This window comes from Bos indicus x Bos taurus, chromosome 25 (assembly GCF_003369695.1).
Source record: "Bos indicus x Bos taurus breed Angus x Brahman F1 hybrid chromosome 25, Bos_hybrid_MaternalHap_v2.0, whole genome shotgun sequence".
Classification (NCBI taxonomy): Eukaryota; Metazoa; Chordata; class Mammalia; order Artiodactyla; family Bovidae; genus Bos; species Bos indicus x Bos taurus.
The window spans coordinates 14,887,634-15,029,660 of record NC_040100.1 but is presented as its reverse complement, the minus strand read 5'-3'; the positions used below and the strand labels follow the sequence as shown (position 1 = coordinate 15,029,660).

The window sequence follows — 142,027 nt, the reverse complement described above, 5'->3', positions numbered from 1 at the left end:
TCCCCAATACAGTTCTTGCACCCCAATTCTCATTTTAGAGTCTGTTTTTGAAGGGACCATAATGAAGGCATTCCTTAAACAACTCATCACCTTCCCCTAAAATATTATTCCCTGTTCTCATTTCCACCATGAACCCTACTACCATAATCAGACACCCAAGTCTGGTCAGTTCTTCTAGAAAGATAGAGCAGCGGATATCTATTTATCAAGCCATTCCCTTCTCGCGTCCAGCCCTGTGCTGAGCAATGGGACTCCAGGGATGAATCTGATCATCTCCTGCTCTTGAGGGAGTCGCTGGTCTATTGGGGAGACAGATCTGGATCCAGGCAAGGTCCACACAACGTGCTCAGAACTGTGTCAGGAAAGTCAGAGAAGTCTTTCCCGAAGAGATGCCATGGGCTGAGCACTGAAGGCTGAGTAGGGGCTGGCCATTTGGGAGGCAGGGAGACGTTCCAGGCAGAAGGCATAGCTTATAGAAAAGTTCAGAGGGTATGAGAATCCAGGGGCTGGGGAGGGCAAGGGCATGGGAAGGAAATGTGATTTCATTCTGGGTTTGGTGTGGAGGAACGAGGAGAAGTGTGGGCAGGGGTCGGGGCATGGCAGGTCTTAAACCTCTGGATGAGAGGCTCCTGCCTCCTCCCAGGTTTGATGGAGAGCTCTGGAGGTTTCCTGAGCAGGGGAGTGTCACTGTCAGATTTGAGTCTGAAAATAATTCCTTGGGACTTCCCTCGCAGTCCAGTGGGGCAGGACTCAGGGCTCAGGTTTGATCCCTGGTCAAGGAACTAGATCCCGAATGCTGTAACTGAAGATCCTCCATGCCGCAAGGAAGATCGAAGATCCCATGACACAACCAAATAAATAAATATTTCAAAAAGAAAGAAAAAGGCTCAGTGGTAAAGAATCTGCCTGCCAATGCAGGAGACACAGGTTCGATTCCTGGTCCAGGAAGATCCCACATGCCATGGAGCAACTAAGCCTGTGCGCCAACATTACTGAGCCTGTGCTCTAGACCCTGGGAGCTGCAATTAGTGAGCCCACACACACTGCAATTACCAAAGCTCAAGTACCCTGGAGTCCATGCTCGGCAACAAGAGAAGCCGTTGCAAGAAGCCTGAGCACCACAACAAAGAATAGCCCTTGCTCGCTGCAACTAGGGAAAAGCCTGCACAGCAACAAAGACCCAGCACAGCTAAAAATAAATAAATAAAATTATTTGTAATCAATTTTTTAAAAAAGAAAATGATTCCTCTGAATTAGTTTGAACTGGGGGGCTAGCTCAGCCAGGTTTCCTAGGTCAAAGCTGAAGGATAGGCATTTTTAGCCAGTGAAAGAAGTCATTTTGAGCCCAAGTCTCTGGAGAATAGGCAGGGGCTAAGGCCCAGGAAGGGGAATACCCTTGAATTTGAACGTGTCCAGCTCCCCAGGACCACAGCCTTCAGCCTCTGTAAGGCCTGATTCAGCTAAACAAAGCCGGGGAGCAGGGGAGCTTGTCGGCTCACTGCCCCCAAGGTAACCATTAATCCTTCCCAGGGGGGAATCCAGGGGCTAGTGCCCTGAGGGGCAGATCGTGGGCAGAATGGAGGAGCACACAGAGGCAGGCTCAGCACCAGTGCTGGGGGAACAGAAGGCTCTAATTGACAATCCTGCTGACATCCTAGTCATCGCTGCTTATTTCCTGCTGGTCATTGGTGTCGGCTTGTGGGTGAGAAGCTGGGAGATGCTGCTAGGGCCCCGCTTCTGGAGCCTGGGGGGAAGTCTCAGGGAGCCCTGTGTGTGGCAGGGGAAGGATGCCTGGATCTTTGAGAGAGAAACCCGGTGTGGGACAAGTAATTCTTCTTTTGATATTTTCAGGGTGGCCCAGTCCACACTCATTCATGCCTTGTCTGCCCACATTGGGGCTGGACTAGTTTTAAGGGGTCAGTGGCTTTTCATCGGGACAGCATTCTAAATGAGGTCTCTGTTCCCCTGTCTACATAACAAGTGGTTGAGCAGAAACCTGTATCCAGGGCCCACAGGAAAGTCAGGCCCCATCTAGCCACACTCGGGCTTGGGGAGCTGGATGCTGGGTTAGGGCCCGTGTGGATTTGTGTCTTGGGAGGAAGCTGGGGGTGGGGTCGGGTGGGAATCATCAGGTGAGCTGCATGCTGGTTAATATTCAGCCTGGAACAAGGCTGAGGAATGTGTTGAGGAGGCTAATGAGGTCCAAAGATGTCCCCCGAACCCAGGCCTCTCCCCACTCCCAACCCCCAGTCCATGTGCAGAACCAACAGAGGCACCGTCGGCGGCTACTTCCTGGCGGGACGGAACATGGTGTGGTGGCCGGTGAGAGAGGCGGGGCTGTGGAGCGGGAGGAGGCCTGTAGAAACAGCCTGGCTCACCCCCACCTCTGGCCACCCAGGTCGGGGCCTCTCTCTTTGCCAGCAACATCGGCAGTGGCCACTTCGTGGGCCTGGCAGGGACCGGTGCGGCGAGCGGCCTGGCGGTGGCTGGATTTGAGTGGAATGTGAGTCCCTCCTTTTGGCCAATGAACCCCCCACCCCGGGAACACCTGGAAGGGTCACAGCTGGAGAGGCTCCAGGTGGAGGTGTGAGACAAGAGTTGGGACTTCCCAACTGTGCCATGAGGCTAGGCTTCAAGTGATGCTCAGGCAGCCAGCTTGGAGGCAGAAGCAGGTGGGAGATCCAGAATCAGGGCAAGGGTAGGTCTAGAGGAGGTATATTAGCTGATCATATCAGCACTGGGGGTAAGATGCTTGAATTCATAGGAATGAGTCTGTTAGTAAGCAGTGTTTTAATAACAAAGTTGATCATAGTATGGCTGTAAATAAAACCGATCACACGATTAATAGTGTTCAATACTGGGATACGGCAGGTGGTTTGATTCACTATTGCTATGTGAGCCTAAACCAGCCACACCCTCATTGGCCTCGATTTACTCCTCTCTGAAATGGGGTGAACAGTCTCAAAGTTGGTACAGTGCTTCTTCTGATGCTCTCCAAAGCGGTGGCCTGTGAGCATCTTTAAGCCAAATGAAAGCCCCTCACAGAAAAGGGCAGGAGAGGAAGCTCTGGGACTGAGGCTTGCCTCGGAGACTTGGAAAGATCAGGCCTTTGAGCTCAGGGCTTCCTGGAGGAGGAGGCCTCTGAGCTGAGCCTTGAAGGACAGAAAGTTTGGGTGGGTGGAAAGGAGAGGGGAGGCAGAGGCTGGGGTTAAGCTGAAGGGTCTGTACTTGGATTCAGGTGCTGGGGGTGGGAGGAGGAGGAGTCTAGGGGTCATCTTGGGAGAGATGGCCAGGGGTCATGGCCTGGGAAGGCAAGAAGGGCTGTAGTTAAGGGCCCAACGAAGTATCAAGAGCTTGTCCAGAAGGCCCAGAGCCCAAGGTCATCGTCTGCATTTGTGTCCTCTGGGGCCCTGGTGTGACCTTGCCTTGGAGTAGCATATTCCCCAAGAGAGGAAGGTTCTTCAGAACCCTTGGGGGCGGGGACGGGCTCAGAGCAAGATCTCGGGCGGGGAGTCACCCTTCGATGTCGCGCTGTGCCCACAGGCACTGTTCGTGGTCCTGCTACTTGGGTGGCTCTTCGTGCCAGTGTACCTGACCGCCGGCGTCATCACCATGCCGCAGTACCTGCGAAAGCGCTTCGGCGGCCATCGTATCCGCCTCTACTTGTCCGTGCTCTCGCTTTTTCTGTACATCTTCACCAAGATTTCGGTAAACATGCTTGGTGGGTGGAATGGGCCCCTGGAAGGGTGGGACCACCCAGTGGAGGTCTCTAGAAAGCCCCCGAGGGGGCACAGCTGAGGAACAATTGCTGTAACAACCGTAATGGAGGCAGGGCCTGGAAGGAATCGGTTTCTGGGGCTACAGCCATAGTTCACTTCAGTCGCTCAGTCGGGTCTGACTCTTTGCGACCCCATGAATTGCAGCATGCCAGGCCTCCCTGTCCATCACCAACTCCCAGAGTTCACTCAGACTCACGTCCATCGAGTCAGTGATGCCATCCAGCCATCTCATCCTCTGTCGTCCCCTTCTCCTCCTGCCCCCAATCCCTCCCAGCATCACAATCTTTTCCAATGAGTCAACTCTTCGCATGAGGTGGCCAAAGTACTGGAGTTTCAGCTTTAGCATCATTCCTTCCAAAGAAATCCCAGGGCTGATCTCCTTCAGCCTGGAGACTGGTTGGATCTCCTTGCAGTCCAAGGGACTCTCAAGAGTCTTCTCCAACACCACAGTTCAAAAGCATCAATTCTTCGGCACTCAGCCTTCTTCACAGTCCAACTCTAACATCCATACATGACCACAGGAAAAACCATAGCCTTGACTAGACGGACCTTTGTTGGCAAATAATGGCCCTGCTTTTCAATATGCTATCTAGGTTGGTCATAACTTTCCTTCCAAGGAGTAAGCATCTTTTAATTTCATGGCTGCAGTCACCATCTGCAGTGATTTTGGAGTCCAAAAAAATAAAGTCTGACACTGTGCCCACTGTTTCCCCATCTATTTCCCATGAAGTGATGGGACCAGATGCCATGATCTTCGTTTTCTGAATGTTGAGCTTTAAGCCAACTTTTTCACTCTCCACTTTCACTTTCAACAAGAGGCTTTTGGGGTGGTGTCATCTGCATATCTGAGGTTATTGATATTTCTCCCAGCAATCTTGATTCCAGCTTGTGCTTCTTCTAGCCCAGCATTTCTCATGATGTACTCTGCATAGAAGTTAAATATGGTGACAATATACAGCCTTGACGTACTCCTTCCTATTTGGAACCAGTCTGTTGTTTCACATCCAGTTCTAACTGTTGCTTCCTGACCTGCATATAGGTTTCTCAAGAGGCAGGTCAGGTGGTCTGGTATTCCCATCTCTTTCAGAATTTTCCACAGTTGATTGTGATCCACACAAAGGCTTTGACATAATCAATAAAGCAGAAATAGATGTTTTTCTGGAACTCTCTTGCTTTTTCCATGATCCAGCAGATGTTGGCAATTTGATCTCTGGTTCCTCTGCCTTTTCTAAAACCAGCTTGAACATCTGGAAGTTCACGGTTCACATATTGCTGAAGCCTGGCTTGGAGAATTTTGAACATTACTTTACTAGCGTGTGAGATGAGTGCAATTGTGTGGTAGTTTGAGCATTCTTTGGCATTGCCTTTCTTTGGGATTGGAATGAAAACTGACCTTTTCCAGTCCTGTGGCCACTGCTGAGTTTTCCAAATTTGCTGGCATATTGAGTGCAGCACTTTCACAGCATCATCTTTCAGGATTTGAAATAGCTCAACTGGAATTCCATCACCTCCACTAGCTTTGTTCGTAGTGATGCTTTCTAAGGCCCACTTGACTTCACATTCCAGAATGTCTGGCTCTAGGTGAGTGATCACACCATCGTGATTATCTTGGTCGTGAAGATCTTTTTTGTACAGTTCTTCTGTGTATTCCTGCCACCTCTTCTTAATATCTTCTGCTTCTATTAGGTCCATACCATTTCTGTCCTATATTGAGCCCATCTTTGCATGAAATGTTCCCTTGGTATCTCTAATTTTCTTGAAGAGATCTCTAGTCTTTCCCATTCTGTTGTTTTCCTCTATTTCTTTGCATTGGTCCGATGCTGTAAAGAGCAATATTACATAGGAATCTGGAATGTCAGGTCCATGAATCAAGGCAAATTGGAAGTGGTCAAACAGAAGATGGCAAGAGTGAGCGTCGATGTTCTAGGAATCAGCGAACTAAAATGGACTGGAATGGGTGAATTTAACTCAGATGACCATTATATCTACTACTGTGGGCAGGAATTCCTTTAGAAGAATGGAGTAGCCATCATCGTCAACAAAAGAGTCCGAAATGCAGTACTTGGATGCAATCTCAAAAATGACAGAATGATCTCTGTTCGTTTCCAAGGCAAACCATTCAATATCACAGTAATCCAAGTCTATGCCCCAACCAGTAACTCTGAAGAAGCTGAAGTTGAACGGTTCTATGAAGACCTGCAAGACCTTTTAGAACTAACACCCAAAAAAGATGTCCTTTTCATTATAGGGGACTGGAATGCAAAAGTAGGAAGTCAAGAAACACCTGGAGTAACAGGCAAATTTGGCCTTGGAATACGGAATGAAGCAGGGCAAAGACTAGTAGAGTTTTGCCAAGAGAACGCCCTGGTCTTAGCAAACACCCTCTTCCAACAACACAAGAGAAGACTCTACACATGGACATCACCAGATGGTCAACACCAAAATCAGATTGATTATATTCTTTGCAGCCAAAGATGGAGAAGCTCTATACAGTCAGCAAAAACAAGACCAGGAGCTGACTGTGGCTCAGATCATGAACTCCTTATTGCCAAATCCAGACTTAAATTGAAGAAAGTAGGGAAAACCACTAGACCATTCCGGTATGACCTAAATCAAATCCCTTATGATTATACAGTGGAAGTGAGAAATAGATTTAAGGGCCTAGATCTGATAGATAGAGTGCCTGATGAACTATGGACGGAGGCTTGTGACATTGTACAGGAGACAGGGATCAAGACCATCCCCATGGAAAAGAAATGCAAAAAAGCAAAATGGCTGTCTGGGGAGGCCTTACAAATAGCTGTGAAAAGAAGAGAAGTGAAAAGCAAAGGATAAAAGGAAAGATATAAGCATCTGAATGTAGAGTTCCAAAGAAGAGCAAGAAGAGATAGGAAAGCCTTCCTCAGCGACCAATGCAAAGAAATAGAGGAAAACAGCCATAGTGGGAGGTATCAAAAAATAAGGGCACTTTTGAGGTGTGGCCAAAAGTTTGGCCCAAAAGTGACCCAAAAGTTTTGGGTCGTGATTCTGGGCAGGAGGTGGACCTGGGTCCCCACACTGGCCCCTGGATCCTGACCTGCACGCTCGCTCCTTCCCCCAAGGTGGACATGTTCTCCGGGGCAGTATTCATTCAACAGGCTCTGGGCTGGAACATCTATGCCTCCGTCATCGCGCTCCTGGGCATCACCATGATCTACACTGTGACAGGTGGCGGGGGCGGGGTCTTAGGGAAGGGAGCCGTGCTAGGAGCGTGGACTGTAGGCGGGGCTTAGGGAAGAGAACCGTGCTAGGGATGTGGGTGTGGGCGGGGCTTAGAGGAGACACCGAAGATAGAGGGCTGGAGAAGTTAAGCGTGATGTGAGCAGAAGGATCTAAGTCTTTGGAAAGCAAACTACACCTCCCCCACCCCACCCTCTACCCCCTCCCCCTCCCTCCCCCTCCTTCCGCCCCCACGTTCCTTGGATTGGTCCGGAAGTTCATAGCTCTGAGCCCCTCTTGGGCTTGGACAACAAGGAAGACTTAAGTTTTTATTAACTTCTGGCGGGGGGAGAGTGGACTTGGCCAGACTCCAGGATAGCTCACCAATCCCAGTGTAGGCCCAGGGATCCCGGGGTGGGGCCTGAGGCCTGACGCTGGCCCAGAGTGGGCGGGGCCTGGTGCCAAGGCCGGCTGTACGGCCCGGCCCCTCGGAGTGGGATGGAACTGAGAATTGGACCTTACAGGATCACCTCCTTCTGTTACACACACGAGAAAACCTGGACTTAGAGGAGGGCCTGTAGTGGAGGTCCTACACGGGGGGCACCTGGCATCCGTGAAGCCCCAAACTCAGCCCCACTGTGCTCACCCAGACCTGCCTCCTGACGCCGGAGTGCAGGAGCTCGGAGAATGGGCCATCATTTTGAAATCTGCCCTCCAGGAAAATTAATTGGAAAGGGGGAATCCTTTTCCAGTTCCCCGCAAAGACAGTCTATGTACTAGAGGCAGCCTGTCTGGGCTGTGCCCCCTGACCCAGGCCGGTTGCAGGAGGGCTGGCGGCACTGATGTACACGGACACGGTGCAGACCTTCGTCATTCTCGCCGGGGCCTTCGTCCTCATGGGTTACGGTACGGGCTCAGCCCATGGGGGAGGGGCGCGGAGGGCGCAGCTCGCAGAGCTCTCCACTCGGGAGCAGGGACATCGCGCGTCTTAGGCGGGGTGGTCCGAGGGAGGGCCTTGTCGCGGGTGCCGGGTCCCCTGACGGCCGTGCCCTCACAGCCTTCCACGAGGTGGGCGGGTATTCGGGGCTTTTCGACAAATACTTGCGGGCAGTGACGTCCCTGACGGTATCCGAGGATCCGGCCGTGGGCAACATCTCCAGCTCCTGCTATCGACCCCGGCCGGACTCCTACCACCTGCTCCGGGACCCTGTGACGGGGGACCTGCCATGGCCCGCGCTGCTTCTGGGGCTTACTATCGTGTCCAGCTGGTACTGGTGCAGCGACCAGGTGAGGGGTCGGGGCTGCGGCGGGATGGGAGGCCGGGATAGAACCTGCGGGGGTGCCGAGCTGAGATGGGAGGAGCCTGAACCCACCTGGGAAGCCAGGTGGAAGGCGTGGTCCGAGGTGGGGGGTGGGGGGGGGAGGCCTGCCAAATAGACCTACCCAGATGCAGGCGGATCCAAGGGGCAAGGTCCGTTCTTGGAACTGAATTGTCCGCCTCGAGGGGCCAGCGGCGGGGCCCGGATTAGAGAGGCGTCTTGGGGCAAGGCCAGAGAGATGGCGATTTACCCGGGACTGGACGCAGGTAGTTTGAAAGCTCCTCGTCGCAGGTTATAGTGCAGCGCTGCCTGGCTGGGAAAAACCTCACCCACATCAAGGCGGGCTGCATCCTGTGCGGCTACTTGAAGCTGATGCCCATGTTCCTCATGGTCATGCCTGGAATGATCAGCCGCGTTCTTTACCCGGGTAACGTCTGCAACCCCGCCCCGCCCCCGAATCCTGAGCCCCATCCAGCCCCTTTCTCAGGGGAGTCTCCCATTTCCGTTCCCGTCCGAAGATTTGGGCCACCCAGTCCCGCCTCCCACCTGGGGATCCCATCTCTCCACTGGGATTCCCGGTCCCCACTTGGGCGATCCGAAGTTTCAGACCCGGCCCCGCCCTAGCCGCGTGGCGCCCTCCTTCCCGCAGACGAAGTGGCGTGCGTGGTGCCCGAGGTGTGTAAGCGCGTGTGCGGCACCGAGGTGGGCTGCTCCAATATCGCCTACCCGCGGCTCGTCGTGAAGCTCATGCCCAATGGTAAGGGCGGTCCCCGGGTTGCCCTCCATGTCCACAGGCGCCAGTGCGAGGCGTCACCCCTCGCCCGGCTCGCAACTTCCGGGCGCCCCCTCGCGACCGCAGGCTCACGGCTCCAGTCCGCCCGCAGGTCTGCGCGGACTCATGCTGGCGGTCATGCTGGCGGCGCTCATGTCCTCGCTGGCCTCCATCTTCAACAGCAGCAGCACACTCTTCACCATGGACATCTACACGCGCCTGCGGCCCCGCGCGGGCGACCGCGAGCTGCTGCTAGTAGGACGGTGGGCCTGGGTTTTCCATCTCCGGCCCCACGACTCGGCCCCGGGGGAGGGGCAGTAGGGACAGGGGGAGACCGGGTCCTGGGTGAAACCTCCCGATGGCCGCCCACCGCAGGCTCTGGGTGGTGTTCATCGTGGCCGTGTCGGTGGCCTGGCTGCCCGTGGTGCAGGCGGCGCAGGGCGGGCAGCTCTTCGATTACATCCAGTCGGTCTCCAGCTACCTGGCGCCGCCGGTGTCGGCCGTCTTCGTGTTGGCGCTCTTCGTGCCCCGCGTCAACGAGAAGGTGAGCGTGTGTGCACAGCGGGCGCTGGGGCCGGACATGGACGCCCGTGGAGGCTGACCCGCTCTCCGGCCCCGCAGGGCGCCTTCTGGGGACTGATCGGGGGCCTGCTGATGGGCCTGGCACGCCTGGTTCCCGAGTTCTCCTTCGGCTCCGGCAGCTGCGTGCGCCCCTCCGGGTGCCCGGCTCTCCTCTGCCGCGTCCACTACCTCTACTTCGCCATCCTGCTCTTCGTCTGCTCCGGCCTCCTCACCCTCGTGGTCTCACTGTGCACACCGCCCATTCCGCGCAAGCACGTAAGTGCAGGCCTCCCGTGGGGGCACTAAACGCGGGTGGGTGTGGCCCCTCTCCAGCCCGAGGCTGCAGTCTGCTTCCCACGACTCCCAGTGGGGAGGACCTGATGTCTGTAAGGAGGTTTGGTGAGGACAGACCAAGGAGTTCAGTTTGAAGCTTTAGTTGCAAAGCAAGCACAATGTTTTGATTCAAATCAAGTTTATTTGAGGTGGTTTGGAGGTGGCCTGAAGATCATGGGGGAGGTGAAAGCCCCCCAGAGTTTTGGCCTGAGTGGTGGCCGGGAGGGACCGAGTACTACCCCAAAAGCCCCCAAAGGGCTTGGTCTTGTGCTGCAGGAAGGTGGGTGCCCCAGGGCAGAGCTGACTGGGGAACGGGACAAAAGAGCCGGGGCCCAGAAGGAGGGGCAGGACTCCACAGGTGCAGAAGGGGCAAAGGCAGCAAGAGGAAGCCCTGGTAGCAAACACCCGCAGGGAGGAACACGGCATTGGCAGGACTGGAAGACTAAAGTACTAGAATTGAATTGTGAGTGTAGATGGGGGACATGCGGGTAATGAAGCCGAGGGCAGAGCAGGGCCAAGAGTTTTTAAACACTTAGTTGAGCAGCTTGGGTTTAGCCTGAGGGCAGCCATGGAAGGTGGTCCCGAGCTGCTGTGCAGGCTGGACAGAGCGACGTGAGAGAGTGCTGGTGTGGACGGGAGACCTGCTCTGCTCCCACTCGGCCCCTGCTCCCTCCTTCCCCAGCTCTACCGCCTGGTTTTCAGTCTCCGGCACAGCAAGGAAGAGAGGGAGGACCTGGATGCTGAGGAGCTAGAAGGTCCAACCGCAGCCCCCGTGCAGAACGGGCGCCCTGAGCACGCAGTGGAGATGGAGGGTAAGGCACTGCCCCTGGGAGTTGGGGCGGGGGAGCTGCAGGAGCAGAGTGTCCTCAGACTTACTGTCAGGCCTCAACTTCTCCCAGCGCCCCCGCCCCCAAGGCCAGGCCTGTTGCGGCAGTGCCTGCTCTGGTTCTGTGGCGTGAGCAGGGGTGGGGTGGGCAGCCCCCAACGCCCTACCCAGGAGGAGACGACTGCTGCAGCCAGGCGGCTGGAGGACATCAGTGAGGACCCACGCTGGGCCCGCGTGGTCAACCTCAACGCCCTGCTCATGATGGCCGTGGCCACATTCCTCTGGGGCTTTTATGCCTGAGGCCCACTGCATTGGACACCCTGAGCCACAGCCTTAGATGAGTGGGGGTGGGGAGCCAGCGGCGGTGAGAAGGGCCTGGGGCCAGAGAGTAGAGGGGAGGCCCCGGGACCCCTACTCTCTGCCTTGTTTCTGCCTGGGACCCAGTCCATAGCCACACCCTGTGAGGCCTTGGCCAGCTGGCCACTGTAGTTCCCCTAAGAACAAATAAAGCTGCCTTGCCTAGTCCTGCTGCAGCCAGAGTGTCCTTGTTCCAAGCCCCTGTCCTGAGACCTGGGCCTTTGGCAGGGATGCTCACAAGACCTTCTTCTCTGGGCACAGGAGCCACGTGGCCCTCCATTCATCCACCTCTAGCTGGTGCTTCTCAGTGCTCCAGCCCGCATCCTGTAGACCTGGGGAGAGGGCAGAGGGGTGGTGCTGTGGGGGAGACTCTGGGCTAACCCAGGGGAGAGGGTAAGGCACAGCACGGGCTGGGTGTACTGCTCAGGTTCCCCTTGCCTCTGCGGGGTGATCTCTGGTGTAAAATGAGGCTAAAACCTCATCTGGTTGCCGTATGAATTCATTAAGCAGCATAGGGGAAAGGGCTAGAATGGAGTAGGGGCTAAATGAAAGATCATCATCAGTAATTTGTGAGCCTTCCCCCTCCCCCGAACCCACCACCCCATTCCTCTCTCCAGTGCCAACTGGGCTTCCACAGTCTATCAACACTGAGTGCCTCACCTCAGTGTTGGTTAGACCGTCCTAACCTCCCCGTCCTGCAGACAGGGAAACTGAGACCCGGACTTGAGATCACACACAGAAGTCCAGGTCTTCCACCTCCCAGACAGAGGGGTCAGGATGGGGCTAGGCAGGGCCTCTGGGGAGAAGGTCCAGGAGCCGTGGAGCAGAAGGATGTTACCTTTCAAGAACTTTGGGAAGAGCTTGTCCAGCACTTGGTGTGTCTCCCTGACAACGACCCAGCTCTCTTTCTCAGGACCTGGACAGGGGCGAAGAACCAGAAGCTCCCAGGTGTCCCAAGCCAAACAGGGTCCTTCCCCTCTCCACCCGGCTTTGGTCAGAAGAAGCCTGGACTGCGAGGCATTTACCTGCCTGTGCTTGGTTCCTCAGTTCCTCCAGCTCTTCTGGGAGGGGTCCATCTCCCCGCAGGGCTCCAAGCACCAGCCCGTGAGTGGCAGCCCTTAGAATGGCTTTAGGTCCTGCCATCTGACTCAGGACAACCTGTACCTGGTCTGGAGAGACCCAGGGACAGAGTGGTTCCAGGGAGGGGCTAAATCTGAAACTCTCAGGCCTACCAGCCTGCTTCATCCCTGTCTGGCCCAAAGACCTTGGCCTGGCATGAAAGGCCAGCTCCCACCCTTTCCTTTCCAACTTCATCTCCTGTCACTCCCCAATGCTCTGGCCAAGCTAAAATGCCCAATTTCCAAGATACAACTTCAAAGCAGCTCCCTGAGGTGGGCTTATCTTGCATGTCTTGAATAGTTAGTGAGAATAAGCATCTTTTGACACACAACCAGCAGACCATTAAACTTTAGTGCCTGCTTCCTCAAGAGGTGACCTGAATAGGAGACGAAAGAGGTTCCTCAGAGAGAACCAAAGGTCACAATCTCATTTGTGTGTGCTGCAATGTAAAAGTGCTTTTATATAATTGCTTTTTCTGATCCTCATAAAAACCCTGCAGATAATAAGAGAGGTATTATTAGCTCCACTTTACAGAGTCGTCAAGGGAACTTTACAGGGGCATGCAGCTATACAATTCGAATGGATTCAGTCTCAGCTTCAAGCTCCCTTGAGGACAGCAGGCAGACTCCAAACTGTCCAGCATGTGTCCAGAGCTTGGGGAGCAGGGGCTGAAGGAATGAGAGGCTGAGCCCAGGAGGGTGAGTCTGAAGCTGGGAGAACACGGCACACTTACTTCGTGACTGGTCCCAGCGAAGGAGGTAGGGTTCTTGGTGCCCCTCAACCAGCTGCTGCAGCTCAGAGACACTGAAGGAAACAAGAGTGTGCAGTCGGTGGTGGGGGAGAAGACAAAGCAGGCATGACCATCCAGTCACTGCACAGCCACCTAACTGTTAACCAGAACTGTCCTGCACCTCTTTCCCATCCGCCCCTCAGCTGTTACCTTCCCCAGCATCAACCCTTCCTTTCTTCCTGCATCCAACAAACACATCAACAAACATGTCTTCTTTGTCTTACAAGAGTCACTTGAGTAGCCCTACACTCAGGCAAGTAAATATCCACAGAGTAGAACTACTTTATTTGGTGGTTCAGAAAGGCCAATCTGGGATTTCTCTAGTGCTCCTACTACAAGGAGCATGGGTTCAATCCCTGGTCAGGGAACTAAGATCCCACATATTCATGTTATACACCGCCTGCCCTCAAGCACCGACAATGACACCACCCCCTCCTACCCCCGCCTACCACCAATGGAAATGAAGAACCCTAGAGGTAGGGCTTGGTCAGGGGAGGCAAGTGATAATCAGAACAAGGAGCACAGGCTTCCCTGGTGGCTCAGTGGTAAAGAATCCGCCTGCCACTGCAGGAGACATGGCTTCGATCCCTGATCCAGAAGAGCCCACATGCCACGGGGCAGCTAAGCCTGTGCGCCACAACTACTGAGCCTGTGCTCTACAACCTGGGAGCTGCAACTGCTGAGCCCAAGTACCGCAACTATGATGCCCTCAAACCCTAAAGTCTGTCTCTGCAACGAGAAGCCACCACAATGAGAAACCCCCACACTGCAACTAAAGAGTAGCCCCTGCTCTCTGCAACTAGGGAAAAGCCCATGCAGCAACGACCAAAAGACCCAACCAAAAATAAATAAATGCACTTATTAAAAAAAAAAAGAACAAGGAGCACATGGGGGGAAGGGTGACAGCGGTGATGGTTGGGAGATGTTGGGACACTCACCTGGACGTCACGTGGTGTAGGGGGGCCCCCAAGGATAGAGACACAGATGACCAGAAACCTGTGGGAAGCTGGAGTCAGGATGCCCAGGCAGAGCAAGGAGCTAGGAGACATAAGACTTGAGCCCAAGGGGTTGGGTCACCTGTCCACAGTGGCTCCATCTGATTGGCTGATGTGGGGCCAAGTACCTCTCCCCGCTGAAGGAAGTGCCTCAGGACCAGCCAGAGCCGCTGTTCATTCAAGGTCTCTATGACAAGGGCCCGGACCGCTCGGTAGTTGGCGTAGATGTGCAGGGCAGTGAGGAAGAAGAAACAGCCGAGGCTTAAGCTGGGGCAAGAGAATGAGCTGGTCCGTGGGAGCAGAGGCCCAGCTGGGCGCCTCCTTCCTGCCTTAGATCCCGGCTTACCTGGGGCTATCGGACACCAGGGGCAGCATCAAAAGGCTAACCAGGAGCCCCGCCAGGTTTACCAGCGTCTCCTGGAAAATGGCAGAGGGGTTGGGAGCTGGAGGGCTCCCCTCCAGGCCAGACTGAACATCTCTGAGTGCCTTTCACCATAGTCCTCCCTGCCCCAGATGCTCCCTACACCGATATGGGTGCCTAGGAAATTTTTAACATTTTTGATGAGTGAGCCATCCTTTGAGATACCATCTGCTTCTCTGTCCAGCTAGATGCAATGCCCGTGGAACATTTCTTTGTTTTGCAAACATCACTTGTGTAGCCCTACACTCAGGCAAGTAAGCGTCCACAGAGTAGAATGACTTTATTTGGTGGTTTAAAAAGGCCGATCTGGGACTTCCCTTGTGGTCCAGTGGTTAGGACTCCATGCTTACACTGCAGGAGCCATGGGTTCAATGCCTGGTCAGGGAACTAAGAATCTACATGCTGCATGGTGTGGCCAACAAAAAAAGAGGCCGATCCCCCCCAACCCTTGGTATGCAATAACAGGCAGACACTTCTGCAAAGAGGTCAATGAACCTAGGAAGAAATGCACAAAATCCCAACTTCCCTGGAGAATCAATGTTATCAGACCCCACTGATGGCCCAAGATGGCCTGACTGAGCCTACCTTAGGGGAAAAGACCCATGGCCACAACCCCCGACGCATCAGGAGGGAGGAGAAGTCTGAACTGGGGTCCCTGACTATTGGGGTCCCTGGGATAGGTGGTCCTGGTGCAGAGGGGTGGGCTGTGGGTGTAAACTGGGGATCAGGGGCCTTGGGAGCTCAGGAACAGAGGGCCCTCCCCAGGGTGGGAACAGTCATCTCCAGCAGCCACACAGAGTGGGCAGCAAAGCAACAGCTTCAGAAAGCAGGGGCCTGGTCCCGGGCTGAGCACCAGTCTTGGGTACCCCAATGACCTTACCGCCTCTGTGAACTGAGGAAGCCCCGGGGCCCTGGAAAATAGGCCTGGGGGTGGAAGGGGCTAGAGGTTAGAAAGAGAGCAGGCGAGACAGCAAGCACGGGGCTGGGAGATCCTAAAGACTTGGGCCTGGTGTACTCACTCCCTAACAACTTTGGAAAAGACAATAGGGAAGAACTCGTTCAACCATTTCTTGAGAGAAGGGACAAGCCCAGGGGAACCCAGGGAGAATCAACCTTTCTGGGTCTTTTTTGCCTCAGCTGTGGAGTGGTGACAATGACACCCTGCGTGAATCCATTGTAAGGATTTCATGAGTTCAGACAAACGAAATACTTGGCACATGGTTTATGCTTAAAAAATATTAAATTGTGTTGGGACTTCCCTGGTGGTCCAGTGGTTAAGACTCTGCTCCCAGTGTAGGGGGCACAGGTTCAATTCCTGGTCAGGGAACTAAGATCCCAAATGCTGCACAGCATGGCAAAAAAAAAAAAAAAAAAGAACCTGTGCTAATATTATTGAAAACAGTTAGTTTTATTTTTTTTTTTAAATGAAGTTCTATTTCACAGAATCATATAAGAGAAGGCCAGAAAGTAGGATTGGAGAGAACAGAGGTGTTTTTTTTTTTTTGGCCATGCCCCCTACCCTCACCCCAGCATGTGGGAGCTGAGTTCCCTGATCAGGGATAGAACCCACGCCCTCTGTACTGGTACGGAGTCTTAACCACTGGACCACCAGGGAAGTCTCGAGAATAAATGTTTCTAAATTGCTTCAATGTCAAAGAAAACCGTGTCACACTTGTTACCTCCCTGGGCCTCACTTTCCACATCTGTAAAATGGAGATAATAATAGTATCTATCTTAGAGGCTTGGTGTGAGTTAAACAATTCACATAAACACTTAGCACAGGGGCGGGGGGTACAGAGGGATCCCATTCCTTAAGGGTTTGGCCCTAGGAATGTCCCCATCCCCACTCCAGGCTCCTTTGGTCAGGTGAGGGGCTGGGCAGGAAGGGCCTGCTACGTTGCCAGGGGGAAGCCTCAGGCCAGTGACTCTAGGCACCTCACTTTCTAACTTGCCAGGAGCTTTAACATGTAGGGCCTCACGTGGTCAGAACACGTACCTCACAGGGTGAGGCTCTGCTTTAAGAGGACGAGGTCCAGGGCAGGGGTCACTCCTGGCCACAGGGGCAGCGGGCAGGGCCTGGACTTGTTGCCACAGAGTCCGAGCCCTCACAGCTGATGACTTCTCCAAAGACTCACCGACGCCTCCTCCTGCCTGTCTCCCAGCGCTCCCCCGGAGCCCTCAGCTTAGTCACTTCCTATTCCCACACTGTGCCCCGCCCCTTCCCTCCGTGCGCCCCGCCCCTTCCCTCCTACTCGGCTGCTCACCTGGCTGCCATCCTTGGCTGACACGTCGGCCATGTTGTTTCTCCGGGCCTGATGCATGGTCAATGCGGCCCGAGTGGCCCCACCAGCCACACCCACGAGGCACTGGGGGGAAAGAGAGAGTAAAAGTCAGAGGGGCTGTGAGCTGCGGCAACACAAGCGTTTCTGGGGGTGAGCAAACAAATGGCTCAAACCAGTTTGAAAAAAGTAGGCCTCAGGCCACCCCACAGTGAAACCCTGAATGCTGTCCATTCTCACCCCGCATTTCCACTAGGCCCACTTCCCTTGTCTTGTTCCAGGAGAAAACTAAAGGTGTGCCTGCCACGCCACCCTGTGGAGAAGAAACTCACTTTCTTCCCCCAAGGTGGAGACCCGAAGGCCATTCTTAATCCAGAACTTCCCCAGCCTCCAATGTCTGCTTTAGCTGCCTCCTCCCCTGGGGGAGCTCCCAGGCCCAGTCTGGCTTGCAACTTGGCGCTTATGTTCTCCCTGCCTGGAACTAACTCCACTTTCTTCCTGTCCCAGTCGAGGCCTAGCCAAGCCTTCCAGGCCAGTTCAAAACCCACACCAGTGGCCCTGAGCGCCTAGGGCTCTCCCTCTGAGATGGGAGAGCTCATCGACTAGGACTACTTAAGGCTTTCACTCATTTGTCACATCTCTTAGATGTCAGATACACATTTCGGTGCTGTGGTAGACTTCAGATACAACTGCAGCCCTCCTGAAACTTAGAAATCATCAGATAGTAAACAAATAAACCAGTGATGACATGGTCAGCATTTGTTCAAAGGTAAGAGGAATGAGGTATGAAAGGAGGCTGCGGTGATGGGTGGGGATCTGATCACACAGACCACAAAAGCCTCATTAAGGTCTTTATACCAAGAGCAACAGGCAGGGTGTTGACCTGATTTGATTTCCACTCTAATAAGGACTATGGGGTTGCTCTGAGGACTGAAAAGGGGTGATAACAGATTCAGGGAGATGACCTCGGAAAATTACTGTGCTTTTTTTTAAGCAACAAGGACCCACCATGTGACATGGGGATGCAGTCATAAAAGGACTAGAGAGATTTAAGAGGGGGAAAATACAGTCTTGAATGGAGGCTTAGGTGAGGGTGACAGGTGACAGGGGGAGGAGGCGAAGGCATGGATGATAGCCAGGCTTCTGGTTGTTGCATCTGGGGGATGGAGGTGCTGGTCACTGGAGACTAGAATTCTGGAGAGGGGTGGGAAGGGCAGAGGGGGAAGCTCACAGCCGTGTTGGAGTCCCTTCTTTAACAGATGAAGAGACTGAGGCCCTCAGAGCAGAGCTCAATGCAGTATTTCGGCAGAGGTCACAATCTTTTTTTCCTCTGAAGTTTCCTGTCCTCGAGGGGATGGGGTGCTCACAGCATTCAGTCCTGGGCCAGGGAGCTCAGCAGCCTCCACCTTGAAGAGCTGTCAACTCCTAAATGTCAGTCATGCCACGTGGAATAACACACATTTTGAAGGGATGGTTGGGCCTTTGTGATAGGTCTTAGGTCTTTTTTTTTTTTTTTTGCCACACCACAAGGCATGTAGAACTTCCCTAACCAGGGATCGAACACCAACCCTCCTGTGGTGGAAGTGTGGTATCTTAACCACTGGATTGCCAGGGAGATCAATTACATGTCTTCCTGACTCTTTACTCTGCGCCTGGTACTTAACTCTGTGGGGAAGACAGGCTGGGCCTCAGGTTCCGTCTTCAGATGAGGCCAACCTGAAGGAACCACCAGGGTGAGCAGCCTGGCAGAGAGGAGGAGCCCAGATTCACCCCACTTGCCCCTCCAGCCCCGCTGTCTGGTCTGCACTCTGTCTTGCCACTGACTTTGACCTGCAATGCTCTTTCTGCCCACAACGCCCACCCTGCAGCTCACACTCATTCTTCAGGGCCCACTCTCAGGGAAGACCTTCCTACATCCCCCGAGCAGGCCAGAGTCCCTGCTGAACCCTCCTGCAGCCCCTATACTTCTCATCTGGAATACCTATAGCTATCATTCAATAAATATTTAATTACGTGTAGCTTTCTTTCAAAGATGGGAGGGCCTGTGTTCTGTGCCAAACATGCAGCAGACACTCTAAATATTTTATGGAAAGAATGAAAGGTGGCCAGAGGGCTGGTCCCACGGTGTTGACAATGGATCACCTGTTCTATCTCTTGCTCAGAGGTCCTTCACCCACCCCCGGCTCCAGACACCACCTTAGACCATCTCAGACTCTAGAGGGCGTCTGGCTGGAGAGGAGGATCAGAATACACCACAGGGTCTGAGAAGAAACATCTGAACTTTTTCACTCTTTTAGAAGTGCCTTGAACACAGGGCCCAGGCTGGGCTGCCCCTGGGGCTCCAAGTGAGCCCCCACAAAGCACCAGCAGGGCAGGAATCTTGGGTATAGGGGTGCCCCAAGATGGGTACCTTGGCCAGGTTGCTGATGCAGACAGTTATGGTGAAACAGAAGGGCAAGATGGGAGCCATTATCTCGAGGAACATGGCGATGTCGTTGAGGATGTCAGCAAAAAGCCTGGGGAAGGGATATGGGGTCAGAGGTCTGAGACCTTCATGCTAGAAGACTCCCCTCTCCTCAGTTCCAGCCCCTTCTCACCTCCACTGCTTGGCATTACAGTCCATTTTGCTCCTGTGGGGGAGAAGACATTGGTCAACAATTTGAATTTAAGGGGAAAACACATCCTGTGGGCAGTGCGGGCCATCCTCAGGACTTGGGAAGGTCCAAAGGGCTGAGAAGAAGAAACCACAGCCCAGCCAGACTTCTGTCCCCACACTGTCACTGCTGCCTGAAATGCCACCATCAGCAGAAAGGACCTTCAGGGGTCACTCACATTTCCCCCTTACTAACCCATGAGGCACCGAAGGAAAAAACTGATTGTCCCATCATCCCCTGACCCTCCTGGGAGAGAGGCCATCCCTGGGTTCCTCTGCCATCTGCCCTCCTCTCTTCCTCCTGCTTCAGAGGGTACCCAGCAAGAAACCCGCATATTCTGTAAGCACTACATTTAGCGTAAATGCTACCCTGCGTGTTACAGACAACCAGCCTGGAGAGAGGTAGGACTTCCCTCAGATCACGTGGAGAATGGGGGTAGAATGGCCAAGAGAAAGCCAGGCTCTGACACCCAGCCTAGAACATCTCTATTTCGTGACACCATGGACAGTTCCCTCCTCTGCAGGTCGAGTGACTCCTGGACCCTTGTACAAACCCCCAAGGACCCCTTCTCCAAGATCCCAGTGGCAGGAGACATTATAGCCCTTGGGCGAGCTCAGACTTTACAGCATTAACACTGACCCTGAATTTGAAATCTAGACAGAAAGAGAGCATTCCTGGGTAAGGCATGGGGTGCACATGGAGAACTCCTGAGGGAACTAATACATGACAAAGGCAGGACTAGAACACGGGGGCTCCAATGCCTCAGAAAGAGTATAGGCTTTAGGTTCCAATCCCATCTCACCAGTTACAAGCTCTGTGACCTGGTCTATTTTACATCTGGACAAGGTACACATTCGATCCTACTCTACACAGGTATTAGAAGGATTAGAGAGGATACACAGAGAGCTGATGAGGCCCAGTTTGGGTTGGTAATCGTGGCTGGCGTTTGCTGAGCACTGATTACGTGCTAAGCATTTTAGATACACTAGCTCACTGCACCTCACAACCATGATTGATCGCAGATATTAAATCATTCCTGAGGTCCTTCCAGTACTGACCAGAAGAGGAAGCAGGCAGCACAAGGCCCTCAGTCCCTTCTGGATAGATGGTGATATGTATCCCATGTAGGACAGGGATTCCGATGACCTCCCCAAGCCCACTCTCTACAATTCAACCACGTATCTAAGCCACCACACTGCAGGAGGGTCATTCCTTTTGAGCTGAGCACTGTCCCACCCAGGCATCTCTTTTAACAAACCAGCAAAGGATGCTCAGAGCATCCTGGCTCCCTCTGTTTTTCCCATGATGGGCAGCAGAGGGGCCAATCAGTGCTCTTAAAGGCAGATCTCATCCCGGCAGAGGCTCTGTGGCTTCACTGCTTGGTGACCCCAGGAAGGCACCTGTACTGAGTACTCATTGAAGACTCCTTAGCTCTGATGTGCCTGATAAATTTCCCCTCCCTTGGAGATGGGTAGGAAAGAGGCGGAACTGAAAACACAGCCAGGGCTGAGACAGACATGACTCTGTGCATCAGGAAGAAAAACTCACCCCATCCACCAGGCAAAGACGATGCGGCCCAGCATGCCAGTTGAATCTGGGGGAAAGAAGCATTGGTAAGGAACAAGCAAGAGCCTTGGGTGCTGTGGGGCCTGGCACCAAGATGGCTTTCCATCTTGGGTCACTGCCTTTGGGAGCTTAGTCCGGTTTAATAAGTTCTAGCTGCATGATGGGGTCAGAAGTGCCTAGACTTAGTAGTCCCTCAGCACGTACCCCAGAGAACTAGGTACCCACACACATCAAGAGACATGGACCAGAAGGATTCTTTGCAGCACTGTTTATAATAGCAAAAAACTATTAGGTTGGACACCAAATGCTCACCAACAGGAGAACGCATAAATAAATTCTGGCTCATTTACTCAGGGGCATATTAGACAGCTATGAAAATCCAACTACTCACATCAGCATGGATGGATCCTAGTATCATCATCCTACATGAAAAAGTAAGTCACGAAGATAACATACAGCACAATATGCTGTTTGTAAAAGAAAAAAATCCCTGATACTTTCATAAAAGAAAAGACCCTGATGCTGGGAAAGATTGAAGACAGGAGTAGAAGGGGGCAACAGAGGAAGAGATGGTTGGATGGCATGACTGACTCAATGGGCACGAGTCTGAGCAAACTCTGGGAGATGGTGAAGGACAGGGAGGCCTAGCGTGCTACAGTCTATGGGATGGCAAAGATTCAAACACAACTTAGTGACTGAATAAATGCTCTTCATAAAGCTTGAAGACAGCTGAAACTATAGTGTTGAGGTATATATCAATATGGTAAAACTATTTTTTTTTATAAAAGCAGGCAATGCTCTGGAAAGTTCAGAGGTTATTGTTGATATTCTAGCTATTAGATTGGGCAGTGGGTTCACAGACGGTCATTAGAGTATAAATAAATGAAAAGGATTTGAACTGCAGGTTAGTGACAAGAGAGCTGGGAGTATATGCTTCCTCAGGCTGGGGTAAGTCAGAGAAATTTCTGGAATCCACTAGACTTTCATTTGCACAAGGGCTTATTGGCTCCCCACTGTGTGCCAGGCACTACGTGAGGGTCTGGCCGGGAGGTGTATGTGTGGCGGGGTATAGCGGACTACAGTGAACCAGAGAGTCATGGTTCCAGGCTCAAAAGCAGACAGCAGCCATGATGGACACACACACCTGAGAAGGGGACTACTCTCTTGGAGGCCATCTGCAAAGCCCTCGTCAGCTGTGGAGGCTGGCACTAGGGTGTAATACTGACACACAGCCTCGCTGTCTTTCAAAGTCTACACTGTACACCACTCTAGGAAACTTGATTCCCACCTGGTCCTCTTTGCCTCACTTACAATTGGCTGAGCTGCAAGATCTAAAAACTTCTGAATCCTAGTAAGGGATCAGCTGTCCACAAATTGTACTTGGCTCCCTCTGAAAACTCTAACTGGCAAAAGGGTGTGGCAGTTAACAGTGGGACACAGGGGCTTCCCTGGTGGCTCAGTGGCAAAGAAACCACCTCCCAGTGCAGGAGACATAGGTTTGATCCCTGGTCTGGAAAGATCCCATTACTGAGCCTGTGTGCCTAGGGTCCATGCTCTGCAACAAGAGAAGTCCGTGCACCAGAACTAGAGAGTAGCCCCCGCTTGCCGCAACTAGAGAAAAGTCTGCCAACAGCGAAGACCTAGCACAGCCAAAAATAAATGATTTTTTAAAAAATAGCTGCTAAAAAAAAAAGTAGGAGGGGACATATGTAAACCTATGGCTGACTCATGTTGATATTCAACAGAAGACAACAAAATTCCATAAAACAATTATCCTTCAATTTTTTAAAAATGTAGGACACAGAAGTCAGTCAGTGTGGGTCCAAATCTTGGCCCTGTGACCGTAGGCAAATTGCTAAACCTCTCTGTGCCCCAGCTTCCCCCTGTGGAAAAGGAATTCATAACAGCATCTACCCAGTATGGCTGTTGCAGAGATTAAGCTATGTATTACATGTCAGTGTGCAAAATGCCTGGCACACAGCAGGCTGTCAAAATACTGGCTGCTCGTAGAATTAATATCACTAGTTATAACAGTTAACATCATGTTCCATAAAGAGACCTGTAACTAAAAATGACCGTATCAAAAAATTCCAAGGGAGTTTTTTATGTAAAGCTCTGCATGCAAATTTCTCATGTTTGATGGAAACAAGTATGTAACATCCTTTCTAATGAATGGGGCTTTTTTTAATGTCAACAGGCTTTATACTAAGTGGCTATTTTTTCATCTTAAAATGGTCTTGTTTTTTTCTTAATAACCTGCCTGAGCTGAAGACATATATAAATATGTTGGTGATTAGACTAGAGTGCTTAGAAATGACACGAAACTACTGACCCCAGCACCCACTGCATTCCAAACACTTAAGCCACAGGAGTGCAATAGAAAAGATCCAAATTAAACAGTGTGGAGGTATGAAAATGTACCCTACAACTAAAACTGCTGGGTTCAAATCCAAGCCCCACCTCTTACTGGCTGTGACCCTGGGCAAGTTACTGTTCTGTGTCTCAGTTTCCCCATCTACAAATTGGACACAAGGACAACACCCATCTCAGAGCTATTGTGAATGCTGAATCAATACATTTAAAGACTGGTATACTGAGACTTCCCTGGTGGTCCAGCAGTTAAGATTCTGCCTTCAAATGCAGGGGACACAAATTTGATTCCTGGTCAGGGAACTGCTATCCCACATACCGAAGCCTGTGAGCGGCAACTACTGAGCCCTCAAGCTCTGGAGCCTGTGCTCGGCAACTAGAGAAAGCCTTCATGCTCAATGAAGAGCCAGCACAGCCAAAATTAAAAAAAAAAACAACACAAAGACTGGTACATAATGAGTACTATGCAGGAACTATTATTAACATTATTAACAGAAGAGACAACTCAAACAAGAGCCCCAGATCACTACCAACTTTCCACTGACATGTACTCTCAGATAATGAGCTTCTTTCCAGAGGTGACTCACATTTGGACAGTTTGGTTAATGCTAAGGGTACAAGCAGGAGCCTCCAGATTCTTCAAAAGATCCAGGGAGGCTCACCAGAGCTGTGGCCAGGCTGACGCTAGGAGCAATGAGCCTTGGGTCTGATTGAAATCCCCACTAGGAACAACAGTGAAAGACAAAGAATGGAAGAGACAACCAAGGGCCCTCCTGATGGAAAACAGTTCCCCCCTTCTTTTCTGCTTCACTCTCTAGAGGGCATGGCACCAAACTGTATCTCTGTGCACTCCCCACCCCCGCTAATGGTTTTTCAAAAAGCAGTATACATTCAACAGATGGTTACTATAGTTATTATTTATAGATCATCTACTTTCCCAGAGGATCCAAAACACCTTTCATTCTTACCCAAACTTCCTCTCTGCCACTCAGGACCTATTACAAAATTGTTTTTTCCTAGAATTAACTAATTTCCCACACCCCAGGCAGTTGGCAGTTTTATTCAATAATTGAACTTGTAGGCAGTCCTCCACAGATGAGGAGTAAAGGGAAGGGGAACGTTTTGCTTAGGGATCTGGGCTCCAGATGATTAAGGGACACTGAACAGCATGTATGGGGAACAAAGTGCAGCTTCAAGGCTGGTGGGCGGGATAAGGGTATTCCTGTCCTGTGTTATTCATCAGTTGTCAATAAAGACAACACCAATGTTTTACTCAGTTGAATTTTGCTTTTTAACGGTACAAGGCACTCTTGGAGGAACCGGGGAGACTTGGCTCCTGGATTTAATCAGACAGGAATGCATAAACATACTCATCACAGCTCAGAGTTAGACGTCAAAACACTGGGAGAAGGGAAAAGGAGGGGTTGGGCTTCCCCGTCGAAGGAAAAAGAGGACAGAGATGATGGCAGGGCTGAGACGAGCGATGGGTGAGACTTCAGGGGCCCAGCTCACCTTTCACGAGCCAGGTGGCTGTGGCAGCTGAAACAGAGGCTTTTGCGTCCCCTACCCCTATGCCCAGCAAGACTGCGTGGGTGGCCAGGGAGCCCGAGAGGCTGGAAGCAAAGGCCTGGAGAAGAAAATAAGTGGGGTGAGGACTAAACGTAGGTTCATGGAGGTCTGAGATCTATCATCAGCCCCACATCACCAGGGTGTGTGGCCTGGGACGTGTCACAGCTCGTCTCTGGATCTCAGTGTCCAGTCTGTAAGTGGGAAGGGACAGGTGGCGCTCTGTCTCCCCTGCCCCGGCTACGTGTCTCTCCCTTTCCCGGTCGGCCAGGCTGACCTGCACGGAATCCCACAGCTGGTAGGGCAGGTAGTCCGGGCTGACGCTATCGGGGAAGCCCTGAGGCAGGAACACGGCCAACAGCCGGGAGAAAGGTGGGGAGGCAGTCCCGGGAGCCACCCCTCCGCCCCCATCTCGTCCTCCGGGTTTCGCTGTGAAGGCTCCGGAGAACCCCCACCAGCGGCGCCCCCAGGCCTCCCACTGCAGGCTCCCGTCGGGGGCGGCACGGCACCCCCGGGCCGCCCCGGAGCCGAACTGCTCGGAGCACAACACATCAGCCATCCCGAGACCCTCCCTCAGCCCTGCACGATGGGAAACGTGGCCACAGGGCACTTCCGGCTCCACTACGGCGGCTGCAGAGGGACAATCTTCCTCCGCGAAAAGGGCCTCCTGCTTCTGTGTCTGATTTCAACCAGAGACATGGTCCCTTTCCAGCCTCCCGGCCCTGCCTCGACCTCCCGGGGCTGGTCGTTCCTCGTCCTGGTTCTTTGTAGCATCTTGTCTGGGGCCGCGGGAGCCCTTTGACTCGCCAGACGCTGGAGGTACTGGCTTTGCTGTGACCCGCGACTTCCGGTTATGGGGACAAGGGAAGAGGGCGTCCCTAGGGAATTGCGTTTTGACCCAGTGCAGCCACAGAATTTTTAGCTGTGTGGCCTTGGGCAAGTCAGTGTCCCCTCTGGGCCTCAGGCTCCTTCTCTGCTGTGAGGCCAGAGACTATATTTTACTCCTGTTCCTAGTACCCAACACGTAGTAGGTGCCTGAACGACATTTATGAATCAGTGAATGCATGCGTGTTGAGAACTTGAACCAAATGATCGCTGAGGCCCCGTTAAGCTTCCCTTTTGGTTGGTTTGTGGGTTTTTTGTTTGTTTTCCTTCTGGTGGGTCTGACCCTCCACTGGAAATTTTTTGCCCTTCAGCCTTCCAAATAAATGAATAAAATAAAATATGAACTTCTTGTCATGACCCACAGAGCTCTGTAGATGAGGCCCTGCTCCATTGTTCAGACTTTACTGATTCATCCTCTCACTGCCCCCACTAGAACATAAACTCCCAGGGGAGAAGAACTTTGTCTTCGGCACTGAACTTTGTCTTTGTCCCAGGGCCTGACACAGATCAGGCGCCAACTACCTTTTTGTGAAATGAATGAATTTATTTTCTCAGTAGCCCTTGTAGGTATTCTCATTTGAACAAGGAAACTGGAGTTTGCATACCCAAACTGGAGTTTGATGGGACTTCATCAAACGGATGAAGACAGAGCTGAAAAGCGTCAAGTGTTCACCTAGTCATTCAACAGTTATTTAGTAAGAACTTGCTACTCTTCTGGGCTCTGAGGCACGAGTCCAACTGGAGGCTAATGGTTTAAGAACTACATCATCTTTTTTTCTTTTTTGGCTGGCCCTGTGGCTTATGGGATCTTAGTTCCCTAACCAGGGATGGAACCCAGGCTGTTTGCAGTGAAAGTGCAGAGTCCTAACCACTGGACCGTGAAGGAATTCCCTATTTTGTATTCTTTTTAAGTATTATAAAAATAATGGAAGGATACATTCTTATTGTAAAATAATTCAAATGATAATGTAGATGGAGAAGGTCAAATTCTCCCTTGACATTTATCCCTCTTTCCATTTTCAACAGATACCAGTCAATGCCCAGAGGTAAACACTGTTTGCCATTTGAGAGAGAGAGAGAAATATAGTTTAATGTTTAATGCCCACTGCCATACTTTCAGCCTGAGGTAGCCTCCTCTAACTGTAGTTCATTGAACATCTTTGATACCTTTTCCTATCAGTACATGTGTAGCTATTTCATTATTTTAATAGTTGGAAGTCATGCCTTGGTATGAATGTGCCAGTTTCTATAAAGATTCCCCATAATTACTTTACAATGTTGTGTTAGTTTCTGCTGTGCAACAATGTGAATCAGCTATAGGTATACGTATATCCCCTCCCTCTTGAGTCTCCCTCCCACCCCATCCCACTCCTCTAGGTCATCAGAGAGCATTCAGCTGGGCACCCTGTGCTATACTGCAGCTTCCCACTAGCTATCTATTTTACAAATGGTAGTGTGTATATGTCAATGATACTCTTTCAATTCATCTCACTCTCCCCTCCCTGCCCTATGTATTTTTAAATTTGAACAAGTATTGTTAAATTATCCCTCTAAAAAATCATACTGGAGCTTCCCTGGTGGCTCAGTGGTAAAGAATCTGCTGCCAATGCGGGAGACATTTTGATCCCTGATTCAGGAAGATCCCACATGTCTTGGAGCTACTAAGCCCATGTGCCTAAACAAAAAGAAAAAGAAAAAAACCTTACCAACTTACACTCCTACTAACAGTGTATGAGAATGCTCATCATAGTGAAGATATGTATTTCTATCTAAAAAAGTTCCCCTTGGCACATTTGCATTTTAAGCTCCACTCTTGTATTCTGGCCACAGATAACCACTGACAATGCTTTCTGCCACTATAGATTACTTTTGCTTATTCTAGAATTTCGTAGAAATGGAATTCCACTGTATATGTCTTCTATGCTTGGCTTCTTTTGCCCAGCCTAATGATTTTGAGATTCATCCATGTTGTCATGAGTACAGCATGTTTCTTTTTATTGCTGAGTCGTCTGTTGATTAGTCTGTTTCTTTTTCTTGCTGAGTAGTATTCCATTGTATGAATATGCCACAATTTGTATATGTACTCACTGGTTATTAGATATTTTGGGTTGTCTCCAGTTTTGAGTTATTGTGATAAAGCTGCTATGAACATTTGCACTTGCATGCAAGTACTTTTGTAGACTTGTATGGTCATTTCTTATTAACTCCATTTGGAGTGGGATTGCTGGGTTATGTGGTCAATGTATGCTGAACTTTATAAGACAGTGCCAAATTATCTTTCAGACTTTTCATTTTACACACCCACTTGCAATGTATGAGAATTCTAGTTCTCTCAGATCCTTACCAACACTTAATCAGTCTTTTAAACTTTTAGTCCTTGTAGTTGGTATGTAGTGGTATCACATTGTAGCTTTCATTTGCATTTCCCTGGTGAGTAATAGTGTTGAATATCTCTTTATGTGCTTATTGGCTATTTGCATATCTTCTTTGTGAAGTGCCTGTTCCAATCTTTTGGCCATTTAAAAAGCTGCATTATCTTATTATTGAACTATCAGAGTTAATTTTAAATTCTGTATACATGTTCTTTGTCAGGTTGCATTGCGATTATTCCTCTCTGTGGCAACAAATCCTTTCTACCCTAAATAAATAAAAACAAGTTCACACAAAAACCTGTACACAAATATTTATAGCTATCTATTGATGCTTACCAATAACTGCAAACAATACAAATATCCTCCAGTGGGTCAATGAATAAACAAGATCTAGTACATCCTTGTCGGAGAAGGCGATGGCACCCCACTCCAGTACTCTTGCCTGGAAAATCCCATGGACGGAGGAGCCTGGTGGACTGCAGTCCATGGGGTCGAGAAGAGTCGGAGATGACTGAGCGACTTCACTTTCATTTTTCACTTCCATGTATTGGAGAAGGAAATGGCAACCCACTCCGGTGTTCTTGCCTGGTGAATCCCAGGGACAAGGGAGCCTGGTGGGCTGCCGTCTATGGGGTCGCACAGAGTCAGACACGACTGAAGCGACTTAGCAGCAGCAGTGCATCCTTGCAGTACACACTTAGCAATGGAATGGAACAACTCATTCACTGTTACTCGCAAACACTTGGATGGAGCTTGAGGGCATTATTCTGAGTGAAAGAAGACAGTCTCAAAGGTTATATGCTGTATGATTCCATCATAGTGTGTGTTAGTCGCTCAGTCATGTCCAGCTCTGCAACCCTATGGACTGTAGCCCTCCAGGCTCCTCTGTCCATGGGGATTCTCCAGGCAAGACTCCTGGAGTGGGTAGCCATTCCCTTCTCCAGTGGATCTTCCCAACCCAGGGATCGAATCTGGGTCTCCTGCATTGACGTCCTCAAAAACACTGAACTGTAGTGATGGCAAACAGATCAGTGGTTGGCAGGGTTTAGGGATAAGAGGGGACTACCACATAGTTCAGTCAGTACAGAATCTGCTTGCAGTGCAGGAGACCTGGGTTTGATGCCTGGGTTGGGCAGATCCCCTGGAGAAGGAAATGGCAACCACTCCAGTATTCTTGCCTGAAAAATCCCATGGACAGAGGAGCCTGGTGAGTTACAGTCCATGGGGTTGCAAGAGTCAGACACGACCTAGCGACTAAACCACCAGGGATCAGAGTGGGGAGCACAAAGGAATTTGGGGGGTGATGGAAATGTTCTGTGTCCTGATTGTGGTAGTAGTTACATGAATCTACATATTGAAATCCATACATTGTATACCAAAAGGAAGTTAATTTTGCTGTATGTTAATTAAGATAATGGAATAAACAAAAAGCATATCAACAAACTGAGTGTACAGCTGCCTGTGAACACTGGTTTTTGTTTTTAAGATTTTTTTATGTGGACCATTTTTAAAATCTCTATTGAATTTGTTATTGTTTTTGAATTGCTTTTGTTTTCATTTTTGGCCTCCAGACATATGGGATGTTAGCTCCCCAACCAAAGATTGAACCAGGGATGAAGTCCACAACCCCTGCACTGGAAGGCAAAGTCTTAACCACTGGACCACCAGGGAAGTCCCTGAACATTGGTTTTTGAATGGAGAAAGATGTGACAGAAAATACATATCTCTTTAATGTTGGCTACTTTGTTGGGGGAAGGAGCAAAAATGATCCGTTTTTTCAGTGTGTATTTTTATAATGTTTCATTTATTTCAAATAGTATATGGTGATTTAGAAATTTGAAAAAATCTATTAAAATGGAAAACATTAGGAAAATATTTTTAAAGATGAAAAAGGGTATTTTTGCTTTGTCAAGTACCTGATGATATGGTAGAGAATAAGAAATGTGTGTCCATTCCAGTGGAATTCAGCCTGGTAGCATCCAGTCCTCCCATCTTACAAATGGCTCATCTGCAAAATTATGACTGTTATTGGAACTGGCCTAATGGAAGCTTTTATAAGAATACATACTTTGTGAGGTTGGTTTTTTTTTTTTTTTTTAATGCCATGCTGTGTGGCTTGCAGGATCTCAGTTCCTTGACGAGGGATTGAATCTAGGCCACAGCACTGAAAGCCCTGAATCCTAACCACTAGGCCTCCAGGGAACTCCCAAGAATAAATACCTTAATACTTGCTTGAAACAATGCCTCACACAAATCATCACTGTAATGTTAGCTGCTATGAATATATCATCTATGAATTGGAAGAATAATTGCCATCAGTTGTAGGGGGATGATTTTTAAAGTTCTTGTCTTGCAATGGGGGATCAGTCACTGTTAATTTTGTTAGCCTTTGGAACCTGGCTTCTGGGTTCCATGTGGCAGGGAGGGCAAGGCTGTCCCTGATGTGGTTTTCTGGGTCTCCCCACTTATCTGTTCTCTTGGCTTTGCTATCTTCCTAATTTCAGGGGAACCTCTCCCTCCTTCCCCTCCCCTGGTTAACATATCACCCTCCCTCAGGACCGAAATGCAGGGCGTTTCCCTCTTTGGCTGACCCTGGACCCCTTGTCTACATCTAGCTTGGCACAGAGGGAAAGCCAGAGCCTGAAAAGTGTGGCTGAGACCTACACAGCACCGTTGGACTTGAAGGTGAGCCAGCCGGGGAGAAATGTGATCTCAGGGCAGTTCAGGGTCAGAAAGGTGGTGCAGGGCAAGTGACCTTGCAGGGCACCAGGGATCCTCAGGTGGGAGTGAGGAGATTGGGAGAAAAGGATATTTAAATTTCATCTCTTTCTCTAACCATGCAGATGGCCCTTATTCAGACCAATAAGGATCTCATTTCCAAAGGAATAAAGGAATTCAACATCCTGCTAAATCAGCAGGTAAGCCTGGTGCTCTGGTTCAGAGGACAGGCCTAAAGTGTTGGGAGGTGGGCAAGGACAGAGAAAGGAGAATAACTTGGAGCAGGGAGGGTAATGGACTTGATGGAAACCATGAGAGACAGGGAATACAAATCAGAGCAAAAAGGAGGTCAGAGTTCGTAGTTATTCCTGAATCACATGTCTGAGCCGGGTCTCCTTTGCCAAATTCTGATCGCCCCCCCACCCCTACCCCCTACCCCACCCTACGTCCCCTCCAGGTCTTCAGTGATCCTGCCATCTCTGAAGAAGCCATGGTGACTGTGGTGAATGACTGGGTGAGCTTTTACATCAACTATTACAAGAAGCAGCTGTCGGGAGAGCAAGACGAGCAGGACAAGGCTCTGCAGGAGTTTCGGCAAGAGCTCAATACCCTGTCTGCCTCTTTCCTGGACAAATATAGGAACTTCCTAAAGTCCTCGTGAGCAGCCCCTCATACGCTGCCTTTCTCCTAGCCCAGAGACCCAGGCTGCAAGTCTAAGAAACCCTCAAATGCTGCCTCTGTGTTCTAGTCCTCCGGCTCCGCTCCTTCATGGTGTTGCTGCACCCTGACACCTCAATAAAGACCAGTTCTGGTTGTGGTGGTCTTCCTGGCTTGTTGGCTCTTCTTTGGTTCTGATCCCTGAATCGTGGAGACAGTTGGTCCCTTTTCCCTCAGCCCTGCTTCCTAAATATGGTCTTGAAGATCAAACTTCTTAGTGCAGAGGTTTGCAGCCTTAAGTAACCACTGGGAAGTACTAAAATAGCCTGAAGGAGGGGCCAGCTGACAGAGCCTAAACAGTAAGTGCTGAGGGACAGGGAAGGGGACAAAAAGGAGATAGAGGCTCACCAGAAAGCATGGTCCTGTGACATGCTGTCTAGCAGAAAGTTTTTGGAATCTCCCAGTCTTGTTTATCTCACACTGCAGCATGTGACAAGAGAATCAAACTATGACAAAAGTATGAGACAACCTCACTGTAGGGGGTTGGGGAATGAAATATACTAACATATCAGACTGTGGAAATGACGGAATCTATAAGACTAAGCCACAAATAACTGCATGCAAGCACTGTGCCCTAGTGCTGGTTAATAATTCTGATACTGTTGCACATGCTCATTGGAATTGAACAATAGGCATAAATACATGGTGGATAATGGGAGTTAAGTTTCTCAATGTCGGAGTGGGAATTTAGGGATAAGCAAGGTGGGGGGTGGCTAGAATAATCTACGTGGTAATGGATTGGAGTTAGAAATATCAGCACGGACAGATGGTGTGATGATGGCATATAGCCGGTGGGTTAAGTTGCTCCTCTTTTCCCTCCCTGTCCCCTTCCTCCTTTTGTAAAAAAGGTTTATTCGTTTGGCTGCGCCAGGTCTAAGTTGCAGCATGCAAACTCTTAGTTGTGGCATGTAGGATCTACTTCCCTGACCAGAGATCAAACCCAGTCCACCTGCATTGGGAGCTCGGAGTCTCAGCCACTGGACCACCAGGGAAGTCCCCCCTCTCCCTTTTAAACAGCTAAGTAAACAGCCATAAGGGAACAGAAGTGCCTCTGCACACTCCATCAAGGAGCCCAGGAGGTTTCTAACCCACCTGTGTATCTGAAAATTATCAAATAGGACCTCAGTAAGGGCTGCAGATCCAAGGGAGATACAAATCTCCTCTGTCTCCACTGGTCACAAGGCAGCAGAGGATGGAGGGGTGAAGCCTGGAGATGGCAAACTGGGAAGAGACCAAGAGACCCTTCTGGAGAGAGAGACTTTGTGGAAGTCCAGACTGCCTGCAGGGGACGTCAGCATGTCCTTAGAGCAAGGTAAGGATGAGTCTGGAGGCGAGAGGAAGGAACTTGCCAAGGTGGCCTGTCTCCCCAGGGCGACTCCACCAATGTTGAGCTTTTCACAGCAGCAGGGGTGCCCCCCTCGGGCAAAGGAGGTGGAAAGCTGTGATGCCTCTCACAGAGTGGGTGGGAAGCGCGAGGGGTGAGTGACTGCCTCCCATTCCTAGCTGCGCACATTCCAACTGGAGAAGCCCATTTCTCTCTAGCAGTACCCAGATTTCTGAGGAGGGATCTCCATAACTGAGGGGTGAGAGGAAAACATGGAAGGAAACATAAGAACCTTGGCTTTAATGGTTTGGTTCCTGCTGTCCGCTCCAGTACTTCCGCAAGAAGTCTGCCCATGAACCAGCTGGATAACCTCAACCAAGGAAATCCCTACAAACTGTGGGCACCCCAAGAACCCCAAGGCTAAACCCATACCTCCTTGTACTCTGCTGCCAGGCACCTCTGCCAGAGTGAGCCCAGGCACCTCTGCCAGAGTGAGCCCTGTGTCTACAGGGCACTCAGGCCAAGGGAGAAAATACAAACGGGCTGTAGTGCCACCTTCTGGAAAACAAAAGAAAGGATTCTAAATAGCCTGCCTGTTGAATTGTTAAGAACAGAAGACTTCAAAGCTTAGTTAAGGAGGTTTCTGCTATTTGTAACATGAATTCTAACCTGAAAGCAAGAGGCACATACCTACAAATGCTATTTAAAAATCAAGGAAATGTGATGGACCTAGAAATTATCACACTAACTGAAGACACTACATATAACGTGTCAGATGGTGAGCGCTGCCAGGATGAAGAAATCAGTTATAAAGGAGACAGTAGACAAGGAGCGTGATTTTTTTTTTCTTTTACTGAGTGTTTAGGTAACACCAGCAAACAAGGTGACTTTTTTTTGTTTTTTGGCCACACTGCAAGGCATGCGGAATCTTGTTCCCAGACCAGGGATGGAACTAGCGCCCCCTGCAGTGGCATTGCTGAGTCTCAACCACGAGACCCCCAGGGAAGTCCCACATTTGAACACAGATCTCAAAGAAGATAGGGTTGGATCCAAGAAGTTATCTGAAGTGTATGCCTCAATGCAGGAATGGCCAGCACAACAGCTCTGAGAAAGGTGCTTGTTTCAGAAAAATCAAGGCTCCAAAGGAACGAGGTATGTCAGAGAGGTGTGAGCAAGAAGGTGCATGATGAGAGATGGTGGTAGAAAAATTTGAGGAACCAGGTGGCTTCCCTACTGCTGCTAAAAGGAAGTCAGAGGGAATCCCTCATCCACACTATGGTCCTCTTCCATACTCTTAATTTTGTTGCAAGGGCCTCCCCTGAATTGATTGGCTCTTTAGTACAACCTCAGAGAAGGCAATGGCACCCCACTCCAGTACTTTTGCCTAGAAAATCCCATGGACGGAGGAGCCTGGTAGGCTGCAGTCCATGGGGTCGCTAGAGTCAGACACGACTGAGCGACTTCACTTTCACTTTTCATTTTCATGCACTGTAGAAGGAAATGGCAACCCACTCCAGTGTTTTTGCCTGGAGAATCCCAGAGACGGGGAAGCCTGGTGGGCTGCCATCTATGGGGTCACACAGAGTCGGACACGACCAAAGTGACTTAGCAGCAGCAGCAGCAGTAGCAGCAGTTAGTACAACCTATTGGTTTATTTATGGTGCCTATAATGTAAGAGTCATCTTGGAATTATGAGGCCATATACAGGAGACCCGAGTTCAATCCCTAATCCGGGAAGATCCCCTGGAGAAAGACATGGCAACCCACTCCAGTATTCTTGCCTGCAAAATCCCATGGACAGATCAGCCTGGTGGGCTACAGTCCAGGGGTCTCAAAGAGTCTGACACAACTTAGCCACTTAACAACAACTCTGCCTTCTCATCCCCCAAGGTACACAAACACCCAAACACATGCACACATCTAACCATGGTCTTCTGGGCTGTTACTACCATGCCTTTTCCATTCCCAGGCTTACTGATTAGGTGAGGAGTAAATACAACTCCAGAAGTTCAGAAATCAGAAGACAATTGCTTCTTGGCAGGAAAGCTATGACAAACCTAGACAGTGTGTTGAAAAGCAGAGACATTACTCTGAGACAAGACGTTACTCTGAGACATTACTCAGAGACAAAGGTCCATATAATCGAGGCTATATGGTCTTCCCAGTGGTCATGTACAGTTGTGAGAGCTGGACCATAAAGAAGGCAGAATGCCAAAGAATTGATGCTTTAGAAGTGTGGTGCTGGATAAGACTTCTAAAGTCTCTTGGACAGCAAGGAGATCAAAGAAGTAAATTTTAAGGCAAATAAACCCTGAATATTCATTGGAAAGGCTGATGCTAAAGCCAAAGCTTCAGTGTTTTGGTCATCAGATGTGAACAGCTGACTCATTGGAAAAGTCCCTGATGCTGGGAAAGATTGAGGGCAGAAAGATGAGGGTATCAGAGGATGAGATGACTGGATGGCATCACTGATGCAATGGACATGAACTTGGGCAAACTTGGGAGGTGGTGAGGGACCAGGAGGCCTGGCGTGCTGCAGTCCATGGGGTCGCAAAGAGTCAGACACAACTGGGAGACTTAACAACAGCAACAAATACAACTCACACCAGCCAGATGTATTATTTTGTCTCTAAGAATGTAGAAATGGTACCCAGAATTCCCAATTCAGTAGCCTCTCATACTAAGTGGAGTAAGCCAGACAGAGAAAGACAAATCATATAATATTGCCTATATTTGGAATCTAAGAAAATGATAAAAATGAACTTCCATACAGAACAGAAATAGACTCACAGACACAGAAAACAAACTTATAGTTACCAAAGGGGAAAAGGGGGGATAAATTAGAAGTTTGAGATTAACATACACACACTGCTGCTGCTACTGCTGCTAAGTCGCTTCAGTCGTGTCCGACTCTGTGCGACCCCATAGACGGCAGCCCACCAGGCTCCCCCGTCCCTGGGATTCTCCAGGCAAGAACACTGGAGTGGGTTGCCATTTCCTTCTCCAATGCATGACAGTGAAAAGTGAAAGTGAAGTCACTCAGTCGTGTCTGACTCCTAGTGACCCCATGGACTGCAGCCTACCAGGCTCCTCCATCCATGGGATTCTCCAGGCAAGAGTACTGGAGTGGGGTGCCATTGCCTTCTCCGATACACACACTACTATATATTAAATAGATGACCAACGAAGACCTACTGTTTAGCACAGGGAACTATACTCAATATTTTGTAATAACCTATAATAGAAAATAATCTTAAATAAAATATATATATACACATATATGTATAACTGAATCACTTTTCTGTACACCTGAAATTAACACAACATTGTAAATCAACTTTTTTAAGCCTTTAATGATAGATAAATCTGGGCCTCCATATTGGTATGGCCATTTTCTTTCATGTACTAAAATTATATAAATACATATATACAGTAATTATAATTATGGATATCATTATCTTAATTATATCATTATCAATTTGCTGTTTCTGGGTGGGGACAGATGGTAGAAAGTTCCTTACTGTTGTCTTGTTGACATCATTCTAAGAAAGTCCTCTACTTCTTCTATTGCTTGTATATTTTCAATATTTGCAGTTTATTTTATGTCATTATGGAGACCTGGGTTTGATCCCTGGGTTGGGAAGATCCCCTGGAGGAGGGCATGGCAGCCTACCCCAGTATTCTTGCCTGGAGAATCCCCATGGACAGAGGAGCCTGGCGGGCTACAGTCCATGGGGTTGCAAAGAGTCGGACATGACTGAGCAACTAAGCACAGCATACTCTAGTAAATTAATTAAAAAGAAGAAATGATGCATGACTCATCTAGGATCTTCTTTTTATTGTTGTATAGTTGCTTCACAGTGTTGTGCTAGTTTCTGCAGTACAGTGAAGTGAATCAGCCATGTGTATGCATATACCCCGCCCCTCTGGATTTCCTTCCCATCACCACAAAGCATCGAGTAGAGTTCCCCACAATATATAACAGGCTCTTATTAATTATCTATTCCGTGCATAGCACTGTATACTTGTCATTCCTAATCTCCCAATTCTTCCCACACCACTCAGTATCCATACATTTATTCTCTACATCTGTGTCTCTATTTCTGCTTTGTAAATAGGGTCATCTGTACCACTTTTCTAGGTTCCACACATATGTGTTAATATATGGTATTTGTTTTTCTCTTTCTGACTTATTTCACTCTTTATGACAGTCTCTAGGTCCATCTATGTCTCTGCAAATGACCCAGTTTTGTTTCTTTTGATAGCTTGCTGCCCAAAATCTTGTCTACCTGTCTATTGAGGCCAAATAGAAATATGTAGATAGAGTCTGGAGGAAATAGAAGAGAGTAGCTTTATTTTGCCTGGCAAAAGAGAAATGCTATAGGCTAGCACCTCAAGAACTGTGTCCCCCTTCCTGGGGAATTACATGGGGTTTTATAGGTGGGAACTTGTAGTCCAGGGTATGTGATAAGGAACAAGGTCGTGAAGGTTTTGCATTCTCTGTGGGCATTATTATGAAACAGTCATTTTTGGCATCATGTGGCCTGGTACTTGGGTCCAACAGCCCTGTAATTGGGTCCATTCATCTCTGGCTTATTGGCCTGCAACCTTCTTTCTGAAATGCAAACAGCTATAAGTGGTAACCTGCTAGAGAGTGAGGGAGAGGAAATACCAGGTGCAGGAGGTAATTTATATAATATTAGGGATGATAGGAGGTAAGCTTTGAGATGGACAAATCTAGTTATACGCACTACAGATTAGTAACAGTTAAAATAAAACTAAGATTGGTTAGCTCTTTCAGGCCATTTTATGTTTCTTCTCTAGCCTCTTCACTGTTCTCTTTATTTTCCTTGTTTTTCAGGAGGGAAAAAAAAAAAACTCATTTCTATTTTTGTTGTAGCAGGCTGAGTAATATTCCTTTGTATATATGTACCACATCTTCTTTACCCATTCCTCTGTTGATAGGCATTAAGGTTGCTTGCATGTCCTGGCTATTGTAAATAGTGCTTCAGTGAACACTGGGGTGCATGTGCCTTTTTGAATTATGGTTTTCTCAAGGTATAGCAGCAGCAGCAGCAGCAAGGTATATGCCCAGTAGTGGGATTGCTGGGTCATATCATAGTTCTAGTCTTGGTTTTTTAAGGAACCTCTGTAGTATTCTCCATAGTGGCTGTTACATTCCCATCAACAGTGCAAGAGGGTTCCCTTTTCTCTACATGCTCTCCAGCATTTGTTGTTTGTAGATTTTTTGATGATGGCCATTCTGACAGTGTGAAGAGATATCTCACTGTAGTTTTGATTTGCATTTCTATAACAATAATTAGTGATGGTAAGCATCTTTTAATGTGCCTCTTGGCCATCTGTATGTTTTCCTTGGAGAAATGTCTGTTTAGGTTTTCAGCCCATTTTTTTATTAGGTTGCTTATTTTTTGATATTGAGCTGCATGAACTATCTGCATATTTTGAAGATTACTTCCTTGTCAGTTGCTTTGTTTGCAAATATCCCCCATTCTGAAGATTCTCTTTTCATCTTATGTATGGTTTGCTTTGGTGTGCAAAAGCCTTTAAGTTTAATCAAGTTCCATTTGTTTCTTTTTGTTTTTATTTTCATTACTCTAGGAGGCTGGGTCAAAAAAGCTCTGGCTCTGATTTATGTCAAACAGTATTCTTTCTATGTTTTCCTTTAAAAGTCTTACAGTGTCCTGTCTTACACTTAGGTCTTTAATCCATTTTTAGTTTACTTTTGTGTATGGTATTAGGGAGTGTTCTAATTTCATTCTTTTACATGGAGCTGTCCAGTTTTCCCAGCACCGTGTATTGAAGAGACTGTCTTTTCTCTGTTGTATATTCTTGCCTCCTTTGTCATAGATTAGGTGACCACAGGTGCATGGGTTTATCTCTGGACTTTCTATCTTGTTCCATTGTTCTTCATTTCTGTTTTTGTGCCAGTACCATACTGTCTGATCTTGATCACAGGTAGCTGAGTCACATTGAATAGGTATATGATATATGTCCTCTAACTGGGAAAAAAGAAAGTGCTATTTATGGCTATATGTACAATGGAATTAAATTAAGGCAATTCACATTTTAAAAACTCATTTTCTTGTAGACAAAATTAACCCCAATATAAAAATGAATGGACTGACTGTAACTGGGTCTGAGACAGAAGAGCACTACAGCAATGCACAGATTCATAAATGAGCCTAGAAACACAATGAAGACCCTGGCAGCTAATTGCAAACTCATGAAGCATCTTAGAGCTCAAAACGCCTCCCCACCATCACCTCATTCAATATGAAACACATTGTGTTAAACCATTTTATTTTTGTATGGCTAGCTATGCAGCAATAGCGAAAGATACAACAATCCAAGTGAACTTAGTTAAGGGTAATTGTAATAACCTGCTGTTTCTTCTTCTTTTTTAAAAAAGTTTTATTTATTTTTGGCTGCTCTGAGTCTTCGTTGCTGTGCACGGGCTTTCTCTAGGTGCAGAGAGCAGTGGCTACCCTCTAGTTGTGGTGTGCCGGCTTCTCATTGCAGTGGCTTCTCTTGTTGCAGAGCCTAGGCTCTAGAGGACTGGCTCAGTAGTTGTGGCACACAGGCTTAGCTGCTCCATGGCATGTGGGATCTACCCCACCCAGGATTGAACCCCTACCCCCTGCATTGGCAGGTGGATTCTTAACCACTAGACCACCAGGGGCGGAGAAGGCGATGGCACCCCACTCCAGTACTCTTGCCTGGAAAATCCATGGACGGAGGAGCCTGGTAGGCTGCAGTCCATGGGGTCGTGAAGAGTCGGACACGACTGAGCGACTTTACTTTCATTTTTCACTTTCATGCATTGGAGAAGGAAATGGCAACCCACTCCAGTATTCTTGCCTGGAGAATTCCAGGGACGGGGGAGCCTGGTAGGCTGCAGTCCATGGGGTCTCACAGAGTCGGACACGACTGAAATGACTTAGCAGCAGCAGCAGACCACCAGGGGAGCCCTATTGCTTCTTATTTTTGTCTTTCGTTTTGACATTTGAAGACAACATTTCTGATCACTTTATTATTCAAGTTTTTATCAGATAACTACATTAAAAATGACTACCTTGGTATTTCTTTCCAGGTTCCCAGAAGAGTTTGCAAGAATATGCATGCTTGTGAAGAAAAACTGCTGACCCTGAGTCATATGACTAAGCAGTATTCATGTTCTCTTACAAGTTAGTCTTGATCACACACATAGAAGAAATTCCTTTCTATATAAGAAATATATAATAGATGATATTGTTCGTTCACTGTCTGTTACTGTTTATGACAAAGTTTGGAAATGAATGAGATACTTTATTTAGAACAATGGAAGAAGTCATATTTGTAGCATCACTGTAAGTTTTCGAGCAGAAACAGTGAGGAAATTGAATGAGAAAACCTAAAATCTGCTAACATTCTTCATCTCAATGAATAAATCCCCTTACACATTGACGTTGGTATTCCATAGTTCAGTGAGTAGATGTACAGCTTGAAAAGAAACTTAATGCATGAAATACAGAGTATAATTTAAAATATGCTTCATCATAATGTTATGTCTGACTCTAAGGCCACGTTACTCAACTTTCTGTCTCAGTGTAGATGCCATTAGAATAAATGTATTTGATGTTCAGTTATTTCAGTGACAATAGTAGGCACTGTGGACTAGAGCCTGGAAAAGAGTACAGTATCTTAATAAAGAGAATAAAAACCAATGACCAAAAAAAAAAAAACCAATGACAAAAAACCTAGTAGGTTAAGTCTACATTATCAAGAAGACCAGGTAAGATAGTTTTATATAGAGAGGGCTTCCCTGGTGGCTCAGACAGTAAAGGGTCTGCCTGCAATACAGGAGACACAGGGTTTGATCCCTGGGTCAGGAAGATCCCCTGGAGAAGGAAATGGCAACTCACTCCAGTATTCTTGCCTGGAGAATCCCATGGACAGAGGAGCCTGTCAAGCTACAGCCACAGGGTTGCAAGGAGTCAGACATGGCTGAGCAAATAGAGAGAGGGAGGAATGAAGGACCCAAAAGTGAAAAACTGGTCTCAGATTTTCCTCTCCTATAAAATTACAGAAAGAGCAAAGTTGCCACGTTTGGTTGTTCCCATTGGAATGGCAAAACTCATGACTCTTATTCTACTAAAAGTAAAGACATATTACATGGGGTACTATTTGTCATTTGAGAAGAAATTATTCTTAAGAAATCCAAGCAATTCCATGAGATAAATGAAAATTTCTCATTTTTTTAAAATCAATGGTTGGGAATGAATTAGGGAAAACAGAAAGAAAATGAAGAGAAATATGTTAGATATCAGAGAGAGAAGAACGTCTAATCAAGTAAATGACTAAACTGTACACAGAAGTTGAAAAAATAAAAATTCCAGGTACTTTCCTGGTGGACCAGTGGTTAAGACTTCGCATTCCCAGGGCAAGGGTTCGATCCTTGGTCAGGGAACTGGATCCCACAAGCCGCAACGAAGATCTTGCATGATTCAATGAAAAATTGGTAGTTAAAAATTTTTCGGGAAATAAATAGAAAGAGTAAGTTTTACTTGCGCAGGCTGATTGAAGAATTATAACTTCTGACTCTGAGACTTTAAGCCCCGAAATCATAGGCAACTCTTCAGCCCTGTGACCACTGTCCCTTTTATAACTGCCATCCCCAAGAATCTTTTCAGAGCCCCCTTTATGTCTTTATTCCTCAGACTGTAGATGAAGGGGTTTAGCATGGGCGTGACCACGGCGTACATCACTGAAGCTTTTGCACTTGAGTGTGATCTGTGGGTAGCAGCTGAGCTAAGGTACACTCCTAGGCTTGTACAAAAAAATAAAGAGACAACCGAGAGGTGAGACATGCAGGTGGAAAACGCTGCTTGCTTCCCCTGAGCTGATGAGATTCCACGTATGGAGGAAACGATCTTCGAGTATGAGAAAAGGATAGCAGCCAGGGGACCGCCAGCCAGCAGCACAGCTGCAAAATACATCACCATGTTGTTAAGAAAGGTGTCACAGCAGGCAAGTTGGACCATCTGATTGAGTTCACAGAAAAAGTGGGGGATTTCCACATCTGTGCAGAAGGACAGTCGCAACACCATTAGGCTTTGTAACAGTGAATGCAAGACACTTATAATCCAGGTCACCAGAAGCAGCAGTCCACAGAGTCGGGGGTTCATGATAACCATGTAATGCAAGGGATGACAGATGGCCACAAACCTGTCATAGGCCATCACAGTCAAAAGATAGATGTCCAACCCTGAAAAGAATAGGAAAAAGTACATCTGGGTGATGCAACCTGCATAGGTTATGACTTTGCTCTGTGTCTGGATGTTCACCAGCATCTTGGGGACAGTAGTGGTGGTAAAACAGATGTCTGCGAAGGACAGGTTGGAAAGGAAGAAGTACATGGGCGTGTGGAGGTGGGAGTCATAGACGGTAGCCAGGATGATGAGCAGATTTCCAAACACAGTGATCAGGTACATGGAGAGGAAAATCACAAATATGAGTGTCTGTAATTCTTCTTCCTTTGAAAACCCCAGAAGAACAAATTCTGAAACTCCTGTAAGATTCCATGGTTCCATGTGGTGAAGGGGACTATCAGAGAAGAGGACAATAACATGACTCATTTTCACATAACTAACAGTAGTTGCTGGGTTGCAAGGTCACAATATATATTTGCTTTCAAGAAATTAATTTTGATGTTTTGTGTATGGGTTTGTCTTCTTTAGAGCATCTCCTATTTCACCTCTGATTAGGAATTTTGGTCACATCTCAACATTTTCCCCAAGAAGTCATGCATTCTACTGCTTTACTGAGAATATCTTTCACGCACTTGAGGAGTACCTGAGTGCCTACCACAATGCAGGCGCTATCTAGGCAATAAGTACAAGGTGCTGAAAAAAACAAGGCCCTTACAATCCAACAATAATGAAAGAATAGAAGCAAATAAAATAGTTTATCAGGACTTCCCTAGTGGTTAAGACTCCACACTCCCAATGGAGGGGACCCAGCTTTGATCCCTGGTCAGGTAACTAGATACCACATGCCGCATCTGAGTTCACATGTGTGCATGCTCAATCGTGCCTGACTCTTTTGTGACCCCATGGAGTGTAGCCCTCCAGGCTCCCTGTCTATGGAGTTTTCCAGGCAAGAATACTGGAGTGGGTTGCCATTTCCTACTGTAGGGTTTACAAGCTGAAACTAAAAAACCCCACATGGCACAGGGAAGACTGGGCTCCCATGTGCAGCAACTAAGCCCAGCATAGTCAAATAGATCTTTTTTAGAAAAGAAAGTAAATGGATTCTTTTCTGGAGGCTCTAGAAGGAACCCAGTCCTGCAGACATCTGGATTTTAGCCCACTGAGACCCATTTCAGGCTTCTGAACTGCAGAACTTTAGGAGCATAAATTGGTTTCTTTTCAGCCAATTAGTGTTCTTTTGTGACAGTGGCAATAGGAATATCATAGAGACATTGATTCAGTAAAATTTTTTTAGGGAAATGAGTTTAAGCCTATCAAGTCATGCATTTAGCTTCCCTTGAGTAAGGGCAATCTATGTTGAAAATTCATGTTAAGTAAAAAAAAAAATTAAATCAGTTTGGATATATTCCACTCTGTCTAGCTGCCACAGTAAATTTCTCATTGCATAAATGTAACTGTTGTTCTCACTGTGGGACTTTACTGGCACTGAAATATGAAAAGCAACATATTGTCAAAATTAAGATTACCCATCTTACTTTAAATCTATTTCAGCTTTCTTTTATTTCATATTAATTCAAATGTTCATTCTTTTTATTTCTATCATTTTCAATTTTCATATTACTCTTTAACATATAAGATGGACTAGAAGATACATCTCTGTGTGGGTATATATGGGTATATTTTTATATACACACAAGTGCACAGATATAACCTTTGCCCTTGAATATTTTATTTATACTAAAAATAAATTATTACATATTTCATCATTCTTCACAGCATCTATATGAAGTTATATTTAGTATCCCACATTATCTTCAGAAATAAGGAAACTCAATGAAACTAAGCCATGTCCGTGGGGCAACCCAAGACGGGCAGGTTATGGGGGAGATATTTGACAGAATGTGGTCCACTGGAGAAGGGAATGGCAAACCACTTCAGTATTCTTGCCTTGAGAACCCCATGAACAGTATGAAAAGGCAAAATGATAGGATACTGAAAGAGAAACTCCCCAGGTCAGTAGGTGCCCAATATGCTACTGGAGATCAGTGGAGAAATAACTCCAGAAAGAATGAAGGGATGGAGCCAAAACAAAAACAATACTGTGGATGTGACTGGTGATAGAAGCAAGGTCCGATGCTATAAAGAGCAATATTGCATAGGAACCTGGAATGTCAGGTCCATGAATCAAGGCAAATTGGAAGTGGTCAAACAAGAGATGGCAAGAGTGAATGTCGACATTCTAGGAATCAGCAAACTGAAATGGACTGGAGTGGGTGAATTTAACTCAGATGACCATTATATCTACTACTGCGGGCAGGAATCCCTCAGAAGAAATGGAGTGGCCATCATGGTCAACAAAAGAGTCTGAAATGCAGTACTTGGATGCAATCTCAAAAATGACAGAATGATCTCTGTTCGTTTCCAAGGCAAACCATTCAATATCACAGTAATCCAAGTCTATGCCCCAACCAGTAACTCTGAAGAAGCTGAAGTTCAAGGGTTCTATGAAGACCTACAAGACCTTTTAGAACTAACACCCAAAAAAGATGTCCTTTTCATTATAGGGGACTGGAATGCAAAAATAGGAAGTCAAGAAACACCTGGAGTAACAGGCAAATTTGGCCATGGAATACGGAATGAAGCAGGGCAAAGACTAGTAGAGTTTTGCCAAGAAAATGCACTGGTCATAACAAACACCCTTTTCCAACAACATAAGAGAAGACTCTATACACGGACATCACCAGATGGTCAACACCGAAATCAGATTGATTATATTCTTTGCAGCCAAAGATGGAGAAGCTCTATACAGTCAGCAAAAACAAGACCAGGAGCTGACTGTGGCTCAGACCACGAACTCCTTACTGCCAAATTCAGACTTAAATTGAAGAAAGTAAGGAAAACCACTAGACCATTTAGGTATGACCTAAATCAAATCCCTTATGATTATACAGTGGAAGTGAGAAATAGATTTAAGGGCCTAGATCTGATAGATAGAGTGCCTGATGAACTATGGACGGAGGCTTGTGACATTGTACAGGAGACAGGGATCAAGACCATCCCCATGGAAAAGAAATGCAAAAAAGCAAAATGGCTGTCTGGGGAGGCCTTACAAATAGCTGTGAAAAGAAGAGAAGCGAAAAGCAAAGGAGAAAAGGAAAGATATAAACATCTGAATGCAGAGTTCCAAAGAATAGCAAGAAGAGATAAGAAAGCCTTCTTCAGCGATCAATGCAAAGAAATAGAGGAAAACAACAGAATGGGAAAGACTAGAGATCTCTTCAAGAAAATCAGAGATACCAAAGGAACATTTCATGCAAAGATGAGCTCGATAAAGGACAGAAGTGGTATGGACCTAACAGAAGCAGAAGATATTGAGAAGAGATGGCAAGAATACACAGAAGAACTGTACAAAAAAGATCTTCATGACCCAGATAATCACGATGGTGTGATCACTGACCTAGAGCCAGACATCCTGGAATGTGAAGTCAAGTGGGCCTTAGAAAGCATCACTACGAACAAAGCTAGTGGAGGTGATGGAATTCCAGTTGAGCTATTTCAAATCCTGAAAGATGATGCTGTGAAAGTGCTGCACTCAATATGCCAGCAAATTTGGAAAACTCAGCAGTGGCCACAGGACTGGAAAAGGTCAGTTTTCATTCCAATCCCAAAGAAAGGCAATGCCAAAGAATGCTCAAACTACTGCACAATTGCACTCATCTCACACGATAGTAAAGTAATGCTCAAAATTCTCCAAGCCAGGCTTCAGCAATATGTAAACCGTGAACTTCCTGATGTTCAAGCTAGTTTTAGAAAGGGCAAAGGAATCAGAGATCAAATTGCCAACATCCGCTGTATCATAGAAAAAGCAAGAGAGTTCCAGAAAAACATCTATTTCTGCTTTATTGACTATGCCAAAGCCTTTGACTGTGTGGATCACAATAAACTGTAGAAAATTCTGAAAGAGATGGGAATACCAGGCCACCTGATCTGCCTCTTGAGAAATTTGTATGCAGGTCAGGAAGCAACAGTTAGAACTGGATATGGAACATCAGACTGGTTCCAAATAGGAAAAGGAGTTCGTCAAGGCTGTGTATTGTCACCCTGTTTATTTAACTTATATGCAGAGTACATCATGAGAAATGCTGGACTGGAAGAAACACAAGCTGGAATCAAGATTGCTGGGAGAAATATCAATAACCTCAGATATGCAGATGACACCACCCTTACGGCAGAAAGTGAAGAGGAACTCAAAAGCCTCTTGATGAAAGTGAAAGTGGAGAGTGAAAAAGTTGGCTTAAAGCTCAACATTCAGAAAACGAAGATCATGGCATCCGGTCCCACCACTTCATGGGAAATACATGGGGAAACAGTGTCAGACTTTATTTTTCTGGGCTCCAAAATCACTACAGATGATGACTGCAGCCATGAAATTAAGACGCTTACTCCTTGGAAGGAAAGTTATGACCAACCTAGATAGCATATTCAAAAGCAGAGACATTACTTTGCCAACAAAGGTTCGTCTAGTCAAGGCTATGGTTTTTCCTGTGGTCATGTATGGATGTTAGAGTTGGACTGTGAAGAAGGCTGAGCGCTGAAGAATTGATGCTTTTGAACTGTGGTGTTGGAGAAGACTCTTGAGAGTCCCTTGGACTGCAAGGAGATCCAACCAGTCCATTCTGAAGGAGATCAGTCCTGGGATTTCTTTGGAAGGAATGATGCTAAAGCTGAAACTCCAGTACTTTGGCCACCTCATGCGAAGAGTTGACCCATTGGAAAAGACTCTGATGCTGGGAGGGATTGGGGGCAGGAGGAGAAGGGGACGACAGAGGATGAGATGGCTGGATGGCATCATTGACTCGATAAATGTGAGTCTGAGTGAACTCTGGGATTTGGTGATGGACAGGGAGACCTGGCATGCTGCGATTCATGGGGTCGCAAAGAGTCGGACACGACTGAGTGACTGATCTGATCTGAGGCTCAGAGAGACTAAATTTTTTAAATTTAACAATTATTTTTAAATTTGTTGACAATTACATAATAAAGTAGTTAAAATTCATGTGCACTGTCTTAAGTTAAACACAAATGGAAGCAAGCAATATGTACCTTGATTTTTGTATAGCTTCTTTAATTCATCAAATGCACACTTTAAATATGCAGCTTATTTTGTGCAATTACATACATAGTTATATGTAATTTTTAATATATAAAATTCATAATATATTATTATTTATGTAATTATACTCCAATAATTTAGATAAAAAGGAAAACTGCATGGCACATAGCTAAGGGTAGTATATGGAGCACATGTAGCTGATTTTCACTTTATAGGGTGGAAAATATCTCTTTTAGCTAGATCAAAAGTCAAGTGCTGTATATAGACAGAAGCAATGAAATTAATTTTAATTAATTCACATAATAAACTCATTTTGCTGCAAATAGAAGATTAACCTAAATATAAGAATGTAGTAGACACGTGTACCCCAATGTTCATCGCAGCACTGTTTATAATAGCCAGGACATGGAAGCAACCTAGATGTCCATCAGCAGAAGAATGGATAAGAAAGCTGTGGTACATATACACGATGGAGTATTACTCAGCCATTAAAAAGAATTCATTTGAATCAGTTCTAATGAGGTGGATGAAACTGGAGCCTATTATACAGAGTGAAGTAAGCCAGAAGGAAAAACACCAATACAGTATACTAACGCATATATATGGAATTTAGAAAGATGGTAACAATAACCCTGTGTACGAGACAGCAAAAGAGACACTGATGTATAGAACAGTCTTATGAACTCTATGGGAGAGGGAGAGGGTGGGAAGATTTGGGAGAATGGCATTGAAACATGTAAAATATCATGTATGAAACGAGATGCCAGTCCAGGTTCGATGCACGATACTAGATGCTTGGGGCTAGAGCACTGGGACGACCCAGAGGGATGGTGTGGGGAGGGAGGAGGGAGGAGGGTTCAGGATGGGGAACACATGTATACTGGTGGCGGATTCATTTTGATATTTGGCAAAACTAATACAATTATGTAAAGTTTAAAAATAAAATAAAATTAAAAAAAAAGAATGTAGTAAACTGATAATAAATTGGAAGAGCATTCAGCCACACACAGCATGGATGAGCCTTAGAAACAGTGTAGAGACTGACTGCTGACTACAGACTCAGAGCACAGAAGAGACTACAGCATATAATTTCATTTGATAATAAAGGTATTGTGATATCCTATTTGATATAAGATGACTTGTACATGATGATCACTTAGTGCAGGGAGTGGCTGATGACCAAGTGGTCATAGATCATCATGGTCAGAGAAACTACAAAGCATATGTAAAAATACATATGGCTGATGTAACTTTCATAGGTTATAACTTTTCTCTGCATATTCACTAGCATCTTTGGAATTGTGGTGGTGACGAAACAGATGGCCACGAGGGGCAGATTAGAGAGGCAGAACTATGTGGGTGTGTTGAGGTGGGAGTCTGAACTAATGGCTGGGATGTTAAGCAAATTTCCAAACACACTGATTATGTACATGGAGGGAAAAAACTCAAATGTGAGGGACTGCAGTTCTGGTTCTTTGATAGCCTCAGAAGAAAACTTGAAAATTGTGTAACATTGCCTGGTACCATATGGTGGTGGTGACTACCAAGAAACAAAAAATAATGACCACTAATACATTGCTAATACATTTGAATCACTACTATTTATATTAGGCAGTGAAGAAATCAACATATATATTTATACGGATCTCATCCTCTTTTAAGGGCTTCCCGGATGGCTCAGCAGGTAAAGAATCTGCCTGCAATGCAGGAGACAGGAGACACGGGTTCAGTCCCTGGGTTGGGAAGATTCCCTGGAGGAGGAAATGGCAACCTACTCCAGAATACTTGCCTGGAGAATCTCCATGGACAGAGAAGCCGGGCGAGCTACAGTCCACAGGGTTGCAAAGAGTCGGACATGACTGAACAACTAAGCAACTATGCTCTTCAAGGGATATCCCATGACTTCTCTGACAAGGGATTCCTACCCCATACTCAGATTTTCCCCAAAGAGATCATATATTGCAAAGTTTAATGAGAAATGCTTTCATGAATTTGAGAAATAAATGCTGAGTACCGACCATCTTCTAGGCAAAAGGTAAAAGGCACTAAGAGAAAAATTCCCTAGAATATGATGATGGTGAAAAATATAAGTAAATATTATATATCATGTCAGATGGTGACAGGTACTATCATCTGTCCAGAAGAAAAAAAGAGTAGATATAAAAATAGTGGAAAGGGTATTATTTTTTATTAGGAACTCAAAAAGCCCTGCAAATAAAAATAGAGAACTCAAGGAAGACTGAATACAAGACATGAGGTTCTCTGGGTTGCTCTACGAGGACAAGGGGGCTTCCCTCGTGGCTCAGATGTTAAAGACCCTGCCTGCAATGCGGGAGAGCTGGGGTTCAGTCCTGGGGTTCCCTCTGGAGGAGGAAATGGCAACCTGCTCCAGTATTCTTGCCTGGAGAATCCCAGGGACAGAGGACTACAGTCCATGGGGTTAAAGAGTCAGACACGACTGAGCTACTAATGCTTTCACAAGGGAAAGAGACTTAGCAAAGACTCTGACAAAGGGGCCTGTGTGCTGAGAGGAAATACGAGGGAATGTGATGAAAGACATTGTCAGAGGATGTGGAGAAACCAGGTGACTTTTCTGCTGCAGTGAAACTTCAAGACACAGGGAGTCCTCATTCACATGCCATCCCTCATACTTCATCAATTTTGTTTCCAAGGAATCCTGTGGGTAAAGATGATGCTCTTATTTCCATCTGTTGGTTAACATTTTGGCATCTGTACTAAAGGTCAGATTTTGGAGCTTATGGGCTGGGTACCACTGCCCTGAGAACTGCTTATGCCCCACAAAATACAAAGGAACACACTCAACCAACATACAACACATATACACACCAAGCACGTTACCACTTTATGATTTCCTGGGGTCATGTTATTACCAGGATCTTCTCACCACTGCCGCAATGATTAAGAAACAAACGATACAAGGGAAGCTGTGGACATCTGATTATTTTTATCCTAAAGAATATAGAAACAGTAACCCAATTCCAGTTGGAAAGCTACCATGGCCATGGGGTTCCATATTTATATGACCAGTTTGGGTATAATATTTAAGGAAACAAAAGAAGCATTTCAAAAACAGAGAGAGGGAAAAGACAAAGACATGTGAAAGGAAAGAGATCCAAAATGCTCAGATTTCTGAGAGATTGTGACAGGGAGAAAGCTCTTTTGGTTCTGGCAGCATTCCAATCCCATTATAGCCCCTTGACACGCAGAATAACTACTAAAGCAGCAAAAAAAAAAAAAAAAAAAAATTATCCTCAAGGGAAAGGAATGATACCTCACAACGTTAAGACACCTTATCGATTGAACATGCCACTAGAAAAATGAGCAAAGGGAATCAACCCTCAATTTACAACAGAAAATTACAACCTACAATATTAGAGACTGTAAAAGATGAAATGGCAAAAGACTTTCTAAATGGTATTAAATGCAAAACTTTCAGAATCAGGAAACCATCTTTAGAATATTGAATCTACCATGTATTAGCTGTTGGTCTATGGAGAGGCAAACAAATCATTTAAAATGTGAATGAAAGTGAAGTGAAAGTCACTCAGTCATGTACGACTCTTTGTGACCCAATGGACTATATAGTCCATGGAATTCTCCAGGACTCCAGAATACGGGAGTGGGAAGCCTTTCCCTTCTCCAGGAGATCTTCCCAACCCAGGGATCGAAACCAGGCCGCCCGAATTGCAGGCGGATTCTTTACCAGCTGAGCCACAAGGGAAGCCCAAGAATACTGGAGTGGGTAGCCTTTCCCTTCTCCAGGGGATGTCCTTGACACAGGAATTTTTACTCAAATAATGGGTATAGCGGTATCTATGTATCCTGAGGTGGTCAACTGATTTAGTCAACATACGTAAAAAGTTTAGTGTAATTCCTTCCTGTGGATGAAGATGATGATGAAATGGGGTCAAATTTTTTATTTTACATCTCAAATGTGTCCATCACTTTCACAAATAGGTAATAAAATGATTGTAAAATAAGGCTCTTTAGCATACTCCTTTTTCACATTAAATACAACGTTTTTTCATGTGAATATTCAGTATGCTACCAATGCAAAATGTTTATCTTAAGAACTGTTGTTGCAAAATGATAGTGTGTTCTGGGATTTCTAATATATATAGAACATGCTCAAATACACCCCATGGTAAATATTTTTAAATGTTTTCAGTTCACTGCACAGGCCTCCACACCTAATACTCTATTTTGCTATTCCTCTTCAATGCAAAATGCTTCACATATAATTTTATTGGAACCTCTTTACACCTTTGTTCCCTTCTTCTCCTCTGAAAGGACTTGCATTCCCATCATTTAAATGTTGCAATGATTCTTGTATTTGTCCAAAGGACACTTCTCCTTCTAACATACTAAATAAATTAATGATCCATTAATCAGTCTAACTAGCAAATAATCTCTAGGTTCTGGGCTAGTTTGGTTTTTCTCTCAGGTGACCTCGGGTGGAAATCCTCCACTTCCCTCCTCTTTGAATCTTTCCTGAAGTACCTACCGAGCTCTTAGACTCACCTGAATGGGGTCTCTGAGAGGAAGAGCTCTGTGTGGAAGTCTGAATTCTTCTCTGGATGGTTAGTGATGGAGACTGAGGCTCTGTTACCACAGAGGACAGCAGAAAGGAGTGAAACTTCAGTTTCCGAGCCAAACTTAGGAATCTAAAATCAACAATCATGCCCTCTCCAGCTTAAGGGTCCCTGTGCTCAAGAACAGTAGCAGAGAGGATATTTACAGTTTCTGGGGTCTGCTCATTAGGCACTGCTTTTTATTATTACCTGTACTTCTGAGCATAGCATTTTCCTGTGGGACACTGGTCTGGACACAAGGGGAAAATCCCCCACTGATTGTCTATTCCTAATAGATCTGATTGGCCCTCAGGTGACTCCAGTTTTTGTTACTCTTTTTCCATGAATTCTCCTGCCTTCTAAAGGTCTCACCTCCTTGTACTGTCTCTCAATCTTGATTTCATATTTTCTCCAAATCTAAGACTGAGGATTCTGTGTTACATAGGTCTCACAGACCTCCAAAATATTGACTGTGTCAGGGCACATCTCCTGAAATCGCTAGAAAATTGCTATTCACCCCCTCCATAAGGGTGAGAGGTGTTTTCCTTTGAGATAAAACCATAAGTACTAGCCATTAGCTTCGTGATGCCTTTGATAAGTCAATTAGGAGTTTTATGCTTTTAACACAGATTAAGACCTGGCATTTGGCCCTTCATTTAGAAAACATTCAGTTCAGTTCAGTTCAGTCACTCAGTCATGTCCTACTCTTTGCAACCCCATGGACTGCAGCACACCAGGCTTCCTTGTCCATTGCCAACTCCCAGAGTTTACTCAAACTCATGCCCACTGAGTCGGTCATGCCATCCAACCATCTCATCCTCTGTCGTCCCCTTCTCCTCCCACCTTCAATCTTTCCCAGCATCAGGGTCTTTTCCAATGAGTCAGTTCTTCGCATCAGGTGTCCAAAGTATTGGAGTTTCAGCTTCAGCATCAGTCCTTCCAATTCAGGACTGATTTCCTTTAGGATGGACTGATTGGATCTCATTGCAGTCTAAAGGATTCTCAAGAGTCTTCTCCAACACCACAGTTCAAAAGCATCAATTCTTCAGCACTCAGCTTTCTTTATAGTCCAACTCTCACATCCATACATGACCACGTGAAAAACCATAGCCTTGACTAGACAGACCTTTGTTGGCAAAGTAATGTCTCTGCTTTTTAATATGCTGTCTAGGTTGGTCATAGCTTTCCTTCCAAGGAGCAAGTGTCTTTTAATTTCATGGCTGCAGTCACCATCTGTAGTGATTTTGGAGCCCAAGAAAATAAAGTCTGACACTGTTTCCACTGTTTCCCCAACCATTTGCCATGAAGTGATGGGACCGGATGCCATGGTATTAGTTTTCTGAATGTTGAGTTTTAAGGCAACTTTTTCACTCTCCTCTTTCACTTTTCATCAAGAGGCTCTTTAGTTCTTCGCTTTCTGCCATAAGGCTGGTGTCATCTGCATATCTGAGGTTATTGATATTTCTCCTATCAATCTTGATTCCAGCTTGTGCTTCATCCAGCCCAGCGTTTCTCATGCATATAAGTTAAATAAGCAGGATGACTATATACAGCCTTGATGTACTCTTCCCAATTTGGAACCAGTCTGTTGTTCCATGTCCAGTTCTGACTGTTGCTTATTGACCTGCATACAGATTTCTCAGGAGGCAGGTCAGGTGGTCTGGTACTCCCATCTCTTAAAGAATTTTCCACAGTTTGTCATGATCCACACAGTCAAAGGCTTTGGCATAGTCAATAAAGCAGAAGTAGATGTTTTTCTGTAATCCTCTTGCTTTTTCTATGATCCAATGGATGTTGGCAATTTGATCTCTGGTTCCTCTGCCTTTCCCAAATCCAGCTTGAACATCTGGAATTTCACAGCTCACGTACTGTTGAAGCCTAGCTTGGAGAATTTTGAGCATTGCTTTGCTAACATGTGAGATGAGTGCAATTGTGTGGTAGTTTTAACATTTTTTGGCATTGACTTTCTTTGGGATTGGAATGAAAACTGACCTTTTCCAGTCCTGTGGCCACTGCTGAGTTTTCCAAATTTGCTGGCATATTGAGTGCAGCATTTTCACAGCACCATCTTTTAGGATTTGAAATAGCTCCACTGGAATTCCATCACCTCCACTAGCTCTGTTCGTAGTGATGCTTCCTAAGGCCCCACTTGACTTCACATTCCAGGATATCTGGCTCTAGGTGAGTGATCACACCATTGTGTTTATCTGGATCATGAAGATCTTTTTTGCAGAGTTCTTCTGTGTATTCTTGCCACCTCTTCTTAATATCATCTGCCTCTGTTAGGTCCATACCATTTCTGTCTTGTATTGTGCCCATCTTTGCATGAAATTTTCCCTTGGTGTCTCTAATTTTCTTGAAGAGATCTGTAGTCTTGAAGAGATCTCTAGTCCATTCTATTATTTTCCTCTGTTTCTTTGCATTGATCACTGAGGAAGGCTTTCTTATCTCTTCTTGCTATTCTTTGGAACTCTGCATTCAAATGAGTATATCTTTCCTTTTCTCCTTTGCCTTTAGCTTCTCTTCTTTTCTCAGCAATTTGTAAGGCCTCCTCAGACAACCATTTTGCCTTTTTGCATTTCTTTTTCTTTGGGATGGTCTTGATCACTGCCTCCATACAATGTCATGAACCTCTGTCCATAGTTTTTCAGGCACTCTGTCTATCAGATCAAATCCCTTGAATCTATTTGTCACTTCCACTGTATGATCATAAGGGATTTGATTTAGGTCATACCTGAATGGTGTAGTGGTTTTCCCTACTTTCTTCAATTTAAGTCTGAATTTGGCAATAAGGAGTTCATGATCTGAGCCACACTCAGCTCCTGGTCTTGTTTTTGCTGACTGTATAGAGCTTCTCCATCTTGGCTGCAAAGAATATAATCAATCTGATTTCGGTGTTGACCATCTGCTGATGTCCATGTGTAGAGTCTTCCCTTGTGTTTTTGGAAGAGGGTGTTTGCTATGACCAGGGCGTTCTCTTGGCAAAACTCTATTAGCCTTTGACCTGCTTCATTTTGTACTCCAAGGCCAAATTTGCCTGTTACTCCAGGTGTTTCTTGACTTCCTACTTTTGCATTCCAGTCCCCTATAATGAAAAGAACATCTTTTTGGGGTATTAGTTCCAGAAGGTCTTGTAGGTCTTCATAGAACCTTTCAACTTCAGCTTCTTCAGCATTACTTGTCAGGGCATAGACTTGGATTACTGTGATATTGAATGGTTTGCCTTGGAAACAAACAGAGATCATTCTGTCGTTTTTGAGATTGCATCCAAGTACTGCATTTTGGACTCTTGTTGACTATGTGGCTACTCTATTTCTTCTAAGGGATTCTTGCCCACATTAGTAGATATAATGGTCATCTGAGTTAAATTCACCCATTCAGAAAAAATTAGTTTTATATATATATATATATAATATATATTTGGATCTTTTTATGCACCAGGAACTGAACTTAAGATTCTCATACAAATTGTCTCATTTAATTTTTACTAAAAGCCACTCTCTGAGGTCCATACTGTTTGAATATCATTCTATATTTTCAGAAATTGGCCTAGATGGGTGAAGTAATCTGCCCTAAGTTACTAAAGGATGAGGTTTGACTGGGGCCCCATTATGTTATTTCTAGTTCTCATGCTCAAAGCCAGTTGCCCTCAACTCGGGTATTTTTGCCTGCAGGCACACTTGGCACTTTGGGGAGAAATCTTATTTGTCACAAGTGGGAAAGTACTACTGCCATTCGTTGGATTAAGGCAAGGAGTGCTGCTCAACATCCTGTACTGCACAAGGCGTTCCCATCACAGAGAATTTTCCAGGGACTTCCATGGTGGTCCAGCAGTTAAGAATCTGCCGGCTAAAGTAGGAGACGGGTTCAATCCGTGGCCGGGGAACTAAGATCCCACATGCTGCAGAGCAGTAAGCCCATGCACTACAACGACCGAGCCTGCACTCTAGAGCCACTCCACAACAAGAGAAGCTATTTCAATAAGCCGGTGCACAGCAACAAAGATCCAGCACAGCCCCAAAATAAAACAATTAACTAATTTAAAATAAGAATTATCCAACACAAAAGGCAACATTTTGAGAAATAGTATTTTAGACCAAAAGGTCTCTAGCAGTGTATATGAATCACTTGGGAATCTTGTTCAAATGCAAATTCTGCTTAAGCAAGCCCAGAGATTCTACCTTTGGAATTAGTTCTGAGTTGATCTTGGCGCTGCTGGTCCTGTTCCATTTACCACTTTTAATATCATGATTGTGGTCTACTCTTAGAGTCAGATGGAGGTATTTTGAGACCTTCTCTACCAAGGACCGTTCCACACCTCAGGTCTGACATTAGGTGGTCAAATGTGGGACTTGGTAATTAGTCTCTGCGTACTCAAGTTTACACCTCCCTGTTGAATATTTCCTTAATGACAGGAAGTAAAACATTTTGGTCTTTTGTTCTTTATTGATAAACTCAGAAAATTCCACCTACATTATGAACTGATGTTCAGTTCAGTTCAGTTCAGTCGCTCAGTCGTGTCCGATTCTTAGCGACCCCATGAATCGCAGCACACCAGGCCTCCCTGTCCATCACCAACTCCCGGAGTTCACTCAAACTCACGTCCATCGAGTTGGTGATGCCATCCAGCCATCTCATCCTCTGTCGTCCCCTTTTCCTCCTGCCCCCAATCCCTCCCAGCATCACAGTCTTTTCCAATGAGTCAACTCTTCGCATGAGGTGGCCAAAGTACTGGAGTTTCAGCTTCAGCATCATTCCTTCCAAAGAATACCCAGGGCTGATCTCCTTTAGAATGGACTGGTTGGATCTCCTTGCAGTCCAAGGGACTCTCAAGAGTCTTTTCCAACACCACAGTTCAAAAGCATCAATTCTTCGGCACTCAGCTTTCTTCACAGTCCAACTCTCGCATCCATACATGACCACTGGAAAAACCATAGCCTTGACTAGACGGACCTTTGTTGGCAAAGTAATGTCTCTGCTTTTGAATATGCTATCTAGGTTGGACATAACTTTTCTTCCAAGGAGTCAGCATCTTTTAATTTCATGGCTGCAGTCACCATCTGCAGTGATTTTGGAGCCCAGAAAAATAAAGTCTGACACTGTTTCCACTGTTTCCCCATCTATTTCCCATGAACTGATGGGACCAGATTCCATGATCTTTGTTTTCTGAATGTTGAGCTTTAAGCCAACTTTTTCACTCTCCTCTTTCACTTTCATCAAGAGGCTTTTTAGTTCCTCTTCACTTTCTGCCATAAGGGCGGTGTCATCTGCATATCTGAGGTTATTGATATTTCTCCCAGCAATCTTGATTCCAGCTTGCGCTTCATCCAGCCCAGCGTTTCTCATGATGTACTCTGCATAGAAGTTAAATAAGCAGGGTGACAATATACAGCCTTGATGTACTCCTTTCCTGATTTGGAAACAGTCTGTAGTTCCATGTCCAGTTCTAACTGTTACTTCCTGACCTGCATATAGGTTTCCCAAGAGGCAGATCAGGTGGTCTGGTATTCCCATCTCTTTCAGAATTTTCCACAGTTTATTGTGATCCACACAGTCAAAGGCTTTCTCATAGTCAATAAAGCAGAAGTAGATGTTTTTCTGGAACTCTCTTGCTTTTTCCATGATCCAGTGGATGTTGGCAATTTGATCTCTGGTTTCCTCTGCCCTTTCTAAAACCAGCTTGAACATCAGAAGTTCATGGTTCATGTATTGCTGAAGCCTGGCTTGGAGAATTTTGAGCATTACTTTACTAGCATGAGAGATGAGCGCAATTGTGCAGTAGTTTGAGCATTCTTTGGCATTGCCTTTCTTTGGGATTGGAATGAAAACTGACCTTTTCCAGTCCTGTGGCCACTGCTGAGTTTTCCAAATTTGCTGGCATATTGAGTGCAGCACTTTCACAGCATCATCTTTCAGGATTTGAAATAGCTCCACTGGAATTCCATCACCTCCACTAGCTTTGTAGAATGTGGTCCACTGGAGAATTGATGTTAGAAGTAAGTAATATTTTAGAGTTCATGGGAGATGGCATGATACAGAGCAAGTCTGCCTAAACTGCTCTGTGGCTGCTGTAAAATCCAAATTAAAATTTGTTAGGACTGCTTAATAGAAATTGACCATTATGTAATATTTATATAGCAATGCAAAGAACCTACAATAGCCAAAAGAATTTTGTAAGAAAACAAGAAAAGGTCTCATACTACTTGACTCCAAAACTTACTTTAAAGGTGCAGAAATCAAGACATTGTAGTTTAGTGTGAAGATAGACATAGAAATCAATGGAGAACAGATTCCACTTTCAGTCTGTGTGTGTCTTTGGATCCGAAGTGAGTCTTTTGTTGACAGCATATATTTGAGTATTGTTTCTGTATCCATTTGGTCACTGTATGTCTTTTGATTGATGCAATTAATCCATTTAATTTTAAAGTAATTATTTATAGGTATGTACTTGTTGCCATTTTAAAAACATTTTTTTTTCTAGTTGTTTTTGTGGTTCTTTTTCATTCCCTTCTTTTTCTTTGTTCTCTTCCCTGTGATTTGACAGCTATCTTTGTTACTATGTTTGGTTTCTTTTCTCTTTTTGTGTGTGTATCTAATACATCTATTATAGTTTGTGTTTATTATAAGGTTTATATGTAGCAATCTACATCTATATATAAGCAACTTATAAAAATCATTGTGTTAAATTGCTAATTGCTTAACTTCAAATGCATTTTAGAACATTACATTTTTAGTCCCTCTGCCTGTGTTTACTGTTTGTGACATCATATTTTACATCCTTTTGTTTTGTGTATCCCTTAATATCTACCTACTGTGGATATAGATGACTTTACTAGGTTTGCCTTTTAACCTTCCTACTTGATTTATAAGTGGTTGATCTACTATCTTTACTGTATATTTGCCTTTACCAATGAGATTTTTTCCTTTCGTACTTTTCCCATGTCTAGCTGTGACTTTTCTTTTCTGCTTAGGGTTGTTTGTAAAGCTGATTTCATAGTGTTGGAACTCTTTTAGGCTTTTCTTGTCTGTAAAATTTTTATCTCACTTTCAAATCTGAATGAAAGTCTTGCTGAGTAGAGTATTCTTAGTTGTAGGTTTTCCTCTTTTTTACCACTTTAAATATATCACATCACTCCTTTCTGGCTTGCAGACTTTCTGCCAAAAAGTCAGCTGACAGCCTTATAGGAGTTTCCTTGTATGCAACTTGTTGCTTTTCCTTTGCTGCTTTTAATATTTTGTCTTTATATTTAATTTTTGCTATTTTAATTACAAGGTGTCTTGGTGTGGCCCTCTTTGTGGTGATTCTGTCTGGGACTGTTTGTACTTCCTGGACCTAGACATCTGTTTCCTTTCCCAGGTTAATGTTCAGTTCAGTTCAGTCCAGTCGCTCAGTCATGTCTGACTCTTTGCGACCCCATGAATCGCAGCACGCCAGGCCTCCCTGTCCATCACCAACTCCCGGAGTTCACGCAAACTCACATCCATTGAGTCGGTGATGCCATCCAGCCATCTCATCCTCTCTCGTCCCCTTCTCCCCCTGCCCCCAATCCCTCCCAGCATCAGAGTCTTTTCCAATGAGTCAACTCTTCGCATGAGGTGGCCAAAGTACTGGAGTTCCAGCTTTAGCATCATTCCTTCCAAAAAACACCTAGGGCTGATCTCCTTCAGAACGGACTGGTTGGATCTCCTTGCAGTCCATGGGACTCTCAAGAGTCTTCTCCCAGGTTAGTGTAGTTTACTGCTCTTATGTCTTCAAATAAGTCCTCTGCCTTTTCTCTCCTCTTCTTCTGGAATCCCTGTGATAAGAATGTGTTAGTACACTTCCTGTTATTTCAGAGGTCTCTTAAACTCTTCTCATTAAATTTCTTTTTCTGTTTACCTATAGTGATTTCCACTATTCTGTCTTCTAGTTTGCATGTCTGTTCTTCATATCATCTAATCTACTGTTGATTCCTTCTAGTGTATTTTTATTTCAGTTATTGTATTCTTCAGTTCTCCTTGTTTCTTTATATTTTCTAACTCTTCATTAAAAACTTCTAATTTCTCACTCTATTCATCTCTTCATCAAGTTCTTTGAGTATCTTTATGATCATTACCTTAAATTCTTTATTGGGTAGATCACTTGTTTCCACTTCAATTAGTTTAGTTCTTCTGGGGTTTAATCTTGTTTCTTCATTTGGAGCATATGTCTCCATTACCTCATTTTGCATAATCTGTTGTTTTTATTCCTATGTATTTGGTAGGTTAGTTACATTTCCTGATCTTGGAGAAGTGGCCTTATGTAGGAAATACCCTGCAGGGTGCAATAGTGCACTCCCCTCAGGTCACTAGAGCTGTATGGTTTAGAGATGCCCTCTGTGTGGGCTGCCTGAGTCCTTCTGTTGTGGTGAGCTATTATGGGCATGGCAGGTCCAGTTGGTTGTCAGGCTGTGTTGTGCCAAAGCTGCCAGCCACTGGTTGGTGGGGCTATGCCTCAGGGGAGTCTCATTCCTGGCCTGCTAATGGGTAAGTGAAGTCTTGACATGATGGCTGTAGGGCCACTCTGGTCCCAGAACTACTGTCAGCCTGCTGGTAGGTGTGGCTGGTCCTGGGTTTTTGGTGAGTGGGGCCAGGTCTTGGGGTGGCCAGGGCTCAGGAGGGTCCTACAGCAGCTGGCCTCTGGTGGGTGGGGCTCCATCTCTGCTCTGCCTACCTGACTCACTGTGGTTCCTTCTTTATATCTTTAGCTGTAGAAGATCTTTTCTACTAGTCTAAAGGGATATTGTTGTTCTTATTATCATGGAGATTGTTCTCATAGATAGTTGCTTTGTAAATAGTTGCAGTTTTGGCATACCCATGGAAGGAGATGAAGTCAGGGTCTTTAAACATCACCATCTTCAATTTGCCATCAAGAATTCCCAACTCCTGCCATAAATTTTCACAGTGCACTGAAATGTCAAATCAATGCAGTAAGACCTAAAAGTGAAATAGGTCTTATAAAACTCTGGTAGTTCAGACGGTAAAGAATCTGCATGCAATGTGGGAGGCCCAGGTTTGATCTCTGGGTTGGAACGATCCCCTGGGGAAGGAAATGGCAACCTACTCCAGTATTCTTGCTTGGAGAATTCCATGAGCAGAGGAGTCTGGCAAGCTACAGTCCATGGGACTGCAAAGAGGCAGACAAGACTGAACTACTAACACACATTATTAGGATAAAGTTAAATTTTGGAAATACTCTTAAAATTAAGAAAAAAAGTCCCGAAAACTAACATGATACTTTAAAAATACAGAAATATCAGAAGTTTTCCTAATATATCAGATAATAGGGAAAATACCTTAATGGAAGTAAACCTAAAATATATTAAAATACTATTATCAGTAAATTAGCATAATCTACAAACTACAGGAAAGCTTATCCTAAAAGAGGCTGAAATACCTAAAGGCAAATTCTTGTTATTGGAATGGAATTCTGAATGCAACAAATATGTCAATTGTTTGCAAATTAAATTTGAAGTTTAATGGAGTATTGAATAAATCTATAGTATTTTTCTTGCAACAAGGCTAGATGATTCTGAAGTCTATTTGAAAGAGTAACCTGGCACCTGACATAAAAGTATTGTAGACAGAAATAACATTTTTTCTACTCATTATTTAAGCATTTTATGCAGATAGATAAATAAAGATATGGCACAAAAAATAAAAATTTGACAGCATAAAAATTTTGAGCTTTTGAACAGTGGTGTTGGAGAAGACTCTTGAGAGTCACTTGGACTGCAAGGAGATCCAACCAGTCAATCCTAAAGGAAATCAGTCCTGCATATTCATTGGAAGGACTGATGCTGAAGCTGAAACTCCAATATTTTGGCCACCTGATGTGAAGAACTGACTCATTGGAAAAGACCCTGATGCTGGGAAAGATTGAAGGTGGGAGGAGAAGGGGACTACAGAGGATGAGATGGTTGGATGGCATCACTGACTCAATGGACACGAGTTTGTGTAAACTCTGGGAGTTGGTGATGGATAGGGAGGCCTGGTGTGCTGCAGTCCATGGGTTGCAAAGAGTCGGACAAGACTGAGTGACTGAACTGAACTAAATGGAACTGAATATCGTGGAATAGATGATCGTTTATAATATGATCAAGGAAATACCTTTAAAAACTAAGCAAGATATAGCTCTAAAGATACAGTTTACATAGTTCTAAAATGACATACATAAAATCAATCAATATTGTCATAAAGAAAACTTGGAAAGCAAATAAATGTCCAAAAATGGGCAAGTATTTAAAGACCCATTTCCGTTTGGTGGACTATTTTGATTTGCTGAGAATGATTGATGTTGGAAAATGTATTAATACATTAGACATTTACATGAAAAATGTACATTAGACACTGAAGAGTCTATATTTAGACTCTGTAATAAGAAATTCCATTTTTATTAAATTTATGTAAGTAAAATAATAAGATAAATGAAGTATAAACAATGATTACTGATAACAATGGTTATAAAATCTTTTAGTTGAAGGAGCAGCAAAGGCCCAGATAACTAATGTTTAGAAATAACAATAATAATGTTTTGTGCAGAGAAACAATGAAGCTTTGTAATTTTTACACTGTTTGATCATTTTCAAATTTCTTGGTCAAAGCCTAGGGAGCTCAGCAGACTTTCTCCAACCCTTTACTTTAGGTCTATAATGAGTTAACTACACTTAGATATAAAGGGGACCATCCTTACACCCTGCTCCCTACAGATCACATCTAAGGGAATAATCCTAACCTTGATTAGAAGACATACATTGAGATCCATAGCTACTCCCAAGAGGCATGACTGCCAAAACAAAATCAACTTTTATTTAGCTCCTTAGCTTCTAGAGAAATCTAGTCCTCAGAGAACAGAGTAACAATGTAACAATTTATTTAACGAGGCACAATGAGACTTTGATCCTGGAAACTTCTGAAGCTGTAATGGCTTTCTTTTTTTGTACATATTTGGCAATTTGGCTTAATCAGTAATAGAGGAAGCACAATTGTATCCTCCAGAGATCTCATGAGTGATTTTGTTTCCCTGCCCTTCCTGGAGGCAGAGCTCCCATTTTTAATAATTGTTCACAGGAGAAACAGAAAAGGAGTCAGTGTAAGTTGACTCTAGTGATACAACTTGGAAAGCCAGAGAATCCTTGTAAGTGTAGAAAAAAGTGAGATAAATGAGCTATGGAGGGAGGATCCCTATGAATGGTATCAACTTTCAAGGTTCCTGACAGAGATAAAGAAATAAAAGTTCAGCTAAACCAAGACTTCCCAGTTTTAAGAACTTGGAAAGTTTTAGCATCAACTGTGGCCTATTGTTTCTTAATATGGTTTATCTGCTTTGGCTTTCCGTTCAGTTGCATGGGCTGCCCCTTCCCTCCTCTCCCGCATTTTCTCCTGTTTATCTTCCATATCCACTTCAGCTTTTCCTTTTGTTTCTGTTTCTCTTACCTTCCACTATCAACAATTTCTAGTCAAACTCTTTCATTCAGGAAATAATTAGCAAGGATTACTCTAAATTCAACATTTAACTGTGTTCTGGAATAAAGGAAGGGATGAGATGTTATTCCTTCCATCAAAGAGGGGAATAAGACCAAAAAACTAAAAGTAATATCCCATGATAAGGACTTTCCTACCAAATTGGGGTAAGGTTCATATACAGTCTAGATTTATGGTTTCTCTTGACGGTTTGAAAGATTAGACACCTTGAGGACCATATTCCCACTGGGCAAAAAGTAGCTGGAGCCAGACAGCTACTATCCCTTTAAAAGGGGCATATGGGGACTTCCCTGGTGGTCCAGTGGTTAAGACTCCACGCTCCTAATGCAGGGGGCCTGGGTTCAATCCCTGGTCAGGAAACTAGATCCCACATGTCACCACTAAGAGTTCACATGCTGCAACTAAAAAAAAAAAAAAGAAAAGATCCTGCATGTCACCCCTAATACCCGGTACAGCCAGATAAATAAATATTTTTTAAAAAATCTCACAGTAGGCAAAACAGTGTCGACAGAGTGTAATAAAAACTGTTCAGCTGTGTCAGGGAGCGGGAGGGCAACAAAGACCTAGGGTAAAATAGAGTATGCTCCCTGAGAAAAATGTTGGAATGAGTCTTGATGGAGGAATTGGAATTTTCAAGGTACGAGCTATCCAGGCAGAGGAAATTGGGGTGTAAAAATGTGGGGTGATAATAAGCGAAAGAAGCCAGACACAGATATGTAAAAGGTTACGTATTGTGTGGTTTTATTTACATGAAATATCCAGGACAGACAAATATGTAGAGACAGAAGGTAGATTAGTGGTTGCCAGAGATTAGAGGAAAGGTAAATGGTGAATGACTGTTTGATGGGTACGAGGTTTTCTTTGAGGATAGCAAAAAATTTCTGGAACTAAATACTGGCGATGTTCATACAACACTGTGACTATACCAAGTGCCGTGAAATTGTATACTTTCAAATGATCACAGTTGTGAATTTTATGTTATATGAGTTTTATCACAATTTTTAAGAAGTGCATTGCATACTTACGATATGAAAAATAATCCTAAGTGCCTGGAGAACAATGTGGGGTAGATGAAGAACAGTAAAAGATGAAATTGGCTTGGCAAGACAAAAATCAGTAAGTGCCCTGTTATACAATTAGTGTATTTCTAAATTTAATACAAAACTGGTCCAATATCTGAAGAAAGGAAACTATGATACATGAGTAGGTTTACATTGTAGAAAGATCTCTCTGGGGCCAATGCAATAATTGTGCTGGAGACATTCTAGTCTCCTGTCATTTCAGAGGGAGAGATGATGAGGGACCACAGAGATGGGACAGAAGTAGTGGGGAAATAATTGAAATATCTGAGAGACACAGTGCTTAAGAATAAGCCAGTACTTACTGAATATTTGTTCATGGTGGGGAAAACCAGAATTCAGAACCAGGGATGTTTCCATGTCTTGGCTGTTTCATTGCAGCACTATTTACAATAGTCAGGACACAGAAAGAACCTAAATGTCCATCGACAGATGAATGGATAAAGAAGATGTGGTGCATATATACAACGGAATATTACTCAGCCCCTAAAAGGAATGAAATAGGATCATCTGTAGAGACGTGGATGGACCTAGAGTCTCATACAGAGTGAAGTAAGTGAGAAAGAGAGAAACAAACATAGTGTATCAACGCATATATGTGGAATCTGGAAAAATGGCACAGACGAATTTATTTCCAAGGCAGGAATAGAGACACAGATGTCCAGAACAGACTGTAGACACAGGGGCAGAAGGGGAGGGTGGGATGAACTGGGAGATTAGGATTGACATATATATGCTGCCATGCGTAAAACAGATAGCTAGTGGGAACCTGGTATAAAGCACAGGAAGCTCAGCTGGCTTCTCTGTGATGACCTAGAGGAGTGGGATAAGGGAAGTGCGAGGGAGGTCCAAGAGGGAGGGTTAGGGTTAGGCTTCTCTGGGTGGGCTTATTTTAATCATAGCATTCCTTATAAAGGAGGCAGAAGATCAAAGAGACAGAAGACCATGAGATGATGGAAATGAGAGGTTGGAGTAATGTGAACAAAGGGACCAAAGAATACAGACAGCATCCAGAAACTGGAAAAGACAGATTCCACTACAGAGCCTCCAGAAAGAGCCAACCATGCCAACACCTTGACTTTAGCTCAGTGAAACTGATTTCAAATGTATAGACTCTGAAACTGTAAGAAAATACGCTGGTGTTGCTTTGTGTTAGGCACCTCAGTCATGTCTGACTCTTTGAGACCCCATGGACTGTAGCCCACCAGGCTCCTCTGTCCATCGGATTCTCCAAGTAAGAATACTGGAGAGGGTTGCCATGCCCTCCTCCGGGGGCTCTGCCCAACCCAGGGGTTGAACCCGGGTCTCTGGCTTTGCAGGCAGATTCTTTACTGCTGAGCCACTGTTGCTTTAAGCAGCCAGTAAGTGGCAATTTGCCTACCTCATAGCACTATGAGGATCAAATGAATTGACGAACAAGCTGGTTAGAACCATGGCTGCATTCTTATTAGCCATGAGCTTCATAAAAGTTTTCTGTTTTTAAAAAAAGAAATTTGTTTATTTGGCTGTGCCAGGTCTTAGTTGCGGCATGTGGAATCTAGTTGCTTGACTAGGGATCAAACCTGGGCTTCCTGCACTGGGAGCACAGGATTTTAGCCACTGGTACATCAGGGAAATCCCTAAGTTTTCTTATATAATTCTGCATTTCTAACAAGCTTTCCAGATGACGCTAATGCTGTGAGTCCATGAGTGACAATGAAGGGCAAGGAGCTACTACATAATTCTATCTCAGAGAAATGGTAGAAATAACGCTGGCTTTGAGGAATAAGATATGACGAATGGCTAGTTTGCATACTGAAGTGGGTACAGTGGCAGAAAGAGATTGGCTACATTTTTAATCCTCTGAACTGGGCTATACTGACCCTGATGCATTAACATGGAGAAGGCAATGGCACCCCACTCCACTACTCTTGCCTGGAAAATCCCATGGACGGAGGAGCCTGGTAGGCTGCAGTCCATGGGGTCGCTAAGAGTCGGACACAACTGAGCGACTTCACTTTGACTTTTCACTTTCATGCATTGGAGAAGGAAATGGCAACCCACTCCAGTGTTCTTGCCTGGAGAATCCCAGGGACGGGGGAGCCTGGTGGGCTGCCATCTATGGGGTCGCACAGAGTCGGACACGACTGAAGCGACTTAGCAGCAGCAGCAGATCCATTAACAAAATATAGGGATGTGTTTATATTACGTGTAAACCGTAATATTAACTATATTTATATGATATCAGAAATATAATCAGTAGTAGTTCAGTTGGTTGATAATGCTTATTTGTTTGTATTTTTTTATTGCCCCTTTCAAGACAGTCACACTACCTATATGGAACAGGAAAATCACACACAGTTTTCAGGATTTCTTCTCCTTGGACTATCAGATGAGGCAGAGTTGCAGCCTCTCCTCTTTTGGCTTTTCCTCTCCATGTACCTGATAACTATTGCTGGAAACCTGCTCATCATTCTGACCACCATCTATGACTCCCACCTCCACACACCCATGTACTTCTTCCTCTCCAATTTGTCTTTTTCAGACATCTGTTTCACCTCTACCACCATCCCAAAGATGCTGCTGAACCTCTACATCCAGAATAAAGGCATCACATACGAAGGCTGCCTCACCCAGCTGTACTTTTTCATCCTTTTTGCAGAACTGGACATTTTCCTCCTCTCTGTGATGGCCTATGACCGGTTCGTAGCCATCTGCCATCCATTGCGCTACACAACCAAGATGACCCCCCAGCTCTGTGGCTTGCTGTTGCTGGCATCTTGGATATTGAGTGTCCTGGACTCTTTGCTACGCAGTTTGCTAGTGTTGCGGCTGTCCTTTTGTACTGACTTGGAGATCCCCCATTTCTTCTGTGAAATCAATCAGGTTATCCAACTTGCCTGTTCTGACAATCTTCTCAGTATCATAGAGATGTGTTTTGCCACTGTGCTCATGGGCATTATTCCCCTCTCTGGCATTGTTGTTTCTTATTCTCGGATTGTCTCCTCCATACTGAGGATTACATCAGCAAGGGGGAAGTACAAGGCATTTTCCACCTGTGGGTCTCATCTTTCAGTTGTTTGCTTGTTTTATGGCACAGGTCTTGGGGTGTACCTCAGTTCTGCCACTACCCAAAATTCCAGAACCAGCGCAATAGCCTCTGTGATGTACACTGTGGTCACGCCAATGCTGAATCCATTTATTTACTCTCTGAGGAACAAGGACATAAAGGGGGCTCTGGAAAGTCTTGTCACCACTCTTGCTTTCAGTGAGTGACAGGAGTGTTAACCTTGGGGCTAGAGAAGTTTTCACAAGTAGCCAAGAACAAGATTGGCATCCAAAAGCCTGATATTTTTGCTGTCTTCAGATGTCTTTTTTTTCCTTTTTCTTTACCGCATGTCCCTTAAATCAATGATACCACATGTTTTGTTTATTTTCTAACTGCTTTTTTTTTTAACATTGCTTTGATGTATTGATATTTCTTTCTTCATTGTTTCTCAACTTTTTCAATATTTCAGGTTTTCCCTTTCCAACCTAAATCACAATATCCTGATGCCCTGAAAAAAAATGCTGCCTTTGAAATGAAAGCAGCAAAAACAATTACAACAGAAAAATTTTTTATTCTTTCAGGAACAAGAGAAAAATTTCAGAGTAAATATACACAGACACTCAAGGGTAGTAGTTTTGCTGAATAAGTCATGGTAAAGTTCAGCCACACAAACAGGTGAACTGACATTGTAAATGCAGAAAATTCAGGATATATAGTCAGAAGGAAACTTTGGAAATAGTTTTAAAAATCTACTTTATTTTCTAAAACATTGATAACTTTAGTTTGAAGTAAATGTTCGTATGTAAGGCATAATATTATCATCCAAATGTTACTCATGGTTTCCCATTATTCTCTGACTCTCCTTCACTTCTGAAGTTTTATTCCAATATTTGTTTTACAAGGTCTAATATAAAAGTATAAGAGTTATAATCATAAACAGCATTTTATTTAATAAAAACTATCAAGAAAGTATTATCAGTAGAATTTTATAAGGAATATGAGCATAAGGATTAGCTTTTTGTAATACTGCATGCCAACAAATCCCCTACTTCTATTTAGATATGAAATAATACATATACTGGGTCACCAGAGTCACAGGTAGGGCTATGGTAAAAGAATTTCCACAGCTAATCAACACCTTTACACTGTGCTACATAAATCTTTGATCTTCTTTCATTTTAGCAAATATTTATTGAACGCCAATTCTGTGCTACTCTTGTTCTAAACCCTGATGATAGAGCATCTAACAAGATGATCGAGGTATGTGCTGTCCAGGAGCTCACCTTCTAGGGAGAGGAAATACACAGCAAGTAAACAAGTTTTCAAACCTAGCATAATTTCAATCAGAAATTAAGTGCTATGAGGAAAATCTCACAGGAAGAAGAGAGAGAGTGAAAGGGCTCTACAACACAGAGTGGTAAAGGATTATTTCTTACGCTCTTTGTCCTTCTTCACACTGGTGCACACCTGACTCTGCAAGGTTCCAGAGGAGGCCTTCATTTTACACAATTCTAGGATTTCTTCTTCCAGTTGTCTCCTCTCCTCCTCAAGTCTCATTGTCTCCTCTTGTTGGACCTTCTTAAGATGTTCAAACTTGTCCTGTAGCTGTAAAACAAACCCGCAGTTGTGACTCAAAGCACCCTATGGGGGCACATCCCCAGGAACCTGTTTCTTTCCTTCTGATTATCAAACCTACCCTAATCATTAGAATAGCACTTGATCTTAATAGTAGTCTCAAAAGGATCTCTGCTGGAGTCATATCGCTGGTAAATACATTTTCAGACTTGAGGGCAAATGAGCATCTACATACAAGGGCAAGAAGAATGACTGGAAAGACTGGGGATGTGAGATTGTGGTATTTATAAATGATAGCAAAATCACTGAGAAAACTTTTTACTTAAAGATGTGCTATATGTATACATATACAATATACAATGGAACATTACCCGTTTAAAAAAAGGAGAGAGAGAGACCTTGCCTTTTGAGACAACATGAAAGGACCTGGAGGGTATTATGCTAAGTAAATAAGTCAGAGGTAGATAATAGATAAGAAAGAGAAAGATAAATACCATATGATTTCACTTATACAGGGAATCTAAAGAAAAGAATTCAAATGAATAAACATAATGAAACAGAAACACACTCATAGATACAGAGAAAAAACTGGTGGTGGCCAGAGGGGAGGGATGAATGAAATAGGTGAAGAAGATTAAAGGATACAAACTTCCAGTTATAAAATAATAAGTCATGGGGATGTAATGTACAGTATACAAAATATAGTGAATAATATTTTAATAACTTTCTATGCTGACAAATGGTGCATACGTGCATGCTAAGTCGCTTCAGTCGTGTCTGACTCTGTGTAACCCTCTGAACTGTAGCCTGCCAGGCTCCCCTGTCCATGGGATTCTCCAGGCAAGAATACTGAGTGGGATGCCATGCCCTCTTCATTGACAGGTGGTATTTAATATATAAAAATATTGACTCACTGTTGTACACCCAAAACTGATATAATATTGTAAGTCAATTTATACTTCAGTTTACAAAAATTCAAAAAAGCTGATTCTCCAAAAGCTCTAGGAAAAATAAGATTACAGGCAATCATTTTTTAAAAGGCTGCATCCAAAATTTACATGGTAAATAGCTACTTTTTGAAGGATAGAAAGTATCCTTCAACAAAATCATCTAAACTCTTGAGATAAAAACCCCCAATTTAATAGGACCCCTAAACTTAAATATGGATTATATCAAACTAGCAGGACTTGCCTCTTTTTCAGCTTCTTTAAATGCTGTTTCTTTCTCCTTTACTCGCTGCATAAACTTGTGTTTCAACTCTTCTTCTTCCCTCTGACATTGCTCCAAGAGCTCCTGCCTTTTGGCTTCATAGATCTCTTGAAAACTAAAAAGAAATGTGTGTGTTCTTATATTAAAATGTTAATATAAATAAACATAAAAAATATATATTATATATTAAAATATATGTAATATTGTATGGAAAAACCCAAATGAACTTTTTGGCCAACCCAATATAAACAAATGCATATAACTTGAAAACAAAATACCAAACAACCCAAATGAAAAACAAGCAGAAGACCTAAATAAACATTTCTCCAAAAAAGATATACAGATGGCTATCAGGCACATGAAAAGATGCTCAGCATTCCTAATTATTCGAGAAATACAAATCAAAACTATCATGGGGTGCCACCTCGTACCAGTCAGAAAGGCCATTATGAAAAAATCTACAAATAACAAATGCTGGAGAGGGTGTGAGAAAAAAACAAACCAAAACTTCACTGCTGGTGGAAATGTAAAGTGGAAAAGCCACTATGGAAAACAGTATAGACATTCCCCCCAAAACTGAAAATGGTGTTGCTATACGATCCAGCAATCCCACTCTTGGGCATATGCCAGAACAAAACTACAATTCAAAAAGATACCTGGACCCCTGTGCTCACAGCAGCACTATTCACAACAGCCAAGACACAGAAACAGATCTCTGAGTTCTACAGGAACCAAGGCTCCTACCCAGGTGGAGGATGATAACTTCAGGCTGAGCACAAGCATATGGACCCCAGACTGGCTGCAACCAGAAGGCTGATGATTGAACACCATCTTGTTACCTCACCACCAACCAATAAGGGGAGGGTTACACAGCCTACAGCCCTCCTCCCAAATTTTGCCTATAAAAACTTCTTTTCTCTTTGGGATTGATACGGAGTGTTTCAGCACAAGTACATATTGTGTGTGCTCAGTCGCTCAGTCGTGTCCGACTCTTTGCAATCCCATGGACTGTAGTCTGCCGGGTTCCTCAGTCCATGGGACTCTCCAGGCAAGAACTGGAGTGGGTTGCCATGCCCTCCTCCAGGGACATGTACATATTGGAGGCACATAAATTAGCCCTTGCATTATGTTGCTCCTACTAACCCTCCATCGAGGTCTGAAGATAATGAAAATCCACAAGATTCAGATGGCCCAGAATACGAGAAGCAGAGCTATTCTCATTCCAAAATAATCACATCTCACCGTTATAGAGGATTTCCAAGTCACCTATCATCTTGTTCGAGCGAGATCTCCACTCACCTAACTGGCTGGTTATTTGGACCCATATCAGTAAATCCCATCATGTGAAGTCTGTTGCGCCTGTAACGTTCATAGTGCCGAGTGTGAGTCTGTTCTTTCAAGTCTTCCATATTTGTACAAAGAAGCATATCCCGGAGCTTAACAAAGTCACAGTGGTTTTCATTTTCCACTAGGCAGAAAAATAATAAAGCCACAAAGCTTATTATCAATCTCTATCACTCAGTAAGCATTCTTGAATGAGCTTAGAGTGTTCTGAATAATAGCTATAAATCTTTTAACCATTTAACTATGCTTACATGGTACATGTCAATTATAGGTATAGTTTATTTATAGACCAGGAAATTTGCTTTAAATTTATTATCCAGAGACTAAATAGGAAACAGTGAAATAATATGTTACATTATATTATTATAGAGCTTCAGTTCAGTTCAGTCACTCAGTTGTGTCTGACTTTTTGGGATCCCATGGATTGCAGCATACCAGGCCCCTCTGTCCTTCACCATCTCCCGGAACTTGCTCAAACTCTCATGTCCATTGAATTGGTGATGCCATACAACCATTTCATCCTCTGTTGTCCCCTGTCCTCCTGCTTTCAATCTTTCCCAACATCAGGGTCTTTTCCAATGAGGAAAAGACTCTTATCAATCAGGTAGCTAAAATATTGGAGCTTCAGCTTTAGCATTAGTCCTTCCAATGAATATTCAGGACTGATTTCCTTTAGAATTGACTGATTTGATCTCCTTGTAGTCCAAGGAACTCTCGAGAGTCCTCTCCAACACCACAATTTGAAAGCATCAATTCTTGGGCACTCAGCCTTCTTTATGGCCCAACTCTCACATCCATACATGACTAATGGAAAAACCATAGCTTTGACTATATGGACTTTTGTTGCCAAAGTGATGTCTCTGCTTTTTAATACGCTGTCTAGGTTGGTCATAGCTTTTCTTCCAAGGAGCAAGAGTCTTTTAATTTTGTGGTTTTGAAACTTATATAGCATAAGCTTTCTTTAATAATTTAGTATTTTTCAAATGAATATTCTCAAGGTATTTTACAGAGCAGTAAACTGATGAACTGATGCTATATACTAATATAATGTAACATATTATTTCACTGTTTCCTATTTAGTCTCTGGTTAATAAATTTAAAGCAAATTTCCTGGTCTATAAATGAACTATAAATTATCTTCTTTTAAAGAAGATAATTTCACTAAACTAAGTAATTTAATTAAAGCCTGCTAATGTAAAGGCCTTAACAATTGTACATGATGTAGTTATTAAATTATATTTGTATACCATATGTATGAGAATGAATTAGTCACTTTTCAAAATCACTCAGTAAATTCACATGGCTCTCTCTTGTACCTGTCATCTCCAAAAGACTAATCACAATATTTTGGGTATTGGGTATGATATTGTAACCAAATATAATATTCATTAAAATATGTTGTCTTTAAGTACATTTAATAAAGTTAAAATTTATAATACATTAATTGAAAATAACATTTGGAACATTATCTCTACAGATAGAGATAATCCAGTCTCCAATAATTAGTATCACAAGTATATGAATCAGATAATAAATGACTGTTATGACAATATTCTAATTCATCATGATGTTAGATAACTAATATAAATGTCTAGGTATAATTTATCCAAAAATAAATTATATTACTTTATTTTTGAAATAGTTTACCACCCCTTTTACTAGTAACCACTTAAAAGTGCTTTATAAATTGAGTAGCAAATAACTTATATAACATGTATCAAGAACCAATATTTATGCTTCCATGCTATTCAAAGTTCTTTTGTTCAAAGAACTTTTCAACATTCTGAATATGATAGCTTAGCACCACAGAGATAATCTGCATATGGCAGACTGGGGTAGATGAGAAGGTTCTGCTCAGTTTCTGAATTTTTGCCTAAAGTACAAAAAAATTCCAGAAAATTCCCATGAGAATAAATTATAGTCAAAATAATCACTATCTCAAATGAAACAGAATCTGTGCTCCTTATCAGTAACTGTTAATTTGCTGTTTAATGAGAGTTACCAATATTGACTCAAGATATTTTGTTTTATATATTTTTAGTTATATTTTACATAATTTTATAATTATCTATATTTGAGCATAATCACTCCAGAGTAAGCCTTCTCATGGAGGTTTGTTATGCTTACCTTGTAAAATTCCCCAGGGGTACTGACGTCCTCTGACTGTCCTTTTTCCAACTTTCACTTCCTCCGTACTTCCTACTACAGCAAAAGGTAAGAGGCCCTAGAAAGTAAGAACAAATTTCATCATATTTTCTTATACCAATATGACTTACTCTGTTACTCTTATTTCTGTTATGGAAATAACAGAGACAAGAAGACATAATAAGTTTACTCAAACAAGTTATTTATCCTGCCTCAGATTTTATGACTTAGCATTAAATATGTGCAGATTAATTTCTGTAAGCATTTGTGTGAGATCCCACTTCTATTTAACATAATATTAGAAGTCTTAGCCACAGCAATCAGACAACAAAAATAAATAAAAAGGTATCCAAATTGGAAGGGAAAAAGTAAAACTGTCAGTATTTGCAGATGATATGATACTATACACAGAAAACTTTAAGTCTTTACCAAAAAATCACTAGAAATAATAAATGAATTCAATAAAGTTGAAGAATAAAGGTTATCATACAAATTTCTACATGTTGCTTTTATATTTACTAATAATAAACTGTCAAAAAGAGAAATCAAGGAAACAATCCATTTAAAATTGCATCAAAATGAATAAAATACCTAGATGGCTTAAAAGAGGAGGTGAAAGACCAATATTCTGAAAAATATCAGACACTGATGAAGGAATATGAAGATGACACAAATTAGTGAAAAAATATACCATGTTCATGGATTGGAAGAATAATGTTAAAATGTTCATACTATTCAGAGTAATCTACAGATTTAATGTAATCCCTATCAAAATAGACATGGCATTTTCCACAAAACTAATGGAATTAGTTACATAATACATAATAAAATTGTATGGTACTGCAAAAGAGCTCAGATAGCCAAAGCAATCTTGAGGAAAAAAGAACAAAACTATAAGTATCACACTCTTTGACTTCACACTATATTATAAAACTACAGTATCAAAATAGTGTGGTACTAGCACAAACAGTGCAGAAGGCAATGGCACCCCACTCCAGTACTGTTGCCTGGAAAATCCAATGGACGGAGGAGCCTGGTAGCCTGCAGTCCATGGGGTCGCTAAGAGTCGGGCACGACTGAGCGACTTCACTTTCACTTCTCACTTTCATGTATTGGAGAAGGAAATGGCAACCCACTCCAGTATTCTTGTCTGGAGAATCCCAGGGACAGAGAAGCTTAGTGGGCTGCTGTCTATGGGGTCGCACAGAGTCAGACACGACTGACGCGACTTAGCAGCAGCAGCAGCAGCACAAACAGACACACAGATCAGTGGAACAGAACAGAGAACCCAGAAATAAAATTACACACATATGGCCAATTAATCTACGACAAAGGAGGGAAAAATATCCGATGGGAAAAGACAGTCTCTTCAATAAGTGGTGCTGGGATAACTACATGATAACAACACAATTAATATGTAAAGGAATGAAATTTGAACTTTTCTCATAATACATACAAAGATAAACACAAAATGAATTAAAGACCTAAATGTAAGACCAGAAACCATGAAACTCCTAAAAGAAAACTCTAGGCAGAACACTGACATAAACGCTCACAATATTTTTTAGATCTTTCTTCTCAGGCAAACGATACAAAAGCAAAACTAAAAAAATGGGACCTAATTTAACTCAAAACCTTTTGCACAGCAAAAGAAACTGTCAAAAAATGAAAAGACAGCCTACGGAATGGGAGAAAATATTTGGAAATGACATATCTAATATGGAGTTAATACCTAAAATATATGAACAGCTCATACAATTCAATATCAAAGCAAACAACCCATTTTTTAAAAAGGGCAGGTCTTCTCTGGTGGTTCAGTGGTAAAGAATCTTCCTGCCCATGCAAAGGATAGGGTTGACTCCTGGTCAAGGAAGTTCCCACATGCCACGGAGCAACAAAGCCCCTTGTGCCACAAACTACTGAAGCACCTAGAGCTCATGTGCTGCAACATGAAGATCCAGCACGGCCAACAGATAAGTAGATAAATCAATTTTTACAAAATCACAATGCAGCTTTTCAGGAAAGGCTATTGCTTTGCGCTTTGACACTAGCATTTCATATGGGATTTCAAATAAGTTGATTTGAGGAGAGAAGAGCCTCACCTGACTTCTTTGAGATTAACACAACGCGTTGGGGTCCTTTGTTTGGCAGGGAGATTAGTAAAATGAGTAATGCATTATTTAGAAGATAAGCCTGGGCAATTAAGAGATGTATATGCACAATATTTAACCCAGGAATTGCACCTTAAAAGCAAGCAGAGTAATAGTGTTCTGTTACCCAAGTGCCTTTTGAAATGTACAGGGAATTCCAGAGACACTTGGGTGCAGGGAGGTCTGGGGACAGTATAACAGTGACCTAGAAAACCCAAGAGACCTGTTCAGGTTTCCTATCAGGTGAAAACTTGATGTAATGACACTAATATTGGCTTCTTTACCATTCTCAAGTAAAAGTGGAAAGCAGCTGTCCATAAGAATCTACTTCTTAATAAAGAAATCCATGTCAGTTTCTAATGTACTCATGAACTATAATAAAGATGACTATACACACACACAAACCACAGTGCAATAGCAACTCATATGCATTAAGATAAGCTATCATTTAAAAAAAAAAAAACAGAAAATAACAAGCGTTGGTGTGAATGTGGATAAACTGGAAACCCTGTGCACTTTTTGTGGGAATGCAAAAATAGTGAAGCCACTATGGAAAAAGTATGGTGGTTCCTCAAGAAATTAAACCTACAATTATCATATAAGCCAGCAACTCCACTTCTTGGCACAGACAAGAATTGGCCCAAGGAAATTGAAAGCAGAGACTCAAAGAAATATTTGTACAGTTAGGAAAGGACAAATATTATATAATTCTATCTATTAGAAGTACTTTGAGTAGTCAAATTCATACAGTTGATGGAAGGAATAACACGGAATTATTATTTATTGCAGAGCCTCAGTTTTTCAAGATGAAAAAAGTTCTGTGGATATAGTTGGTGGCGAGGATAGTAGCACACTATGAACAGATAATGCCACTCAACTGTGAACTTTGAAAGATTTAGGTTGGGGACTTCCCTGGCATTCCAGTGGTTAAGACTTTGCCTTTGAATGCAGGGGTTGCAACTTTGATCCCAGGTCAAGGAGCTAAGATCCCACATGCCTCGCAGCCAAAAAAAAAACAAAACGTAAAACAGAACCGTAACAAATTCAGTAATGACTTCATAAAACCATAACAAATTCAGTAAAGACTTTTTAAATGGTCCACATCAAAAATATTTTAAAATTTTTTTAAATTAAAAAAATTAAAAGTTTAAGATGGTAAACTTCATTCGATGTATATTTTACCACAATTTTAAAACCTCTTAGAAGGAAACATAAGAAAATCTTTATTACCTTGGATTTGACAAAACAGTCTTAGATATGACATCAAAAGCACAAGTAACAACTAAAATATATAAATTGGACTTCATCAATATTTTTAAAAAGCTTATGTTTCAAAGGACACCAGAAATAAAATGAAAAAATGACTAATAGATTAGGGGAAAATAATTGCAAATCAAGTAAGACAGTAGGTGTTGCAAGAGGGCATCAGAGGGCAGACACACTGAAACCATACTCACAGAAAACTAGTCAATCTAATCACACTAGGACCACAGCCTTGTCTAACTCAATGAAACTAAGCCATGCCCGTGGGGCAACCCAAGATGGGCGGGTCATGGTGGAGAGATCTGACAGAAGGTGGTCCACTGGAGAAGGGAATGGCAAACCACTTCAGTATTCTTGCCTTGAGAACCCCATGAACAGTACGAAAAGAATACATAAAGAACTCTAACAACTCAATTAAAAAAAAAAAAAAAAAAGAGCTCATTTAAAAATGCACAAAGGATCTGAGTAAATTTTTCCCCTGGGAAGACATACTAATAGCCAATTAAAGCATGAAAAGACCAAATACTATGTAATTCCATTCATATGATATCCAGAACAGAAGAATCTGAGGAGAAAGATGTTGGTTAGCGGTTTCCTAGGTCTGGTGGAGAGGAAGGTTGACAGGCGGTAGGGGAGAAAAGCTAAAGAGTATGGGGTTTCTTTTTGAGATAATATTTCCATTTCAATTATATAATAAAAATGTTCTCAGTTTGGTTGTGGAGGTGGTTGCACACATTGTGAACAGACTAAAAATCATTAAATTGTATACTTTCATGGGTGAGTCATATGGTATGTGAACTATATCTTTCTAAAAGGATTTTTAAAAGAATAAAATGCTTCTTAAAATACTTAATTCTCAGCAAATATTTTTCAAAATCAAGAAAAAGAAACATTTTCCCACACTGGATTTGGGGGGAAAATACCTTATTTATAGTCTCTTTGTCAGATACAAGTGACACTATATTAGCAACATTGCTGTTCAGCTGCTAAGTCATGTCCGACTCTTTGGGACCCCATGGACTGTGGCACGCTAGGCTTCCCTTCACCATCTCCTGGAGTTTGCTCAAACTCATGTCCATTGAGTCAGTGATGCCATCTAATCGTCTCATCCTCTGTCGCCCCCCTTCTCCTCTTGCCCTCAATCTTTCCCACCATCAGGGTGTTTTCCAGTTTTTTCTGTATTGCTAATAAGGTTACTTATAAATTATATTTTCATTCCCCCTGTCAAATAGAATTGAGATTCAATAGTTAGAAGCTTACATTCATCGAGGAGTTCATGTGAGTGCTAGTTTCATTATCTGTTGGGAACTGATACATCTGGATGCCATTACTAATCAATTCATTCATTATCGCACACTTAAATGTCTGTAAATCACTTTTAGAAATTGCATCTGCTTTGGCAATCACTGGTATAATGTTCACCTATTAAGAAAGAAGCAAAGAAAAACTCACCATTGAGAATTAATTATTAAATGTTATTGTTACAGTGAAAACCTCACAATATCTGACAACACATTTTTGTAACCAAATAATCCCTAGCTTTCATGACTTCATAAAATTGCTTTCCAAAATCATCAGTATTTTTGAAGATCAAACTTTAATCAGAAATCAGGTTTAGAAGGCTCAGTTTTTTCTCTTCTCAAATTTTCTTACACTTCCAAAGCATCTGGGTTTGGTAAAATGTAAATAGCAAAATGAAGTATGATCAATTTGATTTCTTATTTGATTGAGTATTAAAATGTCAGAAGAGACTTTTCATCAACACTGTAGAACAGATCAACTTTTTCCTTCTAATCATTTATTTGCACCATCTAAGGCCATTAAAATAGCGTTAACCCAGTTCCACCAGTGTCCTCATAAAAATGAGAAACTTGGACACGCGGAGACATCACATGTGTGTACAAACAGAAGATCGTGTGAGGTGACAGTGAGAAAGTGGCCATCTACTTCCTGAACTGAGAGGTTTCAGAAAAAACAAAACTTGGTGACACTTTTTGGAACTGTAAGAAAATAAATGTCTATTTTTAAATCACTTTCTACTGTTAAATCACTAAGTGACATTTTGTAATGGTATCTCTAGAAAATGCTTTAAAGGTTAACAGAAAAAATGATATATATTTGAAGTCACTCAGTTGTGTCCGACTCTTTGTGACCCCATGGACTGTAGCCTGCTAGGCTCCTCCGTCCATGGAATTTTCCAGGCAAGGTTACTGGAGTGGGTTGTCATTTCCTTCTCCAGGGGATCTTCCCAACCCAGGAATCGAACCCGGTCTTCCGCACTGAAGGCAGACTCTTTACCATCTGAGCCACTGGGGAAGTCAAGTTCTTGTGTGCAAATGCTTTCAAGATTTGCACTGTTTCTTAGGTTCAGTAGTTGTGGCGCAGGGGCTTAGTTGCCCCACGGCACATGGGATCTTCCCGGACTAGAAATCGAACCCATGTCCTCTGCACCCACAGATGGATTCTGAATTACTGGACCACTAGGGAAGTTCAAGATTTGTATTGTTTAAAAATAAGTATCAAATCTTGCTGATGGATTTACCAAACGCACCTTGCTGTCAATGTTCTTCATGGTTAATATATCAAGAGACTTCAGAGAATGTCCTGTCGGTGAAATGAAGTAAAGGCACACATGGACGCGGGAATCACGGTAGTTACCTAAGGAACGTTTAATTTTCAATTCTTCTTGAAGATAGGACTCAAATTGAGCATCTAGGTAGTCAACAATTGGCTGGTAGCTGGAAAAAAAAAGATTATTCAAACATTTAACATAACAGATTAATATCATCTGATGCCTGTGATTTTATCATTTACTATATAGTGAATATGTGCACTCACTAATTGCCCCAGCAATTAAAATGTTCATAACATGTCCTTACAAAGATAACAAGTATAAACCAATAAAAAGGCCCATTATTGGACTTGACTGGTGGTACAGTGGTTAAGAATCTGCTTACCAATGCAGGAGACATGGGTTAGAACCCTGGTCAAGGAAGATTCCACACGCTGAGGGTCAGCTAACCTTGTGCAGCGTAACTGCTGAGCCCACGCTCTAGGGCCGGTGTTCTGCAACGACTGAGTCTGAGTGCTGTGACTACTAAGCCCACACGCCTAGAGCCCATGCTCCACAACGAGAGAAGCCACCACCACCAGAAGCCTGTGACCACAGGAAGAGTACCCCCACCTGCCACAACTAGTGAAAGCCTACGGGCAGCAAGGAAGATACTGCACAGTCACAATGAATAATTTTTTTTAAGGACCCATTGTTTAGAGAAAAGGCAAAATGCTCTCTCAGTTCAATGCAGTCCCAATTAGAATCCAAGTTTTTGCATGTATACATATATATAAGTGCAAAGAACCAAGAATGCTCAAGACATACTGAAAAAAAAAATGAAGAAGATATATTCTTCCTATATTAGAACTTACTGTGAAGCTAAAATCATTAATACAGCATGGTATCAGCATAAGGATAAACTGACTAAAGCACAAGATAATTTTTCGATGTGATACAACTGTTCTAGGTTCCAGATGAGGTGGTGGGTATACAGCTCAATGCATTCTTAAATGTAAGTCAGACACTATAAAACTCTGAGGAAAACAGGCAGAACACTCTTTGACAGAAATTGCAGCAAGATCTTTTTAGACCCACCAACTAAAGTAATGAAAATAAACACAAAAATAAACAAAGAGGACCTAATTAAACTTAAAAACTTTTGCACACAGCCAAGGAAACCATAGACAAGACAAAAAAAAGACAACTCTCAGAATGGGAGAAAATATTTGCAAATGAAGCAACTGACAAGGGATCAATCTCCAAAATATGCAAACAGCTCATATAGCTCAATATCAAAACAACAAACAACCCAATCAAAAAATGGGTAGAAGAACTAAGTAAACATTTCTCCAAAGAATACGTGCTGCTGCTGCTGCTGCTAAGTCGCGTCAGTCATGTCCGACTCTGTGCGACCCCATAGATGGCAGCCCACTAGGCTCCGCCATCCCTGGGATTCTCCAGGCAAGAACACTGGAGTGGGTTGCCATTTCCTTCTCCAATGCTTGAAAGTGAAAAATGAAAGTGAAGTTGCTCAGTCGTGTCTGACTCTTCGAGACCCCATGGACTGTAGCCCACCAGGCTCCTCCGTCCATGGGATTTTCCAGGCAAGAGTACTGGAGTGGGGTCCATTGCCTTCTCTGAAAGAATACATACAGATGACCAAAAACATACAGATGACCAAAAACACATGAAAAGATGCTCAACATCATTAATTATTAGAGAAATGCAAATCAATGAGGTATCACCTTACACTGGTTCAGAATGGCCATCATTAAAAAAATCTACAAGCAATGAATTCTGGATAGCGTGTGGAAGAAAAGGAATCCTCTTACATCGTTGGAGGGAATGTAAATTGATACAGCCAGTATGGAGAAGTATGGAGGTTCCTTTATTTTTTTTTTCTTACATATTTTATTTTATTTTATTTTTTTTTTAATTTTTTTTCCCCATCCTGAACCCTCCTCCCTCCTCCCTCCCCACACCATCCCTCTGGGTCGTCCCAGTGCACCAGCCCCAAGCATCCAGCATCGTGCATTGAACCTGGACTGGCAACTCGTTTCATACATGACGTTTCACATGTTTCAATGCCATTCTCCCAAATCTTCCCACCCTCTCCCTCTCCCACAGAGTCCATAAGACTGTACTATACATCAGTGTCTCTTTTGCTGTCTCGTATACAGGGTTATCGTTACCATCTTTCTAAATTCCATATATATGCGTTAGTATACTGTATTGGTGTTTTTCCTTCTGGCTTACTTCACTCTGTATAATAGGCTCCAGTTTCATCCACCTCATTAGAACTGATTCAAATGTATTCTTTTTAATGGCTGAGTAATACTCCATTGTGTATATGTACCACAGCTTTCTTATCCATTCATCTGCTGATGGACATCTAGGTTGCTTCCATGTCCTGGCTATTATAAACAGTGCTGCGGTGAACATTGGGGTACACGTGTCTCTTTCCCTTCTGGTTTCCTCAGTGTGTATGCCCAGCAGTGGGATTGCTGGATCATAAGGCAGTTCTATTTCCAGTTTTTTAAGGAATCTCCACACTGTTCTCCATAGTGGCTGTACTAGTTTGCATTCCCACCAACAGTGTAAGAGGGTTCCCTTTTCTCCACACCCTCTCCAGCATTTATTATTTGTAGACTTTTGGATCGCAGCCATTCTGACTGGTGTGAAATGGTACCTCATAGTGGTTTTGATTTGCATTTCTCTGATAATGAGTGATGTTGAGCATCTTTTCATGTGTTTGTTAGCCATCTGTATGTCTTCTTTGGAGAAATGTCTATTTAGTTCTTTGGTCCATTTTTTGATTGGGTCATTTATTTTTCTGGAGTTGAGCTGTAGGAGTTGCTTGTATATTTTTGAGATTAGTTGTTTGTCAGTTGCTTCATTTGCTATTATTTTCTCCCATTCTGAAGGCTGTCTTTTCACCTTGCTAATAGTTTCCTTTGATGTGCAGAAGCTTTTAAGGCTAATTAGGTCCCATTTGTTTATTTTTGCTTTTATTTCCAATATTCTGGGAGGTGGGTCATAGAGGATCCTGCTGTGATGTATGTCAGAGAGTGTTTTGCCTATGTTCTCCTCTAGGAGTTTTATAGTTTCTGGTCTTACGTTGAGATCTTTAATCCATTTTGAGTTTATTTTTGTATATGGTGTTAGAAAGTGTTCTAGTTTCATTCTTTTACAAGTGGTTGACCAGATTTCCCAGCACCACTTGTTAAAGAGATTGTCTTTAATCCATTGTATATTCTTGCCTCCTTTGTCAAAGATAAGGTGTCCATATGTGCGTGGATTTATCTCTGGGCTTTCTATTTTGTTCCATTGATCTATATTTCTGTCTTTGTGCCAGTACCATACTGTCTTGATAACTGTGGCTTTGTAGTAGAGCCTGAAGTCAGGTAGGTTGATTCCTCCAGTTCCATTTTTCTTTCTCAAGATCGCTTTGGCTATTCGAGGTTTTTTGTATTTCCATACAAATTGTGAAATTATTTGTTCTAGCTCTGTGAAGAATACTGTTGGTAGCTTGATAGGGATTGCATTGAATCTATAAATTGCTTTGGGTAGTATACTCATTTTCACTATATTGATTCTTCCAATCCATGAACATGGTATATTTCTCCATCTATTAGTGTCCTCTTTGATTTCTTTCACCAGTGTTTTATAGTTTTCTATATATAGGTCTTTAGTTTCTTTAGGTAGATATATTCCTAAGTATTTTATTCTTTTCGTTGCAATGGTGAATGGAATTGTTTCCTTAATTTCTCTTTCTGTTTTCTCATTATTAGTGTATAGGAATGCAAGGGATTTCTGTGTGTTGATTTTATATCCTGCAACTTTACTATAATCATTGATTAGTTCTAGTAATTTTCTGGTGGAGTCTTTAGGGTTTTCTATGTAGAGGATCATGTCATCTGCAAATAGTGAGAGTTTTACTTCTTCTTTTCCAATTTGGATTCCTTTTATTTCTTTTTCTGCTCTGATTGCTGTGGCCAAAACTTCCAAAACTATGTTGAATAGTAATGGTGAAAGTGGGCACCTTTGTCTTGTTCCTGACTTTAGAGGAAATGCTTTCAATTTTTCACCATTGAGGATAATGTTTGCTGTGGGTTTGTCATATATAGCTTTTATTATGTTGAGGTATGTTCCTTCTATTCCTGCTTTCTAGAGAGTTTTTATCATAAATGGGTGTTGAATTTTGTCATGGAGGTTCCTTTAAAAATCTAAAAATAGAACTACCATATGACCCAACAATCCCACTCCTGGGCATATACCCAGAGAAAACCATAATTCCAAAAGATACATGCACCCCAGTGTTCACTGCAGCACTATATACAATAGCCAAGATATGGAAGCAACCTAAATGTTCATCAACAGAGGAATGGATAAATATGTGGCATATATATAATGGAATATTACTCAGCCCTAAAAAGAAATTGTGCCATTTGCAGAGGTGTGGATGGACCTAGAGACTGTCATATAGTGAAGTAAGTCAGAAAGAGAAAAACAAATATTGTATATTAACACATATATGTGGAATCTAGAAAAATGATACAGATGAATTTATTTGCAAATCAGAAATAGAGACACAGATGTAGAGAACAAATATATGGACACCAATGGGAGAAATGGAGGGGTGGGATGAACTGGAAGATTGAGATAGACATATATACACTTTGGAAGGAATGATGCTAAAGCTGAAACTCCAGTACTTTGGCCATCTCATGTGAAGAGTTGACTCACTGGAAAAGACTCTGATGTTGGGAGGGATTGGGGGCAAGAGGAGAAGGGGACGACAGAGGATGAGATGGCTGGATGGCATCACTGACTCAATGGATGTGAGTTTGAGTGAACTCGGGGAGTTGGTGATGGACAGAGAGGCCTGGCGTGCTGTGATTCATGGGGTTGCAAAGAGTTAGACATGACTGAGCGACGGATCTGATCTGATGTATAAAATGGATAACTAATGAGAATCTACTGTATAGCACAGGGAACCCTACTCAGTGCTCTGTGGTGACCTAAATAGGAAGGAAACCAAAAAAAGAGGGGTTGTATGTATGTGTTGGAGTAGGAAATGGCAACCCACTCCAGTATTCTTGCCTGAAAAATTCCATGAACAGAGGAACCTGGTGGGCTGCAGTCCATGGGTCGGAAAGAGTCAGACATGACTGAGCAAATGAGCACACAGCACATGTATGTGTATGGCTGATTCACTTTGCTGCACAATAGACACAAGTGCATCATTGTAAAACAACTATACTCCAATAAAATTGCTTTTTAAAAAGTTAAGGACAAAAAGTAAATTTTGCAAGCAGCAACAGAAAAGCAACTCATCACATATAAGGGAGCCCCCATAAGACCATGAGCCAATTTCTCAGCATAAAATTTGCAGGCTAGAAAAGAATGGGATAATACAGACAAAGTGATAAAAAGAAAAAACCTACCAACTGCCTTTTAGAAATGAAAGAAAAAAAAATACTTCCCAGACAAATAAATACTGAGGAAGTTCATCACCACTAAATTTGCCTTAAAAGAAATGCCACTAGATCTACTTGAAAAGAAATGCTAAAGGGAGTTATTCAAGTTGAAACAAGTGGACTCATTACAGTAACACAAAAGCACACAGGAGTATAAAACTCAATGGTAAAAGTCAATGAAGGTAAATATAGACAAATAGAAAATATTGTAACACTATAATGAAAAAGGCATGTTAATCACTTTTACCTGTAACATAGAAATAAAAAGAAAAAAGTATAAATAACTGTAAATACAAAAATCTTTGAATGGATGAACAACATAAAAATATGAAGCTTGATATCAAAAGTAAAGAACAGGTAAAACTGTAAAATTGTGCATGTAATTGAAGTTGTTGTAAGCTTAAAATAAACTGTTATAAAATGCTTTATATAAGCCTCATAATAATCACAAATAAAATACCTATAAAAGATACATAAAAGAAAAAGAGAAAGAAAGAAAACACATCACTACAAAAATCAACAAAATACAAAGAAACTAAAAAGAGGAAATGAGGAACAAGGGGACTACAAGACAGAAAACATAGCAAAATAATAATAGTAAGTCATTCCTTGTGAATAATTACTCATATACTATAGAGTATATACTATATATAATTATTTGAAAAGAGTGAAAAATGAAAGTCACATCTGACTCTTTGAGACCCTTGAATTCTCCAGGCCAGAATACTGAAGTGGGTTGCCTTTCCCTTCTCTAGGGGATCTTCCCAACCCAGGAATCAAACCGAGGTCTCCGGTATTGTAGGCAGATTCTTTAACAGCTGAGCTACCAGGGAAGCCCATTTGAAAGGAGTAAACTTCCCAATCAAAAGACAAAGAGTGGCTGAATGGATTTAAAAAAAAAATCCAACTACATGCCATCTACAATAGACCCACTTGTTATTTTTTAATTGAAGTACAGTTGATTTATAATGTTGTGCTAATTTCTTCTGTACAGCAAAGTGATTAAATTTCATATATATTCTAGAACATTACTTTTTAATATATGGAGAAAAAAAGCAAATTCCTTGAAATAACAACAACTTTTAAAATTAAAATAAGAAAACACTCACCTGGCTTCCTTGTTTATTTGATCACCATAGCCCACTGTTTTCACAACAGTTAATTTCAACTGAACATTATTTTCCTGGAGTTCATATGTCTGAATTTTAAGTCCAACACTTGCGTAAAAATGTGAAGATTTTTTGTCTTTCAAACTAGTATTGAACAGTGTGTCAATCAAGGTTGATTTTCCAATTCCAGTTTCCCCTGTACAGAAACAGATACATCATAGGGGCATAAGATATCTGCAAAGTGACACCCTGTGCCCTCCCTAGAATGGTCCCAAATACTTCAAAGACTAGAATGTCCTTGAAATATATATGATACTTCTGACTTCATGCATCATTAACATAATATGGAAAGATAAAATACACAAAGGTGTATCAGATTTTGAAGAGCACTGAAAAACTTAGATAAAAAAATGTCTAAGGTGTTAGAGAAGACTCTTGAGAGTCCCTTGGACTGCAAGGAGATCCAACCAGTCCATTCTGAAGGAGATCAGCCCTGGGATTTCTTTGGAAAGAATGATGCTAAAGCTGAAACTCCAGTACTTTGGCCACCTCATGCGAAGAGTTGACTCATTGGAAAAGACTCATGCTGGGAGGGATTGGGGGCAGGAGGATAAGGGGACAACAGAGGATGAGATGGCTGGATGGCATCACTGACTCGATGGACATGAGTCGGAGTGAACTCTGGGAGTTGGTGATGGACAGGGAGGCCTGGCATGCTGCGATTCATAGGGTCGCAAAGAGTCGGACATGACTGAGCGACTGAACTGAACTGAACACGGCTAAGAAGATGCAAACCAATACAAACACAAAGACATAGTCCTAAAGAAACAGCACCAGTGTTATGCTGCTTAAAATAAGTTGAAATGAACAATTAAGAAATAATTCATGGGAGGGGTTTGGCACTTACCCACACAAAGAATATTAAAAAAGAATCCTTGTTGAACGGATTTGTCCACCAACTGATGAGCCAAACAATCAAAACCAAAATGGCCAAGCATATTTAAGCAACGTATATTATCTTCTTTTTGCTTAAAGAAAAAAACAATATTTTGATTAGATAGAAGATATCACTTGACAATGACTATATTAATATGTCAAAGAAATGGAATGATTATTATTTAAGAAATGATATCATTTCATATGATCATTCAAATGATCAAATATCATGTGATTATCATACTTCAGACAAGATGCAAATGAAGTAAATTTGTAAGAAGAGAGACCACAAACAGAAATATAGATTTTTGTCGTTTTTATAAATAGTAACATTATCTCTGTTTACACTCAAATAGACTATATTTCTAAGTTTAAAAGTAGGAAATTAAAGACATACCACAAGAAAGCCCAGTATATTACTCCACAATAATAAATTATTTTTGTGGAAAAAAGAAAACAACATTGTTTCATTCCATTCCAGTTTGGTAATATATTCAGGAGATCCAGTATATGTTAATATATGCAAGGAAATCAAACTTTATTTGAATTTTTAAAAAATAACTAAAAACCTTGACTTCATATTTGTGATATGCCTGAGAACTTATGTTGTATCAAGTTGTTAAAGGAATCCACTGCTAATAACACAAACCTAGAAACCCAGAAATCCATTAATAATGTATTTATTATATTTTATTATTTATATTTTATTTATTTATTATAATTTATTATACATAAATTTACCAATTTACCAAAATTTGATTATTTTTAAAAGTGAAAATAATTCAAAGAAGGCTTATTAATCTAACTAGTCTCAGCCCTGGATATCTCTCCCAAACAGCTAGAAATTTTCACAAATGCTTTATGCAGAAAAGTGTTTGCTGTAGCTCTCTAACATCCAAATATATGACTCCTTGTAATAGAATATCCAAGTAAATGATAATATATTTATTCACATACACACTGGGGCATTCTTCAGTCATTAGAGATATTTATAAAAATGCTTTAATAAATTGAAAAATACATGAAACTCTTTAAAGAGTAAGATATAAAATTGTGTGTACATGCCTAACTTTTGGTGTTAGCAGAGTAACTTAACAGCATTTTACCTTTCCTTGCATTAACAACGAGAACAACTGTTTGAAAGCATTGGAACAGAAAGAAAAGGAGGCAGAAACAAGAATAAATCAAATTGTGGAAACAAGTTAGCATAATAGGTGAAATTAGATTTATCCACATACTCCCGTGAAGTGACTCCCCAGTAAATAAGAAACTTGAAACGTAGAGCTCAAGCAGAGAGCAACAATCTTGAGCTGGGAAAGCTAAGGTTAGAATTTGGGGCTGCCAAAATACCAGGATACAGAGAAAGAAATCTTGGAAGAGCAAGCCACAGCATGGGGAGACCCAAATTTGCAGACTTTAGAACACTTGGCTGAGTCTCACTCCGTACGTGCAGGCGTGACTGTAAAGAGCCCAGTGGAAACTGAGAGAAGAATTGGCATTCTAAAAACGCTGAGCTCATATCTTAGCAGTGGTATTGGGAAGACCCAAGGGGACAGAGTTTGGAGTTTAAGCTTCTTCCCAGTTAGACAAGTTTGATCAACACTTTAGATAAACACTTTGAACTTTTAATTTAAATTTGTAAAAGGACTTGCTATAGGATCAAGGATTATGTTCTAAGTCAAAGAGTTACTCCCAAGTCGAAGGGTACAATGAAGGTAAATCCACCTTTACAAAGAATATCGTGACTCAACAGGGTCCAAATGACTTGCCACTAATCTAACTGCTAAAACAAATTCACTACTCTTTAGAGAAATATAATAATAGAATTTAGACTTTCTACAATGTATAATCAAAATTACTAGATATGAAGAAGCAGAAAAGAATCTCTCTCACAGCCAAGGACAAACACAATCAATAGAAACACCCACACAATGAGGAATTGGCAGATAAACACTGTAACTATTATGAACTTGTTTAAGAATCTACAGAAAAAGATGGGTACAATGGATTAAGTGATAGGTTATTTTATTTTATTTTTGGCCACATCACTTGGCATGTGGGATCTCGTTTCCTGACCAGGGATTGAACCCATACCCCTTGCATTGGAAGTGTGGAGTCTTAACTACTGGACCACCAGGGAATTCCCAATAGGTAATTTTAGATACACAAAAGATGATGATACACAAAAGTTGTTAGTTGAATTCAGTTCAGTCCAGTCACTCAGTCATGTCCACCTCTTTGTGACCCCATGGACTGCAGCACACCAGGCTTCCCTATCCAAACCCAACTCCCGGAGCCTACTCAAACTCATGTTCATCGCATCAGTGATGCCATCCAACCATCTCATCCTCTGTCATCCCCTTCTCCTCCTGCTTTCAATCTTTCCCAGCACCAGGGTCTTTTCCAATGAGTTAGTTCTTCACATCAGGTAGCCAAAATATTGGAGTTTCAGCTTCAGCATCAGTCCTTCCAATGAATATTTAGGACTGATTTCATTTACAATGGACTGGTTGGATCTCCTTTCAGTCCAAGGGACTCTCAAGAGTCTTCTCCAACACCACAGTTCAAAAGCAACAATACTTCATCGCTCAGCTTTAGTTGAATTAGTACATGCTAAACGAACAATTGGCACCCTGCTCCAATACTCTTGCCTGGAAAATCCCAGGGACGGAGGAGCCTGTTGGGCTGCAGTTCATGGGGTCACTAGGAGTCGGACACGACTGAGCTACTTCGCTTTCACTTTTCACTTTCATGCATTGGAGAAGGAAATGGCAACCCACTCTAGTGTTCTTGTCTGGAGAATCCCAGGGACGGGGAAGCCTGGTGGGCTGCTGTCTATGGGGTCGCACAGAGTCGGACACAACTGAAGCGACTTAGCAGCAGCAGCAGCAGCAGCAGCAGCAGCAAATGAACAATGAAGGGTAGGGATAGGACCCTACCAGGGTCCTATTTGGTCCCAATCAGGGATCCAGGCATCAACCAAGGATTAATTAATAAAAATTCCATGGGGATTTTTATATTTAAAGAGAGCATATTGAGCAATACTAAACTGAAAATACAATCAAATGAGAAAAAATTTTAATTTGTTACTATTTGTGGGGTTTAATATATGTGGCAAATTCTGAGTTCTCTATTCAAAGAGAACATTCTGACCCATAGAATCTGAAGGTGATATGAAACAATAACAGATTTGGATGCTCTATTGTCCTCTCTGTCCTAGACTCCCTTGTGATAGGCTTCACTCATTTTAAAAACTGCAACTCAGGGAGGTACCAGATCAAAGTGTCCATAGAACAAAATATAGCCCATTTTCTTATCAGAAAAAGACCAGAGACCGTGGCCTCATTAGCACTGAGTTTTTACCCACAGAACAAGCAAAGTTCTGAATCATCACAATTACTTAACAAATGTCTTCTGTTAGGCTGAAAGTTCTTTTTTTATAATATATATTTTTATAAAATTCTGATATAATTTATATAGAAATTTTCAATATTTCAGTTTCTATTAATTTGGCATTTATGATCATGCAAATCTCTTTCTTGATTTCACCTTTGCATCATCTACAGTAAAGCAAATTAAGAAGGTATATAAAGTATACATAAGGTAAGTATATAAAAATATAAGGTTTAACCTACCATGAAAAGGATTATTTCATATGCAATCAAGTGAAGCTGAAATGCTAACCATGCATTATTTTAATTTCTCATGATAGCAAGGACATACAGACTACATCTAGAAAATGGGATACTGCATGCAAAGTCTGTAAATTACAAAGGACTCTACAAGCGCTGAGAAGCCCTGATGTTTACCCTGTAATGAATGAGCTTTTGCCCCAGTCATATGGGGAAAGGTAGCTGAATAAGAAAAGTCATTAGTCATTGTGAGCCTTTGGGACAGTCACTGATGCCTGTTTTCTCTTCTATAAAATGAGAACATTTGACCAGTTGAGCTTAAAATTCTTTCACACTTTAATGTTCTATAAGTCAGAGAGTTTTATTTATGAAGAGCAGATAATTTCAAGGAGAATAAAAGCCATGCAGAAAAATTAAAATATTTATTAATATCATAATAAGTATCAAAATTTTAGAAAACTCAATTTAAAAATATAGGAATTTGGAAGAAGGATAGATGACTGTTAATGTGGAGTAGGTAAAAATGATTTTAAAAGATGACGGACTGGCTCTTGAAAATAGGATAAGATTTGTATGGAGGAAGTAGATATTATGAGCAAGAGAGAAATATGGCAAATGAACAATGTACTATTTGTCCTTGTGTTGTAAAGAACTTGCCTACCTTAAGGAAAAGACTTCAATTGGGAAAACTGAAGAAAAAGACTTAAATTGGGAAGACTTAAAAGATAAAAAGGGCCCTAACAATAGGGAGTTTTTGGATATGAGGCTAAGGAATATGGATTTTATCGAATTAGTAATGGGCAGTGGCTGGAGATTTGAGTCAGAGAATAATAAAAGGAAGAAACATTTCAAAAAGATGAATGAGGCACTAGCATGCAAAGTAAACTGGAGAGGAAACTAGAGCCATGAGTTGGGAAGACCTTCCCTTATAAAAGTGAGTGGTAGGGCTTCCCTTGTGGTCTAGAGATTAAGAATCCACCTACCAATGCAGGGGACACAGGATCGATCCCTGGTCAAGGAATACCCCACATGCCTCGGGGCAACTAAGCCCGTATGCCACTTGCTTCTTTCTCTTTACGCTTTTAAACTATTTCTTCCTCTTTATGCTTTTAAACTACTGAGCCTGTGTGCTGCAACTACCGAAGCCCTTGTGCCTAGAGCCGTGCTCCACAACAAGAGAAACCACCACAATGAGAAGCCCATGCACCACAATTTAGAGCGCAGCCCCAGCTCCCCGCAGCTAGAGACAGCCCACGTGTAGCAGTGAAGACAGCAATGCATCCAGAAGTAAATACAATTTTCTAAAATGAATGGTAATAAAATTACTAGTGTGAATGAAAAATATAGAGAATGAGGAGGCTTTCTGGGGGAAAAAAAATCAAAAGAACTTGACCACTAATCAGGTATAGATACTATGACCAGTAATAGGAAAATCAGAAAACGAAGTTAGTACATTTTTGTGTGAGAACAAGATAAGTTTGAATTTGGAAATTTTAATTCTTTTTTTTTTTTTTTTTCGAGCCCCGGGGACCCCCACCTTCCCCCCATCAAGCCCCGGGGACCCCCATCTCTGCCTCCCTCAAGCCACCGGGACCCCTGGAAATTTTAATTCTAAAGAAAGTATAGAAATATCCTGAAGGTGATTATATATATTTGAGCACAGTGGAGGCTTGAAGAAAGATAAAAAAGAACAAGAATGAGACATGGGAAAATGCCCACTCTCAGAAGGTAAAAAGAGAAGCCTAAAAAGACGATGAAGAATGACCGGAGAGGAAGACAGAAAAAAGAATCAATATAATGTTAACTATAAAAATATTGTGCTGCTGCTGCTGCTAAGTCGCTTCAGTCGTGTCCGACTCTGTGCGACCCCATAGATGGCAGCCCATCAGGCTCCCCCGTCCCTGGGATTCTCCAGGCAAGAACACTGGAGTGGGTTGCCATTTCCTTCTCCAATCCATGAAAGCGAAAAGAGAAAGTGAAGTTGCTCAGTCGTGTCGGACCCTCAGCGACCCCATGGACTGCAGCCTACCAGGCTCCTCCGTCCATGGGATTTTCCAGGCAAGAGTACTGGAGTGGGGTGCCATTGCCTTCTCAAAAAATATTGTGACAGATGAGAAAACTATGGAAAAATCTGAAAGAATTAAACACATCATGTTGCATTTACAATTCATGGCTTAATGGCAAGTGAAGCTTGATAAAAGCATAAGGAGGAAAAAGAAGCAAGAAACTCAGATGATTATAAACGTAAAAATTTAACATTGTAATATAACTGTAGAGAAAAAAACCCTAGGGTGGTCAGTGTATCCAGATAAAGGATGGGCCGTGAACTTATCTCTGTGGGAACTTTCCTTGGAAATTCATCTTCTACTCCAAGAAGGACACTAGAACACTGTACATCATCTCATATTTTGCACAGTTTCTGGTACATTGTTGGTGCTCATTGTAAATAGCCTGGAAGGACACGGGAGAGAAGAGAGAAGGAAAAGAGGAACGGAGAATGAGAGGAAGAAAAGGGAAAAGAGAGGAGAGAGGGAGAGATGAAGATAGGAATCCAAAGGAGACTGACTAGGCGAATAACGGAATTTAAAACATTACGTGAGAAGAGAATAGATGGAACAGCATGTGGTAATGGATGCTAACTAACCTAGGTGGTTGTCTTGCAATAAGGATTTCCCTGTAGTTCAAAGGGTTAAGAATCTGCCTGCAATGAAGGAGATCTGGGTTTGATCCCTGGGTCAGAAAGATCCTTTGGAGAAGGGAATGGCAATCCACTCTAGTATTCTTGCCTGGAGAATCCCGGAGCCTAGTGGGCTACAGTCCATGGGGTGACAAAGAGACAGACACGACTGAGCGACTAACATATATAACATATACAGCATCAAATCATTATGTTGCACACTCAAAACTAATCCAATATTATATGTCAATGATACCTCAATTTCTAAAAAACTATGTAATAAACTGAATATTTGAAGGTGAGCAAAAGAAGCATTTTAGAGGGACAGATCTGAAAACACATGAAGACTGTCCTATGGAAAAAGGATTACATTATTTTGTGGCATTCAGTTCAGTTCAGTTCAGTCGCTCAGTTGTTTCCAACTCTTTGCAACCCCATAAATCGCAGCACGCCAGGCCTTCCTGTCCATCACCAACTCTAGGAGTTCACTCAGACTCACGTCCATCGAGTCAGTGATGCCATCCAGCCATCTCATCCTCTGTCGTCCCCTTCTCCTCCTGCCTCCAATTCCTCCCAGCATCAGTCTTTTCCAATGAGTCAACTCTTCGCATGAGGTGGCCAAAGTACTGGAGTTTCAGCTTTAGCATCATCCCTTCCAAAGAAATCCCAGGGCTGATCTCCTTCAGAATGGACTGGTTGGGTCTCCTTGCAGTCCAAGGGACTCTCAAGAGTCTTCTCCAACACCACCGTTCAAAAGCATCAACTTTATAGAGCGTTTTGATAATTACTATCAATTTAAGTGGCATATACTATCTGACCCAACAATTTCATTTCTAGGAAAATATTTCATCATGTACATAAAAAGGTATGTAGAAGCATATTCAAAGCAATATTGTATAGAATAACAGAAAACAAAAATAAAACCAGAAATTAGCTTATAGCTACCAACAGGGGACTGGTTATTGAATAAAAGTATTTACAACAGTACAAGAATAGAGCTATTAAAAAGAATAAGATTGATCTGTACGTGCTGACATAAAAAGTTGTCCGAAGATTAGACTAGTTATTGCCTGTAAAAAACTAGATTGAGAAGAGAATTTTCTCTTTCCTACTGTTTGAATTTTTCTTTTAATAATGTGAGAATGGTATTTTTAATTTCAAAAGGGAGAATAAACTAAGTTGCCAATTGTAAGGGATTCAAAAAAAGGTTGAAAGGTTACTTGTTGAAGTGTTTGTAGCAAACATTTATAAATCAGATTAAAGTTTGACTAATGGACTTTGGGGATCTGCCTATTCTAAAATGTTATCGTTTTAATGACATGTAAACAAAGGAGCACTCACCATGATTTAATGCATTAGAGAGGCCAAAGATAAAATGGAATGGGCATAAGCCAGTGGTTTAGTCACTGAGGTAGGACTCTGACAGTAGTTTTGACACCAGCAGAGCCCACTAGGGTCCCCAGGAAAAGTGAGATGGAATCTAGGTAATCAAACAAGATATAACCTCTTCTTTTGTGCTTAGTCTAGTTTTGCTTGCCTAAGGGGGCCAGATGCAGAGGATTAGAGTTCCTGGTTCAGACCACTGCACCCAACACCCCAGTCTGGTACACCATATGGAGAAGCACTGTGCACCATATCTCAATCCAAGATGACGACAGCATAAAAAAATATGATAGTTTGATTTAAACTAAGATCTAGGAAAAACATGCATGTTTGGAGGAAAACATCAAGAGAACCATAATTAAGACATAAGCAACTGCTACTTAACATAGCTCAGTACTCATGGATCTATTAGATGTTTTGACCAAGTTCAGTTCAGTCACTCAGTTGTGTCTGACTCTTTGCGACCCCATGAACCCCAGCACGCCAGGCCTCCCTGTCCATCACCAATTCCCAGAATCCACCCAAACCCATGTCCATTGAGTCGGTGATGCCATCCAACCATCTCATCCTCTCTCATCCCCTTCTCCTCCTGCCAAAGACAGTTCTAAAAGCCAGTTTTCACTCATTCAGACATGCTACTCTTTTAGTGCAAAATTTTATGTGAGGTACTGTGTTTTCCCTAGTAGAGAGGCTCACCTTAAAATTGAACTTGGTTCAATTTCCCACTCAGTAATTAAAAAGCAGCCACCCTGCCATTTTCTAAAATAACTTCATTTAAAAATTATTTATTATCAGTACCTAACTGGTTCCAAATAGGAAAAGGAGTACGTCAAGGCTGTATCTTGTCACCCTGCTTATTTAACTTATATGCAGAGTACATCATGAGAAATGCTGGGCTGGAAGAAGCACAAGCTGGAATCAAGATTGCTGGGAGAAATATCAATAACCTCAGATATGCAGATGACACCACCCTTATGGCAGAAAGTGAAGAGGAACTCAAAAGCCTCTTGATGAAAGTGAAAGTGGAAAGTGAAAAAGTTGGCTTAAAGCTCAACATTCAGGAAACTAAGATCATGGCATCCAGTCCCATCACTTCATGGGAAATAGATGGGGAAACAGTGGAAACAGTGTCAGACTTTATTTTTGGGGGCTCCAAAATCACTGCAGATGGTGACTGCAGCCATGAAATTAAAAGACACTTACTCCTTGGAAGGAAAGTTATGTCCAACCTAGATAGCATATTCAAAAGCAGAGACATTACTTTGCCAACAAAGGTCTGTCTAGTCAAGCTATGGTTTTTCCAGTAGTCATGTATGGATGTGAGAGTTGGACTGTGAAGAAAGCTGAGCACTGAAGAATTGATGCTTTTGAACTGTGGTGTTGGAGAAGACTTGAGAGTCCCTTGGACTGCAAGGAGACCCAACCAGTCCATTCTAAAGGAGATCAGTCCTAGGTGTTCATTGGAAGGACTGATACTAAAGCTGAAACTCCAATACTTTGGCCACCTCATGTGAAGAGTTGACTCATTTGAAAAGACCCTGATGCTGGGAGGGATTGGGGGCAGGAGGAGAAGGGGATGACAGAGGATGAGATGGCTGGATGGCATCACTGACTCGATGGACGTGAGTTTGAGTGAACTCCGGGAGTTGGTGATGGACAGCGAGGCCTGGCATGCTGCGATTCATGGGGTCGCAAAGAGTTGGACACGACTGAGCGACTGAACTGAACTGAAAGTTTCACAAGCATATGCATCAAAGTAGTACTGTTGTTCGCACCTACTAGGAGGCTCTGGAGTTTTCATTTTTTATTTGTTGGAGTTAAATTAGAATAGTCTTGAGGAAGGGGATATGTGTATACTTATGGCTGATTCATGCTGTCGTACAGCAGAAACCAACACATTGTAAAGCAATTAACCTCCAATTAAAAATAAATTTTAAAAAAGATCCCTCCCCCCCAAAAAAACTGGAATAGTCTTTTGCACTACTAAAAATGTCTGCAAGACTTCCCTGAGTGTCTGGTGGCTAAGAATACATGCTCCCAATGCAGGGGGTCTGGATTTAATCCCTGGTTGGGGAACTAGATCCCACATGCTGCAACTAAAGATCCTGCATGCTGCAGCTAAGACCCAGTGCAGCCAAATAAATAAATAAAATAAATACATTAAAATGTCTGCAGATGCAAGAGATATACAACAATTATTTAAACCATCATTGATATTTAACTCCAATCAGAACCCAGAAATAAACCCATGCACCTGGTCATAGATTAATGGTCAATTAATCTGGGACAAGGCTTCCCTGACAGCTCAGTTGGTTAAGAATCCACCTGCAGTGCAGGAGACTGTGGTTTGGTTCCTGGGTTGGGAAGATCCTCTGGAGAAGGGATAGGCTACCCACTCCAATATTCTTGGGCTTTCCTTGTGGCTCAGCTGATAAGGAATCCTCCTGCAACGTGGGAGACCTGGATTAAATCCTTGGGTAGGGGAGATCCCCTGGAGAAGGGAAAGACTACCCACTTCAGTATTCTGGCCTGGAGAATTCCTGGGTTGCAAAGAGTCGGACACAGTTCAGCGACTTTCACAGCTTCACAATCTATGACAAAAGAGGCAAGACTACACAATGTAGGAAAGACAGTGTCTTCAATAAATGTGCTGGGAAAACTGGACAGCTACATGTAAAAAAATGAATTTTTATCATTCTTTAACACCATACACAAAAGTAAGCTCAAAATGGGTTAAAGACTTTAAATGTGAGACTGGACACTGTAAAACTCCTAGAGGAAAACATAGGCAGAACATTCTCTGACATAAATCACAGCAATATCTTTTTTGATTGCTCTCCCAGAACAATGGAAATAAAAGCAAGAATAAATGGGACCTACCTAAACTCAAGGACTTTTGCAAAGCAAAGGAAACAACAAAACAAAAAGACAACTCGCAGATTGGGAGAAAATATTTGCAAATGATGTGACTGACAATGGATTAGTCTCCAAAATTTACAAAGAGTTTGTGATGTTTAACAGAATCAAAACAAACAACCCAATCCAAAAACAGGCAGATCTAAAAAGACATTTCTCCAAGGAAGACATACAGATGGCCAAGAGGCACACGAAAAGATGTTCAACAGCGCTAATTATTAGAGAAATGCAAATCAAAAATACAATGAGATATCACCTCATGCCAGCCAGAATGACTATCATCAAAAAATCCACAAACGATAAATGCTGGAGAGGGTGTGGAAAGAAGGGAACCTTCCAACACTGCTGGTGGGAATGTACATCAGTATGGCTACTATGGAGAACCGTATGGAGACTCCTTAAAAACTAAAAATAGAACACCATATGACCTGGCAATCCCACTCCTGGGCCTATATCCAGAGAAAAATATGATCTGAAAGGATATATGCACCCCAGTGTTCATTGCTCTATTTATAGCAGCCAGGACATGGAAGCAACCTGAATGTCCATTGACAGAGGAATGATTAAGTCCAATCAGCATAAAAGCGAATTCATGCCCCAAAATAATAAAGATAAGCCTTTATCAGCTAGGTCTATATCAGTTTACTGAATCAATATTTTGAAAAAACACAATCTTGTTGAAGTACACAACGAACAGTTCTCTCTGAAAGATATACTCAACTGTATCTTCATCATCGGGTATTTGTGTGGAGGGACACATTGGTTTTTCTGCCATGTCAGACTGAAGGAGCTGAAAACAAAGGAGCAAAAACCTTAAAAAGATGAAAAGACTACATTCCTACAATATAATTTACATCAATAAGAGAATCCAATATAGACATTATCCCAGATTTTGGCTTTCAGTCCATACTATTGACCTGTTTTAAATTATGGGTATTTTTCTAGTTAGGCTTCTATATAATAAAGAATATTATATATAACATTCAACATAACATACAGTAATATATTTAATCATAAACACACAAAAAGCATCTAAAGAAAGGTAAACTCCATTTTGAAATCAAAAGGACACAGTTCACTCTTCTTTAAATGACTCTCTGGTCATGAGAACCAGAAATAGGAAATTTTGCTTTTCTTTCTCCCCCCCTTTTTTTTTTTCAGTGTAGTTACCATGGACTGTAAACCCGCCAGCCTCCTTGGCCCATGGGATTCTCCAGGCAAGAATACAGGAGTGGGTAGCCATTCTCTTCTCCAGGGGATCTTCCCAACTCAGAGATTGAACCTGGGTCTCCTAGTTCAGATTCTTTACCATCTGAACTATCAGGGAAGCCCATAGTTAATTTACAATATTATATAATTTCAAGTGTACAATAGTGATTCGATATTTTTATAGACTCTACTACATTTAAACTTATTGCAAAATAATGGCTATATTTCCCTGTGCTGTACAATATATCCTTGTTGCTCATTTATTTTATACATACTGTGTTGGGAAGATCCCCTGGAGAAGGGAAAGGCTACCCACTCCAATATTCTGGCCTAGAGAATTCCATGGACTGTATAGTTCATGGGGTCACAAAGACTCGGACATGACTGAGCAACTTATACATACTACGTTGTGTCTCTGAAGCCTATATCCCTATCTCACCCACCCTCCCATTGCTCTTAAAAAGTGCTAAAAGAATCAGAAAGATGCTCACAATTACTTAACTTTCCATAGTATCTTATCAGCAGAGGCTGAGGTGTTAAGAGTGTACTTATTGAAGGAAAACTGGGAAAGCAGAGCTTCTAAAAATCTAAATGACTCCCATAGACAGGGAACTAAATTAATGATAGCTCTCATTTATGAAGCACTTATTATGCACCTAGCATTGTGCTGCGTGCTTATGCGCTTTTATTTTAATCCCCAGAGTAAATATGAGATATACATATTTTCATCGCCATATGCCAAAAGAGAAAATTCAGAATCAGAAAAATTAAGGGACTTACTTGCTCAAGATTTCAGCTCTGTCACAGACACAGGTCTGAACTGATTCCGAAGCTGGTGTTCTTTCCACTGTCCCCACTTGTGGACTTAATATTCTCTGTCTTTGCAACAATTTGGAATGAGGGAGGAGAGGTACAGGAGAGCACACTGTGCTGATTTCTAAGCACCATTGCCTGAGAAGGACATGCTACCCTACTTTTGAGCACAGCATGAAGATACTGAGACTATGAGGCATGTTTTAAAAGGAAATATTATATATGGGTATAGCAAAGAGAAAAGCAAACAGAATTAAAGAATGATTCTGTACCATGGTCTTTTCACTTGACATATCCTGAGGGTTATTCCACTTTAATACATAAATTTACCTCCTTTTTCCTCCTAATGGTAAATAGTGGTTTCTATTACAGATAGTATTGTGTTCTGTGATTTGATTTACTCTGTGCATGTATTCTCAGTCGTGTAAAACTCTGCAAACCTATGGACTGTAGCCCGCCAGGCTCCTCTGTCCATGGGATTCTCCAGGCAAGAATATTGGCATGGGTTGCCATGCCCTTCTCCAGGGGATCTTCCTGACCCAGGGATCAGACCTGCATCTCCTGTAGCTTCTGCATTGCAGGCTGATTCTTTACCACTGAGCCACTGGGGAAGCCCATGGTTTACTCTAGTCTAGTATATATAATGGCACCCTACTCCAGTACTCTTGCCTGGAAAATCCTATGGATGGAGGAGCCTGGTAGGCTGCAGTCCATGGGGTCGCTAAGAGTCGGACATGACCGAGCGACTTCACTTTCACTTTTCACTTTCATGCATTGGAGAAGGAAATGGCAACCCACTCCAGTGTTCTTGCCTGGAGAATCCCAGGGACGGGGAAGCCTGGTGGGCTGCTGTCTATGGGGTCGCACAGAGTCGGACACGACTGAAGCAACTTAGCAGCAGCAGCAGCAGTATAAATTTAAGATTCTCATGTTTCAGTCAGTAAAGAATCCATCTGCAATGTGGGATACCATCTGGAATGCATGAGACCCGGGTTCAATCCCTGGGTCAGGAAGATCCCCGGGAGAAGGAAATGGCAAAAAAAGGAAGGAAAAAATTCTAGAGATCTAATGTAAAGCATGGTGAGTGTAATTAATAATACTGTATTGTATACTTGAAATTTGCTCAAAGAATAGATCTTAAGTGTTCTTCTCCCCCCAAGACACACACACACACACAAAATGGTAACTACGTGAGGTGATGGATATTTTAGCTTCATTGTGGTTATCATTTCACATTGTGTGTGTATATATCAAAACACCACATTATACACCTTAAATATATACAATTTCTATCTATATTTTCAATTTTATCTATATTTAAAGTTTTATAATTTTCAATTATATCTCAATAACTCTGGAAAAAAGAGAGGATTTTTTAAAAATAAGAGTATCTCTGTGTTACTGCCGACTCTTTGGCAAGTCTGAAGTAGAAAATTTGAAAACTAGAAGTACACGTTAACTTGTTTTTTAAAACCTAATTAACGGTACCTTAAACAAGCCGGGGTTTACTTCTCTCACATAAATCTAGAGCAGAAGTTTACAAGGTATAGTCCCTGGGCCCCTGAGGATCCCTGACTCTTTTTCAGGGAGCCCATAAGGTCAACTTTTTTCTAATAATACTAAGGTTAATTTGCTTTTTCCACTGGGTTAGCATTTGTATTGACAGTTCTAAAGCAGTGGTAGATAAATCTGCTTTAGATTTTTTTACTTTACTTTAATCAAGGTAGTAGTGGTGATGGTTTAGTCACTCAGTTATGTCCAACTCTTGCTACCCCTTGGACTGTAATCCACCTGGCTCCTTTGTCCATGGGATTTTCCAGGCAATAATACTCGAGTGGGTTGCCATTTCCTTCTCCAGGGGATCTTCCTGACCCAGGGACCGAGCTCTGGTCTCATGCATTGCAGGGAGATTCTTTAATGACTGAGCCACTAGGGAAGCTCAATCAAGGGAGTGAGTATCCATAAAATATTTATACCATGTATGATAGCACTCTTGAGTAAAACAAGTTATGTGGCTATGAGAAATAGTAACTCCTTATTTTATGGAATGTCAATTTCAACTGTAAAAACAACTGACAAACACTAGTTTTTTAGGCTTGGTTATTTCTAAGACAGGTTCTTGAAAATGAATGAAGTGTTCTTTGTAACACGAAGGAAATGAACTGAAAATACATGTTGTAAATGGTAAAATTTGAGCTTTAAGTTTTCGGAGAACTTGTATCTACCATCTTGACAGCTTCCAAATACTTAACAAATTTTCTCAAAAAGATTAGTGATGACATTAACAAATATACATTTTTATATTTTATAGTGAAATATGTCAGCCCTAAATAAACTAAGGTTTTCCAATCTCAGCACTGTAGACTTTTGGAGCTCTATAATCCTTTGCTGTGCACTGTAAAATGTTTCACGGTATCTCTAGCTTCTATCCAGTAGATGTCAGTAGCAGCCCCAAAGTTTGACAACCGAATCTCTAAACATTGCCAAATATTTCCTGGAGGATAAAATCATACCCAGCTAGGATCTACTGAGTTAGGTAACTCAGTAAATAGTTATTTTCCAAATGGCCAATGTGTGACATTACAAAGTCATACATGAGTTCAAGATCCATTGGGGGAATAAGACAGACAAATAGATTTTGGTGGCTCAGACCGTAAAGAATCTGCCTGCGATTAATCAGACCTGGGTTTGATCCCTGGGTTGAAATGATCCCCTGGAGAAGGGAATGGCCTTTGGTAGAGTATCAAAGAAAAATAGTCACAATTATGTGAGAAGACTTATTAAAGGATTCTTTTTTCCAACTAAGTATCTATATGAAGCCAGATTTTCTTTAGAAACATCAACCAAAACAACATATTTCAGAAGATTCAATGTAGAAACAGATATAAGGATCCAGCTGTCTTTTTTCTCATCTTATGGTATTAAAAATACATAATATAAAATTTACCATTTTAAGTGCAGAGGCATTCAGTAATTCACATTTCTGTGCAACCATCAGCTTCCTCCATCTCCAGAACTCTTTTCATATTCTCAAATTGATAGTCTGTACTCATTAAACAGTAACCAGCCATCTTCATCCCACTTCCTGCCCCTGGCTACAACTGTAATTTCTGTCAGTGTCTGTGTTTAACTACTCTGCTGCTGCTGCTGCTAAGTCACTTCAGTCGTGTCCGACTCTGTGCGACCCCATAGACAGCAGCCCACGAGGCTCCCCCGTCCCTGGGATTCTCCAGGCAAGAACACTGGAGTGGGTTGCCATTTCCTTCTCCAATGCATGACAGTGAAAAGTGAAAGTGAAGTCGCTCAGTCATATCCGACTCTTAGGGACCCCATGGACTGCAGCCCACCAGGCTCTTCCGTCCTCTAGGTATCGCTTATAAGTGGAATCAAACAGTATTTGTCCTTTTGTGACTGAATTATCTCACTTTGAATAATGTCTTCAAGGCTAATCCATGTTGTAGTATGTTTCAGAATTTTCTCCCTTTTTAAGGTTGAATGATATTCCACAGTACACATATAAACACCACGTTTTGCTTATTCATTCATCTGTGAATGAATACTGGATTTCTTTCACTTCTTGGCTATTGTGAAAATACTGCAACAAACATGGAGATGCAAATATCTCTTTTGAGATCCTGCTGTCAATTCTTTTCGTTATGTATCCCAAAATGGAATTGCTGGATCATATTTTAAGGCTACATTTCAGTTCAGTTCAGTCGCTCAGTCGTGTCCGACTTTTTGTGACCCCGTGAACTGCAGCACGCCAGGCCTCCCTGTCCATCACCAACTCCCAGAGTTCACCCAAACCCATGTCCATTGAGTCGGTGATGCCATCCAACTATCTTATTCTCTGTTGTCCCCTTCTCCTCCTGCCCTCACTCTTTCCCAGCATCAGGGTCTTTTCAAATAAGTCAGCTCTTCGAATGAGGTGGCCAAAGTATTGGAGTTTCAGCTTCAGCATCAGTCCTTCCAATGAATATTCAGGACTGATTTCCTTTAGGATGGACTGTTGGATCTCCTTGCAGTCCAAGGGACTCTCAAGAGTCTTCTCCAACACCATAGTTCAAAAGCATCAATTCTTCAGTACTCAGCTTTCTTTATAGTCCAACTCTCACATCCATAAACGACCACTGGAAAAACCATAGCCTTGACTAGATGGACCTTTGTTGACAAAGTAACGTCTCTGCTTTTTAATATGCTGTCTAGGTTGGTCATAACTTTCCTTCCAAGGAGCAAGTGTCTTTTAATGTCATGGCTGCAATCACCATCTACAGTGATTTTGGATGTTTAAAAAAATCGCCAAACTGTTTTCCACAGCAACTGTATCATTTTATATTCCCATCAGTAACACATAGGAGTTCCGATTACTCCACATCATTGCCAACACCTGTACTGTTTTTTGAATAGTAGTCATGCTAGTGTCCGTGACTTGGTACCTCATTGCAGTTTAACTTGCATTTCCCTAATGATGAGTGACACATCTTTTCGTGTGCAGATTGGTTATTTGTATACCTCGCTTGAAGAAATGCCAGTTGAATTCCTTTGCCTATTTTTTTTAAATGTTCATTTTTATTTATTAATTTGGCTGTGTCAGATCTCAGTTGGGGCATGGTGAATCTTTAGCTGTAGCATGTGGGATCTAGTTCCCCAGACCACCGGTGGAACCCAGGCTCCCTGCAACGGGAGCATGGAATCTTAACCACTGGACCACCAGGGAAGTACCCCTTTGCTCATTTTAAAATCTGAATGGCAGTTTGTTGTTGACTTACAGGAATTTTTTATTCCTTCTGGACCTTAATCCCTTATCAGATAAATGATTTGCAAATATTTTGTGGATTGTTTTTTCACTCTATTATTACTGTTCTTTGATGGACGGAAGTGTTAAATACTGAAGTCCAATTTATCCATTTTTTTCTCTTTTGTTGCCTGTGCTTTCGATGCCATCTAAAGGAAATATTAATAACTGCCAAAAGAACATCATGAAGCTTCACTCCTATGTTTTCTTCTAAGAGTTTTATAATTTTACCTCTCACATTTAGGTTTTTTGATCCGTTTTGAATTAATTTATGTACGTGCTGTTAAGTCTAAGGTCCAATTTTATTCTTTTGCATGTGCCCATCCAGTTTTCCCAGCATTGTTGAAAAGTCTCTCCCTTCCCCGTTGAATGCCTGCATTAACAGATAAGCATTTGCAATCGATTTTGGCGAATTCCAATTTTATCTCCGTTAAAAGAATTCCATTCTTCTCATCAGTATACTTGTATTATATATTCAATCGTTATTACTATATCTTTAGTTTCGTCAATATAAAATTGGGGAAGGGGCGGAATTTCAGGACTGAGGAGAGCGACGACTTGTGTGGTCACCTAGGGGACCGCGCGGCGCCCCTCGCTGGAGCGTCTGATCGTCAAGGGCTCTCTGGGAGGGTCCTGGGTCCTCTCTGAAGGCGCAGTTCTGCGAGGCCGGGAGCGGGGGCCGGGGACCGGGTAGTCAGCGCGGCCCTGGTGAGAAGCCTACCGGGGGGAGCGGGTGGGAGTTCCCAGCCGGGTCTGTGGGAAGAGGTCGGGCCCCGGCACCGCCGGCGCATGCGTATCGCCGAGCCGGAGCCAGCGCGGCGCGGCCGCCATTGCTGGGAGGCTTTCGTCAGAGCCTGGCTGGCCCCGGCGGCTGGTCCAGCCCCAGGGGCCCCGTCACTGGGCGTCATTGGCTCAGGCATCAGGGCCCTCATCACCTTCTCCCGCCTCGGTCGGGACGGGCGGCGGCGGCTGCGGCGTCAGGGGGCGGAGCCGCCCGGGGCGCCCTTTGTCTGTGCAGGCGGGTGAGTGCGGCGCCAGCGGGCGGGTGGCTGGCGAGGGGGCAGGGCGGGCGGGGGTCACGGGGCGGGGAGCCCTCGACTCCGAGCCCCCCAGGCGGCGCCCTCCGGCTTCTCGGACCCCCTGTTCCCCTTTCATGGGAAGGCCTTCCCATTCCCAAGATTACAAACCTATTTTCCTCTAATATTTTCTGCAATTTATTTTTGTATAGGCGTGGGTGGGTATCATTTTTGGAAAATTTTTCCCATTTCAAGAGTATTAAAAGATTCACCTTTATTTTCGTCTAATACTTTTAAAGGATTAAAAAAAATTTTTTTTTTACATTTTAACCTATTGGATATTAAATTTGTGATAACCTGTAAGATAGAAAAATGCCTTTTCCCCGGTCATCTTGCCGTCATCTCTTTCCCACTGAATTGAAATGACACTTATCTATTCTACAGACGTTTGTATACTCACATCTGTTTCTAGCCTGTTACACTGCTCTCACAGTTTCTGCACTGATACCATTTTCTTTTAATATAAAATGTTTTAATATGTGGCAGAGCAGATCCCCGTAATTGTGTCTTTTGATTTAATGAACTTTGTTTCTTTTACTTACTTTGAATTGTGGGAAATATTAAAGGTACAAAAATTACCATTTTCCAAGAGACAGAATTGATCATGGCACTTAGTAGGTGCTCTTATTAAATGGAGAATATTGAAAGTCACTCTGTTGCTGAAAACTTTTGTATACTTCCCTGATGCCATCAGGATAATGTTTTAGTTTCTTAGCAGTGACCTCAAAGCCCTTTTCTTCCAAGGGGCAAGCATATTTTAAATTCATGGCCGCAGTCACCATCTGCAGTGATTTTGCTTGCTCCTTGGAAGAAAAACTATGACAAACCTATATAGCATATTAAAGAGCAGAGACATTACTTTGCCAACAAAGGTCGGTGTAGTCAAAGCTGTAGTTTTCCAGTAGTCATGTATGAACGTGAGAGGTGGACTATAAAGAAAGCTGAGCACTGAAGATTTGATGCTTTTGAACTGTGATGTTGAAGACTCTTGAGAGTCCCTTGGACTGCAAGGAGATCAAACTAGTCAATCCTAAAGGAAATCAACCCTGAATATTCATTGGAAGGACTGATGCTGAAGCTGAAGCTCCAATATTTTGGCCACTCGGAAGGAGATCAGCCCTGGGATTTCTTTGGAGGGAATGATGCTGAAGCTGAAGCTCCAGTACTTTGGCCACCTCATGCGAAGAGTTGACTCATTGGAAAAGACTGTGATGCTGGGAGGGATTGGGGGCAGGAGGAGAAGGGGACGACGACAGGATGGCATCACTGACTCGATGGACAGGAGTCTGAGTGAACTCCGGGAGTTGGTGATGGACAGGGAGGCCTGGTGTGCTGCGATTCATGGGGTCTCGAAGAGTCGGACACGACTGAGTGACTGAACTGAACTGAACTGATGCAAAGAGCCAACTCATTGGAAAATACCCTGATACTGGGAAAGATTGAAGGCAGGAGGAGAAGAAGACTATAGAGGACAGAATGGTTAGATGGCATCCCCAATTTGATGGACTTGAGTTTGAGCAAACTCCGAGAATTCGTGAAGGACAGGGAAACCTGGCATGCTACAGTCCATGGGGTTGCAGAGTTGGTCATGACTGAGCGACTGAACAACAACAAAGCCCTTTATGACCTTAATATTGCATACTGCTTTGCCTTCCGTCCTTGCACTTTATGTTGTAGGCATACCAAACTGCCAGGACAGGACTCAAAACCCTCTGGGGAAAATGCATTAATTAAATTATATCAAAATTATATCAGAAAAGCCCATGTGCCAAGTATTTTGAAAAATATTTGCTATATTTGAAAAGAGCAAAGGGCTTAAAATTAGAGACATAAAATACTTGCAACATGTGTTAGAGAAAGTACCGAAATATGTAAAGAGACTTGTTGAAAAAAAAAAAGTGTGGGACTTCTCTGGTGATCCAGTGGCTGAGTCTGCTCTCCCAATGCAGGGGGCCCTAGTTCAACCCCTGATCAGGGAATTAGATCCCACATGCCACAACTAAGACCCAGCACAGACAAATAAATAATAATAATAAAGGTGAAAATCTTAACTTAAAAAAAAAAGTGGACAAAGGATATGCACAGGCAATTTATAGACGAATTACAGCAAATTACAGGAAACCAATAAACAAAAAAAGTGCTTAACCTCATAAGTAATTATAGAATGCAAATGAAGACAAAGATACTTTTCACCATTTAGAGTGGGAAAATATATCAATATTGGTGCTAACAAAGTGTCAAGGCAAATGCAGAGGGGCAGGGCCCTGGTTGTACAATTTAGGAAGTGTTTTGAGTGGCAGTATGACTACACCTAGTAAAATGTTAAGTGAGTTCACTCTGTGGCTCAGAAATTCTATTCTAAGATCTGTCCTGCTGAAATACTTGCACAGGTGCACAGGGATGTGTGTACAAAGATGTTCATTACAATATTGTTTGTGGTTTGAGAAAGGGATACCACTTAAATGCTAACTATGAGTGTGGTTAAACGTATTGTGGTAGAGCTGTACAGTGTAATATTGTGCTATTATAAAAGTAGAGTAAGGTAGTTTGTTATGAAGTTAATAAAAGGAAAGATCTCTAAGATCAGCATTTCCAAAAGTGTGTTTTATGGAACCCTATTCCCATCAGAAGAGAAGGCAATGTACTCTTGCCTGGAAAATGCAGTACTCTTGGAAAATCCAGTACTCCACTCCAGTACTCTTGCCTGGAAAATCCCATGGACGGAGGAGCCTGGTAGGCTGCAGTCCATGAGGTCACTAAGAGTCGGACATGACTGAGTGACTTCACTTTCACTTTTCACTTTCATGGATTGGAGAAGGAAATGGCAACCCACTCCAGTATTCTTGCCTGGAGAATCCCAGGGACAGGGGAGCCTGGTGGGCTGCCGTCTATGGGGTCGCACAGAGTCGGACTGAAGCGACTGAGCAGCAGCAGCAGCAGCATTCCCATCAGATGCCATAAAAAGTACTCTCAAACTAGCTATGTTTGTGTATAATGTATAATATACTTGAAATATTCCTCATTCCCCTGGGTTCATAGGAGGAGAAACCTGTCTTCCTAACATGGTTAGTGCAGTTTTTGTTGTTGTGAATATATGGTTTTCAGGTGATTGGGTTTGAAACCCCAAGACATTCTTGTAAATTCAACCTGGCTCTTCAGACCATGGGACCTTTTTAGAGTTTTTGCTTGATAAAATAAGGACCTGATCTTAAAGTGCTTTTAAATTATTTTTGAAAGATCTTCCTATTAGTGAAAACTGGTTGTAAAATGTTAGATTCCTGGCATGTCTTGGCTTGAATGGCTTCTTTCTCTAACAGGGCCGTTCCATTGGAACCATAGTTTCCTTTCTTTCTTCCTATTACTTCTCAGAAATGGTTTTATTCTTTGTTTCTATCAGTAGTTTTTGAGAAGAGTTTTTCAGGTCAACTTTTGTGAACAGAGAACAAATGTATTCTCATGATTATTAACAGATCAATACATTTCATTCTGTTATTGGTACTGGTGAAATGCCTGTTTTTTTCTTCTTTCTGGGGAGAAAACCACTCTATTTGAAAGTCTTTCTGTGGGAAAGGACCACATGTTTTCTGTTCCAAGAAGAGGGTGGGAGAGGACTAAGGCTAAATTTGTTGTAGTTGCTGCCTCTGTATCTCTCTGCTCTTTGAGAAATTCTAAAACTGCTTTTTTGATTGTTTTAATGAATTCCACCTCCTGTGGTGCTCTGTCTTTATCAATGAACAGTGTGTATGTCTCTTTTCAGACTCCATAGGTCTCTAGGGGACCAACACTGCTGGAGTCCTTCTGCTGACTCTGATGCATCTCATTACAGGTGCTCAGCCTGAAATTGTATCTCTCAAGATCTCTGCCGGGAGGCAGATTCAAATATCACAGTGACGTATGTACATGTAGGATTGATGCCTTTAGTGAAAAAAAACAAGAGCAGTGTAATAGCCAACTTCAGCAACCTCCACATCTCAACTGTACATGAACAAGGCAAGATCCTGAGAGTGGCTGCCCTGGGAAGCAGAAATCACTGTCATGGATATCCACTGGCTCCTGACCCTCTCATGAGATCAGGCACCTTTAATACCTGCGACTGGCTGCTGCCTTTAAGGCACTGGAAAATCAGCCTTCGGGGACTGACAGGGCTGCTGAAGCTGTTAGAACTGGTATGTCTCCTGACTGTCGTGCCCGAAGAGAATAAGGCTTTGGTGACATTACAACTGAAGGACTGCCAAGAGGTGTAGTCATCCTTGTGGAGGACTGAATCCAGGTACTCAAAAAGGAAGGTGAACATTCTGAGAAATGAAAAGCGTGAAATCTCCTTTCTGTATTGGAAGGGTCATCTTTTTAATAACTTTTAATGTTTATTTTTATTTATTTATTTATTTTTGGCTGTGCTGGGTCTTCCTTTGCTGTGCGCAGGCTTTCTCTAGTTGCAGCGAGCAGGGGCTACTCTCTAGTTGTGGTGTGTGGGCTTCTCATTGTGGTGGCTTCTGTTGTTGCAGAGCAGAGGCTCTACAGTGCACAGGCTTCAGTAGTTGCAGCATGTGGGCTCAGTAGTTGCAGTTCATGGGCCCTAGAGCACAGGCTCAGTAATTGTGGTGCATAGGCTTAGCTGCCCCACAGCATGTGGGATCTTCCTGGATCGAGGATTGAACCTGTGTCTCTTGCATTAACAGGGGGATTCTTTACAAATAAGCCAGTAGGGAAGGTGTAGAAGGATCATCTTTTTTTTTTTTTTTTTAATCATTTTAAAAAATTAATTTATTTTTTAATTGAAGAATAATTGCTTTACAGAATTTTGTTGTTTTCTGTCAGACATCAACATGAATCAGCCATAGATGTACGTATGTCCCTTCCCTCTTGGACCTCCCTCCCATCTCCCTCCCCATCCCACCCCTCTAGGTGATACAGAGCCAATGTTTGAGTTCCCTGAGACTTACAGCAAGTTCCCACTGCCTATCTATTTTACATATGGTAATGTAAGTTTCCATGGTACTCTCTCCATACATCTCACCCTCTCCTTCCCTCTCCCCATGTCCATAAGTCTATTCTCTATGTCTGTTTCTCCACTGCTGCCTTGCAAATAAATTCATCAGTACCATCTTTCTAGATTCCATATATATGTGTTAGTATATGATATTTATCTTTCTGTTTCTGACTTACTTCACTCTGTATAATAGGCTCTAGGTTCATCCACCTCATTAGAACTGACTCAAATGCATTTCTTTTTATGGCTGAGTAATATGCCATTTGTATATGCACCACATATACTTCTTTATCCATTCATCTGTCAATGGACATGTTCTAGCTATTGTAAACAGTGCTGCAATGAACATTGGGGTACATGTTCATTGTACATGTACATGTCTTTTTCAATATTTGTTTCCTCATGGAATATGCCTAGGAGTGGAATAGAAGGATCATCTTAAAGAGAGTAGAGGAGATGCCTGGACTTTGAGTTTAGGGGTGAGTTTATGCTCTTAAAGAGTAAGAATAACTCCTCAACATAAATTCTCTGGATCACATCATCTCAGTGGTTCTCATCTGCCATTTGGAATCATTTGGAGACTTCAGAATTTAAAAATGCTGTTGCCCAGGTTCACCTGAGATTGTTAAATCCAAATCTCAGGGAAGAGGGGCTGAGCACTGGCATCTTTTTAAAATCCCCCCCAAATGAGTAGCTAGTGCTAAAAACCAATGAGCACCCCGAGCTTCCCATATGTTGCAACAAGTGGAGTTGTACCACAGAGGAGAGACAGCCATACTTTAAATTCCTCAGTGTAATAGAGGAACAAGAGTGTCAGAGTTACGTCACCCAGACTTTAGACTTATGTCTTAGAGGGCTTCTGTCTAAACCATCTGCCATCCTGATAGAAGACAAAAGGCGCAAAATTTAGGTGAAGCTTTAATATCATTCCTTGACAAGATTCTTCTCTTCTTTTCTCAGGAATGCCCTCTCAGGATGCTGTACTTTCTCAAGAAGGAAACACAGAGAAGGAAATGAATGTTGGATCACAGACAGTCATGTCTCAGGTAAGTTCAGTTTTGTTTGTTTTTTTAATAACTTTATTTTTTGTTTTTTTTTTTGGGTGTGTTAGGTCTTTGTTCCTGTGGAGGTTCTTCTCCAGTTGTGGCAAGTGGGACCTACTCTCTAGTTGCGGTGTGCAGGCTGCTCATTGCGATGGCTTCTCTTGTCACAGAGCATGGGCTCTAGGGAACATGGGCTCCGTAGTTGCAGCTCCCAGGCTCTAGAGCACAGGCTCAATAGTTGCGGTGCACAGACTTAGTTGCTCCAAGGCATGTGGGATCTTCCCAGATCAGGAATCAAACCCATGTCTTCAGCATTGGCAGGCTGGTTCTTTACCACGGAGCCACCAGAGAAGCCCCAGGTAAGTTGTTTTCCTCTCCTCTGAAATGACATGGTGGTTCGCAGAATGTAGGTACTTTTATTTTTCAATTCTCAGAAGAACTAAGCTCCCCAAGTCCAGAGCCCTTGAGATTCTTGGGACAGATGTGACATATCTGTATGTGGTGTTTCCCACTCACCTTCCATACCTCTTTATAGCTCTTCTCTCCTTCAGCATTTTTATCAGCTTGTAGATTCATGTCTGTCCTGAATGTTGTAAAGGCAACACAAGAAGCCGTAGACTATCTTTTAATAGTCCATGTGTGCGTGCTCAGTTGTGTCTGACTCTTTGTGACCCCATGGACTGTAGCCCACCACGCTCCTCTGTCCATGGAATTTTCCAGGCAAGAATACTGGAGTGGGTTGCCATTTCCTACTCCAGGGGATCTTCCCAACCCAGAGAGCAAACCCACATCTCCTGCATTTTTTGTATTGGCAGGCGGATTCTTTAAATCACCCTTCCCTTAAACAGCTCACTAGAATTTAAACACTTGCCATTCAGTCTTCAAACAATGGATGATGCCCATGTCACTGACCCCTTGGAGGTAATGGAATTATTAATATACCTGAGGACCTCTGCTGCCACAAATTAATGTGGCAAATTAACGCCACAAATTAAGCCAGCCACAACATCAGTCCTTCCAGTGAATATTCAGGACTGATTTCTTTTAGGATTGACTGATTTGATCTCCTTGCTGTCCAAGGGACTCTCAGGAAAGTCTTCTCAAGCACCACAGTTAGAAGACATCAATTCTTCAGCATTTGACATCCTTTATGGTCCAACTCTCACATCTGTACATGACTATTGGAAAAACCATAGCTTTGACTCTGTGCAGCTTAGTCAGTGAAGTGATGTCTTTGCTTTTTAGTATGGTGTCTAGATTTGTCATCGCTTTTCTTCTAAAGAACAAGTGTTGTTTAATAGCATACTCTATAATTTACCCAGTCATCATTTATTGTCTACTTTCCCCTGCTGAAGTTTCATAAAGGAAGAGAATTTTAGTCTCTCGTTCACTAGTATATCTCAAGCCCTATAGGTGACCCATAGGAAGCACTGAATAAATATTTGTTGAACAGATAGGAATTTTGCATATGATAAACCATATCTCAACCCAGTGGTGGAAAGATGGTTTATTCAATAATCAATGATATTTCTGTGGAGCCATGTGGAAAAAGGTAAAGTTGAATCCATACCTCATACTTTACATCAGAACAGTCTTCAAACTGATCAAATATTTAAATATGAAAAACTAAGCCACAAAAGTTACACAAGAAAATAATTTGGGAATTCCTTTATAACTTACAACTGAGAATCCAGAATCCGTAAAAGAAAAGACTAATGAGAAAGAGAGAGGGACAGGAGAGAGAGAGAGAGAGAGAGAGAGAGAGAGCTGAGCAAAGGGCAGAAGACAGAAAGGAGAAGATTATTTTTGGAATCATAAAGGACCTCCAGGAGAGTTAGTGGGGCCCTAAAGGACCTTTCACAGGACTTAAAGGATAATAAGGAAAATCTTGTCATGAGCTGAAGAAAAGGGACACTTGAAGAAGGAATTTTGGTCAACATTGTCACCTTCAGTAACAAGAAAAATAGGAACTATACTTAATGGACTCAATGATATATTTAAGGAGATTTTCAGGTAGAAGACTAAAAGTGCCAGGTGTCAGCTTCTGGGTGGTTAAAGTAAAATGTGAGAGGAAAAGATAAACTAGATAAAGAACTGTTACATATAAAGGAAGCAGACAAGAAAAAATGCTCAACCTCGCTAATCATCAGGGAAATGCAAATCAAAACCACAGTGTGCTGTCTCCTCACACCTGTCAGAATGGCTGTCATCAGAAAGAACAGAAATAACAAATTTTGGCGAGGATGTAGAGGAAAGAGAACCTTCATACACTGTTAGTGGCGATGTAAATTGGTGCAGCCACTATGGTAAACAGTATGGAGGTTTCTCAAAAAACTAAGAATAGAACTGTCACATGACCCAGCAGTTCTACTCTTGGGTATATACCCCCCAAAAAACTAAAACACAAATTCAGAAAGATACATGAACCCCAGTGTTCAAAGAGGCATTATTTACAATTGCCAAGACATGGAAGCAACCTCGGTGTCCGTGAAGAGATGAATGGATAAGGATGTGGTGTATGTATACAATGAAATTACTCCTAAGTCATAAAAAAGAATGAAATTTTGCTATTTGCAGCAACATGGATGAACTTGGAGGGCATTATGCTAAGTGACATAAGTCAGAGAAAGACAAATACTGTATGATATCACTTTTATGTGAAATCTGAAAAATACAACAAATTAGTGAATAAAACAGAAAAGAAGCTGACTTGCATATATAGAGACCAAACTAGTGAGAACCACTGGGGAGAGAGAATGGGGAAGGGGCAATGCAAGAAGTAGGAGATTAAGAGGTACAAACTATTATGTATAAAATAAGCTACAAGAATCTACAACACAGGGAATATAGCCAATATTTTATAATAACTATAAATGGAGTATAACCTTTAAAATTCATGAATCACTATGTTGAACACCTGTAACTTAAATAATATTGTACATCAACAGTATTTCAATTTTTTTAAAACATCAAAAATATGTATATAAAGGAGCCAGAAATTACTGAGTTTGAAAATAAAACTGTTTCTCATTCATACCTCTCAACACGTGCCCAGCTCAGCTACATTATAGAATTGCTGTGAATTGCTGTTTACTTGAATGGGAGTGTGTGTGGCAGTTATTTCTATGAGTTTCCCACCACTTTGAGTTTGTGAAGGATAAAGGGTGGGGCCAAATACCTATTTCTTCAGCTCACAGAAAGAAAAATAGAAAGCTTTCAGGGAACCATACCTGAGGAACTATGTTCCAAGAGCCTCATCTGCCTGTGGACCTGGTGTAGATGATAAGATCCCAGACTTCAAATTGATACATCACACGTAGGGGTCTTGAGGAAGATGAGTAAAATTTGCATAAGGAAGGAATGTGAATATTAACCTTCAGAGGGTAAACAGTAGCAGGTTGTATTTTCTGAAAATGGCACAATTTCTCCCATTCCATAGGTTCCTCTTATACTGATTTAACTACTCTTATCAGGAGAGGTGTGATTGTGTTCCTTCCCCTTGGATCTGGCTTGTGACTGTGGTGGAACTGAAGCCACGTGACTCTTGAGGCTGGATGAAGAAAGGTGGTTCTCTTGGGAATTTTGCATTTGGCATCCAGCTACCATGCCATGAGGAAGCCCAGGTAGCCTGTGGACAGGCTTGTATGGAGAGGACCAAAGGCACCTGACTGAGCTCCCAACTTTCAGCCAGCACCAACTTGCCAGCCACATGAATGAGCCTCTTAAAAAGTGAATCTTACAGCCCAAAGTTGGGCCTCCTAGCTGAAACAAAATGGAACAAAGATGAGCTACTCCTGCTGAATCCTGCCCATGTTACAGATTCTGAGAATAAAATAAATGATTGTTACTGGTTTTGAGCTACTAAATATGGAGGTGATTTGTTATACAGCAATAGATAATGACACAATTGATACCACCCCTACAGAAGTCAGCTTGACAATATGTATCAAAATTGCAGATTCATATACTCTTTTGCCAGGCATACATACATATGCCATACATACATATTCTAGAGTTAGACTAATATACATAGCAAAATAGTATACTTTCAAGATAATTCATTGCAGCATGATTTATAGTAACAAGAGAGTAGAAAATAGCTAAAATGTCTGTTAGTAGACTAGTTACATAAGTTGTGGGATAGTCACACAATACCACACAAGCTGTAAAAAAAAAAGGAGGAAGAAATTATGAACTGGTGTGGAGGGATTTCCAGTATAAAGTGTTCAGTGAAAAAAATCAGAAGCAAAAGATTACCTATAATATGCTACTTTGTACAAGAAAGAAGAGGAAACAAAAATATATAAATGTATCAAATGCTTGTTTGAGGGAAAAGAGAAATTGAAAGGATAAACTTGCATCTAATGAGGTTGGTTACTTGTAGGACTTAGGTGGAAAATGGGTGACAAAGAGGGAATGGAGGTGTACAGTATGCAAGGAGGGCTTAAAATTGAAAATAAACAGAAATAAGTGAGCCAAACTGTATTTCAAATTACTGATATAACCACACTGAAAAGGAGTTAACTTTTGAAACGAAATCATTTCTTGTACTCTGTGTGCTCAGACTAAAAGCAAAATAATTCTCAATACTGAACTCTCATTTGTAGGCTTGTTCTGTGCAGAGACATGTTCCCTGGTAGCTCCGCTGGTGAAGAATCCGCCAGCAATGCAGGAGATGCCAGTTCAGTTCTTGGGTCAGGAAAATCCCCTGGAGAAAGGATAGGCTTCCACTCCAATATTCTTGGGCTTCCCTGGTGGCTCAGACTGTGAAGAATCTGCCTGCAATGCTGGAGACCTGGATTCAGTCTCTGGGTTGGAAAGATCCCCTGGAGGAGGGCAAGGCAAACCACTCCAGTATTCTTGCCTGGAGAATCCCCATGAACAGAGTAGCCTGCTGGGCTACAGTCCTTGGGGTTGCAAAGAGTTGACACGACTGAGCAACTAAGCACAGCACATGTGTTAGCAATACCAAAACCACTTTCTTTAAAATCTAGGATTGAGCAAATAAGTAAACACATTGTCCATAATTTTGTTGTTATTGTTTACTCACTCAGTTCAGTTCAATTGTATCTGACTCTTTGCGACCCCATGGACTGCAGCACGCCAGACTTCCCTGTCCATCACCAACTGTCAGAGCTTGCTCAAATTCATGTCCATCAAGTCAGTGATGCCATCCAACTGTCTCATCCTCTGTCATCCCTTCTCCTCCCACCTTCAATCCCTCCCAGCATCAGGGTCTTTTCCAATGAGTCAGTTCTTCGCATCAGGTGGCCAAAGTATTGGAGTTTCAGCTTCAACATCAGTCCTTCCAATGAATATTCAGGACTGATTTTCTTTAGGATTGACTGGTTGGATCTCCTTGCAGTCCAAGGGACTCTCAAGAGTCTTCTCCAACACCACAGTTCAAAAGCATCAGTTCTTCAGCGCTCAGCTTTCTTTATGGTCCAGCTCTCACATCCATACATGACTATTGGAAAAACCATAGCTTTGACTAGATGGGGCCTTCCCTGATAGCTCAGTTGGTAAAGAATCTGCCTGCAATGCAGGAAACCCCAGTTCAACTCCTGCGTTGGGAAGATCTGCTGAAGGGAATGGCCACTCACTCCAGTATTCTTGTCTGGAGAATTCCATGGACTGTATAGTTCATGGGGTTGCAAAGAGTCGGACATGACTGAGTGACTTTCGCTTTTCACTTTGACTAGATGGACCTTTGTCAGCAAAGTAATGTGTCTTGTCATAGCTTTTCTTCCAAGGAGCAAGCATCTTTTAATTTCATGGCTGCAGTCACCATCTGCAGTGATTTTGGAGCCCAAGAAAATAAAGTCTCTCACTGTCTCCATTATTTCCCCATCTATTTGCCATCAAATGATGAGACTGGATGCCATGATCTTAGTTTTTTAAATGTTAAGTTTTAAGCCAGCTTTTTCACTCTCCTCTTTCACTTTCAAGAGGCTCTTTAGTTCTGTTCGCTTTCTGCCATTATGGTGGTGTCATCTGCATATCTGAGATTATTGATATTTTCCCAGCAGTCTTGATTCCAGCTTGTGGTTCGTCCAGCCTGGCATTTCACATGATGTGCTCTGCATATAAGTTGAATAAACAGGGTGACCATACACAGCCTTGACATACTCCTTTCCCAATTTGGAACCAGTCCATTGTTCCATGTCCAGTTCTCACTGTTGCTTCTTGACTTGCATACAGATTTCTCAGGGGGCAAGTAAGGTGGTCTGGTATTCCCATCTCTTGAAGAATTTTCCACAGTTTATTGTGATCCACAGAGTCAAAGGCTTTTGCATAGTCAATGAAGCAAAAGTAGATGTTTTTTTCTGGAATTCTCTTGAAGGGAATTATAAGATAAGAGAGATATGGGTCAGAGAAGGGAATTACAGATATGAGAAGAGAGGATAGAATGAACCTTGCTATGTTGGATTAGATTTAGAGGTATCAGTATGGACCCATGTTTGTTTTTTTTCTAACCAGTTGATCTCTTGACCCATGGGTTTTAATACATATCACTAAACACAGGGTTGTATATAGAGTTGTGTGTGTTTACAGGGTTGGATATGGAGTTGTGTGATGATGAATTCCAGATGTTTTTCTGGAATTCTCTTGCTTTTTCTACGATCCAGTGGATGTTGGCAATTTGATGTTTAGTCGCTCAGTTGTATCCAACTCTTTTATGACCCCATGGACTTCAGCCCACCAGGCTTCACTGTCCATAGGATTTCCCAGGCAAGAATAATGGAGTGAAATGCTTTGCCCTCCTCCAGGGGATCTTCCCTACCCAGGGATCGAACCCACATCTCCTGCATTACAGGCAGATTCTTTACTGCTGAGCTACCTGGGTAAGACAAGCCAGGAGTCTCATGGTCAGAGAAGGGAATTACAGATATGAGAAGAGAGGATAGAATGAACCCTGCTATGTTGGATTAGATTTAGAGATATCAGTATAGACCCATGGTGTTTTGTTTTTTCTTAACCAGTCACTCTCTTGACCTATGGGTTTTAATAAATATCAGTAAATACTGGGTTGGATATGGAGTAGAGTTGTGTGTGTATACGTACATCATCGTATATATTCCCCTCTCTCCTAGATACGACCCCTGAGAGGGCCTAGACGAAATGGTACTCCAGTAGCACTGGATGCAGCTAGTGCCCAGATCTTGGGGTCTAAGTGCCATTTTTCATTAAAGGGAACAAGGCATAGCACTTAAGGATTTGACCAACAGAGCAGAACACGACAGACTGCCTCCCTGTATCAGCTGGGGAAGCAGAGCAGCTCAGTATTTTACCACTAGAAGGAATCAGGGATCCTTTGTCTACTGCACCACCTTTGACTCTTCCCTTAAGGGCCCCTGTAAAGGAAAAACAAAAAGGTTTCTGGCTGAGCAGGGATATACTTGATGTTTCAGGAATCACTGACATTCCAGGACGTGGCTGTGGACTTCACCAGAGAAGAGTGGGACCAGCTGTACCCTGCTCAGAAGAACCTCTACCGAGATGTGATGCTGGAAAACTATAGGAATCTGGTTGCACTGGGTAAGGAGGGCATCTCTGTAAGTCATGTCTGATTCTTTGGGACCCCATGGACTTTGGCATGCCAGGCTCCCCTGTCCTTTACTATCTCCCAGAGTTTTCTCAAATTCATGTCCATTGAGTCGTTGATGCTGTCTAACCATCTCATCCTCTGTCGCCCCCTTCTCCCTTTCTTTTCAGTCTTTCCCAACATCAGGGTCTTTTCCAGTGAATCAGCTCTTCTCATCAGGTTCCTATAGTATTGGAGCTTCAGCTTCAGCAGTAGCAGTCCTTCCAGTGAATATTCTGGGTTGATTTCCTTTAGGATTGACTGGTTTGATCTCCTTGCAGTCCAAGAGATTCTCAAGAGTCTTCTTCAGCACCACAGTTAGAAAGCATGAGGCCAGGATGGAAGAAAGGCAATCATTTGTGGAGACAAGAGACCTCTGTTTCCTGCTTTGTCCTCTGGTGAAATGTGTTGACTTTGAGATGGGTAGCTTTATTTTGCTGCCTCAGAAGCCTCCCCTTTCCAAATCCAAAGACCCTAAAGATAAAAAAAGTTTGGAAATGAGTTCTGAGATGTTCGTTCCCTGTGTAAAATTCTAAGATACACATTTTCCTCTTGAACAGGGCATCAACTGTATAAGCCAGAGGTGATCACTCAGTTGGAGCAGGAGGAGCAGTGGATGATGGGAAGAGTCAGCCCACCAGACACTCATCCAGGTGAGAAGAGAGCATCTGAGTATTTGTGACTCAGTGAAGGAAAATAGTCACTTTTGAAATACTTAATGGAGTGTGCTCTGAACATCTCCCTCTGGGATTTAAAGGATATCAAGGCATTTTTAATGGGTTTGGTCCTTGGGTTGGGATGATCCCCTGGAGAAGGAAATGGAAACCCACTCCAGTATTCTTGCCTGGGAAGTCTCATGGACAGAGGACCCTGGCGGGCTACAGTCCATGGGGTCCAAAAGAGTTGGACATGACTTAGCAACTAAACAGCAGCCACAGCAGAGGCCTTTTAAAAACTTCAGTTCATATTTGACATTTTTCCAAAGTAGAAATGACTATTTTTTTCCTGATTAAACAGATTTATATATATATATATATACTTACTATTTTAAAAATTTGCACAACACAAAAATTATTTTGAAAGTTTTAGTTTGTTCATAAATACCTTGATATTGCAAATCTCCACAAAGCACTTTCTATTTTTTTGTTTATACATCATTTCAGGATTCTTTAAATCTTTTTCTTTTCCATACCAAAACCCTCTAACATTTTTACCTATTTTTCATTATTTTTTTTATTTTTATTATCAAACATGTTAAAGTTGTCTAAAATCCATAGCCTTGGTTCTCAGTCTCTTGTTCACCTTTGTGATAGGATCCCTGTCATACTTATGTTACTAAAATTGTTTTCTTGGAGATTACCACTAACTTCCTTCCAGTCAAGTCCAGTGGCTAAAACAAACCACCATTATCATGTTCTATGATCATGTTGCATTTGACTATGTTGACTTCACTCTTGAAAATTGTCTCGCACCTTGGCTTTCACACCATTCTTGCCTCTTGTAGCCTCTCTCCTGTCTCCCAACCTGTCCTTTTTTTTAATTAATTTATTTTTAATAAATTAGCAAGGGTAAAGCAAGGGTAATTGCTTTAATAAAGCAAGGGTAATTTAATACAACATTGTGTTTCTGCCATTCATCAACATGAATCTGTCATAGCTATCCTACCTGCTCTTTTAAATACCTTCTCTTGCTCTTTATTCTTCTAAAGGCATGTCTTTCTTATGGACTTGGTGTTCATTCTTCAGTACTGTGCTTTTAAGTAGCTTCTCTATGTCATTTTTCCATTTCTACATTTCTAGCCTCAGTATTTCATGTACATTCTTTTCCCAGAGTTTAGATTATATTTTTGTTTATGAATGTCATACTGTCATTTTAATCAAGTATTTCAAATCCTGGACCTATTGATTCTCTACTCCTTTAAACCATGCTACTAAATGAGACTTCTTGACCAAAAAAAAAAAACCAAAACCCCAAAATCTTAGCTCCTTTTTGTGGGCATACTGCCTGGTTATATTAGGAAACAGTGGACTGATGGCTACGTGCCAGATACTGAGTCATTAAGCCAGGTTAATGTACCCCATCTTGATTCTTTGCTCAGACACCTTGTTTCATCATTTGGGCTTGGTTTTCTGTCATTCAAACTTGAGCTTTGTGAAGCTGACTCTGACTCAGTTGTCTTTCTTGCTTATAGTGCTCTTGGTTATCTTAGGTAGGAAAACTTACTCCTTTTTCAGCCTCATTGGACCTAAAATTTTAGCCTGACAGGTGGTGCACCCCAGTGCTCTAAACCCTGTTTAGAGGCTGATAATTAAAACACTTTGTCAAGAACCCCTGAGCACTTTTCCTGACAATGATGAGTAACATTATTTTCACAAACCTTCCTATCCTGGAACCTGGAGAATAGGAAACTAAAGAAGGAAAATGAAAAACTCCCTTTTCAGGCAAATTGCCAGTGTAGGTGCCCACACAGAAACCTGAGCTGTTTTTTCCCGCAGGTACATATGCTGCCATGTGAAGGAGCCATACTGTCTCCCATTATGTCCCTGCCCAAAGACTCCCAACTCGAGAAAATAATTACTACACTCAAGAAAATTTCCAGGTAATTCCCTGGCAGTTCAGTGGTTAGGACTCAGTGCTTTCACTGACAGGGCCCAGGTTCAGTCCCTGGTTTGGAATTTAAGATCCTGCAAGGTGTGCAGCATGGCCAGAATAGAAAAGAAATTTCTAGACTTCATTATCAACTGTACCTGTGTGGTCAAGGCTTTTGGTCCACAGATGAGGTTGAATAAGTGGTTTCTTTGTATCCTCCTTGTCAGGGCAGGCAGCCTAGCAGTGCCCTCCAAGGAGACTGCTTACATTTTTGCATTTTCCTGTGAGACACAATCAATTGTTTCTCTTATAAGGATGTGGTAAAATGTTTCTGTTGATGGAGGAACTGAGATAGAATGATCTGGCTTGTGCAGCCTCATTCTGATTTGCCCTCTGGGGTATTGCTTGTCTCATTGTCTTCTACATTAGCTGATGTCTATTTAATATCTAGAAATTCTCTTCCTAGCTAAGGTGAGACATGTAAAATGTCTGATGGATCTAGCAATGAAAAGGTTAGGGATGATATTAATGAGAGAAGTGACAGGGGAGTAATTAGTAAAACAGTCAGTTTATACATTGCTGAGTAAACAGGAGATTAAAAAAAAAAAAGTAGAGCTAGTAGTTGGACTTGCCTAACAGTCCAGTGGTTAAGATTCCACACTTCCACTCCAGAGGGTGTGGGTTTGATCCCTGGTCAGGGAACTAAGGTCCCACATGCTGCTGGTACAGCCAAAAACTAAAAAACAGTATAGCCAGTACATATACGGTACTTCTTACAAGAAGCTCAAATGAGAAGGTGAAGCAAAAAAAGAGGGTGACTGCTAGACTAGAAAGAAAGTGAAAGTGAAAGTGGCTCAGTTGTATCCAACTCTTTGCGACCCCATGGACTATACAGTCCATGAAATTCGCCAAGCCTGAATACTGGAGTGGGTAGCCATTCCCTTCTCCAGGCGATCTTCCCACCCCAGGGATTGAACCCAGGTCTCCCACATTGCAGGCAGATTATTTACCAGATGAACCAGGTAGCTAGACTAGAAGGCAGTGTCAAAACAGGATCATTCTAAGCAGGAGTGATTCCAGCTTGTTTAAAGTGCTGAATGGAAGGGGTCAGGGAGAGTGTAAGTAGAAAATAGAAAAGATGGGGCAAGGTTCTAAAAAAATGGGAGTAGGATTAAAGACAAGGAAATTAGAGTAACCTCCACTTGCTGCTTGGGCTACAGTTTGTGGGGTTGAAAGGAGTTGGACACAACTCAGCAACTAATACAATACTTGCCACAGCTAAAAAAGCCCACATGCAGCAATGAAGACCCAGCACAGCCAAAAATTTAGTATTAGTTTTATCATTTTAAACAAAAGTTTAAAATAGGAAGAAATACTTTTGAAATAAACAGATAGTGGGCACTGCAATAGAATAATCCACAGGTAAGATTGAGAAGGTTCTGGACTTGGCCCTGTGTTCTCTAAGCAGTCTTTTCTGTCTCCCACCTCTGAGCACAGACTTTGTTCTGATATTTCTTATTCTCCTTTCCATTTTCTCCCAATTATGTATATTCCTGATGGATCTCTTCTTTTTATGATCACCACTCATATTTTAAAATTTCTCCCTGCTCACTGCTTCTTGTCATCCTCTTATAGTCTTTCCCCTTGTTACATGGCTTTATTTCAAAATTTTCAGTGCCACATTTTCATTGTCTGCACGGCTGTCAGTTTCATTTGGTGATATACTGTGCAACAATTTCTTTTTCAAACAGAAAATACTGAAGTGTTTATATGTTCTGAATTTCTTTTAGATGGGGAGAATAGACCAGAAATTAAAAAATCAAACCATAATATGTCTGATGAAAATCAAACCCATGACATGATAATGGAGAGACTAACAGGAGACAGTTTCTGGTACTCCATCTTAGGTGGACTCTGGGAGTTTGATTACCAGTTAGAATTCAACCAAGAAAACCAGCAGAGATACTTAGGACAAGTATCTTTTACCCACAAAAAGATCACACAGGAGAGAGGCCTTGAATGTAGTAGATTTGGGGAAAACTATAATCTGAACTCAAACCTTCTTATGCAACAGAGAATTCCTTCAATGAAAATACCCCTTAATTCTGACACACAAGGAAATAGCATCAAACGTAATTCAGATCTGATTTACTATCAGGGAAACTATGTAAGAGAGAATCCTTATGAATATAATGAGTGTGGAAAAATCTTCAATCAACATCTTCTTCTTACCAGTCATATTCATACTGAAGGGAAACACAGTGAATGCAGGAAGGCCTTCAGCCAGAACTCATCTCTTACTCAACCTCAGATGGTCCTCACAGGAGAGAAACCCTATAAGTGTGATGAATGTGGGAAAAGATTCAGCCAGAGAATACACCTTATTCAACATCAGAGAATTCACACGGGAGAAAAACCTTTTATATGCAATGAATGTGGGAAAGCCTTCCGTCAACATTCATCCTTTACTCAGCATCTGAGAATTCATACTGGAGAGAAGCCCTATAAATGTAATCAGTGTGGTAAAGCCTTTAGCCGGATCACATCCCTTACTGAACATCATAGACTTCACACTGGAGAAAAACCTTATGAATGTAGTTTTTGTGGGAAAGCCTTCAGCCAGAGGACACATCTTAATCAGCATGAGAGAACTCACACAGGAGAGAAACCTTATAAATGTAATGAATGTGAAAAAGCCTTCAGCCAGAGTGCACACCTTAATCAACATAGGAAAATCCACACTCGGGAGAAATTGTGTGAGTATAATAAATGTGAGAAAACCTTAAGCCACAGTCCTTCCCTTACTCCACAGCACATAACTCAGAATTTTTAGCTTTGTCCTGATGGGGGTAATGGGGGTGGTAAGGAAATCATATGAATATATAAATACAGGAAAATTTGGGCTAGACCTTTTCATCCTGTTCAATATCAGATTATTCATAATGGGGAGAAAGCTTATAAAAAACTTTTAATGCATAGAAACCAAATAAATTTAGACCTTAAATTTAGCATATTCCCAGGAGAAGTTATACGTAGTGAAAATAATTTATTTTATAAACAAGATTATATTAGGAGTCATATTCTAAACTTTTTTTAATGACCAGAAATCCTGTAGGCAATGACCTATCGTTATTCCCTTTGATTTTTATAGCATACAGTTTTTAAATTATATAAACATTAATTAATTGAGGCTATTGTGTAGTATAACCAGTCACATTAACTTGAAATAAACAGAAAAGAGCAATATTTTTCAAACTTAAGTCATTTGTGTATATCCTTTACCAATTTTATCATACTTAATGTTTATTTAATATTTTTCTTTAATAGGACTCAGGGTTTTTAGCCTTGTCCTAGGAAATATTATTTATGGAGATTGTGAGTTTTGTATGCTAATTATATTCTAATTTCCATCAAAATAAATATATAATTTTGAAGTTGAAAATATTCATTGGTATACCATCTATGTCTCCTGTACCATCATTTGAGAAGCCATGTGGTAGGATATGGCAATAATAATATTGTTTTTTAGGAATCCTTGCATTATTTTCATCAAACAGGTCCTGGGATCTCTAAGATGAGTCTTGGAGGAGACTAAGGGTCATATTGGTGACCTTTGAAAAGTGATTCAGAGAAATCTACTTTTTTATCCTGTTACTGTAGTTTTAAATTTCCCTATGGCAAATGTATATTTTTGAATCAAAATTGTTATTTCTGTTACATTTGCAGGTTCAGATAGAGAGGAGGTTTTATTTTATACTGACAGGGACTTTGTAAGAATCCCTTCACCTGTCTGCATCACTGTGGAAGTCAGAAGTAGGGGCTGTACCAGAGGGTAAGCAGTGGTGCCACGCTGAGGCAAAGAACCAGGAAAGAGCCTTATTGGTTTATATAAACAACTAAGGAAGCATAGGGCCTTCCCAGGTGGCTCAGTGGAAAAGAATCCACCTGCCAATACAAGAGCTGTGGGTTTGATCCCTGGGTTGGGAAGATCCTCTGGAGAAGGAAACCCACTCCAGTATTCTTGCCTGGAGAATTCCATGGAGAGAGGAGCCTGGTGGGCTACATTTCATAGGGTTGCAAAGAGTCAGAGATGATTGAGCACACATGCAAGTAAGTGTTACTAGTTTGTTTAATAATTCACTTTATTTATTGAAGTATATTTATGTACCACCTTTTTCCAAAAGGAATTTAAGGTGGTTAAATTTTATGATCACTGCCTTGTTTGACAGAAATCGCAGTTTGATGTTACAAAGCATTGTAAATATAAACCGTCATAAACCATGAATAGCTACATCTAGTGAGCTGCTTTTTTCTGGGCTTTCTGTTTTTCTCTTGGTCTTCTCAGTCTTGGCTGAAGAAGCCATGAGACCAAGTTGGAACCCAGTCCCCTTGCTTTCTTTTTTTTTCCTTCCCCAGTCCCCTTGCTTTCTCACCTTTCTTCTAACATATCTCCTAGCTAAAGACTTCCCCATTTCTTTATTCCTGTGAAGGACTAGATATCATAGGCCTTAAGTCAAAGCTGGAATGATGTAAATTAAAAAAAAAAATTAAAACTCTAAAAAACAAGAAAGTAATGAAATGATTTCATTTCATTGTGGAAGTTAAACTTTTCAAGTACATTTTTGTCCCACACACCAGTGGATGAAATAGTTAATAAAACCCGGAGATACTGGAGTGAGGGAGGATTTCCAGTAATATCATGTTTAAATACCTTTGTAATGGAGATCAATTTTCAAGACAGATAAGTTCTGAAAATGTCTCTTCACCAAAGGGAGTAACATGTAAGATTTATTTGCCCTAAAGAGGCAGAGTATAGAGCTCTCAGGTTTCAGGAAGAGAGAGTGAGGCAAGATGAAGTCTCAGACAGCAGAGGTATAGGTTAAAAGAAGTAATGATTGATTATAGTTGGTGAAGCCTTTGATCAAAGTATGCAATCAAGAAAAAAAAACCTGAATAATCCACAAAGAGTGCTAAAGGCTTCAACAGAAGGCAGTGTACCTCACACAGGGAAAGGAGAGCAGTACAGGATTTTCAGAAGAAGATAAGCACAATTTGGACAATTTCAGAAAAGAGGAGTCAGAACTGAAGGAGAGCAGTCAGCCATGGATTTTCACCAATTCTTCATAAAATTAGAATCTATTGCCTATGCTTAGGGTCATAAATGATTATGCTTATATTAACCATACAGTAAACGATGTCATTCTGGTGTGAATTCATTCTCATGTCCTTTGTTATCTTCAACATGTTCTAATTTAAGTGAATCCTAAAAGTATTTATTACATGGAAATTCTAGGGAGTCATAGGAGTGGTTTACTCACTCAGAAATGTAACGTTATGACTTATTTCTGTCTAGGAGGGCAAGATATTACCCTTTTACATATGTTAATTCATTTGGTCCCTCCAACCAAGTGATGTTGCCTTTCTTTTATGAAAAAAGATACTGAAGCTTAGACATGATAATAAGCGATAATTATTCAGAGTTTCTCAGACTGGAATGTCACTAGAACATGGATCATCTTACTCCTAATCCAGTGGATAAAAACAGTGCCTGGAACAGTGTTTTATAGCACTCTGAAAACATTTGATAAATGTATTAAACTTAATAAAATGAATTGCTGCTCAATACCAAAATTTGTATGACTCTCTTTCTCAGAATCTCAGAGTAAAAAGGATTATTGTGTTGATAGATTCTCTTATGTCCAAAGGGCTTAAGGGCTGGGAGAAAAATACTCATTTGGATTTTGATTAATTTTCAATTTATTAATTTAAGAAACCAAATGACATTCCTTAAGTAGCTGACATTCCTCTAATTTATTCATAGATGTGCAAATAATAAATACTTAAGAATTTCTAAAATGAGATATCCTTACTCTTGTAAACACTGATCAGATTTAAATACATCTAAACATTTAATTAAAGTCTCAGACCTAAAATTTCAAATGTTATTAAGTGCCTTAAACACATTAAGAAACAGGTAAGAGGTACCCAGAATATCAAAAATGATTATACCAAAACTAGTTATAAAAATGTCGGACTTCTGCTGGGAGCCAGCGAGAGACATTCCACTCGTGACAAAGGTCATGAGGAAGGAGGCTTGGCATACGCAAAGGCGGGATCGAGCCTCAGGAGTCCCCCCGGATATTCTCGAGCATCTACCCCACAAAAACCAGAGTCTGCCTACTTTATTGCTTTGTGCTCTCACCTCTGACTTCACTGGGGGCTGTCCCCCACCACCATCTTGCTCTCTCTGTCAATGAGTTAACTTACAGCTCCAATTAATAAAGTTCCTGGGCAATTAGGAGTGTTTAAATTCAAACCCCTCAGATGGCGCTCTAACTCGCCTGACAAGTTTACCCGGACTCCTACAGCTATGCATACGATTGTTTACAGTCTCCCAGCCTCGAGAGGCACGGGAAGCTTAAGATATTCAAATGGCTTAGATCCTCTCAGAGAGTTAGAAACTGTCAGAATAAAACTAGTGAAAGATTTCATTGGTGAGCCAATGCTTGTTGCCAAGTTTTCACATCCCCTGAATTGTATCCTTGAATGTGTATTAATTAATATAGTTGGTATGTAGAAAAAATAAGTAGTGGCCTTGGTGTTAGTAACTTTAGACCCTTAAGGTAATAAATTCTTTCCTTTGTTGTAAACCCATTACACATCCGCCCTATAGGAATGCAATTTTATCTTCGGAAGATGGTGCCAAACCTTAAAATAATTACTCATAGAGAAAATAAGTCTTTGTTGATAAGTCTTTGTCAAGAGTCATAAAATGTTAGTAGGCCTTCTGGCCAGAAGATGATGTAAATCACCTAAACCATTTGTATAGGATAAATTTGCAGGAAAGAAACCCTGGTTTTTGATAAGGATCAAAGACTGCTGACTTTGCATCCCCTATTATCCTCTATGCGTAACTTAGGGTATATAAGCCCCTGTTGATAATAAAGTTACGGGCCTTGCTCACCAAAGCTTGGTCTCCCCATGTCATTCTTCCCCTCAATTTCCAGCTGAGTCTCCATCTGGAGCGTGGATATCCTCTGTGACCATTTATTTGCCTGGGCTTCTAAGACCCACTCGAGAAGGTGTCTAAGGTGGGGCACCTTCCGCTATTTGAGAGGGCGCCTGCGGCCTCCGTGGTCAGAGCTAACCTGGTGTCACGGGTTATATTGATTTTCCGTGTAAACCAAGCTACTCAGCTTCTTTTCTCCACTGAATTTTCCTACTGAGCTATCCTCATTCTATTACTCTTTATATCTTTGATGAATAAATAGTCGCCGAAGCCGTCTCTCCTTCGAATACCCTGGAGCAGCCGGGGCTGGACCTCGGCAGACTTCCCTGACAGTTCAGTGGTTAAGACTCTGAGCTCCCAATCCAGGGGACCTGGGTTCCATCCCTGGTCAGGGAACTAGATCCCATATGCTACAACTAAAGAGTTCACATGCCACAGCTAAGACCCAGCAATGCTAAACAATATTTTAAAAAATCATAAAAATTTTTTAAAAGGGAAACAACCTTAGTAGTATCTGATGAATGGAAAAGGAAATGTCATATATATATACACAAAATACTATATATATATATATATATATATATATTACATTACAGATGTATGTATGTGTAAATACAAATTCCATCATTTTATATATACAAAATGAGGCTTCCCTGGTGGTTCAGTGGTAAAGAATCTGCCTGCCAACACAGGAGACACGGGTTTGATTCCTGATCTGGTAAGATAACCTGGAGAAGGAAATGGCAAGCCACTCCAGTATTCTTGCCTGGGAAATCCCATGGACAGAGGAGCCTGGTGGTCTACAGTCCATGGGGTTGCAAAGAGCTGGATACAACTTAGCAACTAAACAACATCAACAACATATACAAAATACCATAGACTGCTAAGTGTCCGACTCCTTGTGGCCCCATGGACTGTAGCCTACCAGCCTCCTCTGTCCATGGGATTCTTCAGGCAAGACTACTGGAGAGGGTTGCCATGCCCTTTTCCAAGGGATCTTCCTGACCCAGGGATCAAACCATGTCTCTTCGGTCACCTGCATTGGCAGGTGGGTTATTTACCACTGAGTGACTTCACTTTCACTTTTCACTTTCATACATTGGAGAAGGAAATGGCAACCCACTCCAGTGTTCTTGCCTGGAGAATCCCAGGGACAGGGAAGCCTGGTGGGCTGCCGTCTATGGGGTCACACAGAGTTGGACACAACTGAAGCGACTTAGCAGCAGCAGCAGCAGCAGTGCTGCCTGGGACCATAGACTGAGTGATTTATAAAAGCAGAAATTAATTGCATACAATTCTGGAGGCTGGGAAATCCAAGATCAAGGTGCCAAAAGATCTGTGTTAGTAGGGACCCATTTCCTGGTGCCCTCACACAGTAGAAAGAAGTTTTCTTGGAGTCCTTTTATAAAAGAGATTGAATCCCATTCATAAGGGCCAAACCTAATCACTTCCTCAAAGCCCCATCTCCTAATATCTTCACCATGGGGGTCAGGATCCAAAATAAGAATCCTGGAAGGATACAAACATAACAGTGACCATGAAGAGAAATAGACGAGAAGAATGGGTTGGGGAATAGCAGAAGGAAGAGAGAGAAAGATTGAATATGAGAATGAATGTTGGGTTGGGGGCTGATGGCTGAGAAAGATGTTTATCAAATATGGGTACCTTTTAGTCTTTTCGAAAAAGCATCTAATTTGTGTGTTACCCCATGAATGACTGCATGTTGTTTTTAATTTTCCGAGTGCCAACTTCTTTATAGGTTAATTTTCTGTTGGTGCAAGCAGCAGAATTGACTCTTCAGAACACCTCCACCAGGATCCATTATCCCCAGTCACCTCCCATTCTCCCATCAGAGCACTCAAGATTCATATTCCTGGAAGGTAATCTGATTAGTCCAGCTTGGGCCTTGTGCTAAATGAAGACAGAGCATATTGATTGGCAGACCCACAGAGGGTGCTGTAAGGCAAGCAGAGAAAAAGAGTGAGCCAGGCATTCAGGCAGAGAAAGATTTATTATAGGAAGAAAGAAAGAAAGTGACTGGCTTTAGGGAGAAACCAGTGCCCTCCCTTTACAGCCAACCCTTCTTATACCCTATCAATGGGAAATTGTGCCCCGTAGGGAAGGGGCCTCAGTTTATCTTTAGCCCACAGCTGGGGTCTTGTGGTCATGTAGTGAAGGGATCTCATGGTCAGATGGTCATGTAGTCGAAGGGGTCTCATGGTCAGGTGGTCACGTAGTCTTGAGAAACTGGCACCAGCAGGGAAAAACAGGGTATCACCTTAAGGAAAAAACGGGATGCCCGCCAGGGCAATGTGGCCACTGTGACTTCATCCCTTGTTTGTCAGGTCACCACGATGGGCCATATTTTAACTATATGCTACGAGCCCCTTGTGAACCCTAACATTCGAGCCTTTTTGATACAGGATATGGGCCGAAGTCCCTTCAAGAAAATTAGAGATATCAAGGGAACATTTCATGCAAAGATGGGCTCAATAAAGGACAGAAATGGTATGGACCTAACAGAAGCAGAAGATATTAAGAAGAAGTGGCAAGAATACACAGAAGAACTGTACAAAAGAAGATCTTCATGACCAAGATAATAACGATGGTGTGATCACTCACCTAGAGCCAGACATCCTGGAATGTGAAGTCAAATGGGCATTAGAAAGCATCACTATGAACAAAGTGCAGGTGATGAAATTCCAGTTGAGCTCTTTCAAATCCTGAAAGATTATGCTGTGAAAGTGCTGCACTCAATATGCCAGCAAATTTGGAAAACTCAGCAGTGGCCACAGGACTGGAAAAGGTCAGTTTTCATTCCAATCCCAAAGAAAGGCAATGCCAAAGAATGCTCAAACTACTGCACAATTGATTCATCTCACATGCTAGTAAAGTAATGCTCAAAATTCTCTAAGCCAGGCTTCAGCAATACGTGAACGGTGAACTTCCAGATGTTGAAGCTGGTTTTAGAAAAGGCAGAGGAACCAGAGATCAAATTGCCAACATCCGCTGGATCATGGAAAAACCAAGAGAGTTCCAGAAAAACATCTATTTCTGCTTTATTGACTATGCCAAAGCCTTTGACTGTGTGGATAACAATCAACTGTGGAAAATTCTGAAAGAGATGGGAATACCAGACCACCTGACCTGCCTCTTGAGAAACCTATTTGCAGGTCAGGAAGCAACAGTTAGAACTGGATATGGAACAACAGACTGGTTCCAAATAGGAAAAGGAGTACGTCAAGGCTGTATATTGTCACCCTGTTTATTTAACTTATATGCAGAGTACATCATGAGAAATGCTGGGCTGGAAGGAACACAAGCTGGAATCAAGATTGTTGGGAGAAATATCAATAACCTCAGATATGCACATGATACCACCCTTATGGCAGAAAGTGAAGAGGAACTTAAAAGCCTCTAATGAAAGTGAAAGAGGAGAGTGAAAAAGTTGGCTTAAAGCTCAACATTCAGAAAATGAAGATCATGGCATCTGGTCCCATCACTTCATGGCAAATAGATGGGGAAACAGTGGAAACAGTGGCAGACTTTATCTTTTGGGGCTCCAAAATCGCTGTAGATGGTGATTGCAGCCATGAAATTAAAAGATGCTTACTCCTTGGAAGGAAAGTTATGACCAACCTAGATAGCATATTGAAAAGCAGAGACATTACTTTGCCAACAAAGGTCCATCTAGTCAAGGCTATGGTTTTTCCAGTGGTCATGTATGGATGCGAGAGTTGGACTGTGGAGAAAGCTGAGTGCCGAAGAATTGATGCTTTTGAACTGTGGTTTTGGAGAAGACTCTTGAGAGTCCCTTGGACTGCAAGGAGATCCAACCAGTCCATTCTAAAGGAGATCAGTCCTGGGTGTTCTTTGGATGGACTGATGCTAAAGCTGAAACTCCAATACTTTGGCCACCTGATGCGAAGAGTTGACTCATTGGAAAGACTCTGATGCTGGGAGGGATTGGGGGCAGGAGGAAAGGGGACAACGGAGGATGAGATAGCTGGATGCATCACTGACTCGATGGACATGAGTTTGAGTGAACTCTTGGAGTTGGTGATAGACAGGGAGGCCTGGCATGCTGCAATTCCTGGGGTCGCAAGGAGTTGGACACGACTAGTGACTGAACTGAACTGAACTAATGGGCCAAAGTCAGTCTTCTGTATCTGCTTTGTGCTGGTTTGGGGCAACATCATGGGGTAAGATTAGAAAAGTCTGGAACGTGGGTTAAGGAAAGTCTGAGTGGGCTTGAAGGTTTTGATAATTGGAGAGAGTTAGAAATAGTTCATCGGAGAAGGCATTGGCAACCCACTCCAGTACTCTTGCCTGGAAACTCCCATGGATGGAGGAGACTGGTAGGCTGCAGTCCATGGAGTTGCTAAGAGTCGGACACGACTGAGTGACTTCCCTTTCACTTTCCACTTTCATGCATTGGAGAAGGAAATGGCAACCCACTCCAGTGTTCTTGCCTGGAGAATCCCAGGGATGGTGGAGCCTGATGGGCTGCCGTCTATGGGGTCGCACAGAGTCGGACACGACTGAAGTGACTTAGCAGCAGCAGCAGCAGCAGAAATAGTTCATGAACAGTCTGGTTGGTGAAGGCTGGTAGGCAATCCTGGAGAAGCTTTGAAAAAAAACAAAACAAAACAAAAAAACCCCTCATTAAACAGGGGCTGAAAGTCAGAATGAGAGTTAATATGAGAAGGGGGCCCAGTAAAAGTAGAACACATGGCATCCAATCCCAACTGCTTAACCAGTTTTCCCATGAATTACTGAGATGTTGATGTATTCTTAAGACCCTATTTTTCAGATTCCTTGCTGCCTCCTTTACAACACCCGATTTATTGGCGTAGAAACAGCAGGCTTAGTCTAGAAAAAAACATAGGCCTCCTTTTTCTGCTGTGAGAAGATCTAACCCTCTTCTGTTTTGAAGGACCACAGCTGCCAGGGAATCTAGATGGCCCTGGAGACTGATAAGGCTGGTGGCTACTTCTTCTAGGCTTTCAGTGAGATCCTTAGAGAGACTGATAGTAGTTTAAAGAGGTCATGAGCCCTGCAGTTCCTGTTCCAATACCTGCTGCTATTCCTAAACTTATCAATAAGAGAATGAATTGAATTGCTTCTTTGGGTCGGTTGTGGATTAGTGGGATAGGAGGGTTTGGTTGTTAGGAGCAATAGAGATACACCAAGATCAGGGTTATTTAAAGGGGCTGAGGAGATATGGGAGAAGTAAGGTATCAAGTCTTCTAATGTCTCATTCGGAGAAGGCAATGGCACCCCACTCCAGTACTCTTGCCTGGAAAATCCCATGGACGGAGGAGCCTGGTGGGCTGCAGTCCATGGGGTCACTAAGAGTCGGACAGGACTGAGGGACTTTACTTTCACTTTTCACTTTCATGCATTGGAGAAGGAAATGGCAACCCACTCCAGTATTCTTGCCTAGTGAATCCCAGGGACAGCGGAGCCTAGTAGGCTGTCATCTATGGGGTTGCACAGAGTCGGACACGACTGACGTCTCATTGCAAGTGTGAATTGGAGGCTCAGAAGAATTAGGGATGAGGGTGTCGGGCTTAAGAGTAGGGCAGCGTTCAAAAGAGAACTTAGGAGATTCTAGGAGGGTGACGTGAATTAGTTGGATACGAGAAGGTGATAGAAGAGCCATGGCCTTGTGTGAGAGTAAGTCCTTAAGGTCATGTGTTGAGTGAATGACCGTGGGTGTCCCAAAAGTAAGTTTTTTGCTTTCTTGAGCGAGAAGTGTAGCTGCAGCCAGAACACGCAGGCAGGCTGGCCATCCCTGTATGGTGGTATCCAGTTGTTTTGACAGAGAAGCAATGGGGACAAAGTAAGGGCCCTGCATCTGTCCTAAGACTCTTAGGACAGTTTTATGTCTTTCAGTGTGTAGAGTATAAAAGGGCGAGAAAGATCAGGCAGTGTTAAAGTTGAGGCCAAGAGAACAGCTTGTTTTAGAGCATTAAAGCCCAAATATACATTTGACTTAAAAGTATTCAGTTCAAGAGGCTCCAAAAGATCGCGCCGCCCCTCCCCCCCACCCCCAGTAGCTGGGTATAGAGGTTATGCTAGGAGGGCAAAATTGGGGATCCAGAGGCGTAGATACCCAGCCACGCCCAAAAAGGACAGAATTTCTGTTTTTGATGTAGGAAGTGGTAGGACAGATATAAGCGACTTTCTGTCAGTAGTTATATGTCTCTTTGCTGATGTCAGGAGAGCTCCAAGATACGTGACCTCAGGAAGGGAAAGTTGAGCCTTAATAGGAGATACTTGATAGCCCTCAATCAGCTAGGAAGTTGAGGCGTTGTATGGTATGTCGCTGAGAATGTATGAGAGAGGGGCTACAAAGGAGAAGAAGAGCATCTATGTATTGGAGGATAGAGCTTGGGGCCTGGGGCCCTGGGCACCTTCAGTCTCCAGAGGTGAGTCCAAGGAGTCTGGGCACAGATGGGTCCGAGACTCCTGCTCAGGACTGGGAGGAAATGTCCGGATCCCTAGAGGGAGGTTAGGGCAGTCTACCTTCCAATGTTCCTTTATGCCACAATTACTACTTGGACTGGGAGGGGGCTTGGGTTTTAGGCATGAGCCGGCCCAGTGCCCTTCTTTACTGAACTTGTAACAGGGCCTAGATGATTTATTTTCTCTGTCAGAGGATTGAGGTTTGGAGTCGTGTAGGGCAGTGGCTAAGAAATGATATTTAGCATGATCTCTCTGGGCCTTTTCTGGTTTTGCCTGTTCTTCCTGGTTATTGAAAAAATTTAAAGCCAAGTTTAAAAGATCTCGTTGAGAGGTTTGAGGGCCTTCCTCTGCCTTTTTAGCTTCTTTTGAATGTCTGAGGACTATTGGGAAATAAAATGGGTATTAAGGACAATAGTACCTTCTATTGAAGTTGGATCTAATTTTGTATATTTTTGTAGGGCTTCTGTTAATCTAGCCAGAAATTGTGCTGGATTTTCATCTGGTCTTTGAGTTATTTCTTTGAGTTTATCAAACTTAACAGCTTTATGTCCTGTTTCTTGGAGGCCTGCAATAAGGCAAGTCACCATGTGATTACGAGCTGTTCGCTCAGGACTCCTTGCCTGGTAGTCACAATTAGGGTCGTCCCTGGGATTGGCAGCTGAGCCTACAAGCTTAGTATCATCAGTTTGACGTATTTCATTGGCAGGAGCGTGAGTGGCTTGCCAGACTTGTTCTTTTTCTTCTGGGAGGAGAGTTCAGTTCAGTTCAGTCACTCAGTCATGTCTGACTCTGAGACCCCATGAATCGCAGCACGCCAGGCCTCCCTGTCCATCACCAACTCCCGGAGTTTACTCAAACTCATGTCCATGGAGTCGGTGATACCATCCAGCCATCTCATCCTCTGTTGTCCCCTTTCCTCCTGCCCCCAATCCCTCCCAGCATCAGAGTCTTTTCCAGTGAGTCAACTCTTCGAATCAGGTGGCCAAAGTATTGGAATTTCAGGTTTAGCATCAGTCCTTCCAAAGAACACCCAGGACTGATCTTTAGAATGGACTGGTTGGATCTCCTTGCAATCCAAGGGACTCTCAAGAGTCTTCTCCAACACCACAGTTCAAAAGCATCAATTCTTCGGCGCTCAGCTTTCTTCACAGTCCAACTCTCACATCCATACATCACCACTGGAAAAACCATAGCCTTGACTAGATGGACCTTTGTTGGCAAAGTAACATCTCTGCTTTTGGTAGAGGAGCTGCTACTGCTAAGTCACTTCAGTCGTGTCCTACTCTTCGAGACCCCATGGACCGCAGCCTACCAGGCTCCTCCATCCATGGGATTTTCCAGGCAAGAGTACTGGAGTGGGGTGCCATTGCCTTCTCCGTGGTAGAGAAGAGTATAATGTAAATATGCCAGGTCAAGTGATAAGACTGGGTGAGGTAGATGGACATGAGTTTGGGTGAACTCTGGGAGTTGGTGATGGACAGGGAGGCCTGGCGTGCTGCAATTCATGGGGTCGCAAAGAGTCGGACACGACTGAGTGACTGAACTGAAATAAGTGTCAGGGTCAGAGGAAAAAGAGCCAAGACTTTTTTCGATTTGAGATAAATCGGAGAGGGAGAATGGGATGTGCACCCAAACAACACCTTCTGTACCACCCACCTCTAATAAGGGAAGGAAGGGAGCGGGAAGGGATTCAGGGTCCTGTCTCTTTAAGGCCGTTCGCAGCTGGGTAAAAGAAGGGGATTTAGGGAGGTCGGGATAAGGACTTGAGTCACCGGTAGTAGCGGGTGGAGCTGAAGCCCAAGAGCCCTTTTCCGAAATAGGCCTGGGGGGAGGGTCGGAAGCGGCGGCGGCCTGCGCCTGAGAGGGGAGAGGAGCCAGGGGAATGTAAGGTGGAGGTTGTGGGACCGGGTCTGCTACGATAGGAATAGAGGCGATTGGAGGTGCAATATGGTCAGAAGGGTCAAAAGAAGAGGAAAAATCCAAACAGGGATCAGGAGATATAGTATTGGGGGGATGTGGCCCAGAATGGGCTAAAAGTATTTGAGAAGTAGAAGAGGAAGTACAGAGAGAGGGCCAAGAGTGGAGAACAAAGAAAGCCTGAACATAAGGGATCTCTGACCACTTGCCATTGCCGCCGCAGAAGTAATCGAGGTCCCCTAAAGTAATGTAATTGAGAGTTCTGTTTTCTGGCCACTGGGCCCTATTATCCAGTCACCACACAGTGGGAGAGTAATAAGTGAATGGCTTTGGCCTTCTTTCTCCTTGAAAACCCAAGGTTTTTTAGGTTTTGGAGAAGGCAGGCTAAAAGGGGTAGGTTGGGACTGAGAATTTCCCATTATAGTCGAATAGGGAGGTAGGGCAAACAAGGGCGAGTGAAAAAAAGGAGGAGAAAGGTCCGAAAGAAAAGGCGTCCCCGTTCTCACGGCCTTCTCAGACAACGACAGGGTCTCTCATGAAATGGGTGTCCCCTATTTCAAAGTGAGACCAGGACCCAAGGGCCGTGGGATCCTCTACCTAGCGCTGCTGCTGCTAAGTCACTTCACTCGTGTCCGACTCTGTGCGACCCCATGGACAGCAGCCCACCAGGCTCCCCCGTCCCTGGGATTCTCCAGGCAAGAACACTGGAGTGGGTTGCCATTTCCTTCTCCAATGAGTGAAAGTGAAAAGTGAATGTGAAGTCACTCAGTTGTTTCCATCGCTCAGTTGTTTCTGACGCTCAGCGAACCCATGGACTGCAGCCTACCAGGCTCCTCCGTCCATGGGGTTTTCCAAGCAAGAGTACTGGAGTGGGGTGCCATTGTCTTCTCCCCCGCCTAGCACTAGGGCTTCAAAAACCAGATGAGAGACAGAGGATCTAAGAGAGCAGGAATTCACTCACCCCTGCAGGCGATGAAATGAGAGCCGGTGTGTGGATGTCAGTCCAGCAAGGTAAGTGGAGAGTCCCATCTTGGGGGCTCGTCCCAGTTTCTCTGGGAGGTCCAAGGGAGGGAACCACAAAGGTGGGCTCAGGAGAGGAACCAACCTAGCCGTGGTGGGTCTTCCCTCCCAGGTTTTGGCACCAGAAATGTAAGGCGAGCATGGAGAAAAAGATAGCAAGCTGGGCATTCAGGCAGAGGAAGATTTATTATAGGAAGAAAGAAACTGGCTTTAGAGAGAAACCAGTGCCCTCCCTTTACAGCCAACCCTTCTTATACCCTATGATGGGAAATTGTGCCCCGCAGGAAGGGGGCCTCAGTTTATCTTTAGCCCACAGCTGGGGTCTTGTGCTCATGTAGTGAACAGGGTCTCATGGTTGGGTGGTTACATAGTCTCAAGAAACTGGCACCAGCAGGGAAAAACAGGGTATCTCCTTAAGGAAAAAACAGGATGCCCAGCAGGGCAATGTGGCCACTGTGACTTCATCCCTTGTTTGTCAGGTCACCACAATGGGCCATATTTTACCTATATGCTATGAGCCACTTGTGAATCCTAACAGGTGCAGATAGATACAGGAATTCACGACGTGCTCTCACCCCAGAAGACAGGACACTAAGGGGTGATGGCACTGTACCAAATCCACCAAAATGGCACAAATATTCTCTTAAACTGAGGACATTGAAGATACTGCAGATGCAGGGAAATAAAAAACAAAAAACCTTTTCAGAGTGTTCCTTATCTGACTACAGACAGAGCTTTCTCAGAGTGAAAGTGAAAGTGAAAGTGAAATCGCTCAGTCGTGTCTGACTCTTTGCAACCCCATGGACTGTATAGACCACCAGGCTCCTCTGTCCATGGGATTTTCCAGGCAAGAATACTGGAGTGGGTTGCCATTTCCTTCTCCAGGAGATCTTCCTGACCCAGGGATTGAACCCGGGTCTCCCATATTGTAGGCAGCCGCTTTACCGTCTGAGCCACCAGGGAAGATTTCAAGCTGTTGTTAATTCCCTCTCAGGGGAGATTCCAGCTAGAAAGGAGATCAACCAACCACTGACACCAGAATGAAAAATTGCATAAACAAATACTATCACAAAGTGTTGAACTTGCTGTGGTTCTCATAAAAGCCCATTTGCCTTGTGTAAAAGTCCATTTGTTTTCCCAGAGGCCCTTTCTCCCTCCTTCCTTTCCCCTGTTAAGTTAGTGTATGTTGTTCAGTGGCTAAGTTGTGTCCAACTCTTTGCGACCCCATGGACTGCAGCATGCCAAACTTTGTGTCTTTCACTGTCTCCCAGAGTTGGCTTGCTCAAACTCATGTCCACTGAATTGGTGATGCCATCCAACCATCTCTTCCTCTGTCGCCCCCTTCTCCTCCTGATGGCAATCTCCTGCTTCTAGTTTTGGTATATATCCTCTACATCTAGTTTTTCAAGAGTCTCTTCATCTGCTCTTGAGTGCGTTTGTGAATAAACCTTGTCTTTTTGCCTGGTGAGCTATTGTCAGTTCATTCACAGTCCCCCACCAACACAAACTTAAATTAGTAGAGGGAAAGTTTTCCTCCCAACGAGGGTTGGAAAAAAATCAACACATGTTTACTACCTTTGATGGTGTGAAATGATTTGATTTACATTTAAAAAAATCACTTTGGGTATGTTATTGGTGTTGTTAGCAAGAGAGGTTTTAAGCTTGCTTGTAAAAGAAAGGGATTTAAGTTCATAGCTAGAGGGAAATATATTATCTTGGGAAAGTTTTTGTTTATATGAAATAATGTACATAAAGTTATAGGGTTTCCCTGATGGTTCAGTGGGTAAAGAATCCTCCTGCAATGCTGCATATAAAATAATTATCACTTCTATAGAAAATCAGCTTCCATTTCTGAAATTTCAAACATCTTACACTATCCCCATCACTAAGTGTGCCCTTGCCCTTAATTCTTTATCTGAAAACACACTTCAATCTAAGGGTACGATCGCTGTTGTTGTTGTTGTTTTTACATCCATTAGGTCTCCCCTAGTCTAGCAATTTCCTAACAAGAGCCTCATATATTCCCAGACTTTCTTCTATCTGAGAAGGCATCAGCAGCAGCCTGCTCATGGCCCATCTAAGATCTTCCTAACTGGCACACATATATATGTACCCACATCAGACTTCTCTCCATCTCACAATATTGAGAATTAACACCTAAAGTCATACCAGACATAAAGATCTACAGAAGTTTATCTTAAATGCAACTGCTGGGGGTGGAAATGCTTAAGCATTTCAGTCTCAGCGTTTGGCAGCCTCCAATGTTTCAGTGTTTGATGAATGAAGCTCCTTTTATTTGGAAGGCCTTGTCCAATGTCTGGGAGCTCAACAAAAGCAGAGAGAAACTAAGTGGAATAGGTAAAGGCCAACTCCCCAACGCATCGAACTAGGTACGGGTGCAGAAAGCAGAGACCAAAGTCTTCAGCGGAGCTACAGCCCGCAGCTGCGATTAAGGGGGAGTGGGTGGAGCCCTGTCTTTAACCCCGCCCACGACTGAGCGGACTCGGAGCCAATGAGTGGGCGGCCTGGGGCGGAGCGACCTGCGTACGACGTGACGCCATGACGCTCCGGTCGGCCCTCGGCCGGGCGTTCGCCGAAACTGTGGAGTTCTGAGGTGGGTTATTTGCCAGTCCCGGAGCGCCGCAGCGTGGGAGCCCTCAAGGCGAGGCGAGTCGAGTTACATGACCTCGGGTTTCAGGGACGAAGGGAGCAAGAGCAATCACCCCCCAAACCTTCCCCAGGCTGGGCGACATGAACTCAGTGTTAATTGATCTCGAAAGGAATGCCAAGTCAAGGTCTCCGGTGGGGTGGACTCCCGGGCCGCCTCGCCTCAGCCTCGCACGCCCCAAGTAGCCGGGCTCTGAGCCTTTAGGGAGAGGCAGCCCAGCGGGATGGAAAGAAATAGGGACGCAAGGGAAGGCCAGCGTTTATTCGCGCTGTTGAGCGCCTTACGGGTTAAATCCTCGAAGCACTTCTGTGAGTAAGCCCAGTTGTTATTCCCATTTGGTAGAAGGGAACACTGAGGCTTGAGGTTAAAATTACAATAGTGAAACGTGTAAACACCTCTATAAAGTGGTGATTCCAGAAGGCCAACAAAGCTGTTTCTGCACTTGGGCGGTTCTAGTGACAAAATTCTTTTGGTGAGTCACAATCGTCAGGCTAAACTTTGGAATTTATTTTCAGGTGACCAAAGCCACATCATGTCCGTAGTTCGTTCATCCGTCCATGCCAAATGGATCGTGGGTAAGGTGATTGGGACAGCAATGCAAAAAACTGCTAAAGTGAGAGTGACGAGACTTGTTCTGGATCCCTATTTATTAAAGGTAAGGAACATCGCTGTTTGCAGATGGCATTGATGAATCACCAACATGTTCAGGGTTCTGAGCAGAAACACACCGTTAGGGAAGATGGGCTGAGCCAGTGCTGCACATCAGGCGTTGTGCTGGTTGGTGGATGTAACACAACGCATGATTCCTGGTTCACCTCACATTTTAGAGACTGCACAGAGTTCATTTCAATTCAATCTGATGACACTGTTATAGACATTCTATGTGTAGAGTACTGCAGAAGGTAAGACTCATTCTTCCTTCCCTGGTTGTTAAAGGGGAGCATTTTTTTTTCCGGCCATTCCAGGCCACATGTGGGGTCTTCATTCCCCAACTAGGGACTGAACACATGCCCCCTGCATTGGAA

General features: G+C 42.8%; 8 protein-coding genes across 14 annotated transcripts in view; 5 read left to right on the top strand and 3 right to left on the bottom strand.

Annotated features, from left to right (window-relative positions):
• Positions 1–1,553: 1,553 nt before the first annotated feature.
• On the top strand, positions 1,554–11,313 carry SLC5A2 (solute carrier family 5 member 2). Of its 3 annotated transcripts, XM_027528286.1 has the most exons (14): positions 1,554–1,702; positions 2,251–2,322; positions 2,399–2,503; positions 3,544–3,708; positions 6,881–6,986; positions 7,803–7,883; positions 8,035–8,264; positions 8,588–8,723; positions 8,946–9,053; positions 9,181–9,331; positions 9,444–9,612; positions 9,690–9,905; positions 10,645–10,774; positions 10,862–11,313. In XM_027528286.1, exons 1-14 carry the CDS (start codon positions 1,577–1,579, stop codon positions 11,086–11,088), a joined length of 2,022 nt encoding a protein of 673 aa, XP_027384087.1. In that variant the 5' UTR covers positions 1,554–1,576; the 3' UTR covers positions 11,089–11,313. The 3 variants fall into 3 exon arrangements, with proteins under 3 accessions (XP_027384087.1, XP_027384088.1, XP_027384086.1); XM_027528287.1 differs by lacking the exon at positions 2,251–2,322 and having other exon boundaries at positions 1,558–1,702; XM_027528285.1 differs by having other exon boundaries at positions 1,558–1,702; positions 10,645–11,313.
• On the bottom strand, positions 10,085–25,500 carry C25H16orf58 (chromosome 25 C16orf58 homolog). Its single transcript, XM_027528291.1, has 13 exons — positions 25,183–25,500; positions 24,852–24,966; positions 20,952–20,997; positions 19,347–19,379; positions 19,160–19,265; positions 16,735–16,836; positions 14,396–14,466; positions 14,132–14,316; positions 13,993–14,050; positions 12,998–13,068; positions 12,171–12,314; positions 11,984–12,061; positions 10,085–11,477 (listed from the first exon to the last, which is right to left on the bottom strand). The coding sequence occupies exons 1-13, from the start codon at positions 25,462–25,464 to the stop codon at positions 11,380–11,382; spliced, it is 1,389 nt and encodes a 462-aa protein (XP_027384092.1). The 5' UTR covers positions 25,465–25,500; the 3' UTR covers positions 10,085–11,379.
• A 28-nt stretch (positions 25,501–25,528) lies between these two features.
• AHSP (alpha hemoglobin stabilizing protein) lies at positions 25,529–31,709 on the top strand. Of its 2 annotated transcripts, XM_027528294.1 has the most exons (4): positions 25,529–25,724; positions 30,778–30,847; positions 31,006–31,080; positions 31,338–31,709. In XM_027528294.1, exons 3-4 carry the CDS (start codon positions 31,006–31,008, stop codon positions 31,539–31,541), a joined length of 279 nt encoding a protein of 92 aa, XP_027384095.1. In that variant the 5' UTR covers positions 25,529–25,724; positions 30,778–30,847; the 3' UTR covers positions 31,542–31,709. The 2 variants fall into 2 exon arrangements, with proteins under 2 accessions (XP_027384095.1, XP_027384093.1); XM_027528292.1 differs by lacking the exon at positions 25,529–25,724 and having other exon boundaries at positions 30,741–30,847.
• Positions 31,710–41,542: 9,833 nt separating this feature from the next.
• LOC113883373 (olfactory receptor 7A17-like) lies at positions 41,543–42,511 on the bottom strand. The gene has a single exon (XM_027527049.1). The coding sequence runs from the start codon at positions 42,509–42,511 to the stop codon at positions 41,543–41,545; it is 969 nt and encodes a 322-aa protein (XP_027382850.1).
• Positions 42,512–66,831: 24,320 nt separating this feature from the next.
• LOC113883372 (olfactory receptor 7A10-like) lies at positions 66,832–67,671 on the top strand. Its single transcript, XM_027527048.1, has one exon. It carries the CDS (start codon positions 66,832–66,834, stop codon positions 67,669–67,671), a length of 840 nt encoding a protein of 279 aa, XP_027382849.1.
• A 706-nt stretch (positions 67,672–68,377) lies between these two features.
• SEPT14 (septin 14) lies at positions 68,378–103,096 on the bottom strand. Of its 2 annotated transcripts, none has more exons than XM_027527780.1 (10): positions 99,807–100,338; positions 98,539–98,607; positions 87,181–87,301; positions 86,274–86,469; positions 79,682–79,868; positions 78,391–78,552; positions 73,700–73,796; positions 71,528–71,696; positions 70,211–70,343; positions 68,378–69,049 (listed from the first exon to the last, which is right to left on the bottom strand). In XM_027527780.1, the coding sequence occupies exons 2-10, from the start codon at positions 98,590–98,592 to the stop codon at positions 68,870–68,872; spliced, it is 1,299 nt and encodes a 432-aa protein (XP_027383581.1). In that variant the 5' UTR covers positions 98,593–98,607; positions 99,807–100,338; the 3' UTR covers positions 68,378–68,869. The 2 variants fall into 2 exon arrangements, with proteins under 2 accessions (XP_027383581.1, XP_027383580.1); XM_027527779.1 differs by lacking the exon at positions 99,807–100,338 and adding an exon at positions 102,787–103,096 and having other exon boundaries at positions 68,620–69,049.
• Positions 103,097–104,118: 1,022 nt separating this feature from the next.
• On the top strand, positions 104,119–127,548 carry ZNF713 (zinc finger protein 713). 2 transcript variants are annotated; one of them, XM_027527250.1, is made up of 6 exons: positions 104,119–105,656; positions 109,537–109,980; positions 111,661–111,746; positions 119,156–119,282; positions 119,889–119,981; positions 123,708–127,548. In XM_027527250.1, exons 3-6 carry the CDS (start codon positions 111,663–111,665, stop codon positions 124,748–124,750), a joined length of 1,347 nt encoding a protein of 448 aa, XP_027383051.1. In that variant the 5' UTR covers positions 104,119–105,656; positions 109,537–109,980; positions 111,661–111,662; the 3' UTR covers positions 124,751–127,548. The 2 variants fall into 2 exon arrangements, with proteins under 2 accessions (XP_027383051.1, XP_027383050.1); XM_027527249.1 differs by lacking the exon at positions 109,537–109,980.
• A 13,297-nt stretch (positions 127,549–140,845) lies between these two features.
• MRPS17 (mitochondrial ribosomal protein S17) overlaps positions 140,846–142,027 on the top strand; it is a 4,276-nt gene continuing 3,094 nt past the window's right edge. Inside the window, exons 1-2 of one of the 2 annotated variants that reach the window (XM_027528283.1) lie at positions 140,846–140,948; positions 141,518–141,657. In XM_027528283.1, the coding sequence (XP_027384084.1) occupies positions 141,535–141,657 (123 nt within the window). In that variant the 5' untranslated portion in view covers positions 140,846–140,948; positions 141,518–141,534. Of the gene's footprint in view, positions 141,002–141,517; positions 141,658–142,027 lie in introns of both variants that reach the window. The other variant, XM_027528282.1, reaches the window with a different exon arrangement.

What these genes read in the sequence shown, in the direction of transcription:
- LOC113883372 (XM_027527048.1), top strand. Translation starts at nt 66,832, where the DNA reads ATGTACCTGATAACTATTGCTGGAAACCTGCTCATCATTCTGACCACC.
- LOC113883373 (XM_027527049.1), bottom strand. Translation starts at nt 42,511, where the DNA reads ATGGAACCATGGAATCTTACAGGAGTTTCAGAATTTGTTCTTCTGGGG.
- SEPT14 (XM_027527779.1), bottom strand. Translation starts at nt 102,834, where the DNA reads ATGGTTGCACAGAAATGTGAATTACTGAATGCCTCTGCACTTAAAATG. An exon ending in CAAATAAACAAGGAAGCCAG is followed by an intron (nt 79,869 to 86,273) that starts GTGAGTGTTTTC and finishes TTTTTTTTCCAG; the next exon opens with CTACCAGCCAATTGTTGACT. An exon ending in CCCCTGGGGAATTTTACAAG is followed by an intron (nt 71,697 to 73,699) that starts GTAAGCATAACA and finishes TTTTCTGCCTAG; the next exon opens with TGGAAAATGAAAACCACTGT.
- C25H16orf58 (XM_027528291.1), bottom strand. Translation starts at nt 25,464, where the DNA reads ATGGCTGATGTGTTGTGCTCCGAGCAGTTCGGCTCCGGGGCGGCCCGG. An exon ending in TGTAATGCCAAGCAGTGGAG is followed by an intron (nt 19,266 to 19,346) that starts GTGAGAAGGGGC and finishes TCCCTTCCCCAG; the next exon opens with GCTTTTTGCTGACATCCTCA. An exon ending in TCGCTGGGACCAGTCACGAA is followed by an intron (nt 12,315 to 12,997) that starts GTAAGTGTGCCG and finishes GGGTCTCTCCAG; the next exon opens with ACCAGGTACAGGTTGTCCTG.
- AHSP (XM_027528294.1), top strand. Translation starts at nt 31,006, where the DNA reads ATGGCCCTTATTCAGACCAATAAGGATCTCATTTCCAAAGGAATAAAG. An exon ending in ACATCCTGCTAAATCAGCAG is followed by an intron (nt 31,081 to 31,337) that starts GTAAGCCTGGTG and finishes CGTCCCCTCCAG; the next exon opens with GTCTTCAGTGATCCTGCCAT.
- SLC5A2 (XM_027528285.1), top strand. Translation starts at nt 1,577, where the DNA reads ATGGAGGAGCACACAGAGGCAGGCTCAGCACCAGTGCTGGGGGAACAG. An exon ending in TCATTGGTGTCGGCTTGTGG is followed by an intron (nt 1,703 to 2,250) that starts GTGAGAAGCTGG and finishes CCCAACCCCCAG; the next exon opens with TCCATGTGCAGAACCAACAG. An exon ending in CAGCCGCGTTCTTTACCCGG is followed by an intron (nt 8,724 to 8,945) that starts GTAACGTCTGCA and finishes TCCTTCCCGCAG; the next exon opens with ACGAAGTGGCGTGCGTGGTG.
- ZNF713 (XM_027527249.1), top strand. Translation starts at nt 111,663, where the DNA reads ATGCCCTCTCAGGATGCTGTACTTTCTCAAGAAGGAAACACAGAGAAG. An exon ending in TAGGAATCTGGTTGCACTGG is followed by an intron (nt 119,283 to 119,888) that starts GTAAGGAGGGCA and finishes CCTCTTGAACAG; the next exon opens with GGCATCAACTGTATAAGCCA. An exon ending in CCCACCAGACACTCATCCAG is followed by an intron (nt 119,982 to 123,707) that starts GTGAGAAGAGAG and finishes AATTTCTTTTAG; the next exon opens with ATGGGGAGAATAGACCAGAA.